The sequence below is a fragment of the Clupea harengus genome, chromosome 15 (genome assembly GCF_900700415.2).
Source record: "Clupea harengus chromosome 15, Ch_v2.0.2, whole genome shotgun sequence".
NCBI classification, from domain to species: Eukaryota; Metazoa; Chordata; class Actinopteri; order Clupeiformes; family Clupeidae; genus Clupea; species Clupea harengus.
In genome coordinates, this window is record NC_045166.1 from 3575418 (window position 1) to 3719596 (window position 144179).

Consider the following 144179-nt stretch of genomic DNA (forward strand, 5'->3'; position numbering starts at 1 on the left):
TTTTCCTTCATAAGCCGCTTTTCATTTCTTGGCTTGTTTTTGTAATACACTATTGAACGCCATCCCCCCATGCCCAGAGAGTCTTTAAGCCGTTCCTTAAACATGCCCCATACAATGTCAGTGATTTGCAGGACAATTGCCCTACCAGAGGAGTGAAAAGGTCAGGCTGGGGTGCTTGTCTTGTCCCCTGATTTTAAGCTGCTGCACAAGCACTCAAAACTCTTTCAGAGCACTGCCTCTATCAGCAGCTCTCTGCCAACAGCTGCCCCTAAAGCTGCTCAGTTCATTTGGTCATGCCTCGTTAAACTGAGCTGTACAAATGTCCAGGTGTCTGTCATTTGTTGAGCTTCCATGCTTTTGGCTTTTTGCTTTAGTTCCGTAATGATTTGTTGACTGATCTGCAAATCATTTTGTCACAGTTCATGGAATTCATGGAATTGCCTGGAATGATTTTGCCAAAAATGTTTTGCAATTCTTTCTGAATTAATAGTGAAATAATTCAGCAAACACATGTATCTTCTTCTGTAGGCCTAAATATAGCTTCTCAGACACTGAGTCGGCCTGGCCATACATTTGACGAGTTATTGGTAGTTCCCGCTCTCAGTTTCTCTCCTGTGTAACTTCCAGAGTGACCCTTACAAGAACATGTCCCTACGTTATTGATTTGCAGCGCTTGTGTGTGATGCCGGCGCACACTTTCTGCCGGGGTTCTCCAGTGTTGTTATCTCTGGCTTCAGAGGGAGCCCGCTGCAGCGCTCAGCGTGTGCTATTTCAGCTCCGCGTGTCCTGAGTGAAGTGTCTGGGTGGGAGACGACCTGCGGGGCCCACAGATGAGATTACTGATACGCTCTTTCAGAAGTTGCAGAACTTTTACAAGCCCATGTATCCTCCCTTTTGAGGCGCCAGCATCCTGCTGTCTCTTACTTCACTTTTTTCCCCTCTGCACTGTTATGCACGGTATGGCTGACTGGCTGCTTGGAAAGAGTTCTGCAATGATTTGGCTGTCCAGCCGGCCCTGGAAAGTCATGGATCGGGATCAGAAGGAGCCCTGACCAGGAGCTCAGGCACACAGGCGAGGAGAATGCTAAAAGCTGCAGCGGACTCAGGAAGCGGGAGTTAGCGGTGTTCTTCTGTGACAATCGCTGGCCTTCGGCTGGCTTGACGTGCTGTCTGCTTGGGTGACACAGCGGCTCTCCAGCCCTTCCTGCTCCAGACAGGCCAGATCCAGCCCCTGACAGCCGTGGTCTTTGGAGAGAGACCTGGTCCAGGCGTGAGGCTGACCCCCGGTGCCCTTGTGCATGTTGTTTACCTTGAGAAGCTGGCACGTAGACCAAAGAAAAAAAAAAGGTCTGCTCTCCCCAGTGGACGAAGAGACAGAAAATCTGGAATTGACAACACCGGGGTTCAAAACACTTCAGCAGATCCTCGACAACCCTGTGGGGCTGCCAAAATCCTCCTGGCTCTGTCTTGCCCAGCCGACCGCGGGGTCAAGCGAGACATGTTCACAAGACTAAATGAGCCTTCACACAGCCTTGCCAAGGTACTGTGGGATAATCACTGTATTTTTGAATTTTTAAATGAACATGCATAATCTAGCTATCTATCTATAAGCACGCACAGATAAACATTTCCCTGCATAACATATAGGATAGCATATAATAAGTTGATAAGTATGCATGACACAATGTAAGTATGACCTTGCTAGTTGGACATCCATCAAATTGACACCGGTGAAAACATCACTTCACTGTTTCTCTGAGACAAGTTGCTGAGTATTATTGTGTGGGTAATTATGCAGAATTATTCCAGGGAAGTATAATTATGCAGAGTTCCTTAAATGACAGCCAAATCTTCTCCTGTGCGTTCATTGTTTTGTAAATGATGGTAATGACTCCTTTATCTGGCACTTGTTCAGCAGCACCTGTCTAGTATAATGAAAATGAACTTTGACATGGGATTTTGACAGTAGGCAACAATGGAACCATAAATGCCTCTCAGCATTGGATAAAACCTGGGTAATAGCAGTGAACAGGCAAACTTCTCCATGTGCACACTTTTGCATTGAGTTTGGAGCCAAACCACTCGGTGCTGGAAAGAGAATTCTTCCACATTCATTAAAACATAATGTGTGTTGCTGGAACTACTGTGACCCCCTAAACAAAGACATGTCTGGCAGCAAGAATACACAAGGCTGTGAAACTATCTGGATTTTCGAGTGGACCATCTCGACATGCTGCTTTTTAATTAGCACGGAAAAGGGATCTGTCAGGACAGCATTTAGTGAACGCAGTCGTGTCTTTATCTGATTATGATGTCAGAGAATGATGTCGGATATATCTAGAATATAAAATTAAAAAGGGAAATTCTGGTAGGTCATCTTTACAATCCCATCTACTTAAGATGTCTCAGTTTCATGAGTTTAAATTCATTGTTTTGTTTCTAAACTCTACAAAGGACTCAGTGATTAAAGAAAATATTGTATTTTGCAAGATTAATACATTGTCCAAATAAAATGGGTACAGAAAAGACTGAACTGATGTTTCTTTTTTAATTACTGAAATTGAAGCACCCAGTTCTGAGCACAGGGAAGTTCAAGAATGAAGTGATGGAAATAAAAAACGGAAATCTGATCACCCCAGGGGCAAAACTGTAACGTAAGTAAAATACCATCACCTACGGTCTGAAAGTGAGCTCCCAAGGGCTCTAAGTCAATAACCTATTAGACGGATTAAAAGAGCCCTCTCTGTTCTGCTCTGGCCAAAAGAATAGTTTCTGATTTTTATTCATTGGTTTCTATCTGAGGGAGATAGTTGGTAAAGAATGTGTCAGACTCAATCTACCTTCAGACATACAGGCTGCACTGAATAAGAGACCCTTGTCTTTCCCTATAACACTAAGGTTCCTGGCTAACAGTTAAGGGGTAAAAGCCTCATCCTATAACACCAAGGTTCCTTGCTAACAGTAGAGGTAACAGCCCCATCCTACAACACTAAGGTTCCTGGCTAACAGTAGAGGTAAACACCCCATCCTACAACACTAAGGTTCCTTGCTAACAGTAGAGGTAAAAACCCTATCCTATTTTGCAGGTAATCTTAAGCAGTAGGAGAGGGAAAGGAAAGAAAGACAATAAGTGTCAGAAAATCTCTGTTAAATCAAAGGCTGTGGTGTGACAAATACTTTGCCATTATGAGCTGCCTTTTTGAAAGTGTGCCTTTCATCTGTGACCAATCCCTCAAGTTAGAGAAGAGATGCCCTTTAGATTGTGTCTCACCTTCACTGGGAATCCTCTGGTATTGGCCATTTAGCACAGTTCAACTGAGTCAGCATGAACCAACACAGGTGGCATGTCTCTGGGCCTTGCCGTTATTTGAGGATTAGCCCTGGCTCTTTAAACTCAAGCTGGACAGCATGGTGCTAGCAATCACAGGCTCAGTCACTACGCCTAGATCATAGTAAGCTACTACTATGTAAGTCCTTCTAGGCTCCATAACATAGAAATACCACAGGATTTAAATTTTGAGATAAGATGACATGGAGGCTTGTCCGATGCACAGAAGGAAGAGCAGTGAATTGAGCCAGTGTGTAAGTTGTGTCAGTAACCAGTACAGTACACCATTTCAATGCACAGTTTTGCTTTTAACCTGGAAAAGAAAACTGACATGGAAAAACCCAAACTCTTTGGATAAACTGATCTTAACTTTGTCTTCAACTTCACCCACCGCTAAATGTTAATTTAAAAAATATATATTTTAGTCTCTAATTTTATGATTAGGTACATTCTTAAAATGTATGCAGATTAAATAATCGGTAGGATTGGTTGAATCTTGAAGAAGAAAAACGCTCCACACACTCATGTCTGGTGACGTGAATCCAATTCCAACCTATTACTGTGCATATAAGTGCTACCTGTGAATCTGCCCAGATACGCAGATCACAAAGTGGTACGAAATACATTTATCTTTCAGTTCAAGGTACTTCTGTATAAAAAAGGAACATGTCCATTGGGCAACACTGAAAAGTCTTCCATTTAAGGCATCTAAAAAGCCTCTTCATCTGGTTTGGGGAAAAGCAGTGATAGTCTTGGGTCAGAGCCAGTTGTGTGTCTGAAATAGCAATCAGCCGCGCTGAGAAGGCTGTCCTCCACGTAGCACTAGCATATGGATCAGAATTTGCATTGATTGATGAACAATGACTCTGAACGCATGAACGTTGTCCAAAAATACAATGTGTGACCGAATATTATCCCTGGCAGGGGGGCAAGAGTTGATGTATGCAGGGTCATGATACGTTAGTAACAAAAAGTTCAAATATTTCCCTGATTTTCCCACGAATGTCAGCAAGCCAAAAGTGCTCATTTGAATGCTCGCATGGGTGGGCCTGTACAGAAATTGCCTGTTTCATGTGGCAGTAAAATGTACTTTGACACAAAAATGTGCAAAACAGTAGGAACAGAGCCGTCTGCTGGGATATTGGAGGTAAACTGCCAAATGGGAGTTTCATGGTGGGAAGATAAATGCAAAGAAATAAACAGGAGTATTCACTGGAGTTATTTCTACCTGCAAGGCAGCCTGAATGCAGGGTGAGTGTTTTTCCCTCTCCATGCAAAACAGCTTCAGCCGTGGCTCCCATCCAGAGCAGCCAAGAGCAGGTGTTGCCCTCCCTGGGACTCGGAGCCATATGGGTCAGCTCAAATATTCGTACCCTCCCAGATACGTATGATTACTCTCACGTATGCTCAAGTTTACCTCAGGTATCTGCCAACACGCCTCCGTACCTTGTTAAGTCATAAACCTAATAGAGGTTAGATTTCTTTTCTCCATAGATCTGTAATTACACGTCTGTCGTTGGCCAGCTGCTACATATGCATGTGATAAATGCGTTTGCATTTAAACTGTTCCAGTGCATACACAGGCTATAACAAGACCTATGGCAACTGGGTGTGGAAGATAATACTAGGAGCCATTCTAATCCTTATTATTCATATTATTCACAGTAGTTATGTCACAAATGAGAGCCAACAATGGGCGCTGTTTTTCAAACCCAAATGGTGAGGCTGAATAAATTGCTCAAATTAGAGAAAATGAGTCCATATATTAATTCTGTGCACAACTGGAAACTCATTGAAATGTGAGGAAAAGTATCATTTCTGCCAGCTGTCTCCAATAAAAAAGAAAGCAATCATCTCATGTGACTGCTAATTATCTTGTGCATTACTTTTTTTTGTATCAGTGCTGGAGTATTGGTCATTGCTTGTGGTCATGGTTACCAACCTCATAGGAAACCAACTCAGGCTTTTAGTCCCATCTCCATAGAACAGCGGAGAACCCACAGAGGCCACAAAAACATTTTTTTATACAAACTACCTTCATTGGCTATTAACTTTGCCAGCGGCAATGTTGACACAGCGTATAGCTCTCCATTTGATATTACTTCCAGCCTACCGAAGGGAGGAAATGATTGCAAAGGTCATGTGGGTTTGGTCCCTCAGCATCTCATTGACACCACTGGACTTCCTCACCGTCTTCCCAGCTCAGCAGATACATGGCCTGCATGCTGTGTTTTGAAGCCATCCTTTTCAGTTTTTCTTTCTGGCTTTCACCATCTTTCTTTAGTTCCTTTCAACCCTGCCTCCTCTACCTCTGTCGTATAAGTTACAGGGTTTTTTACACTTTTGACATACAGCTGTACATCTATGCACTGTAAGATGCACATGATGTCCTATAGCAGCACTAGTAACCTGTCTTAATGCTGTATTAATCATAAACCATGTTGGCCCATTCGTTGTGAGAATCAGAATCATATCCAGGGAGCAACAACCGAGCGTGACAAAAAATGTCTTCTCAGTGTAAGCCTCCAGCCTACCATTACTACTGTGAGCCTCCAGCCTACCATTACTACTGTGAGCCTCAACCATTACTACTGTGAGCCTCCAGCCTCAACCATTACTACTGTGAGCCTCCAGCCTACCATTACTACTGTGAGCCTCCAGCCTACCATTACTACTGTGAGCCTCCAGCCTCAACCATTACTACTGTGAGCCTCAACCATTACTGCTGTGAGCCTCAACCATTACTACTGTGTTACAACTGGTTTCTCAGCCTCCACCATTACTGCTGTGTTACGACTGGTTTCTCAGCCTCCACCATTCTCCCCCAAGGTTTCTGGCTTCACACTGTTACAGCAGGCAGCTCAGACTTTTCACATGAGTTTCTGTCAGTGGCACTCTTGGCTCCGTGTTGTGTTGTGCTTCACCTGTAATCATAGACGATGTATACCTAAGGCAAATTAAAATGATCATGACCTACTTTCTACTGTAGGAGGCAAGTCAAAGGAAAACTCTGAAGTGGGAGGACTTATCGCTGAACGTTCTGAAACACTGACATTTTGAGTTGTGGTGTGTGTGTCTCTGGTTGACACAGGATCATTTTGAGTTATGGTGTGTGTCTCTGGTTGACATGGGATATGTGCTAGAGGTGAAGTCTGCATTTGTTGTTGCCAAGATTGAAAGAAAAAAAATGGAGTGTGTGATTGCAAGGCGTCATGGTTGAGAGATACAAAAGCTGGACGCACCTTTTGACAGCTCGCGCTTCACTCTTTCAAGCGCTGTGACAGGTGGAGAAAAGAGAGAATGTGGAAAGAGATAGCGATCAGGATTTTCAAGATGAGAGACGATAACTAATCCAAGTATGAAGGAGGGAAAAAATGAAAGAAAAGAAGGTCCTGCACAGGTTTCTCCCCCTGTCATGAATGAATAGACTTAAACACCCAAACACAAAAGGAGAAGACAGAAGTATCAAAGCCTTCAAGAAGAATGGAAATATCATTATAATCAATGCGCAACAGAACTACATTCTACAAATATTTTCATTTGATAGGATTTAAACATACAGAGGATTAACTCAGTTTTATGTTGATATACAATGAAAAGTTCAATGTTAAAGCCTGGTAGCAAGTATCTGTAATGTCATGACTAAATCTATCTTTTGGTCGTGTTTACAGATCTGAGGAGAGGTGAAGATGAAATGCTGGCACATGAGATCTTGTGGGAGGAGATCACTTTTGTGGGCCATAAAAGAGCTGCCTGGTCTTGCCTGATATCCATCTTATGTTTGACATGGGGTGTAGTCACTTGCAGTACAATCACATTTAAGATATTTCTTCATTTTGAAAATCTCAATGTTTTTCACAAATGTGACATCCTACAAAAACGTTCAAGAATGTAAGGTTCCAAACTTTTGTACTTTTCTTTGTGACCCGTGTTTATTCTGTGCAGTGGCTTTACTCTTTGTATTCAAAAAAGAAAATAGTCAGGTAAACTACCAGTTTTAAATCCTTTCATACGCCGTCTATTTTTCAAAGTGAAAATCCAATAGTGTATGCAAAGGCGTTAAACTATTTAAACTATTTGAAAAGAAGATATTCTTGGGAGGAAAATGAGGTCTAATGACTGTCATTATATGTCACTCAAAGCGTAAGCCCCGACAGAAAGTCCATTATCCCCCGGCCCCAGAGACACACCTGTCCTGTGAGCACAGTCTCTGCTTGTAGGGCAAAGTTGATGAGCTGTGAAAATGACCTGTTATGATTTCCGATGCTGTATCTATGATGACAAGGGGAACCGGATTTCAATTTAAAAGCACAAAATATAACTTAGCACCCATTTAGACCGAAAATGTGCTCTTGGAACGCCTTTGTTCCACGCGGGCCGACTTGAAAGGGTGCTCTTGGAATGAGGAATAATTGCTAATCTTGTTTCTCAATAAAGCTGAGTTTCCTAATCCTCTGATGTTGAGCTATCTGTGGGAATTAAACGTGTTTCTTTCTTTCCCGTTTCTTTCCGTATGCTTTGTGTCTCAGAGTGTCAGTGTAGATTTCAGATGTTGAATCGCTCTTTTAAGAAGATGTAAAGCTCAATTGTTTCTTGATTTAATTATCTGATAGCATTGTGAGAGGTGTGTCTTTCCAATTAAATTCATGCATCAGGCCCTGTCTTGTCAATCTTGACCAAAACCCCTCTACTTTTCCCCTCCTTTTCAACCCATTTCTGTGTCTGCGGGTTCTGCAGATATACATCATTCTCTGTATCTTCTGCTTTCCATTTCAAGCAGTCCCTGGAAAAAAAACAGCCCATTCTGACCTTTGTCTATCATTGAACATCGTGTTAGCCTCTGTCTCTACAGTGAGCGTGCCACTACTATGGAGGCTAATGCAGAGCACTAACTTGTAACGCTAAGTCACCTATGCAAATGGAGCTCGCTGCAGGTACAATATCTTATCAATTATTAAATCATGCAGGATGTCGTTTGCATTGCATCTTTTATGTTTACGCCTTAAACACAACAGAGCACTGAGCACAGGCTTTCGATATGGCCTGGAGAAACGCTGCTGATTTGTTAGGTTGTGCTGTGCAGACTACAAGCTGAGCACTCTGCAAAGCAGATTCACCTCTTTATCTACTGTCTTCAACTGCAAGATAAAATGGACTTAAGGGAATCTGAAATGTACCCTGCCTACCACGAAGCAATTGCACAACACAACGCTTCATAAATAAACGTAGTTTATTATTGTTTTAGTGTGTCATATGGGCAGTAAAGTCATGTAAAGGATATGCTTGCATTCTTGTAATGGTCACTTCTGTATGGCCAAACATTTCGGCTACTGAATCAGCATAAGGAATGTCTGAGTGGACTTTGGCTTGCATGCGACTTTGGGGTTTTGTATGGCTGTCAGCAGAGAGATGGTGAGTCCTTGTGTGATAAGGAGCGACAGAAGAGATAGTGAGAGCAGAAGCGGGCGGGAGAGAACTCAAGTGGTCGGAAGAGGCCTGACGAGGGACGGAGTGATGGACAGGACCGCGGGTGCCAAGGGAGACAGGGCAACGCAGCTACGGCTGGTTAGAGGGTACGGCCAGAGCAGAGCAGTGGAGAGTGGCACGGCCCTGCTTCAAAGCCAAGAGCCAGTCAGCACTTTTACCTCCTCCTCTGCTCCAACAAAGACTTAACTGACTCCCGAGATGAAACGGACCAGAGGAACTAGGGCATGTGTGTGCCGATCCTTTTAAAGCTTACATAATCCCCCTTTCTTTCCCTCAAGGAAAAATTAACTAAATCTGAAGTCAAAAGTCCATGAGGGGGCTTTAATGGCAGCGATGAGGAGAAACTTTGGAAGGAGGCACCGGCATCTCATTAACGTCCGGACAGGTTATGGCCTAGTGTTAAAGGATTTCTGCCTCTTGTTTTTTTTTTTCTTCATTTCTACATGAAGAAAAGGCAGCTATAAAACAAGCTGTTTTTTTTTTCTCTTCCTCTCTTCAGTAAGCAGCTCTCCTCTTTTCTGTGGAAAAAAGACGGAAGAACAAAATGGGGGAAAAGGAATTCCAGCTAGACAATTGATGTCTTAATGATGGCAGGTTCCTCTTAAGGCCACTCACTAATGATCTGACAGCCCCTTCAGCTGTTTCTGGGGAGGATGAAATCATTTTGAAGGATCACAACTTGCAAGATAAAGCAGTCCAGTCGGCCATGTTTTTTTTTTCCTAGTGAAAAAATATGCTTGTGAATAAATCATTAATAATGTTACCGAAGTAAAATATCCCCACTTTCTTTTCAAATGCAAGGGAAAAGCTCAGCCAAGATGTAAACCATCTACAATCCCTAAGATTTAAGCATTATATATTGCACAGAAGTTAATTGTAAAATAATGATGGGCATTGCTTGTAGGTCAAGTGCTGACTATGACAGATGACAATATAGTATGACACAGTAACATTAAACAAATTCAACCCTCACTGTAATTTCACTCAAATCATCAAAACATTGAGCAATCCAATCTGCCTAGCGACACCACCATATTGAGCTCTATTATTGCCTTTTCATCAGTGTCTGTTAATGGAGGGGAGCCTGAGGGCCAGGGGCGTCCGGGGCGTCAGGGGCGTCCGGGGCCTAATGGCGAGTTGTTTGCTTTTATCACCTCAGATGCTTTGGTGCATGCCATTACTGTATGTATGTGTACTCTGATGTGAACTCATTTTGTCCCAGCTTTGTGCCATTAGTCTGCTGATTACACAAAAATCACTGAGGGTTAGTATATCACCATTAGTTGTGTTACTGTGAAATTAAAAAATCAATATGCTTGATTCCCTAGCCTGAGGGGAAAGCAAATTCACCTTAATATTTCTTCCCAATAATGGCTCTTATGATGAAGAAAAATGTTGACATGATATAAACCTGTTGATCAATTTTCCCAAAGGCTGTTCATCATAAGGAAATCGAAAGCTTTAGAAGCACTGCATAAAGCAACTGGGAATAAACAGATATAAGGTTCTGTCTGTCAAATCATGCCTGAAATGAGAGAAGAGACTGAACTCGGTTGCGTATGATACCATGATAAAGAAACTTCTCTGTTGTGTAAAAAGGGAAATGCAAATTTGAATAGGTCAATAAGTAATTTTGGGAGTTGGCAGGTTGGTAGGAAAGTGAGAACAGCTTTCCCCCAGAATGCATTTCTGTCAGGCAGAGGACTGTTCTCCCTGAGACAAGTCTTGGAAACAGACACAAGCTCTGGATCAACAAATTGAATGCTGTCAGCATTCAGAAGCAGGCAGCTTTAGCAACAATGAAATCACTTACCTTTCAACCGAACGCCCGTCAGATTCAGGTGGGCTTTTGAGCTCTTTCTATGATTTTAACATGGACGTGTTCAGACATCCACACAGCGTATGCCATCCCCCAACACACAGTCTGTCTGGCCTGGTTGATTTATAGGGAACGGTTGAGTAATGTAACACTGTTACCACATTTGGACCATGACATGCTCGGCACGTCTGCAGTACCTGAGAAGAGAGGCTTTATGTGAGCTATGGCCAACCCCCCTCGTTACCCTCAGCTCTGGCAGTAAAGCACAATGATCTTAAGACTGGGCAGCGGCATAATGTTGGACTGTGAATAACCCGGTGGAATCTTAAAATGAAGACTGATTTAAAGTTTTTTCTTTTTTAATGGGCATTGCAATGATGCATTTGCCTCCAAATAAGTGAGTTCTTTTTGGTGGTCTGAAAATAAAGGCTAATATTTCAAAATTAGTAATTGGGGAGTTCATAGCAGCACAGGGCCCATTTGAAGGGGCATAGGAGGTTATTCATTTAGCACTGTCTCAGTAATTCAAGACTGTTATTAGTGAGCTGTTGGCTCACAGTGGGCCTATAAGGAGTCAGTGTCAGTACATTTCCCTTTAACTGTAGATTTCCCTTTAACTGTAGATGCCCTCAACTCTATGCATTTGTCAGTAGCAGAGAAATCTGTTTTGCTTTGTTGTTGTCAGCAGATATAGCAAAAGGAACAGTCCACAGAGGTCCATTATTACAGCAAAATCTTTATCCTAACTTAAAAGTGGTGTAATATTTACAGTGTGTGCTTCTTCTTTTTCAGAACTACGCAGACATGAATTACATTCATTTCCAGCATTTGGGGCCTCAAACAAATTGGCTGTGTAACATGGCATGCCTTGAGTCTTTCAAAGTGGCACAGTAATGTTCCAAGCAAAGCAAGGAAAGACTCTCTGGAGAGTCTGTCAGACGGCACCGAGATGTGCCTATGGCTAGCTCAAGCAGTCCAAACCTGGCCACATGGGGCATATCCGAGGACTCTAACTCCATAAGCTTTGGGTCCCCGTGGAAGTCTGGACATCTTAATCTGTCACTCCTGGAGTCTATGTGTCCCGGAGGGATGATCATAAGATGAATGTGCGGAGACTGGCTCAGTCATCAAAGCAACCTTCCCATGGCTCGTCCAACGCTACCAACGACTGCTCTCGAAACAGCACTTAAGAGCCCTCTCGCTGTCTAATTAAAATGAGCAATACAGGACAGAATAAAGGAAAATAAATAATTGCTTGATGAAATACAACCACTACTGTATTAGTTTCCGTAGATGTTGTGCTTTTGAGAGAAAACTGTAGATTCAGTGCTGAACATTTGACAAACAGTAAATATTCTCAAACAGCACATATTCTCATAATGCTACATGGTATCATCATTTTTGATGATATGGTTAGTTTGTGTTTTTTACTATGGGAAAAAAACGAAAAGACGTGCCGTCCTATGGTTTAATGTAAATGCATCAGTCATTGTGTGTGTGATAGTGGCTCCACTGGCATCAGTCATTGTGTGTGTGATAGTGGTGGACTGGCATCTCCTCTGCATTGCTTTATATGCCATTAGTCAGCGCTGCCTATGATTTGTTACTCTGACTGCTGCTCTTTATGTAATTAACTTAAAAGATAAAAACTAAATTATTCCACATGTCGCTTTGACAATTAGTCAAGCCTGCTGTTGTTCCTAACAGATTACCTTGCTGGGTTTCATTATGCACAAAAATGGAACAACTTTTACAAGCCTTTTTATAGGACAAATACCCAAAGGGAGGTCTCCCTTACCAAATTACAGAAGTATTCCTTGAATAATTTCTGCCTTTTGGATTGCATAATTAATAGTTTCTCTGAATGTTTTCTCACTTCAACAAAACCTGAAAATTGAAAAGTATAGGCCCTTCATTCAATTCAATTCAATGTTAGCAAATCTCCCTGTTTGAAGTGACTAATTGAATAATACACTAATAGCTCTTTGCTTTTGTCTTTTCTTTTCTTCCTTTTCTTTTTACCGCTGCCACGTCTTTCATATTAAGTCTGACGGAGAGCAAGGATATGAACCCTATATCTATTTGTGCACTAGGGAAATGGGGTGGCATGATTACTGTGCTTTGCATTTCTTAAAAAGCTCATCCAGACACACACCTACTGGGGCCACAACTGTGATTATCCCAACAAACCACTGTCAGGTGCAAATGGGTGTGATCTGCCCCACAACAAGCCCTGTGAGTTTCTGTGAATTTCTCAACACTTTATATTTCCTATGGGGCAGGCATCCCATATTACTCAGCTATAAAAAGCATCCACATTTGCCTGTGAGCGCAACCAAACCAAACTCTCTGAAGGCTTCTGGGTTTTCTCTCCTGGTCGCTATTAAATCTGTGGGTGGTGTTCTCCTTCGGGGCCTCACAGGCTCCAGACCGCCCCCACCCAGCTTGGGTGCGGGGATCAGGCAGGGGCCTGCTGTTTTCAGGGTGTTTCTCCTTCATCTTGCTCACTCCGTTTGGGCCAATGTGGACACTGACACATTCATGGACTTATGGATTCTGATGCCACTTTACAGTGTTTTAGAGGCTATGGTGAGAAAAGAAAAAAGAGATGCAGAGCGAGAGAGAAAGAGAGAGAGAGAAAGGGAGAGAGAGAGAATTATGCGGTCCTGAAGGGAAATAACCTAGAAACAGACATGCATGTCACTGCCTGCTGATTATGAGAATGTTATCCTGGCACAAGCATGTGGTGCAATACTATCAAATATGCACTCTGTTATAAACAATGCAGCCTTTGCATGTCCTCTCACTTGTTCAATGAAATAATGTATTTACCTGCATTTGTAACATCTCCCTTAGAAGTGTGCTGAAAGTCTGCAAATAGCCCTAAAAGTACATCATCACCCTGGTGCACATTTATTTAGCCTCTAGGACATCACTAGACAGCTGCGACCTAAAACTCTATTTTCTTTTCCATTCTATTTTTGCAGTTTAAACATAGTTACTGGAAGTATCTGTCTGCAGGATATAATTTAGACATCTCAGTACCCATGCATGTGTGTGATAGAAAGAGAAGAGAAGAGAAGAGAAGAGAAGAGAAGAAGAGAAGAGAAGAGAAGAGAAGAGAAGAGAAGAGAAGAGAAGGCCTGTGCAACAGCACCTCATTATTCTTTAGGAATGACTAAGTAGCATGTATGTCATGAACATTAAAAAAAAAAAAAAAGAATATTTAGTACATCTGAACTGAAAGTATGGTGCAGGTTGCAACCATTACATGGGCAACTTGGACTATGCCATTTTACCATGTACTGTTAGTATTAATTGGCATTATTGCTCAAGTGGGATAAACAAGTACATTTTAATATGTGTTTAATTAGGAATGGGACATAATGCAACACTAGAGTATGTATCAAGGGCAACGTGAATTACCAATCATTTGCATAATGAACAGGAAAAGGGAAAAATAAACCTTGAAGTGAGTCCTTGTCTGCTTGGCACCAGTTGTGATGTACATTGTTTATTTTATCAATATTTGTGCACCATAATTGCATCTGTTCTACTTGCTCTAGGAGATCAATTAGTTACCTGCAACAAGTGCAATATATGTGAGGAGGTAATGACTTTCCTTTCATGCTTTAATTTATCAGCAATTTGCCAAGTCATCTGAGCGACTGGAAATTAACGTAGCAGTTTTTAATTGTGCTTTGTGTTTGTCTTGAGTCTATAATGCCGCTTAAAAACACCCAGCAGTTCATTCTATGGCATGTACCTGTCAGGCAACAGCAAGACATAATGAATCCACTCATCAGCCCAGACTCAGTGGAGCTCCGTCTAGCGTCTAAGGTGACCTTGGACATACAGCCCTCACTGTCTGATACTAAGAGTAAGCAGGATAAAATAAATGTTCTCCCTCTCATTTAGGTCAATATAGGTGAACGCACAAAGAAATTATGTAAGAAACATATGACACACACAAGCCCAGTCTACCTCTGTTATAATGGAATAATGGGGAAACATTTGTATTTGAGGTGGCTTGACGATGTGAAGAGGAACCACGTTTTGATCGCTAAAACTGACTTGTTGTTAGAACTACTTCTTTCTGCCACACATTAAGTGTTGTCTTAACTTAGGGGATAAACTATCATTACTAGTTGTACATGAATGGTTGATATGGCCAAAGACCAGTTGTTAGTTAGTTCCATACCTCTCGTTGCCAAGCTAGCGTATCCCAACATTCAGCCTTAGCCTTGTAAAATCACTTTCTGCAGCATTCTGAGTAGCCTTATAATGACTATTCTTTATTGACTGGACAGTAGGCCTACCTGTCAAAGGTGTAAAACTACATTCAGGACTCCTCAGCCTAATGTGTTTCATTTGGAGAAAGGAGTGTTTATAAGTGAGATGTACACGAGGACATGTGCACCTGTACTCCTCAGCCTATTGGCTATTCAAAGGTACTAATAAGCTACTAGGTTTTGCTTATCACCGTTCAAAATAATAAAGCTTTGTCACAGGGGTTTACGCCGCACAGTAAAGTCAATTTTTAAGGCACACTTTCGTCTCAACTGGCCTCTTCATTTGAAACCCCGCCCTTGAGAGAATCTCATTGGTCAAAGGCACAGCGTCTCTAGCGTACCTGACGTGGACTTTCCCCTTGTCTGTTTTGTTGACTGACACCAGAGAGCCGAGTCCCCGCCTACAGCTGCCGCTGCTATTTGACTGAGGAACGATTATTTTGTTCACACAGAGCTGGTGGAGCGTCGTCAATGGGAAGAGAACGCGGTGGTGGAAAAGCGCATTCTATCTAACTTCCAGTGGCACGATGGTTTCGACTTCAGTTCTGTGTTTGTGGACTATATTTTGCCTTCATTTATGTTGTTATGTGAACACTGGAATAGCACAGAATTCGAGAGAAGGTAAGAGTTAAAGTTTCGTGCTCTTGCATCCAATGTTCGCATCCCGAAAAAGAATCAGTTGTGCTGAGCACTGAAGCTCAAACTACGATCGCATTTGCTATTGAAAATGAGCAAATTCAAACAAGATATTACAAATTATGAGAAAATAATGACTTTACATCATATTGGGAGGGGACGCATTCGTGCTTTAGAAGCTTTTTTCGACGCGCACTTGACCGCATATGAAACCTGTCTATTTTAATGGATCCGCTCAAAATGAATCTGACAGGACCGGGACGAACAGCAAATTCATTTTAAAACTTTTCCTATCAAGAACAGGTTTTAGGCCTGTCGTTCGATTAAGTGATCTCGTAGATATTTTTGTAATCAGACTTAGGATATTAGTCTGCTTGGAGATTGTAGTTCACTAGTTCTGATGACGGTCGTGAACCTAAAATGCATCGAAAAATGTTCATCAAAATATCAGCTCCGTAGCATAGCCCCAACCATACAGATTTCACCCTTTCTGAAAGAAACTCAGTTCAGTTCGGAGTCGACACAACTAAAGGCGACGGGCTCACAGTCAGCTGGATGTAATAAACTTCAAATGACAGTCCCCCAAATGATCAAACTTTGTTGACGGAATGACAAATGTTACATCCACCTATTAAACAAAAGACTAATTTTACCAACTCGAGTGACCACAGCTTATTCCAACTGCCACCACGATCAACCAAAAATAAAAACATTAAATAGCCCGATAACAATGAACGTGCACTGCATATGCCGAAATCCGATTTACTGAAGCCTTTTGGGTTCCGGCGATTTTAGAACACTAGTTCGGCAATAGAGCCGAGAGCGGTATCATGGAATTATCTCATGCTAGCATGACTTGTGGTAAACTCGTAATTTCTTAGTATGAGTAGTTACAATATAAACATATTTTAAAGCGTAAAGCTCGAGCCATTTTTACTCATAGTCATAGGATGTTCTGAGATAGCATGAAATGCCCGCATTTAGTTATCGCAACGCGTTCTGTAATGTTGTTTATAGAACGAGCATTTTGAATGAACAGGGTGAAATATTTTGCGATAGACTTTAAATCAAAAACGGATAGGGCTAGGTTACCTCAATCACGCATTCGGGCACCCAGGATACATGTAAATTGAGCTAAAGCAGAATGTAAAGCATGACATTGGCGTACGCACCACAAGACTTAAACAGAGGAGACACAATTACAACCTTAGACGTGATTTGACCTTCCATGTACAATTAACACGTGTGATACAACAGTTATGGTGAGCTTAGTTTTTATTCGAGAACAGGTGCCAACAGGACACGGCATGCGAGGGGGACTGGTTTCTGCCGTGGCCTAGATGATCTCAGGCCTGTGTGTTTCAGTCTTTTGGCTAGATAATTGGTTTGTTTTTTACTCCATCCAAGTCACATGGATATAGCCTAGACTCAAAAGTGTTTAATGGCATGTACCTTCATTCTCGCCGGCAGTGACTCTACTGGATTCTAAGGCGCAACAAACAGAGCTGGAATGGATTTCCTCTCCTCCGAGTGGGGTAAGTTGACTGCCTTGAAAAGTTCATTCGCCACTGCCTAGGCCTGAGCTGTTGTTCACCTCTCTGCTTTGTGAGTTTTATTTTGTTATTACCAGCAGGCCAACGTGCAAGGACACGGTTGCTTTCTGGGGGTTACAGTTGCATGACAGAGTTGAGGTCGTGGTCGGAACCTTATGACTCATTCCACAACAACTAATTTATCCGGAAGGCAGAGGAATACAAATAAGTAGGATTCAGTAGGCTATTCAACAGAGCCTATACCAGGAATTTGTGAACGGGCCACTGACCTTCGCAATTAAACATCACTAACGGGAGACATTTTAAGCCCTGTGCTGAGACTTTAGTGCAGTTGCAGTGATAGGCTACACTCATATAGCTCATTGTCTTATTTATAGTATACTGTCACTGATTTTGTATTCCTTAAATCTCATAGAACACCAAAATCCCACTGTCTTACAGCTTGTCCACTAAATGCGAAAACAAACAAAACAGCAAATAGTGTACGCTATATGTTGCGTTTTCGTCAGAGGTCATTTTCAGAAGAACAGCCTGGTCAGAAGCCCTATTTGGCGAATTTAATCCCACTGTACTACAAGTACTCTGACTTTCATTTTATTATTTAAGTTTATCTCCTTTTTATGAGCAAGAGATTAAACATCTTGATAAACTATGTTTAAACTTTGGCATAATTTGTGTCATTTGGATTGTTGAACACTTAACAGTGCAAAATGTTGTCATTATATGGATAAATGACTAACGTTTTAAGCTAATAGAATTTTACTTGAATTACTGCATAACATTGTATTTTTTCTTTCTCTGTTTCTTTCTTTTTTTCTTTCTTTCTTTCTTTCTTTATTTCTTTCTTTCTTTCTTTCATTTATCTTCCCCATAGTTGTAACTGTTGTTTCCAGTCAAATTAGAAACAACGCTTCAGTAATATTATAATATTATAGTAATAGTATAGTAATATTATAGTAATATTATAATATTATAGTAATATTATTAGTAATATTATAGTGGTTTCCAATGCATTTCATTGATACTACCATGGTTTCATTTATCTGAAGTTGTCATGATTATTCCTTAGTCGTTAATATGTAGAGGAAGAGAGAAGTCTTTCGGAATCACTAACCAACACTGTTATGTCCATGTTATTACCCACGACTGTTATTAACACTGTTGCTGCGTCCTCCTTCTTCTTTGGGTACTACCTCTAAGAACATAAGAACAAAATTGAGTGCATTCGGATACTATATCGTCAGATAGGGGGTGATGGTGGCACAATCTGTATTATGTTTATTTAAATTTCTGTTTTTGGTGTTTCAGTGGGAGGAGATCAGCGGCTTGGATGAGAACTACACTCCCATCCGTACTTACCAAGTGTGCCAGGTCATGGAGCCAAATCAGAATAACTGGCTTCGGACTAACTGGATAGAAAAGGGGGATGCCCAGAGGATTTTTGTAGAACTGAAGTTCACCTTGAGGGATTGTAACAGCCTACCAGGTGTGGTGGGGACGTGCAAGGAGACATTCAACTTGTATTACCAGGAAACTGACACAGAGGTTGGGAGGAACATACGTGAGAGTCACTATGTGAAAATCGACACTATCGCAGCAGATGAAAGCTTCACCCAGGGGGACCTTGGTGAAAGGAAGATGAAGCTGAATACCGAAGTGCGTATAATTGGCCCCCTGTCCCGACGAGGGTTTTACCTGGCCTTTCAGGATGTAGGGGCCTGCATCGCCCTGGTCTCTGTCAAAGTGTATTACAAAAAGTGTTGGTCGATCATTGAGAATTTGGCGACGTTCCCGGACACTGTGACTGGATCAGAGTTCTCGTCCCTAGTCGAGGTGGAGGGGACGTGTGTGAGTGATGCAGAGGAAGAGGCGGAAAACTCTCCCAAAATGCACTGCAGTGCAGAAGGAGAATGGCTGGTGCCCATTGGGAAATGTATATGCAAAGCGGGGTTCCACCAGAAGGGCGACGCATGTGAACGTGAGTACTGCCATAGTCATTTTTTACTCTGACCTCATCCCTCCCTCAGACGTTCTGAAATTCATAGTGAGTAGCATGGAAGGAGAAAGACATGGTTTAGAAGAACACCACCTTAGAATATTTCTATCAAAAGGGCTTAAAATGTACATGTTGATGTACAGCCATAGATGTGCCACGTCTCAAGCATAGCAATTAGCTCCAAAATATGACTTCATTTTGATGATCCTTGCTGTTACCGTGGCAATACAATGATAAAAAAAATAACTGGGCTCTTCAATAAGAATGAATTAAATGAGGCTGGAAAAAAAATCCTCTGCATAATAATTGAAATCCATTTTAATGGTTTGATTTGCTGTCTCTTAATTTATAGCTGAAGCTGTGTTGACACAGGGATTAAATCATAACTTGCACTTCAGTTTAGCTCGATGTTCTTCACCGAGAGTCCTCTCCACTCCCTCTGGCAGGGGACCAAGGCAATCACTTGCAAAATACACAGGTCTGGAGGAAGTCCAGCCAATCTCTCAGTATCCCTTTGCCCCTCCGAAACGACCCTGACACAGAGAGAAAACAAATAGCCACCATACTGTGGCGTTTAGGCCTGGGGATATTTATGAAGGGTTCTAACAGGAAACGCAATTAAAGTCACTCTGGATACATGCTTGGTGGTGTTTTTGGCATACAAAAAAGGCGGCCATGTCTGCCTTACCAAGTACGGCTAAGACCGGATAGGGTCCTGGTAGTTGTATAGAATTTCATTTGCTGGCGAAAGACACTGACACATTATAGCCACGTGTTCAGGGAGTAAAAATGTAGGTTGTTGTCTTCATGTTTTTGGTGATAAAAGTAGAAGCCTTTACCTACTCAGCCACTCACAATAGCTTTGCAGCACATCTCTCAGCATAATTTTCAGCGATATATTGCTTTTATGCCGTATACACACAGTCCGGTGTCGTTTCATGTGAAGCTTCCATGAGAAGGGTGGTTCAGAGATCTCATTATGTTGTCCAGAAATGGAACAAAGCCGCTCCACTGTGCTGGTAAAATGTGTGAAGTTGTTCAAGTGGAGAAAACAAATTTGAAACTGTAACAGAAATGACGTTTTTGAAAATGAGGATTCTTCTTTTTAATGCAGTTTAGTGTAAAGTCATAACATACTAATAATAAATAATAATGCATTTAATTTATATAAAATAATTCCAATATTTCTGAACATTGTGGATCACCTCAATAGATATTTTTAGGGAAAGCAGAACTGACTTACTGAGAGCACCCAATACAGTGAATGACATAGAATGTCATTCTATCTCATTTATTAAATTAAACCAAAAGTGAACACTGCCTATAAATGGTGAGTTTCACAATAACCCCTCTATTAGGTTATTGCGACTCCACAAAAATAGCCCTGGCGTGTCATCCAAGGACATTAGAACATGTCCTAGTTCCTGACCCAACATCATCCTTTTATAACTTTTGCATAGCATTTTTCCAATGGCTTGAGCATTCCTTGAGTGGTTTATCTAACTAAAGTGAAATGTATGCGGCAGCTAGCTTTTAGCCCTTTGAGCTCATAGATTTTTGGATGCTAAATGGCCTGGTCAGTGTCTCCCACAGAAGAAATGCAATCCACCCCCCTGTATTTTATTGCTGTGCTCTGAAGTGACGAGACGCCTGCAGCAGACAGTGTCCATTTAATATGTGCAACAGGCTTGCCCTTGTGAGTGACCAGAATATGTTGTCTGCAGCACTCTCCTCCTGCAGGACACTTGAGGCCTCCTCGCCTCTCTGACATGGTTGGCAGCTCCTCCCTCACACCTCCTCATTGTTCCTCTCCTTTAACCCTCCCCCTGCCCCCCCCCCCCCCCCCCCCCCAGCAACCCGCCATGGTGTAAAATGCCAGGCATGAAATATTAAGTGGTGAGTGGAAGAAGAACGTAAGCTAGCTCAGCTGTCAGTCATGTCGTGTGAAGAGACGTTCTGTGCGGAGGCCTCCTCAAAAATGTGTGTTTTCATCTGGTCGTTCATCATCATCAAAACACAGGGACTGCGCGTCTTTCGGTTCTCGTGCTTTCTCCGATTCTCCATTTGGTGTCTTTTTAAACTCTTTTCGCGCTAGTTGGCTTGAGTCGGTGGCAGTCCTCCATCTGCTTCATACAGTGGCGTTCAATGCCCTGGTAAGAGAGTCAGTGTTGAGGGTGTTGAAAAAAAGGGCATTTGAAGTGTCTTGCAGCATTCGCAAAGTTTATTTTCCCAGAGCTGAGTGGTGTAAAAATAGTGGCCATTCATTCTCAGGTTCTGTTTAGCAGTGGCCACTCAAAGGAATGAAGCCTCTGTGCCGGTCGAGAGTAAAAATGAGCCCTTGTAGACAGACATTGGTTCCTTTGTTAACCCAACATTTTAGACTATCATAGGAATGCATGTGGCACAATTTTAGCTTGCCTTATAATTGATTGGTGACCCAGCTCGCTTGTGAGTGTGAGAGGCAAGAAACATCTCAACTATGTTTGTGCCTCAACAGGCTACAGGCTAACAAGTGCATTAATGTGAGGAAATAGCATCCTGCAGACTCTAAACACCATCCATCTCCCCAGGTGTCAGAGAGTCAGACAGAAGTTAGTCAGATTGTGATTGATGACAGGGACGGTGAGGGAAGGGGCCTAGCTGTGGAGGTTAGCCCAAAGAATAGCCAAGGTGACTGGGAGCAGCAGGCAGTCAAGACCAGCTCCAGCTCTGGGCGGAGGCAAGGCCACACTTTGCATTTCAAATGAAGCCAAGAGTCAGGGGTCCTCCGTGCGTACTGACACCGGCTTGATTGATAAGGTGTGAATTTGAAGTTTCAAACAGTCGTCCACTACCACTGTAAGTAGGCTTAATTATGTAGATGGCGGGAAGGCAGGCTATTCCCCATGGGGACTCAACTGGACCCCAGATCAATCTAGATTGAAATAATTTGTTGATGGATGATGATGGTTTTGTCCCTGTCTTGTCTAGGTTCCGTGAATAGCGGTATTCTTTGAGGACCCAGGGACTTTCCCTTTGTTTTGTTTGGGCTGGCAGGTAGCATTGTGACAAGCACAGATGTGGCTTTGTATCTGCTTCCCTCAAAGCAAACACAACTGACAGACTGCACCGGCCTGATTATGGATCAGTTTAGAATGAAAGTTGCAGAAGCTTGTCCTTGTCATTGCACCGCAAAAAGGAAGAGAAAAGATTTCGATCTTAGTGGAAGATCCTTATCCTCCAAAAAAAAATCACATAACAAGTACTGTGATGTAGTCTATATGTCCGACAGGAATAGACACGACATACTAATGCCAACATACACACACTGCATGCACAGAAGCACCAAGGATCCAGTGTCATCACTGAAGAATATCTGCTTGTTTTCTCCTTCAGGACCAAATAACTAGAATGAAACAAAAGCATTCCATGCTACAGAGCAGCACTAAGCATTTTTAAAGCCCCTCCTTGCCTGTGGTGTGTGTGTGTGTGTGTGTGTGTGTGTGTGTGTGTGTGTGTGAGAGAGAGAGAGAGCGCGAGAGAAAGACAGAGTGTATCAGTGTGTGCGTTAGTGTTAGGACAGTGTGTGTGTGTGTGTGTGTGTATGTGTGTGTGTATTGCCTCCTAGCTCTTGGTGTAAGAGGGGGTAAAAGTGTGAGGTTATGTAATAAGATATTGATTTTCCTCTTAAAGGAAGATTGAAGTGCAGAGCCACCCTTTTCGTCCGAGTCTCAGAGGAGAAGCGACTGACAACAGAGCCTTCCCAGCACGCTCAGCTCCTGTGCAAGGTGTTAAGACCCCCGGCCCAGTCACATATCACTTTCCCCCCAGACGCCAGAGGGAAGGCGCACTAAACGGTGCAGTGCTGTCTCCTCTGACACCGTGTTCGGCTGTCCGATCACATCCCTCCCGACAGACGGCGACGGCAAGCAATTACAAAAAAAGACATCTGTGCCAAGGTTTAGATAGCTAAGGAAAGGGAACCCAGTGGTGTTAGAGGTATGGAACCCAGGGATCGATGGAGCCGTCTGAACCTGTTAGTGCAAGTGAGAATGAGGGCTGCCCAGTGGCTGCGAAGGGGGCCTTTGTTGTGTAGGCAAAGGGAGGCTAGAGAGGTGACTCCTCAGGCAGGCAAGGGTCAACTGCCGCGCTCATCCATCTTCCTCGGTGGCAGTGTCCTGTCACAGGGGTTGCTCATGTTACTAAGCAGAAGAGGCAGGTCTCATTGTGAGCGGCGGCTTGTTTGCAACCATGTGTAAATGAAGTTAATATTCACTGACCTTATGCGCAGCCCTCGCCAGACCTCCGTGTCACCGAGGACAAAAATACCATTTGAGACAAAAGAAGGGGGAAAATCCTTTCTCTTTTCTTTTTTTTTTTTTCTTCACATAAACAATTTATTTCACACACTCTGCTCACATCTCTGTGTGCTGAGATGTTCGCTCCCATTGTCTGTATTGATTGGGATTATTGCTTTGCCGCTGATTTGGCTTGGCAGGTTGGATGGATACACATTTGAAATGATAAATGTTTTTGGAACGATTCCTCTCCCTTTTTGAGATCCGCCGGGGCGGCGGCTTAATAGGAGAATAATATGCCTTGTGCTGCAGGCCTCATGAAGGACGGAAGGAAGAGTGTCTGTCCCTTCAGGGACACTTTAAGACTCCATGTGTCCACAGTCAACGGTTTTATTACGCACTTGTGTGAATCAACGTGAGACAATTGTAGTGTAGAAAAGTCAGAAAGTGGTTTTGTAAAAAGTATAGAGTAGCAAATGTGTGCAGACAGTTTAAGCATAGGCTGGTATTTGTTCAGCCATTTCATGACTCACAAAAGCAGGCTTCTGCTTCAACAAGGAGGATCAGTGATTATTTCCCCATCATGTTAGGACTGTCATAGACATGACCAGATATCTAGCAAGTATTATAGTCTTTGTTGCCAAGGAAACATCTAATTTTTACTCTTCTTTTTGGGATGGGAGAGAAGTGTGTGACAATGTGTATTTACACAAGACAAATGCTTGTTACAATGAATAGTTTGTTTATTATAGCTTTCCAATCAGCATTAAACCATTTTTTCCCTGTATGTTCTCCAGAGGAAGGAACTATGCTTGAGTCTGCTAATGAGAAGCAGAAGAAACGCTCTTTTTCTCATAACAAAGGATTAAATGAGTAAAAGTCCTCTGCAGACAAGTCTGGAGTTGAATCTCTTCGCCAGGTTATTAGCAACCAATTGATAGACCTTGAAAGCAACTCTGCTGTGCCAAAGACAAACACAGTAACTCAGAATAGTAAAAACTATTCTCAACTGCAGATACACTTTCTTCTTTCTTTTAACTTTTCTACATATTCTCAAATGTCACAACCCCCAGCTCCAAGACTAATAAGATTCCTCATACCCCACGGAGCTAAGATTAGCATTCATTGAAACTGACTTTTGGACAGGAGTGGGGAGACGTCGGTCGGCAGTCTTTGGACGTGGACCCAGTCGCTCTAGGCCTCACTATGGGGACTGTGTGTTTCCTTTCCCAGCCGCACACACGGCCTGCCCAATGGCCTGTGAATGTCCGAGGGGTTTCTGTGATGGACAATGTCTGTAGGGGGTCCGTGGCTGAGCTGACACTGTCCCTCTGCTCCGTCACCCCTTGCCCCAGCCATGGGCTCCGACAGGCAGACGGGCAGGGCAGCAGAGAGACACAGGGGCAGGCAGGCAGTGGGATGGACGCGGCCCAGTGCTAATGCTGTCCTGCTGACTGGGGCCGTTTTCATCACTGATTAGTTGCGGTCATCAGAGGCCTCTGGGCTGGGCAGACCTCTGGGCCCTGTGGCTTTCATCTCACCGATAGCTGATCCCCCCATTCTCCTTTAATGCTTTTCATCAGAGGATCTCAATGGGCTCCGCTGCATCGTCCGTTTAAGACCGTCGCCTCACTTCAGCTTTTTTCATCTCCCTTTCGTGCCCACTGGCTTTGTGTGCGCAATGAATTAAAAGACAGACAATTAGGCAAGGACATCTTCCATGTCAGGGAGAATCTGTTCCCAAAGCCAGTGTTGCATTATGAATGGAAGTTGTTTTTGGAAAGAGGATTTGCTGTTTATTTTTCATCTACAAGAAGGCCAGCTGTCTCTACCGGCATAACATCATGGACTGGGAATTGATTTAATGTTAAACACAACCTTTGTTTTCGACAGAAAAATCTTTGTTAACAAATGATTCTAATAGCAGGGGGAACACAGGTACGGGTGCAGAGGGTTTTATATTTTTGTAGTAGTTGAGAATTGTGCTGTTCTCAAATACATAATGCATTTTATGCATGGAAACACATTTTCAATATGTGTCGCACCACATCTTAGGAATGAGTTAAACTAGCAAATTTAAGTACGTTTGAAATCGTTTAAGTATAATACGAGTCAGAGTCAGCTTGGGTAGTCCTCCTTCTAGCCAACATCTATAGGATTGTCAGAAAATAATGTGTTCAGCAGTAATTACACAGATATCATATTATGGATGTTAACATGTTCTAGAGCAGTTACATTAGCACACACAGGCAGGAGCTATTACATTTTTTACTTTTAGTTTTCTCTTCTCTAAATATAGAATTTCATTTCAATCATTTAAAACAAAAACCGCAAAAGGTTTGGTGTATTTAGTGTGATCGTATCCATAGATATTTCGCAGGTGTTCAACCAAGTCTCCTGATGCCTCAATCCAGGTTTGGTTCATCTGTAGAGAGGTTTTTCTCCAAGCCTGCACAGAGGGTGACCCGCTGTGTTCTTTAACACTATGTAAGGGAATGCTAATCTGCTCTTTGTTTCGGAAAGAAATCTACTTATCTCCCCCCCCCCTCCCTCCAGCACAGGTACTGGAGATGAATGGAACAGTTGTCTCAATATGCGAAGCCAGTCCTGAGTCACCCAGCTCTATGCCTCTAATCCATCAGGCAATGTGTGAATTAGGAAGAACAAGATCATTTTTAACCATTTAATCTGACTTTCACCCTCTTTTTCCTGACTTCTAATCCATGACTTTTCCCCCTTTCCCCTTATGATTCTGCACTGTGCAACACTGTATTCAGTGCCAGAGTATGGGAGGGAGTACTGGGAAAAAAAAGCTCCAGTGTGTAGGGCTTAGGTGTTGGAACCATATCCATTCCACTGTGTGCTGCCTTCCAGCAGGGTTTCAATCTCTCCTTTCCTTTGTATAGTCCGCCACCATTTCCTGGGTAGGCGCCTTGCCCTCTTAAAGTGGAGGATTAAAATGTCCAGGGATGAATAGTTGCAGAGATTTTCCTTTTCTAAAAAAAAAAAAGGATGAGGTTTTTTCTTTTCTTCGATCGTCTACTTTAAGATATGTGCCCTCAAGCTAAAAGTTCTGAAGAAGCACCTGTTGCTGTGGTTCCAAATGTGGTGTCAAGATAGCGCGGAGGGGAAAGATAGTATTTCAGAGATAATATGCACCATGCAAATAGCCAATGCTATGATAGAATAGTAAGGATTTTTATATAATAAGTATTTTTGGTGAATTTATTTATTTCAAAATGAAGCTAACTGGAGCGAAATGGACATCAGATGTAATTTGTCTGAGGAAGTCCAGCCAGACAACAACAAACTGAGGTCAAAACAAGCACAAAGAGGGGATAGCCAGCTGAAATGTGAAAAGACGCTGAAAACGGAAAACAGGACAAGTGTCCCATTTTTACACGGCCTCCTCTAGGGCTGATATTTATAAAGACATTTCCGTATCGATTTTGTGGCGGCAGCGAGCGGTGGCGGCGGAGAATGTTTTGAAAAGGCACGACGGCATTTTGAAATAAGAAAATAAACAGTTTCCTTTATCGCGTTTGACCCGCTCCACCTGGCATTCATCAGCGGCGGGGCCTGGCGGGGCCTGGTGTGGCGGTCCTGTCGGCTGCTCCCCCGCCCAGCCTCCTTTATCACTCTAATGGGCTGCTATCTGCCGGCCGGTGAACGCTCTCCGCTCTCTCCGCTGCGTCTGTGGGCCGCTCCGTGAGCACGGCCAGGCATTCTTTCCCCATCCATCGTGACGCACGGGCGGATTTAACACATAATCAGGCCGGATGGCAGGGGCCTGTGGGAGGTCTGACCATGACAGGGAGCATCACCACCATCATGGGGGATTGACTTCTGAAGGCCATCTTCTAGTGTGCATGAGTGAGTGTGTGTGAAGCCTCTCTCTCTCTCACCCTCCCTCTCTCACACTCCCTCTCTCTTTTTGCACGTGTGTGTGTGTGTGTGTGTGTGTGTGTGTGTGTGTGTGTGTGTGTGTGTGTGTGTGTGTGTGCTCTCACCTCCATCTTGTTCGGTGCAGGATCATTAAGCCAAGTGCCCCCATCCCCATTAGGGGCCTTGCTAAAGTGAGCTGAGGCAGATGTTAGGGAAACTCAATCTCAGGCGCTGCTCCTGTGCTGAAGCCAAAGTGCCCTCCCTCCGTCCACAGTGGTCGGGGTAAGATAAAGATAACCTCCCTATTCATATCCAAGGGCTGCTTCTGGAGTGCTAGCGTGCCGCTTCTCTGTTTTACTGAAGCCATTGCACTTCTGGAATTGTACCACCAGTCAGGAGGCATTGTGTGAAATGTGATCTGTCAATCAAGGAGGAAGATTATCTGGAGAGAGAAAAGAAACAGTCCAAGTGCTGTGGCGTCACATCCAGACGTTACAAATAATTATCATGGGTTGTGGCCACGGGAAATGATATGTCAAACTGCCACTAAATGCCACTTCATGTTGAGGAGCTCATCCATCGTTCATGGTATTTCTCCTCGCTTTCATGTCCCCTAGCCTGAGTGTCATTCGGTAGCCAAACATCTCAAGGTCTTGGACACGATTCAATAATGTTGAGGCCCCAGGGGCCAGAGCCTAAAGAAAAAATGTAGACTAGGATCTTAAACAAATAGACCATTTCATTCTGCTCACTGCTGTGTGTCTGTGTGGAGACAGCACCTCTTTTCACCGCGTGATCCGTGGTTTCTCCCGATGTCAATTGTGATTTAGACGTTTAGACGGGTGTAAAGCGGAGCGTATTCCTCACTGGGCTCCAAGGCCTTTTTCCGGTTCCATCGGTGCTGTGTTTAAAAAAACGCTGACTGTGGAGTGTTTTCCCCCTCGCGCTGCAAGAGAATGCCTGACCGCTGGAAGGTAAATTACAGATGCTGACTCTTGTTGCCTGCTAAGGAGACCGGTGGAATGTCAGACAGTTTTCAGTTTTCTCCCCTCCCGCCCTTCTCTCTCCTAGCCCTCAACGCAGCGTCTTAACTGACTGGCTCTCTTCTTAGTGGTGAATATGACCCACCTAAGTAGTGCTACCTGACAACAAGGCTACTTGTAGACTAGCAGCCAAAACTTCAATCATATACTGTATGTGTCTAAGGTAGTGCTGGGATGTCTTAATTTCTTAGCGGTTTGACATTAATAGCATGTGACATTAATATTGAGGAAACCTGCGATGAAACCATTGTCCGAGTCCCGGTCTTAACACCGATCTTGCCTTGTTTACAAGGCTGTTATGCAAGTCAGTAGCTTGTTTGACTAATGCACCCTTGATTACAATGACTGCAAACTGCTGACGTCTAGAGGACTAGAAGCATGTAATAATTTCATGAGCTATTTTATCTAGGTCTCTCAGAAAAAAAAGGCAGCCCAACATTAATTCTAGCCTGAGACATTAATATGTTAGCAAGAAATGCGAGTGCCAAACCCAGGAACTGAGCTAGCCAAAAACAGTCATGTTTCTCGGATAAGAATGCTTTCGCCTGCACAGCTATGTTTGTGCATGTCATTCACAGCAAGCTTGTAAGGGGTGGGGTGAAAATGGAAAGCGCAGAAACGGTTACCCATGTCACAAAGACTTTTGATTATAGGCCTAATTTATTGCTTGGGTGCTTAGACAAACATCTCAGCTATTCAGACACATCGATAAACACTGTCAGAGCAGTACAAAAATAGTGCAAAAAAAACAAACAGACATATGGGGTGCAAGGTTGGGAGTGTTGACTTTTTGAAAGTCCCCGTGTTCTGACTCTGCCCATGCTAATCTTGGCATATTAGCGTCTGGCCAGCCTTGTGCCGGCGGTGGAGCCTTAAGCCCGGGGCTCAGCCTAGATCAGGCTCCACACAGGAGCTCAGACACCCAGAGGCCAACAGGCACACCAGAGCATCAGAAGGTTTTACTGGACTACAGCCTACTGCCCAAAAGACATTGAAAAAAAACATAGAACTGTTAGCCTGTTGTAAAATAACCTAGTGAAAGTTGCACAGAACAATACAGGACTGCAATGAAGCTAATTCAGTTTTACACATATCAATAAACGCGCTGCAGAATGCACCGTTAAAATGGCACATCGTGTTAAATGAAGCCAGTTATCCGTTTTCTAGTTACGTGGTTCTTCTCCTGGCTCGAACTCCTGTTCCCAGTTACCTCATAGGTAAAGAAATACTAGAGATAAAATCATGTGTATTTTCCCCTCCCTCCGACCCAGTGCTGAAAAAGCTCTTATTTCATGGAGGCAGTGGGCTGAGATGAATAAGCAGTGACAGGGCTTTCATGTTGTTGAAATGGGGATACCTTGTCCCATAGTCTCCTCATCTCACTCTGGAGGTGTTAAAATGTGGAGGTCTGGCCTCCTCCATCCTCTCTATTTGAGACTTGTCACATACATTTGCAGGAGGATTTTGAGCCACTGAAAGAATAATGAAACGTAGATCTGAACCGGCGTTCTCTGCGAGTGAAAATCGATACATTTTGCACAAATTACTCATGAAAAATGCATCTTCACATAACATGATAGTTTTTCTAAGCCGCCATCTGAAGTTCTGTGGATTGCGTGCGCGTTTCCGAGCGGAATATAAAAAGAAAGTGGCCCAGTTTCCTTTCCCTGGCTAAACTAGGATTTGCACAAACAGCTGGTCTGTGTGGATTAGCTTTCTTTAAGTGTTGAGACTAAAAGGCTAAAGCAAAAATAGATTTTTTCACTGGCATGGCAACATAAATCGGGATTATAATTCACTTCTGAATCACTTTGCCTGGTGTGCACTGCCTGATGTAATTTGTTCCAAATCTGTTTGCAAATATAAAGTTAAATTTGATACCTCGAAATGACCTTATGCTTCTCAAATGTGGTTCACGGTGTAATGGATGCCATTTTGGTTCTCTGTTTTCTGAAACAGTACATATAAATCATAGATTAAATACAGATACACGTGACTATTCATCACTTGCGCTCTCTGCTACCAATTGGTTTGTCTTTGAAGCTTGGCATACAGTATGTGAATGTCATTTGTTGCTTAATTGAAAGTGAAATTCCAAAAATACTCCTTTCAGTTCTGCGTAATCTCGTCTCCACCATGTAATGATGATATGCAGTTTAGTCAGTGTGAGTGGGACACCCCGCAGACCACATCCCCAGTGCTGGACCAAAGCACCTCTCCTCCACTCAACACCCGGACTCTGACATGTGTTTGCGGGGCTGCCGGTGAAGGCGGCGCAGTGATATGTGATTTGTATTTTAAGTGGATTTGTTAAGTGTGCATACGAAGCCTGAGGGGCCAGCTGATCCAAACACCAGCTGTTCATTCTGTCATGTGAACACAAGCGAAATAGTCTTTTGTATCCTGCCCTCTTTTTTTATGTGAATTCAAGTGTGAACAAGTTTCTCTCTCTCGCTCACTCTCTTGTTCTGTCTCTCCCCCTCACTCTCACTCTTCCCCTCCTCTGTGCTGCCCTTCATCCCTCTTTCTCTCGTTCTCAGCCTGCGGGCGCGGGTTCTACAAGTCTTCCTCCCAGGACCTGCAGTGCTCGCGCTGCCCGGCGCACAGCTACAACGACCGGGAGGGATCGTGGCGCTGCGACTGCGAGGACGGCTACTACAGGGCTCTGTCTGACCCGCCGTCTGTGGCCTGCACCAGTAAGTAGCACTGCACTGCTGCGTAAACACAAACTGAGGCCAGCAGTAGACACACATGCTCACCAAACACCCCCCCTCCACACACACACACACTCACACACACACACACTCACACACACTCCCCTCCAGCCCCTCCCCACCCCTGTTCACTTTTTCCCTCCTTACACACACACACACACACACACACACACACACACACACACACACACACACACACACACACACACACACACAGGCACACACGGGGCACACACAGGCACACAGTCCAGATCCCCAGCTCAAAATACTTACTCTGGTCTTTCCAAACCTCCAAATCTGTTCTCCATCCACGGCTTGAGAGCGAGCAGAGCCCTGCCTCCCAACATGTCTTTATGATTATGTTCATAGGGTAGCGCTGCCTTCTCCCCGCCCCTCGTCTGGTAGCTATTGATCAGAGCAGTAATTTGCAGTTTCCTATCCGCAAAAAATGCAATTACAGACAGCAGAAGCAACCCCGGCAGCTCCCGGTGCTCGGGCTGTCGTAGCGAGCGTGTCAGTTATGGAGCAGGGCGCTGATGGGTTGTTTACTTAGGCCAAAGGATCCATTTTGAAGGGCGGGGTCATTTGCTCCCTGAATCCTGTGCCTAAACATGTTCACTCAAGACATTCATGCAACGCAGAGCTGTCTGTGGGTTTCCCCAGGAGCTCTTGACTAGCCTCCCTGCTGGAGTGAGGAATGTAGGATTTGAGAACAATGAAATCGAGCATCAAGCTGAAAGCAACACATTGTAGCCAGTTGCAAAGACCTAGCTATTAAGGGTTTTTGGGTTCGTCTCTGACAGGCTGATTTATCATGTGTACATTAGTGAAGAATTTCCTCTTTCTCACTCTCTCTCTCTCTCTGTGTGTGTGTGTGTGTGTGTGTCTCACTCACTCTGTCTGTTGAAACTTCCTGGCTCTCTTTGCCTTCCGTGACTGAATCAAAGGCGAGAACATACCAAATGCAATTTCAGCTTAATTGTTGCCCGGTGTTCCCACAATCTGCAGACACTAGAAAACAAAAGGGGCCACATTCACACAGTATCCGCTTGGATCATTTTGTGAATGATGGATCCATTGCTTCTCCCAACGCCACTGTATTGTGGTTTCAGTGCGGAGGGCTGAAAATACTCACTTCACTGCTCCCCAGTACTGCCTCTGGTTTCACAGAGAGACACCCATGTGAGAGGCACCTTCCTTCTTTTTTTACTGTGGCTGACAGACGTGTTTTTTTGTTTGGATTAAATTAAAGGACAACACTTCTGCTCCCCTTAGATGTTTTCAAACTGGGTAAACAAACTGGCGTGTTTGTAATTGCACGTTGTGTTTGAATGTTTGTGTGTCTGAATTATATGTGGGAGTGGGATGGAGAGGTTTTTTTTTTTATCGCAACCAAGGGTAATATCAAATGCGATGTAAATTATTTGTGGATAGAAAAAACTGCTCATATCTTTGTGGAAAGGGGCTCTTGCTGGCCGGGGACATGTGAGATAGTGAACACACGGAGAAGGTTGGGCAGAGCTGGGAATGATGGGAGTCGTTGACAGGTTTTGTAGTCTGCATCAATCATGCAACAGCTGTGAGCAGTTCTGGCATGAGCAAGGTTTCAAAAGGGCAGTTGTGACTCCTCCTCTCTACCATCACACCCCCCCCCCCCCCCCAACACACACACACACACACACACACACACACACACACACACACACACACACACACACACACACGCACACACACCATCTTGCCACTTCAACAAGTTGACATGTCTCAAAGCCAGTACCCTGACAGCAGTTGCTAGGGGACAGAGAAAGATGGCGTGGTGAAGGGAGGAGGGGGGTGGCGTGGGGGGATGGAGGGGCGTAGGAATGGTGCCCTCGGCCACCACTTCTATGTGCCCTCTCTGCAGGATCACACAACTCTGTACTGTACCAACTCCAGGAGTCGGGGGCAGAGGTCAGAGGTCGCCCAACATTTGCAGATTAAGGATTACTGCGTGCCCTGTAGACATGCCATTCAAGGCAAGCCCATTCCTCCCGCGGGTCTTCCGTTAGCGTCTTGATTTGCAGAGTGCAGCCGAGGCAGAAGAACGCCCCCCCCCCCAAAGAAGATAAGTGTAGGATTCTTCTCGCTTAAGCTGTAGATTGTAGTTAGCTCGTCAAATAGCGTTCACATTGTCTGTTGCCGCGGCCATTGTCACGAGTCATGCGACGGTGACTAGGAGACGTGGCAGAGGGAGAGGGAGAGCAGCAGCAGACTCCTGGAGGAAGGGAGACAGGACAGGACTCCATTAAAGACATGCAGTACTACTTAACACAGGGCGTGGGCCGTCAGCAGCACTTATTCATTGGCAAAATCACAGGTTCATCCAGACATCCGCTTACAGGGAATTAGCTTTACAACAGCATGTGAAGGAGGTGACATGATACACACATACACACACACACACACACACACACATACAAACATACTCTTATACACACTCCCTCCCACACACACACACACACTCAAACCCACAGAAACACACTCGCACACTCGCACACATTCCCAAAAGCTGGGCCAGACACACCTCCTCTCATAACACAGTGAGTCTGAAAGTAGACGGTGTGTGTGTGTGTGTGTGTGTGTGTGATTGAGACATCTCTGCCTGAGTGGGCTGGGAAGGAAGGCTAATCCGTGAAATGAAACTTCTGTAGGAGGTGGCTGAGGTGGAGCGAGGGGCACAGGAAGAGATAAGACAGACCGAGAGAGAGAGAGAGATAGATAGAGAGAGAGAGAGAGAGAGAGAGAGAGATAGAGAGAGAGAGATAGAGAGAGAGAGAGAGAGAGAGATAGAGAGAGAGAGAGAGAGAGATAGAGAGAGAGAGAGAGAGAGAGAGAGAGAGAGAGAGGTGCAGGCCCTCCAGCTGCCAGCAGAAACAGCCAGCACAGGCTCACCATGTGCTATCCACTAGAGGAGCCACATTAGCCAATAAAAAATGGGTAGATAGAAAGAAAAATGGAGTGTGTGTGAGAGAGAGAGAGACAGAGATCAAGAGAAAGACAGAGAGCGGGAAAGAGATGCTAGCATGATTTTGACCCTGAATTATTTATTCATTAATGCTATATTTTTTTGAAGTGCAATCATTGTATTACTATAAAGGACATGAACATTTATGCCAGATTATTTGAAGCTCTCGCTCATTTCAAGATTGTTTATTTTTCCTTTTTTTCAAGCCAGCACAAAGCTAAATTAATTTCCCCGCTTCCTCATTAATGTTGTCGTAATGTTCATTATCATACCATGACAATGCCTTTTCCCACCCACTGCAAACAGAAAACACTGCCTTGATCTCTGCCACTCCAGACCAGAATGAGAGTGGTTGAGTGCTGGGAGGTATAGTGCTTACTATAATGTCACCATGGAAATATAAACAATTTACCAATTGCTGTGAATATGCGTTTGTTTGTGCTGTGTGAGAGAGAGAGAAAGAGAGAGAGGGAGAGAGAGAAAGATAGAGAGAGAGAGAGAGAGAAAGATAGAGAGAGGGAGAGAGAGAAAGATAGAGAGAGAGAGGGAGAGAGAGATAGAGAGAGAGAGAGAGGGAGAGAGCGGGAGAGAGAGAAAGAGAGAGATAGAGAGAGAAAGAGAGGGAGAGAGAGAAAGAGGGAGAGAGGGAGAGAGACCTTTGTAGTAGGTAGGAGGAGATCATTAGGCCTGGGGGGTGAAGTGGGGTTTGTGGTCAGAGAAGCTGCACCCTTTCCTCTTCACCTGTCACAGGTGGCTCTTTCATGTGTCTGGCCCCTGAATATGGATGGCTGGGGCTGGCCATTAGCTTAATGAGAGGAATGAGGCAAAGAACCTCAAGTGCCACATTAACCAGTCAGAGCCTAGTGATGTTTTCAGAGTTTTGGCCGTCCCCATTTCACCTTACGCATGTGCATAATCTTTTAATGTAAGTAAATGTGTCATGTTTAATTGCCGAGGCATTTTCACTCAGCTCAGTGGAAGGAAAAGGTAAATAAAATAAGGAAATGAAATCACTTGTGTTCTTGTTTGAAAATGAAATGTATTTCTAACAGAACAGCCATGAAGAATATATTACTTTAATGCATGTGACATTAAAGGGGTAATAAATAGGCACTCAAAAAATCATTATGAAAACATCTGGGTCATAAAAAGGAGGTCTGGATGTTGTATTGTAATAATGGCGGTGTAGAAATAATTTCTTAATTAGATGAGCTAGTTCCTATGGCATTTCAGGGGTGGAGAGTACATGTTACGAGAGAGGAGAGCGCGTCTGGGTCCTTGTGTAGTCATTTGTGGCTGTGAAATATGAGGCATTGTGCCTAAACGACCTTTTTGTTAAGCTGCTATTGTAGGGCGATAACTTGCTTTTAATCGGACTCATAAATTCTTGGGTGAGTCAGAATCATGGTCTGCCCATTTGTCAAAAACGTAAACTTTTAAGTGTCTTCTCTCCACTGCTCATTACAACGGAAACTTATCATTTTACCGGCAGCCAATTTTTTTGTCTCTCTCTCAATGGTTTTCAAGTCCGCCAGGAAGAACTGTGATAAGTCTGTCTTTTCTTTTTCTCCTGTATCTTTTTTTCCATTCACCCCCAAATGCTCAAAGCGCACGGCCACGGCCGCGCGATTCCCATGATGTTTTTACGGCCTTTCTGCATTGACCTTGGCAGCAGCGCTCGTATTTGACTCCCCGGCATTCCAGAATATCTCTATGTATCTAGGTTACGATGTAATTGCGTGTCTGTATTCTGCTGCCGGGGGGCACCGAGCTGGCGCGTCCCATGGCCTTTTTTTTTTTTAAAGGAACCGTAGATCCAGTCGCTGAACCCAATCAGTTGTCACTCTCCGTGGCGTAGCGTTACTTACAGCTGTTTCCCCTGTCTCACTCCCCCCCTTCTCTCTCCTGTGACAGGGCCCCCCTCTGCTCCTCAGAACCTGGTCTACAACATCAACCAGACTACGGTGAGCCTGGAGTGGAGTCCCCCAGCGGACGCGGGCGGCCGCAACGACGTCACGTACAGGATTATATGCCGGCGCTGCAGCTGGGAGCCGGAGGAGTGCGTGGCGTGCAGCGGCAACGTGGGCTTCTCGCCCCAGCAGTCTGGATTAGGGGACACCTACGTCACCATCAGCGACCTGCTGGCCCACGCCAACTACACCTTCGAGGTGGAGGCCGTCAACGGCGTGTCCGACCTCAGCCGCACCCAGAGGCTCTTCGCTGCAGTCAGCATCACCACCAGCCAAGCAGGTAGGGGGGAGGGGGAGGGTGGCACCGTCAAGAGTTTTGTAATTGCTCTCATGTTTTTGTTGTTTCACTCTCATGTTTCTCTTAATGGCGGGCTCTTTTATTTATTTTTGTAAAAGTCTCTGATGGTGTGTCTCTGTGTGTCTGTCGATGTGCTGCTGTGAGAGCAATTTTTTCCCTTTTTTTTTGTGAAGAGGCATTCATTTTCACTGGGCGCAGAGCTTGGTTTCACTGATTTCTATGTGTTCCTTGGCTTGAGGCTACGTGCTTTGAAAGAACTGCATGAATTACTTTTGTGGGATAATTTGACAAATGATTTGGCTGTGGCTTTATAGCTATTCATAATTTGCAGTTGGATATTTTTTTTAAAGCGGCGGTTGGCTCTAGTGCATCCCCCTGTGTAAGATGCCGCATTCATGCCCTGCTAGCCATCAATTCTACGAAAAATGACAGACACCCGTCTTCAGCATCACTTCACACATGACAGACTGACATTTCCCTGGATGGCTCCCTAAATGTGTGCAAAATATGTAAAAAGCTCCTCGAAAGTCAGATATATATATCAAGTATGTGGTGAATAATTGTAGATGGGCCTTATCTCTCAGCAAACATTACTGTGAGCATTGCTCCGAGTCCCACCATGGGAGCCCATGCATAGCGCTCACTCTCCGGGGAGCTCCCCCCCGTAATTGAAATGTTGTATCCTTGGCAGCGTACTGCTCCAAATGGCAAAGTAGACCTTTTCTTTTAATGAACCATTTCTATGGAGCCACTAAACAAGATCTCTCTTTCATGCTCAAGCATCCATGAAATGCGATTTGCCTTAAAGTGCATACTGACTATGGTCATTAATAGAGGGGTCGGCCTCCACCGGTAGCCTCAGTGCCATGTCGACAGCATGGTTTATACTGTCAAATGAAGGCATTACAACCATTGGAGATGAACAGCTCTCTGGTGTTTGGAAATACGTGTCTGTTATTATTGCTAACTGCTCCAGTGTAACCCCTTAGGATAGTGATGCTCGTATACTTCATCATGCTTGTAGAAAACGGGGGTGGGGGGGGGGGGGGTGGAGGATATAAACATTACAGCGTCTCGGAAATTGGCGTGTCTGGCAGTCTCTTCCTCAATCTGCCGGCAGGTCAGAGGGAGAGAGAGGGGATAATTGTTGGCGGAGAGCAGCTAGAATGGAAGATGAACTGCCGGGGATGATGTATGTTCAGTGACAGGGTGCATGACAGAGACACACTGGATTGTGCTGAGGGTTTCCTTTGCAAGGACCAAGGACGAAAGGACACATCATTTGAAGGAGGTGGGGGTAGGGGGTACCCATAGTCTTATTACAAATGCCAATTCACTCTGAAATGATGGCAATGGTATCGAAAGGCAGCTGTTACGCTGGTAAAAAATCAGTCCTCTACGAAATTAATTAGGAGTCGAGGTAGACAGTAAGCATGAAGGAAATACATAATCATGTGTCAGCAGTATAGATCCTTGCACATACGCAGACTGAAACTATCCAGCTTGCTGTTTTAGCAGGAGTGGCCTCAGTACCCTTATGGAAGATTCAGGCTTCTGGTTTGGACCAAGCAAGGGACAGCCCTTATTATTGCCAGACCCCTTGTTTTTACTTTTTCATCTAAAATTGTGCTGTATTGATTAACCTTTTAGGCCTGAAGAAACAGTCTGAAGAAAGAGCTAGTGAGCAGAGAGATACAGACCTGTACATCTCCCCACAGCATGATAATGAGTGTGGGGTATGGGGCTGTTGATGGAGGGTGTGTATGGGGGATGGGGGATGGGGGGTGTTGAGGTGTCGACTGTGCACTGCATGAATGCAGATGGTTATGCATCTGATGAGGAATTCACACCTCAACTAATTATACAGATGGAACTGTCTCGGGTGAGGCGAGAACCAGGAAAGGTGCTGAGTACTTATTGTTCCCTGAAACCTAATTACTGCTCAACTCTGACTTAAATGAGTTTAAATGGTGAGTGTTTTTAAAATGGCAGGATCATCATCGTTGCGCGCTCGCTGGTGTGTGTGTGTGTGTGTGTGTGTTTGTACGGGTGTCTCCTGTCTGCGTCCACCTCCCATGATGATTGCGAGTCAGTGTGATCTTTGTCGGATATGACATGGGAACTTTGGCGGAGTGCATTTCAATCAGGCCTCCTTTGTCACGGGACGACTCTACAGAGCTGCCCTGGACGCCACTCTTTGTTCCCATCCTCATGCAGCTCACTTGTAAACAAGGCACTTTGTTCTTTCAGAGGCCTGTGAGTGGGAATTTCGTATGGAAGAACTATTAATATTTATTCAAGGGCGCATTTGCTATTCCAGCCCAAATACCCCTCTGAGGAGAGCAGAGCAGAAATAGGATTGGCCTCAGCTGCTTACTGGGGGCCCAGACCTTCTGTGTCAGCCTGGCGGAGGCTGTTCAGGTGCAGAGACAGCAAGAGGCATAAGGCACGTAATAAAGAGGGCGGATGAGTCGCCGTGGAAATTGATTTTAATGCCAAATGCATAAATGTCGCGCGACGGCTGTGTACAGGCTATGCACCGATGCCTGGCTCTGCCGACACGGAGCGATATTTTTTTTGCAGAAAAACTCTGGTCCAGCTATCAGTGAGTTCAAGTGTGTGATTTGTAATCCACTTTGTGAAAGGACTCGTTTATATCTGAAATGCATTATGGTGAATGTATTATTTATATATTTTCAAGTTCTTTTTTTTTTTTTTTTTTTTTTCTGAAATGGCGACTTTAACTTCTGCCCATAACCAGATGTGCTGTAGGCCAGCCAGGGCAACTCCTATTTATGTTACTCATACACTGTCACACAACAGATAAAAGTTAAGCTCATTCAACAATGTATGGGTTAATCTCCATTCATCTTCTATTCTTCATGCTTCTCTGGCACTTCCTACTTAAAAGGAAAGCTGCACGTGTAAGAATGTTCAAACATTCAGAGAGAGTTGGTGTTCCCTCAGCTACCTTTTTTTGTTAATGGAAAAAAAATTAGCACGCTTCAATGTAGACTAAGCATTTCTCTTTGATCTGAAAAGCCTCTGTACCTTGCTGTGCGTGAGAAGCAAATAGTATTGAGAATAGCTTGCTTTTAGCAGTCTGCCATAGCTGGCATTGTGTGCCTCTTCTTCTCTGTACACTGGCAGTCATTTGCATTAGGGATGCACCACTATGGATTTTCTGGGCTGATAACAATAAAAGAAGTTTCCACTATTGTGCACCATTGATGTGCACTGAGCTGTTTTGCAGAGTCTAGTTTTTCATTGAACAATTTAAGCCGAACGAATATCTCTCCAATGTTTTTTTTGTTGCATTTGGTTTTAAGGGAGATTTATGGGCTAACACAGCTTTTGAAGTCAAGAAAGACTAGCAATGCCATGCATTCATTTACATGGCCAAGCTGCAAGTCTTTATACACTGGTTAATGGGACACTCAAAAGTTCAGACTTAAGACCTTAGGCCATGACTAGTATGCATAGTTATGCTGTAGTGTATATTATATTTTCTCCATAGTGACCATCTGGGAACAGTGAGAAGATGTCTTGCTAAAGGATTTGCAGCAATAGAGTGCTAGATTTGAGGGACTCTTTAGCTGACCAGTGAAGTGAATGGTCTCTCTGTCGAGGGTCTGTGTGTGTGTGGTGTCACATTACCTGCCCTGACCACCTACTCTTTTCTCCCTCTCCCTCTCCCTCTCCCTCTCCCTCTTCCTCTTTTTCTCTCGCTCTCCTTTAAAGCATCGCCCCACACAGCAGCTGTCATTTGATGAGAGCTGGACGAAACAGTGATATTCAGCAGCCGCGCTAAAGCGATGGTGGTCTCACCAGGCGCAGGCTTTCAGCACTTAACCTGTAGCTTTCTCGCAAATGCCTCCTGATTTGTCTGTCACCCAATCCGTCAGCAATGAATAATTTTCATGGAAGGTGCACTTTAATTACTTTCCCATTTAAATGGCATTATCGTGCCCTATCTAGGTAATTAATCTCCCCAAGTATCCTGTTTCAGCCTTTTATTGCTGGCAGCCGCGGCCCCCCAAATCCCCCTGAATCTTCTGTGCTTGAGCGAGCACCACCTCACAGTAGCCCCTGTTCCCTTTTTTCCCCTTGAGTTGGTCCCTATCACGTCAAGTGGACAGGCTGCAGGGCAGGGCAGGGCCGGCCCTCGCGGAGGAAACCCAGGGCTTTAAGTGCGTCACGCTCCCCCTGTCCGCAAGGGCGTCCGCACGCCCAGCTCTCCGCCCGGGCAGGACACGGGCAGGACACGGGCGCCTTTTTTTTACACGCAGTCTGGAGAGCTGCAATGACAGATTTGTCACCCGCCAATAAATGTCGCCGGAAAATATGGCAAATTTATCCTCCATCCTGTTAATAGGTCTGCTAATTCTGCTGAGAAAAAGAGATGTGTCTCTCTGACCGTTTTATATTATATTTTTTCACAGACCATCTGTGTGTTTGCAGGAGGGTGTGTATGTGTGTGTGTGGGGGAGGCTTGTCTTTGGTGTGTGTGATAATACGTGTGTGTTTGAGTTTGTGTGTCGGTGGGACATGTTAGCATGGCTTTCATTTGATACACACTTGTGAAAGCTGTAACTTTCATGATTAGGACGCCTTGTGCCTCAGCTGGGAGTCTGTCTGAGTTGAAAGACAATGCTGGCTCTCATTCGGTTTCATCTCCCAGCCTGCGAAGCAGCAACGAAGTTTCTTAAGTTTTCCACAAGTAAATACATTGTTAATGGCTGCAAGAAAAGAAAATCCTGAAATGGAGACGTGTCCCCTTTGAGGGGAGGCGTACACAATGTACTGAATCTCCTGGACATACCTCAGAGCTTAAATTCTCCTTACATTTGAAGGAAAAGCTAAAAATCACCAATATGTAATCAATAACCGCACAGCATTGTGTAATCAATAACCACACAGCATTATGTATTGCTGCGCGTTCGACAAGCCATAGACTGGGTAGCGGTCCCGGAGGTCTTAAGAAATATTATACTGAACGGAAATGGAAATCTTTTACCAGATTCATTTTAGCTCGGCGGGTCATTGTCCACGGTGTTTGAGTGGCAGACACTAATTGGAGCAGTCTGTATGGATAATACAGGGGAGAGTTATGATAAATAACAGCATGAGAACCTGGGAACAATGCACCCGTAATGAAAATATATCTGATGGTGAGGAGGCTTTTGTCCAGTGTCCATTATGAATGAATGAGAATGAATGATTGTCGGGGAGATAAAACTGTATTTTCAGCACACCATTATCTTGTTTTTCACCCGGCTATTCTCATATTGATTACTTACTTTTTTAAAGAGGGTTTTTTTTGGGTTATGAATTAATTCGTAATTTTATGCCTTCATAAAGGAGTACAAGAGTCAAGAGTGTTTCAGCAAAAAGTATTCTTGAACTTGTCCATTTTGAAAAGCATTATTTTGTGCTATTTCTGAAAGGTGATTTGTGTGTTCAGAGACTACACAGGCAGGCTATTGTTAAGATCACATAAGTTCTGAGCTGTCTGCCCATGCTATGCAGAGCCTTCTCTCTTTACTGCCCTTGTATGACTGATGGCACAGTAAACCTGTCTATCTATCTGTCTGTCAGTCCATCTGTCTGTCTCTCTTCCTCTCCCCCTCTTCTCTCTCGCCCTCCCCTCCCCCTCTCTTTCCCTCCAATGCATGAGTTGAGTGACAGGTCCCACACTTAAGGCTGAACCTGCAGCAGACTGTCACCATTGCAGAAACGTGTTTCATTTCCTGTCAGAGGGAAAGGCACCCTGAGTAATAAGGCCTGAACTGTGATGCATGTCAAAGGTAGCTGATAGGGCCTAAGTCCCTATGAACACACACTGGTCAGCCATAACTCTATTCTCTTGGTGCTAGTGGCGTGCTATGTGAAAGGAGTGTTTTTTTTTTTTTTTACAAAACAGCTGTGGTATTTGGGGAGGTCTTGTAAAGCAGTATGTTTTAGTTGCTGTGACAGGTAGAAATCTAACTGCCACGTCCTGGGAAACGATGCCTGCAGTCTAATGTTAGAGATATTTGATATCTTGCCACAGTCTATTTCAGCTTGTCACAATATCTCCAGAGTACAATATATATACTTCTATGTTCACACAACTGCACTCTGCTCTGATCGCACTGTGTCGGTACACCCCAGTCAAGCCATTGTTCCCAATATCTCAGACTAATGGAGTTATTTTGCGCCCAAAAAAAATAAAAAAATTAATACAATTTTGTTAGGAGTTTGTGAGTTTTGTCACACGGAAGGAAATGAAGGGCATGATGGGAAAAAAAGTTCTTCTTTTCATTCTCTCATTGTCTCATCAACATACTGTCTCCTGCGGTGAGGAGAACTAATTATGTCTTCAACCCCCCTGGTTCACCCCCCCTCCCCTTTCCTCACATCATCACGCATAGAAATGATAATGAGTTTGAGTCACGACCGACTCTACCATGGGGGGGGGGGGGGAGAAGAAGGGGAACCCAGACACAACCCAGCTCACTCGGAGCGGCAGCGGGCACCCCCCGCCACAGCCCGTTATTACTAACCTCTCAACCTCTGGAAGGTGTCGCGTCAAAACGCCTTAGCATTCGGCCTAGAGTTGTGGCGGGCACCTGCTAGTTTTCATCAGCTGGCGGGCCCCACCTCACGTGCTGACAGCGTCCCAGCGCTAATGCCTTTTTATCAAAGCTGGGGGAATATATGACTGCCATCTGGTGCCGTGCTTTTAATGGCACAGTGTAAAACAACAGTAAAAAGATTATGGCGCTCACAGACGGGTGTGTGAGAATTCGCTCTGGAGCAGATGGAGAGCACATCTGACCTGAGTGTGTTAGTTAGTGGGCTGTGGAGGAGGCTGACAATGCTGAGAGAGAAATGGTTGTGTGTGCTTTTGTAAAGTCCCTGGCTTCGGCGTCTCCAGTTCCCTGCTGATCCATCAGGGCCTTGGTACGGTGAAATCATTAGCGGATTGAAAGGCTTTTGTTAATTCCCAGGCCAGTTGGGCCCTTTCTCCGTATTTTCATTGAGGTTTCAAAAAGTATGTTTATTGTGTGTGTGTATGTCTGATATGAGACTTTCATCGGGACAAGTGTAAGGCAGTGATGAATTTAATTGGATGGCCAACCTTGGACATGTCATTTTACGCAACCTTCTGGAGTGTGCCGCTCAAAGTGAGTTTTTTTTTTTGCTTTGTGATTCTTTTCAAAAAAGTCCTCAAAATGAACAAGCTCAAACTGACCAGTTTCCGTACAAAAGAATAGTTTTCCTCTGACAGGAGCAACTCATCTAAAAAGAAGAATGAAAATAAAGCAGATCATTGACCTCTGGTTATCAGGGCATAGTAGAGAGAGCTACTGTGAAGAGAGTGTAAAACATTACCAAATCATCTATTTGCACAATATTATTTGCAAAAAAAGTGCAACAAAACCTTTAACTTACAAACACTGAGTATCAGGAAAAAGATAAGAGAGATGCAATCTAAAACAAAAGCATGCGTTTTGAAATGCACTACACTCACAAAGATGTCTACACTATAGAGAAAAACACCTGGGCCTGTATTCACAAAGCATCCACTAAGAGTACTAAACGTTTTTCTCCTAAATCCTATCCCCAAAGCTGCTGAGCCCAACGTTCACAAAGGAAAAGCAAAAACCCCTAAGCTAAGAAAAAGACTCCGTTGCTATGGCTAGTCGTCAAGTCAAGTCTCATGCACAAGCTTGCTTTCAAAGACCTCTGTAATTGGTTGATGAGAGACAGGTCTGTGCCGGTGAGTAGGCATGCCCTTCATAGACTTCCACGAAGAACGACAAATAAATAAATACGTGACACAAAGTAATAATGGAATACGTCACCCTCAAACCAAAGTATCTCTGCACAGTTAAAAACAAGTACATCTGTATGATGACATGTTTGTGTACACAGGAGCTAGTTTGATTTTACAATCAAACATTACATTCATTTCGATTTTGCCACTGAGTGGGTTGTTTCAGTTGACTGACGTGATTGCCTCCCTTCTGAGCTCCATAGGCTCATTACTCCATGTTGATTGATACGGTATCTTTTGCAGTAATTCTGCCTCTGCATTCCAAAACATTGTAATGTTGAACGATAGATACTGCCATTTTCCGTTATTTGGGAGTTGGTCTTAGTGTTATTTGTAGGAGTTTCTCCTAAATGGGCAAGTTTTGAGGTACGTCTAAGCCTTCAGCTTAAGATGCTCTGTGAATATGGGCCCAGGTATGTCTGCTACACCATAGGGAAAGGCTTGACAGACTTGTTTTCCTGTAATGTCTGGATACAGCGTCTGTGTGCACCAACTTTTGATCTCTCCAAGAATCCCGCAGGATCTACCATATGATCCTCTTCCAAAGACACAGGGCTCTGTTGTCAGTGTATTATGCTCCAAGGTACAATGACATTTCAATGAAACTGGGAAGGCCACATATCCTTCGAGAAGAGTGTTAGAGTCAAAAATGTTTTTAATTCTTTGAGTTTGCCGTGAATTGCCTTGCTGCCATGCTCCTGGCTTGGATAGCCGACTGCCAGCACGTGTTGTCATATTTAGTGCAGCATTCAAAGCAGGCCCCAGCTTGACAAGCGTTCTGCTCTCAGACTGCATTAGGTGTCAACAACCTGGCTGGAGTCGAGGACATCGCTGTGATACACACTGCTGCATGCTCCATTGTTTTCCCTCTACAACATGTAAACGGACAGATTACATCTTCTAACGGTGTAGGCAGATACATCTTCTAGCTGTGTAGGCTGATACATCTTCTAGTGGTGTAGGCTGATACATCTTCTAGGATTGTTTTCGAAATTTTACATTGTGAGATAATCCTTCTTTCCTTTTTTCAGTAACTGTTACTTTAGCAGAATAGCTGCATGGGGCATAGCAGAGCAGTAAGTGAGAGAAAAAGGCCCTATTCTGCTTGATGTGTGCTCATGATGAATATTGACAGGCCCATCAACACATGAGCTTGGGCTGCTCTCTTTCTCTCTCTGTCTGGCGGGTGGGCAACAGGTGTTACAGGGAGGGCCACACAGCGGGTCTTTATCAGTTGTTAGTTTTGTTACCTCCAGCTTACAGAAAGCAATCCCATATAAATTGATTGAAAGTTCCTGTATTTACATAATAATACGGCAACATCCTCCAATTAACGGGCAACCAAGTAGACCTGGATGTTCTAAGAAAAGCTGCTCGGTGACACAAAGAGAGGTAAATGCGTCTGTCTGCCAGTGTGTATTGGGTAATTGGGAAAAGGGGGTTGGCATAGAGACCAAGACGCCCTGAAAGCAAACGATTGTCCAGCCCTCCCACTTAGAGCTAAGCCTCTGTCCTAATGTCCCAACAAGGAAAACATGCCAATTACTGTAGTGCTAAATCACACCGCTCCTAAAGGCACAGCAACACCTGGGCTGGGTGTCTCAAAAGCATGGTTAGAATAGTAGCCTACAGCCTCAGTAGGACCTAGGCCTCGCACACTAGTACTAGCAGGAAGTGGAGGAGATTGGAGAGTGTTCCATCCGAGAGAAAAGAAATATAATAATGAATAAATATGAAATTGAAAAACTGTGAGAGCTGAGGTCAGTGCTGTAAGAAAGCAGATATGTACGCATCAGAAAACATGTCTAGGGCCCACACTTCCTCTCTAATCTCCAATCCGCATTGTGCCCGTCTGAAACAGCGAGTGGGCTATAGATGGGAATAGCTATCCTTCAGCATTGAGGATTTAAGGCAATTAAGCCTACAGGACAAAGAACAGGATACAGCGGCTTTTGTAATGGTGCCGTTTGATTAATGGCAATTGTGTTAGAGCAGAGCATTTTAAGAGACAACACAATTAAAAGAGCTGCAAGATAATGACTACTGGTTAGTTCCACGTGGAGACTGTGGGTTTTATGTGACTGGGAGCAGATATTTACTTAAGTGATGGACCTGGCTTCCTCTTCTTTCTTCTACAAATGCTCCCATGTGAGGGGGGAAAAAAACAGGCATGATGAGAAGTTGTTGGACATTTAATACCTGTCTTTTCTTTGAATTAAAGGAAGAAAAGTAAAAACTGAGAGTGAAGACTTCATTTTTTTGTGTGTCTGGCTGCGCTCCAAACTTTAATCAGGCCCCAACTTCAAAGCGTCTGCCAGGCTTTCTGTTTGGCTCTTACGTTTCAATCCTTTCCATTCGCTGTGCTCCTTTCATGCTGGCAGAGAGAGTGATTCATCTGCTCAGCCCAGCTAACTTTTATTTGACCATTCCTTGGGTTTGTCATTATCAGGAACTTCCAATAACCCCCTCCACAAAGGCATCGAAATGTTGCTTTGATCCTAAATTAGAAAACATTATCCAGGTAATAGAGCAATTACAAAAAAAATGTGTCTTCAGTGATTACTTAATGACACATCATTTGTGACCTAATCCGTATTTATTTCAAACACATTTCTCTGCTCTTTCTGTAGTGCTTTGCAATCAAACACAATTAAAGTAATTGGCCTGACCTTTGGTGACAGTGTTTATGGTTTGATAGTCGTACACTGTCCATTGGATACACAGCTGTTTCTTCCTCGTTTGCTCTTATTATTGCATTCTCTTTTAAGACACGGCACTGCCATATTTAATGCTCTTTTGCTGTGAACAATGGCAATCTTTTTACATTTTCACATATCTCATTTTTATGCATCATTTGACCCATCTCCTCGTCACTTTGATGAATAAACAAGAATGCTCATTGAAACGTGATTCTACTCGCCATGGGAAAGAGAATTTTGATCAACTGTTTGTTTCAGCCTGTAATAATACAACATGTCATGTGTGTTTTTCCAACTGTCGAAAAGAAAGCTATCTATAAATATCTCAAGACATTCCATAATACATAACATGTACTTGTTTATGGTTTCTAGAGCAATAACTGTTTACAATAAATAAATGAATATGTGAAATGCATTAAATTGGGGGATTATAGCAACCTGCAACATATACTGCAACGTTTTGAGAAGATAAGCCTTACTTTAAATGCATATTGATTCATGAGATTAACAAAGGAATCAGGAAAACCTCGAAACAGGACACTAGGAGCTTTAGAGGAGTGTATACCACCTGAGTCTATTCGAACGGGGCCAAAATACCATGTCATAGCAGAGATTGAAGGACACTGTATTTAGAGCATTACGAGTCCTAGCCATACCTGCCAACCCCCAGCACATAAAACAGTATTAAGGTTGTTGTCATTTAACAAAACAGTGGTGAAGTGGATTAGGATTAGCTCTCATGTCAGGGAATAAGGCTAGCCTCTTTATTTGATCCGCTATGTGTTCTCCTGATCATGCGCCAGTTATAGGCAGATTTGGCAAAGCAACGTAGTCTTCTCATACCAGCCAATCATAGAGAAAGAGGAGTTATATACGTGGAAAGGTGTGTGTGTGTGTGTGTGTGTGTGTGTGTGCGTGTGTGTGTGTCTGTGTATGTGTGTGAGTCTGTGTGTGTGTGAGAGAGTCTATGTGTGTGTGTGTGTGTGTGTGTGTGTGTGTGTGTGTGTGTGTGTGTGTGTGTGTGTGTGTGTGTGTGTGTGTGTGTGTGTGTGTGTGTGTGTGTGAGGGAGTCAAAGGACACGGAGAGCCTCTCCTTTGTGTGCAGTAGTGAAAGTCTCAGTTGTCTGGAGTTTGGCCTTGGTGCCCTGAGAGAGGCCATTGTTTTAGCAGGTAGCATATCACTCAACGCAGCTCAGGTTGCAGACATTTGAAATCACCGACTGATTCCTGGGCGGGGTGGGAAAAAAAACTCAAAGAATAATCAGCCTTTTCACCTGGTATTCAGCGTTCTCCCAGTCCTGAGCCGGGAACTGAAGACTCCAATGAGCTTTATGCGGGCAAAGAGCTTTCAGCACGCACGTAACAATAAATCTTCATTACAGGCGGGATGAGAACTGATTGTGATAGGCAAAGAAGTGTGGAAATCAGCTTGGTTGTCTTCAAGAGAACAAAAAAAAATCCCCCAAAAAAGAGCTTAAGTCTTTCATCTTGTGATATAGGAAACCCTTTCAGGATGAGTCCTTTTTGGTCGTGCAAGAAACAGCAGTCATGCACTCATCTCCTGCTGTCCAAACCACAGAAGTGATGTAGAGTCGCTCTTAGCTTATCATCGGTTCTGCCAGCTTGTTGTTACTCACGTCGGTGTAGGAAGGTGTGGAAAGTACCTGCTGAGTGTGGCTGACCGTGGGCTTGGCTCCTAATGTGGTGCCTGGTGCCGTGTCCTTTCATGTTAGTCAGACTGTAATGAAGACTTCAAGTCTCCGTGAGACAGATGAAGGATTGGGCAGCTTACTGATGGTGACAGATGCAACAAAACAAACAGAGCGCTGGGGGTGACTCAGGAGACTTTTACGCAAGAGCAGCTGCCGCGGTCTGGCCTCTGCGGAGCTCTGTGTTTTAGTCTGGAGTGTCTGGAAGCTGTGTTACTCATCATGACTGCTGCTAGCGACTGTAGCGACCTGGGGATTACTCCGTATTTACTTCACAGGGTGTGTGCCGCGTGCCGGAGTGTGGCTCGCAGACATCAGTTTGTTATTATTTTTAAAAAGGGACGGGCACTCCTGGCTGTTACGCAGGAATGAGTCTTGCTCATCAGTAACGCCCACTCTTAGGTGCCTTGTGTTTCCATGGAAGGTCATTATTGCCCCCGGGGCAGCCCAGGTGCCTTCACGAGGTGTGGAAGTGTTAGAGTGTTACCTCAGCCATGACAGAGCTGAAGGCACAATGAGGGGTTTTCGGGGCGATTCTGGTGTTTCTGGTGACGGTCGGTCAGGCTTTATTGGGTTACGCGGCATGTGTGTATGTGTGCTGTGAGGCATGGTGTGTGTGTGTGTGTGTGTGTGTGTGTGTGTGTCCGTGCGTGTGTGTGTGCGTGTGTGACTGTGTGTGTGTATCTGTGTGTGTGTGTGTGTGTGTGTGTGTGTGTGTGTGTGTGTGTGTGTGTGTGTGTGTGCTGTGAGGCATGGTGTGTGTGTGTGTGTGTGTGTGTGTGTGTGTGTGTGTGTGTGTGTGCTGTGAGGCATGGCGCTGGGAGGGAACGTGTGGCTGTGACCTAACCTCAAGCACCCCACCTCACCTGCACCACAATAGCCAGTCATTTAAAGTGGGGGGCCGTTGCCATGGGCAACGTGAACCTGGCTGAGCCAAAAAGAAATAGCATAGCCTCCCTTTTTCCTTTTTTTTGTTTGGTTCTGTTTTGTTTTGGCTGCAATCTGAGCTGTTTTTCATTTTGTGTTTTGTCTGGCCTGGGCCAAAATTCAAGGGTTTGTTGAACAAGACCAGCTTCGCTCTCATCTCTTTCCTGCTTTCTGATGCCAATTTCTACCACAATGGAGCATGTCCACACTTTTGCAGATGCGCCCCCTCGCCTGACAAATGATTGCATTGTCTCGGGCCAAATGAAGAATCACCAAACACACATGCAGATCACACAAACACATAAAAATAAAGGAAGGCTGCCTTTTAACTGCTCGCTTTTTGTCCAACACCATGTTTAATGTGCCTGCCACAGCAAGGTATGCAGTGGCGGGCTCTAACGCTGAATATGTTGTCCTCATCATAACACAAACACACACAGCTGTCCAAACTGATTTGTTTGGCTTCGGGGGTTGCTCCTCTTCGAGGATGAACAGTGATCCATTTTCCAGCTTTGATTTGCGAGTGGTGATGCATCGAGGGCTCTGCACTTCACAGCAGAATTCAGCGCTCGCGAGCCCGCTCAGGAGAACACTGCAAATTACAGGACCGGGGGTCTCTGGGTAGGAGTCTGCCGGCGTGGAAGTTGTCCAAGTTTGTGATTAAAGAGCATATGAGGTTTGATTAATGTGATCATCTCTGTGATGACAGAGGTATTTCGGTAATAAATGGATGTTTAGGATGCCAACTCCGACTGATCATTTGCTCCCCTGGTTTCTGTGGAACAGTTTAGCTGTATTAATACAAAATTTTAATATCCTCTCAGCACTACTATGCCAAACATATGATTTATTCACTGCTGATAAAGGAAGCAGAGCTCAGGCATGGAGGCCTGCCTCAGTAGGAACACAGAGATAAGGGGCCTTGGATGCCTTACAAAAGCCCTAAATAACAGGAGTGTTTCTGACCTCAGACCACCCTTTATTTTAAAGCCTTTTTGTGAATAATCTACCGGTGATGTGTTCCTATGTACTCTACTAGTGTGTGTGTGTGTGTGAGAGACAGGGAAAGAGAGAGAGAGAGAAACTCCAAAGGCTTAAGGATGTACTTTGACATTTAATAGAAATGAGGAGGTTCGGGTCCTCCTGGCTGGTTAGTGACTCCTGTGAATACCTGCAGCCACAAAGCCAGGCTTCAGAGCCCTGACATCACATCCAGACCTTCCTGTTATTAAGATAAAGTCAGCGGGTAGGCAAACACACATATGTGTGCTTAGGCCAACCTTGTATCTGGAAAGACACATCTTGTAGCAGCTCATAGCGGAAAGGTCACAGGGAGGAGCGATAAGCAAAGCCAGGTACAGGCTAAATTACTGAGCGCCCCAGGATTTGCATTTCTCATCTGGTTTACGTCTCCGTTAGCTTGGAGTATTCACTGTGACATTCTACGTGTGGGGAGGTAGTTCAGAATCACCGTTCTGAAATGGCTCGGAAGAAAGGAGTTAAGAGCTGGCATGGCTGATTTTTATGACTTCAACATCCACCAGCCCGTTCCAGTATCCAGACGCAAATACTCGTACACAATTTGCGCTGTAATGTCAGTAGATCTCAGGAAATTCTGCAATTAGGAGTGTATACACGGCACTGTACGGCCTCCAGAGAGCTAATGCTTTGATTAAGTGGGCTCGGACTGAGAACTGACTGAGCAAATCTTGGAGATTTATTTACAAATCCTCAGAGCTTTACCTCAGTTTCTGACCTTGTCATTTATTCCAGAACGACCTCCCGGAAAACACGCCTGTGTTTTGTAGAATTTATATTTTTCTCTTCCTCTTGTCGACTTGTGTTTATTGTCGGTGAAATTTTGATTGCTTATAAAAGTCAACAAAAGCCCATACTTGGCAGCGCATGAAATGTATGGTATGAGACTGAGCTTTGTCCTTCCCAGGGGGAACGGCACAGGATTTGTGGTAAATGTAAATGAGCTGTGGGGTACGTAGTTTAAAATGATGATGTTATCACATTTAAAGAGAGTACATGTCTCCTCTGGGTTGAATCAGTTTCCTAGAAGTTTAATAACCTTGCTTGAATAGCCATGTATAAATTAAATGCCATATACTTTATTGTCTCTTTTATTTCACCTCATGATTTTATTGTAGAGACAACAAGACAAACAGAAACCAAATCGAAGCAGAATTTGTGTTTTGCTGGTATTTGTATGGTTCTTGCAGTTTTGCCTGCAGGTACAACAGAAAGTCAAAGTACAGTTCCTTTCAGATTTAGATTTTTAGTGGGGTTAGACGTGGATTTGCTAGCATTGATTTTATCCATCGATAATTACAATGATTATGGACAATGCTTTGCATACTTTCCCATGAAAACAGAGTTTTTGAGATGGGGCACTTTTAGTAGCTGGACAGGCCATGAGTGTGTTTGGATTAGATGATGATAGGCTCCCGGCCCAGATCCCTAATTTGGACCCTGACACCAAGTAGTGGAGTGGAGTGGGTTTCCTGTAAGTGGAGACCCCGCTGGTTAAACAATTATGTGACAGAGATGACCAGTGATTACTGCCTCTGTTACAGTACGGAAGAGCATTCAGAGCTGATGACTGAGTTCTCAGCGTGGGACCACATCACAGGTTAAAAGGGACTCTGTCCACGCGCAGCCATGCGCAAGTTCAGCCATGCGCAATGCTCATGTCAGCTAACGTACCATGAACAGGTTGCGAGCCCCATTGCAATTTCCTTAACTGAGAGAGAAATCAGCAGCGCAGATTTAGGGATTTTATGGTTTTTGACCAGCGTCTATTTTTTCCATCTGTTCTCTACAGCAACAGTATTTACCCGTCCAGTAGGGGGGATGGAAGGGTTAATGCACAGATGCCCCATATATATATATACATATATATATATATATATGCAGTATGTCGTACCAGGGTCTGCACTGCTGCTAATACAGTATTGGGTTGTAGTATGCAGTCCAGCACTATACTGACCTCTTTAAAGTTTTCAATGCATATAATTGTATGTGAAAATTATATTTGTCATGTTTTGTGTGTGTGTAATGCTCCTGGGAAAACATTTGGTATTTTTGTGAGGATATACTGGGGCCCCAATGAAAACAAATGTATTAAAAAAAGATGAAAGGACGAAAAGGTCTTTGACATGAAGATAATGATGTGAGACTGATACGTTATAGCATTGATGGGTTGTCAGTGAGGAATGATTTGATGTGTATTAATCATCTGCACATCAGACTGAAAGGTGTCAGCTCTCATACAAGCACACGACTCTCCTTGAAATCACGGTTATTATTCAATTAGACTGAAGTATGGCCTTCATGCTGACCCGTCTTTTGAAGGCACAGGGGTCAAAAGTCCTGTCTTGTCAGTCATTTTTTCAGAAGTTCTGGATTCTAGCTTCTCGTGCTCTGCCTTATAAGCCAGGATTTCTCAGTGCATTTTAAACAGCAAATGGATACACTGATGTATATTTAATGTGGATTTAATCCTACTTAATGGTACAAGTGGTAGTGAAGCACTTCCATAAGTGAGACTCAGGTATGAGCTCAGAATATGTTTCACTTTTTAAAGGATACTTTACTGCAAATGCCGACATCATTCTGCTAAATGAAAGCATTACTTAGAATCCCAAACAGATTTTGTCAGCATTGGACAATTCTAGCGTGTCCCTCCCCTGACTTTAACCGAAGCTGACAAAGCTCTCAGTGCTGGTGGCTTGGGGAGAGTGTTTGCCTGAGCACAGTGGACAGGAATGGAGCCAGCCGGAGGAGTATGAGGCTTGTCACACCAATTCTGCCAGTCCCCCTCACATTCATCAAAGACCGGCCCTATCATCATCTACGCACTTTATTTTCTGACTCACTGGTCCTCTACCCGGCTATACGTAGCGGAGTGAGTTATCCAGCAGCTCCGTTTTTTATGGCCGCTCCCAGTGTGCCATCCGCCCGAATGATTGAAAATCCCCTCTCCTCCGCCAGCCGTTCTGCTTCCCGCTCGGCCTGCTCTCTAGTCGGAGCGGTGTGAAGAAGTGAAGGATAACAACGAGGAAGCTGGCGTCAGGCGGCTTTTTCGGCTGGCCCGCCACTCACGCTCTCCTGCGGGCGCTGCCAGCGTTTGAGAAGCGCCCAGCCTCTCTTCCCCTTCTTCTCTTTATCCCTCCGTACGGAGTCACAATGTCAAATGGAAGCAGAGGAGATTACGTCATGCCTCGTTAGCGTCCGGCCCGAGAGTGCTCCGTCGCCGATTCTGATGTTTTCATGGAGATCTGGAAAAGACGTCTGCGAGAGGCCACAGGCTATTAAAAGTTGAATGTGCAGGCAAAGTGGATCATAAATATCAAAAAAATCCTGGTAACGACTGGATGAAATTAAGACAACTCCCTATGCATGTTGGTCGTCTGACATGTTTCCTATGCTATACATCAAAAGTGCTATTAATAGCACGGAGCCCTCAAACCATCACTGCAGTCCTTTTTTGGCATTGTCAGTTTTAAAACCATATTCAGGCTTTAGTAAAGAATAGTCCTTGTAATCTACCTCTTTAGAGTGATTTAAACACAAGTGAGAAGCTATCCCACTTAATATACAGTTAAGCTCCTGACTAATCTTGTGTCTCCACAAGATGGATGGAAGGACGAAATGGGCACTGAGATTCCAAGCTTGACTCGAGTAGTTTGGTAATTAAAAAATTAGCTTATATCCTCTACTTCACAGGCCATGCCGAAGAGCCAAAAACGGCGATTATATAATGAACTGACATTTCACTGCTATATTTTCTGTAGAAAGAGTACTAACTAGCAGAGGGAGAGGAGAGGATATTAAAATTCCCATGCTTAATGTATTCATAATGTATTCTAAAGCAGTGGCATGATAGAGAGAGGGTTCTGAATGAATTAGCTTTACAGAGGAGAGGTGTTGGGGTCACTAATAGGTTGTTTAATATTGCGGAATGATTGCACAAATGCTTCTTCCCCAAACAGTCACTTTAAGACAGACATAACAATTATACAATTTTCTGGTACACTAAGCCCCTCAGGTATGTTAAAAGTGTCTGAGCGCTAGGCTAGGTCTGGCCTCCACAATGTTAAGTATGTCATTAGTGGCTGGTCTAGAGTCTTCACTAAATAATCCACAGGGGAGAGACAGGAAGTCGCAGGAATGGGCTTTGACTGTAGAGTCCATAACAATAATGGACCCGGGTCTTATTGCTCACCAATTTTAAATTTGAACTTATTTTGGGCTTCAATCCACCTTTCAGGTCCAATTCTTTCCTTCTTATTCTCTGTGGAGTATGTCTACTCATAATGTTTAACTGCAAATACAAGTGAGAGTGGAGGCACTAAATGAAGTTGACAGAGAGAAGTGAGAACTAGACCCTTTGACCCTTTGAGAGTATTTGGGTATTTGAAGTATTTGCACATTGTTACGGATTCCTGGGATGAGTTGATGGTACCTGGTACAGATGGGGAAGCCCAAGAGAATGAGCCCATAGCTTAGAGTGAGCAAATCCTTGAAAACACATGTTCCATTTACACAACCAAGGCGACATGCAATTCTGTTGTAGTTTTTCACAGTTGACTGTCATACCCCCCTCTCTCTTTTTCTTTCTTTCTTTCTTTCTTTCTTTCTTTCTTTCTCTCCCCCCTCTCTCCCTCTCTCTCACTCTCTTTGTCTATCTCTGTGTTTTCTCCAGCTCTCTCCAGCCTTTCCCACATACCGCCTCTCTAGTGCGACCACAAAGTGCGTGGCCTTCAGACAGGCATCCAAAAGCCCTCAAATAAACTGCCAAGTATTGCCAGGTGACAGACAGTAACATGCAGAAATGCCCAATTACTGCCAGGAGAAGTGTTTTCATCTGTACCACTGTCATTTGGAATTGCAGATCCCACACCCATTGCCCAAGTCCTTGGCGGGTAATTGACACTTGGTGCATACAATGAATCTGGATAGGTAGCCAAAGTGCCAGAACTAAACTGCTCAAAGCTGAGGCGTCTTTGGCATGTACATTCAAATGAGAACCTTGTATCAGAATCAGCTTTTCAATTGAGGAGCTTGTCCCTGCAAGAAGAGACAGGCCTGGAGAGAGAGAGAGAGAGAGAGAGAGAGAGAGCGAGAGCGAGCGAGAGCATTAGGGAGTGGTTGTTCAAAGGCACACTGCTTAGGATACAGCACCGTACTGTTTTAGTTGGATTACGCGTGAGATGTCAAAACACGGCTGACTGTTGAGGTCTCTGGTGTTTCCTGTCGTATGCATTACTGTCAGGGCCACGGACGACCACTAATGAGGATTTAATCCAGCCAGAGTCATTAGCACGGGGTCATCTTAAAAACAGATCCGAGGTCAGCCGGTGTCACGACCGCACAGCTCAGCTCCCTATGGGTCATTAAGCATGACATGAAGACATCACCAGTCCTCTCAGCCGCCAGCCCCCAGCCGCCAGCAGCCCCAAACCCCACAAGAGAATGGACCCTTTTTTCCCAGCTCAGCGAGCACTGCTCCGTATTTCAACAGATAGCTTTGGAGGGTGTACACTTTGTAATGGTGGAGAGGGCCAACTCTCCTTTCTCCTTGGACTTTTCCGTTGTAATGTTAAACCGGAGATTGTAATATGTAGCTAGAGAATGTGGCCTGTAATTATTTCAGAAGTGGAGAAAAGAGCATGCTATCCTTCCAGACCTCTTTCTTTCTGAAAGCCTCTGCCAGTATTTTACATAGTGGCTGTGTTCATAACAGTAAATGGTATGAAACGAGTGGATTTCAAACAATTAGCTTGTCAAAGCGCACTATTTGGCATGCATAATGATGGTAGTCTGCAAGACACCGCGGCACAGGTACACGGTGAAACAAACTCTTCAAAATGCGCACAGATAATTGTCATACAGGAAACGAGTGCAGTGGGGTTACAGGTACATATCTCTCTAAAAGGCTTTTCCTGAATGCATCTGTCATCAGGGGAGAATAAGTGCTGCCTGCTTCACTACCGGCGTCAGAATTAATTTGCCTTAATTGTCATTCATAACCCACACATTGCAGTTTTACACTGGCTGGGATAATGCTATCTTCCGCTGTTTGCACTGTAATTGAAATTTCCATTATAAGGCGTAAACCCTGAGAGGCAGTCGTGTGAATATTCATCAGATTGTCGGGAGCGGATCGGGGGGGAGGGTTGGAGTGCGACGGGAGGTGGGGCGGCGTGCGTCGTTGGGGGGGGGTCTGTTTATGGTAGAGGCCCCGGCTGGCTGGCGCGGTATGGGGCTGATTGGTCTAACTGACTGTCAGCTGTCTGACTGACTGTCAGTTGGGGCTGGATCAGCTGGGCTTCTATTGACACACGCGCGGATGCCTCTGTGTTGTTCCAACAGCCCCGTCTCAGGTCAGCGAGGTCATGCGGCAGAGCGTGCAGCAGCGCAGCATCCAGCTCTCCTGGCACGAGCCCCAGCAGCCCAACGGCGTCATCACAGAGTACGAGATCAAGTACTACGAGAAGGTGAGTGGCCGTGTCTCCTGGTGCCATGATAGGCATGTTGGAGTAGGTGTGTGTGAAGGAGCGTTTGGCATGTATGTGCATGTTTTTGTTGTGTGTGTTTGTGTGCAAAAAAGCAAGTCTGTTTTTCTAGATCCCCCTCCCCCCCACGCAGGATCTCATCAAGTCTCAGTGTCATGGCGCATTACGTGTCAATTCGCTTGAGAGTAAGACCATACTGGCGGTGGAAAAAACGTATTCTTCGTCCTGTAATTGCAACACGCAATGAGACACTCATACGATTTTAATTAGTCATTGCTCCTTCACCCTCTCCCACACGCACTTACGCCAGCCCACACACGCAACAGGTCTCACAGTCAGCTGGTTTTGTCAAGTACACTTAGACATCCACTGTACAGCCGACTGCTGGCACGCCTGGAGGTTTAAGGATGAAGGCGAGGCGAGGCTCTGCGGCCAGTCAGAGAGGGGTTGCTGGTGTCTGCACTTCAAATCAAAAGACCTGCTGCTCCCCCTCTGCCCAGGGTCTCAGGCTCTAGGGACTCCCCCTACTGTGGCATGTCCTGTGGCCATTGTCCGCCCAGCTGTAAAATTGGAAACAAGCATGACTTCACTCCGCAACGCTTTCAGCGCTCCATAAGGGTTTGCTGGACCAATGTCTTACAGATGAGATACACTGTGTTTTTACAGTGGTTACCTGCTGCAGCAAACACGTTTAGGATGGCTATATATGTCTTACTTGTCTTATTGGTAAAGTGTACTATATTTCTTTAATTTAGTTACGAGTGGAGGAGAGAATCATATTGTTTTTTCAAATGAAATAACATCGATCTGAAACTTTTTCATGCTTAAGGTGAAACTCTGCCAGAATTCTTCCTGTGAAAAGATACATGTGCTCCATTTTCATATTCCTTTCCTCCTTTCCTTTGAAAAGGATCAGAAGGATCACATCTACTCCACTGTGAAATCCAAGTCAACATCGACTACAGTAAACAACCTGAAGCCGAGCACGGCGTACGTCTTTCAGATCCGGGCGTTCACCGCCGCGGGTTACGGCACCTTCGGGCCCCGGCTCGAGGTCACCACTAAAGAAGAGCCAGCAGGTACCTTCACAACGACACAAAAATCATTTCAACAAAAACTTTTCTCCTGTATTTTTTTTTGTTTTGTATATTCTCATTTTTTTCTAAATGTACATTTTCACAGTGCGACACTAGGCTGTTAAAAAAAACGAATAATGTGAAATCTCAGCAGTATGCAAATGTTCCTGGTCTTTAGCTACTCAAACGATTCTAAATGGGAAACAATTCAACCTGAATGTGTCATTGTTTCAAATGAAGGGCATGGCCATCACCATGTGGGACCATTAAGCCCACTTTCTGAAACACTAGCACTGTGCGGGCGGAGCTCCCAAAAATAGAAGCAGCCCGTTCGCGCTCCCCAGAAGGACGGGAAAGGGGTTACCACTTTAACACGTTCTTGCTGGATGACTGAGTAGCACCGAGTATACCTTTTCTCATCAAATAATTGGACTTTTTTTTGTGTGTGTCTCTCCGTGTCCTCCGTCCTCTCTCTCAGCCACCATTGTCTCCAGTGAGCAGAACCCCGTCATCATCATCGCCGTGGTGGCCGTGGCGGGAACCATCATCCTGGTGTTCATGGTGTTCGGCTTCATCATTGGGAGAAGGTACGCTATCGCGGGCCCCACTGGCTCTCCGCTGCTGTGAGTCTCCGCTCAGTCAATTAGTCTTTCTGTCAGTCACGGGCCTCTATTGCCATGGAGTCTCACACACACCCATCATCTGTGGCATGCTGTGCTAATGGATTGTGATGTGTTATTTCCCAGCCCTCTCACTGTGCATAAAAACACCATTTTTGCATGACTTTTCTTTTCTTTTCTTTCTTTTTTTTTTGTAATGGAGCCATTATCTGGGAAGACTTGCTTTGAAAAGAATGGTTTCTTCGTTCTGCGGTCAGTGTAATGACCCGGCGATGTGATAACATACTCCAGTGCCAGATCCAGCACGGGACCTGGCCCTCTGCCCATGTGTCATCAACCATCTCTCATACGTGTCAATCTCCCCGTCCTCATCCTCACCTCTCTGTTTTCTTGTGGAGATTGTCCCACATATCATTTCATCACTATGTGGCCATGTCATTACGGGAGGCCTAGCATGAAGGATGGACTTGTGGAATGCATATGTGTACTGTGTTTTTGTCCTCCTTTACTTGATCTATTATTTGATGTATTTATCTTATCACCCAGATGCATGGCCATTACTTGTGCCTCTACTACTGCGGTGCAATCAATTTCCCAGTGAACTATCAAAGTGCAAACCTTGTAAAATTATTTCATGGCTCGGGGCGCAGTCATTACATTAATATACTCCAGAGTGCTGCTCCATCTTTTTCTTACCATGCTGGGTTTGATGCATTTACTACGGGGTCGATAAAGCAGCGCATAGTCAGACTTGTTTTCTTTCTAAAAGCCCCTCAAAACACAATAGAGCACTGCTTTCAGTACTGCGGCGGTTTCTGAACATGCCCATTGCATTTCACTACTGTCATTACGGCCTGAACTACAAATGACCCTTTGACATGCTACATGCTACATGCAACACCAATTCATTTCTTTAATGTCCTCTTTCTGTCCGAAGGCATTGTGGCTACAGCAAGGCCGACCAGGAAGGAGACGAGGAGCTCTACTTCCAATGTGAGTCATGCAGATTCTCGTGGGCTTACTCCGTCCACTTTACCAGCTCTTTAGAGGCAGGATCCATTGGAATATACCTAATTGCTTCTGATATGTTTAGACTTTCTCATCAAAGCTCTTAACTCAGTCCAACATCTTGGTGTTATTTTAAATGTCACAATTATGGTGCAGTGGCAAACCACATCCCCAAGTACAAATACTTGAAAGTAAAGCATGTCTGAAGGAGTGAACATTTCCAGAACAGTAGAAAGGTCACAAAAACCTCATTCCATGAGGTAGACATGCTTATGTTAAAGATTTGTTTTGTCATGTAGCAGTTGAGATAAAGACTCTATCCAAGTTCTCCTGTTACAGCAGGATTTTCTGTTGTGTACAGATACTCGCTCACACATGCTCACACTTGTACACACACACACACACACACTCACACACACACACACACACACACACACACACACACACTCTCACACACACACACTCACACTCGTAATGATGCCCCAGGAGATCCAGCTGCAGACAGCCTCCCCAGCACTGCTGTAATGATCAGCGCTGTAGGCCAACTACTGATTCGGAAACAAAGGGTCAGGGTGACACACACCGCTCTGCTACCAAACCCAGGGCCCGTTAAGCGCGCTCACACCCAAAGCTGCTAAGCGTCTGACAGATCGAGTGCGGGATGGCACAGGTCCTGCTGTTAAAAAACTAGCCCAACCTAAGACACAAACAAGCCTCTACCACAGCAGCTCATAAATAGAGGTGCTCAGTGATATTAAATGGCGAAACAATGGCCAGCCGACAGAAGCCAGATAGTGTATAAATTCGACGTGTAGACCCAATTTGTCTGCCACAAAAGATGGGGGGGTGGCTGTGATAAGATGTCTCCTATCAGATTCAGTGACAGCTGGGATGGACGAAGCAATTATATCAGCTGCCATCACGCCTTGCTGGAGCACAATGAGGCCGTGTTTATGTTACTGAATCGGCCAACATACTTTTCAAGGGCCCAGAGGATATTAGCCTGTCGGCTTCCCAAGCGCTGTGCTCCCAGCTGATCAGTAATCTAATTACAGGCCAGTCTTCAGTTCATTTAGCAGTTTTTAGAGGTTTTTTTCTTCTTTCTGTTCTTGGTTAATGGGATGTAGTTTTTCACTGCTTGGCTCTGATCAAACGGACTGGAGTATTAACTTTGACAGGTGATCTAATCCCCAGTGTCTGCTTTTTGTATTACTTCCTTGAAAGAATACTTTTCTGGACTTAAGGACATTTTTATTTATTTCATTTTTTTCAAGGAGACATAGAAATGAGAGTCGACTTCTCTCTGTAGTTTATTGGGTGTAGCTTTGAAAATGTACCATTACAGAGATAATATACAGGACAAGTGATAATGTGTAATCTGTTATCATGTAGAGCCATGGTAATAATCTGAATGCACAGCAAGGCTTTAAATTGTAAGGATATTTTGTGTTTTTATATTCTGGGGGGAAATGAATGGTCTTTGGGGCGTGTGTGGGAAAGACCTTTTGACACAGGTATTCTCCATCACCACACTGTTCAGTAATTCCTCCTGAGCGCCTGCCCTCTGCCATTGTGCATCTGTCAGGCCCCCCTCTGAGGCACGTGCATATTTAATCGTAACAGTAATCCTCTTACCTTTCTACAGTTAAATTTCCAGGCACCAAAACATACATTGACCCTGAAACCTACGAGGACCCGAACAGGGCTGTCCATCAGTTTGCCAAGGAGTTGGACGCATCCTGCATTAAGATTGAGCGCGTGATCGGAGCAGGTGAGTTTGGCTGTCTCTCTTTTGGAAGCTCTGGCTTTGCGTGTGTCCACTCGCCATGCTCATACATCACACTGACAGCCAAATATTTACCCTTCCAATAAGAGCACTGCCTCCACCCCCCATCCCCCATTCATTGATAATGTGTGTGCGTGCAGGACAAATGTTCATTGTCATCAGTATGAGCTCCAGCGCTCCCGGACCGTGTGTGCAAACAGAGATGCACGGCGCTGATAAATAGCTGTCACGTTGGCTTTAGAAGTGTGGCCGCGGTATAAATCAGCGTGCGTGTGGGAATGTATAATGCTCTGTCTTGCAGGCGTGTTCTGTGTGTTTTTGGATCAGATTCTTAGCATGCCTTATTATTTCTCCAGCCACAGTCATAACCACTTTATTTAAAAATTTCGCTGAGGTATTCACCCGCCCAGAAGTCACCTTTTTGTGGTCTTTTGCCTCGGATAGGGGAGTTTGGAGAGGTGTGTAGCGGCCGCATTAAGTTGCCAGGGAAACGGGATTCGCCAGTAGCCATTAAAACCCTGAAGGTGGGCTACACTGAGAAGCAGAGGCGGGACTTCCTGTGCGAGGCCAGCATCATGGGCCAGTTTGACCACCCCAATGTGGTTCATCTGGAGGGGGTGGTGACCCGAGGTGAGGAACAACAATCATTTACATTTATCTGCATTTTATCAGGGCAATGCGTAAAAGAAACGCAAATGACATTAGTGCTGTTCAATAGAGGAATCCGTTGGTGAAATAATGGAATTTACATTTTGTTTTGCAGGAAAGCCCGTCATGATTGTGATTGAATACATGGAAAATGGCTCATTAGACGGCTTCCTTAGGGTGAGGTCCTGCTTGTAGTTGTCACATAAGTAGATTCACACATTGGTTATACTGTAATGTTACAATGATGAAAACTGTCATGTGTCCCTAATTGAAAAATGTCTCTCATCCTGACACACTGAATTCATCTCCCGACGTGTCTGCTTTGCTCGTGCAGAAACATGACGGTCAGTTCACCGTCATCCAGTTGGTGGGGATGCTGCGAGGCATCGCAGCGGGGATGAGATACCTCTCTGATATGGGCTATGTCCATCGAGATCTGGCAGCGCGCAACATCCTTGTCAACAGCAATCTCGTATGTAAAGTGTCTGACTTTGGCCTGTCAAGAGTGATAGACGACGATCCCGAGGCTGTCTACACAACAGCGGTGAGTCAATTAAGCCAGCGTTCACACCGCTCCCTCCCCCCCTCACACCTCCCCCCCCCCCCTGCCGCACACCGTCTCAGAATATTCAAGCCAATGCATGCAAATGGAGGAGGAGGAGAGGAGGAGGAGGAGGAGAATCAACACATAGCAGCATGCGTGCCTGACTCCATTCAATATTCAGAGCATGTCATGTCTGGTCAATGTTCTTCTGGACTGTTATTAATGCCCCGTGCTGAGTTCTAACGCTTTCTAATTGATGTTTTAGGGGAAGATGCAGGATATAATGAATTTGATCTTTACTCCTGCCACTGACCTGCATTTTACTGAACAGGGTGGGAAAATACCAGTTCGGTGGACAGCCACGGAAGCCATCCAGTACCGTAAATTCACATCAGCTAGCGATGTGTGGAGTTACGGCATTGTGATGTGGGAGGTCATGTCCTATGGGGAGAGGCCTTACTGGGACATGTCCAATCAAGATGTGAGTGGAAAACTGCCCTCTTCCAAAACAACTATGAAAACAAATAGTTTAATAATTTATCCGTTTAGCCTTTTTGCTAGCTTGATTTTACTTAAATGCAAGTGTAAGAAATATGAACTGACAGAAAATGACAGAGCTCTGTTGGAAACATTTTATCCTTCCCGGGAAAAATCCGAGCAATGGTTTCATTTTGGGAGACATTTTACATTCAGTTAAAACACTACCAATTACAGCACAGGCTCTGCTTTCCATTCTGTATTTGAACAGGGATTCACAAAGACTATTAAACCTGTTATAATGAGCAAAGATACTGTGATTACAATTTCTCATTAGGTCAGTGCAGGCCATTTCAGAGTTATCTAGTTGAGCTGCTGCCCAGCCCAGCCCATCCCAGCCCTGTCTCCCTGAATGGATGGACATTGTTTTGTCTCGACTTCAGTTGGGACAGATCAGCTTTGCAGTGGCACTCATCATGCTGATCACAGCACAAGCAAATTGAAATTCCTGCGTGGTGCAGACAGCATTTATGAGTCAAAGTATTTTAATCCAGCACTGTTTGAGAGCACTTGCCTTGTGTATACTGCCCAGTTAGGCTCGCTCTTTTGGAAAATGACAGAGAGGCTCAAAGTAGAAACACCCTTTATCTGTGAGACTAAGCCTAATTTATCCGTTTAGCCTTTTTGCTACCTGTTGGTCGAGCAACAACCATGCGATATTAATAAGCTGCACGACTGGAGTCTTTAAGTGGGATTATATGACATTCAGGGACTCGGCAGACATCACTGTCAGAAATTTTTGTTCACTGTCAGGATGTTGGCAAACAGTTCCACTGGGGATGCAAAAGAGGAGAGATATTTACATTTCCCCAACAGTTTCACTGTTTTGACACTTCTCCCTCCATAGCTCAGTCTTGTTTGAAAAGACATGACAGGAATGGCAGATGAATATGTGCACAAAATAAACAAACTCAAACCGTTAGTTCAGTTATGGAGGATTTCTAGACTTCTAGACTGGACTAGAAAAGAAAACACGCCTTTATTCCTCATATCCTCCTATTGTTGCCTATGCACATTATTAGGGTGTGCACACTGAGACTTAACAAAACACACTGAGAGAAGCTTAGGTACTTATAGTGATGAGGCTTATGAACTTTATTTCTTAGTATTTCTGCAATGACTGAACATATTTCATCAGTCATTCAGCTGATAATTGCTGCCCACAGAACGTAGCGCAGGTTCTTGAGTGCTGTAGCAGAGTGGTGAAGTCGTCTAGGGAAAACTTCGTAAACCTGTGCTTAATTAACTAGAAGGGAGTTCCACTGCCGTGACAGGTGTGGACAGCTGCTCCACACATTCAGTCCTGCTGCACACAGAGACACACAGTAGAGCGCTATTAGTCCCTCGTCTGAATATTGGTCGACCAGCTCCTCAAACTCGCAGTCATTTCACCGTAATAAGCTGACTGAGAGCAATCACATCGGGTTAACCTACTTTCTGTCCAGAAGTTTGTAATTGGTGAAAACACCAAAGAGTTATACTCTGAAGTGGCTGTTTACAAACTGCTTGATTAAAGGAAGTAATGGCTTTGAGAATGGAGGGATCCTGCTGAAATGGGTGGTAATTTGGTAGTAATGAGCCCTAACAATCTCTCTGCTTTGGGTCTTGAAGGTTATAAAGGCAATTGAGGAGGGCTACCGCCTGCCCGCTCCCATGGATTGCCCACCAGGCCTACATCAGCTAATGCTTGACTGCTGGCAGAAGGACCGGGCAGATCGACCCAAATTCGATCAAATCGTTGGCATCCTTGATAAAATGATTCGCAATCCTACTACTTTAAAGACTCCAATGGGAACGTGTACGAGGTAAGGATGATTCTTCTCTTCTAATGTCTCTTCATTACAGCTTTATTCTTTATGGAAATTGGACAGGGCTCCGTGGTTATGGGGGTGCAGACTATAGGTCTCTGTAGTCCTCAAAGCCTCTGTTTTTTATGCTTTTGAGTAAGTGTGTGTCTGAGTGAGCAAATGTGTGTGTGTCTGAGTGTGTGTGTGTGTGTCTGAGTGTGTGTGTGTGTGTGTGTGTGTGTGTGTGTGTGTGTGTGTGTGTGTGTGTGTGTGTGTGAGAGAGTGTGTGTGTGTCTGAGTGTGTGTGTGTGTTCCAGTTATTTGTATGTAACTTCATTAGAGAACAATCCAAAGCATCCAGCGGCTGATTTATCTCCTGAGGTTTAAAGATGAGAGATAAATGCCACAGAATCAATAATGGCAAAGCTGCTTCCATGGCTTTCTGGTCAATAGCAGGGCTTTTAAATCAATCCCTGTAATGAGTCCCTGAGACTTTTAAGTTCTGTGGGAACGCTGAGCCCCACTGTGACATCTTTCAGATGAAATCTATTTACAGTCGAAACATTTCTCCCTCATGTGAGATTAAGGACATAGCAGAAGGATGGATTTTAAAACGGAAAGCTTACTGCCTTTGTCAGAATGTGATGGTGTCTTTTATTTATTTAACTAGACTCTTTCAGGGAACAAGAAAACACATTACACCTTCAAATTGAATTAGATCAAAATGTCCATTTTCATACTTAATAAAATCCCGTAGCTTCCTGTCATCATTTGTGCTGTAGCTCGCCTGGGCGTCTCCTGCTAATCGTTGTATTTTGGTTCCTGTTTAGCTGTGCTGATTTGACGCTTTTCCGCTTGTGTGACATTAGCAATCTCTCTCTCTGATCCATGCACAGACCCATCAGTCCCCTGTTGGATCAGAGCACACCAGACTTCACCACTTTTCGCTCGGTGGGAGACTGGTTGGAAGCCATTAAGATGGAGAGATACAAAGACAACTTCACAGCTGCTGGCTACAGCTCGCTGGAATCGGTGGCAAGGATGACGATTGAGTAAGAGGATGTTTTGTAGCTGCCCTTTTAAATCCAACCGTACCCCCACAGCAGAGTCTGCCACCATTAAACGCGTGGTTAACTTTCAGATAGCTGTCAAGAGGAATTTCATCACTGGCCATTTCTCTCCCCTCCGCTCTGTCATGGAGGATGGGGCCGCTTTTTTAGTCTCCAGCACTTTAGTTCCTGAACATGCATGCCATTTAGTTCACTTCTAGCTTCACCCTTTTCTCTCCTCATTAATGAAATATCGGGTCTATATAAATCCTGCTGCTGCTCGCTTCATGGTCTGACTCTGTGATTTATGACTGTGTTTCCTCCTCCTTCTCCTCCAGGGATGTGATGAGCTTGGGAATCACTTTAGTGGGCCATCAGAAGAAGATCATGAGCAGCATACAGACTATGAGGGCCCAGATGCTCCACCTCCACGGCACCGGGGTCCAGGTGTGACGAGGGGGGCCTCCCTCCGCAGCCTCCCGCACAGGGGGAGGGCATCAGGAGACACCCCCCGGAGAGACGACCCGGAGCTCGGAGCTCACTCAGGCACCACCGAGGATAATCAATAAAGACAAAACGTTGTGCTTTTTTTTTTTTGGTCGTCGTCGTCTTCGTCGTCGTCTTCGCTCTTGTTCCGGATCTTCGGAATGAAAAAAATCATTCCTTTGTACTTTGGCAAAGGATTTGCGATCCCCCTCTCACTGAGAGCAGGTGGTGCTGCAGAGAGGACACCCAGATGGAGAGAGACAGAGACACGTGGTTGACACGCGGTAGACACGGACGAGTGCAGGGCTCAGAGGGACTTTACTTGGAGACGTGTATCAAGAGGAGACGGAGCTTCTGAATACTAGTGTGATGCTTTTTACCTTGTTTTTCTTTTATCTTTATGATCTTTTATGGGTTATTTGTGCGACATCAATACAGATTTTTGTATTAAATTATGAACGAAGAACAAACACACAAAAAAACACAACAGAAAAAAATATCCTTAGAGTGGTTCAAAAAATATCTTCTTAGTTCTATTTGCTTTGATATGCTGGCCACTCTGATGTAGTGTGGTGTTAATGGTACATCTGCGTTTTGTTTATTACCTAGTTTTCCCCTTTCCTTTGGCTTGATAACAGGGTCAAAGTTCCCACATGGGGAGGACGATTCAGAGATACTATGAAATGACCAGTGTGCCATGCGTCACTCTATCCAATGAAGTATTTGTTGTGAATAGTTTCCACACGTTGTTATTTTACCTTTCAGATCGTAACATTCAGTTTAGTTGCAACTTTACAGAGTGGTTTTGATGGCGGCATTTGACACACATGGTCCCATTTTGAAGGAACACAAGTCTTGAGCTGTGTTTGTTCGAGTAATCCCTGGAGTTATTACTATACCAATGTAGAGCTTCTGTTACTGTGAAAGCCCTGTGTTCAAGTAGTAACATTCATTTTGATGTTTACCACAGAATTATTCCATCATGTGGAATACACAGTATCTTTCAGTTTTTCACTTAGAGAAATGAAATAGTTGAATGAAAAGTTTTCAAAAATAGCACTAATTGTTTTTTGTTTTGTTATTCATTTTTAGTTTTTTTTTTTTGCTTGTTTGTTTTGTTTTTGTATTTAGTGAAATATTTTGGCCACTATAATAATACCTGAGAGCAAAAAAAAGGTCTTTCCCATTTGTGAATCTTTTCTGAAGGTGAATCAATGAAAATGTTGAAGTAGTACTGCCTTAATGTTCTAGTACATTTACAAAATGTTGCAATTTTTGTGGGTGTTGAAGTGGCTGAAGTATTTGTCAATATGGGCTTAATTTCTTCTTTCTCATGGCTGATGGTTTTCCAGTTTTGAAACTTTTGTCCTGAACTTGAACAAATTGAACCAAGCATAGAACGACACGTTCGTTCGTTTGAGGAGTGTCAGGAATGAGCTTGAATAGGATAGAGGATGACCAAGCAGCAATAACTTCCCCAGCTGGGAACGAGCCTCCTCCGCTTTAGTCAGGTGCTACGGTTTTTACAAAACATACTTAAGAGCTGAATTTCAGATGACCTCTACCGAATGCAAGGGTGCCTCGAGGAAGTTGTGGAACTGGGGTGGCTCTCCCGAAAGTAAAGAGAAGCAGTACTCCACTTCAAACTATTTTATGAGTCAGATGGCAGGCCTTGTTGTTTACCCATCCCCATGGGGATATTAAGTGACTGCTGGGCTTTACTTGTTGTTTGAGAATATTCTCACCACTTAAATTAAGGATTTTTAATTGTCTAGGGAGGACGAGGATGAAATGATAAAAATGTGGTGTGTTGTGCGTAGTCAGCTAATCAACAGGAGAGCCACCACTGTTTCATTCACGGTTTACCTCTTTCTGTCCAGGCCTTTGTGCAATGTTATGATGCTAACAGTACCTCTGTGGTATGATGTGTCTTTTGAAATTCTTGTTTGTTTCTTTTTTGTTGTTGCTCATCAATGGATGGAATTGTGTGCTGTCAACAGTTTTTGGTGCCATCACAGTCTATTGTATTTACAACAAATGAATGTTTTGCTTAATTTAGTGATCAGCATTGTGGTCCCTTGATGAATGGGTCAGCCATTTCCTTCCATTCAGTGAAACGTAGTTATGTTAGTTATTTTCCTTTCAGAAAAATTGGAAAGCATAACGTAGGTTCGTGTACGCAGTGTTATTTAGAAAGCCCCAAAAGTGAGCTATTCATCTGACATTACAGAATGTCATTTTAGGTAGATCAGGGGCAGCAGTGCTTGTTCCCTTGTTCCCTTTTCCCCAAAAGAACTGACTGAAGCTGCAGGGTTTTGTTGTGACACTTTGATATTGTCGATGACCCGCAAAGCAGCTTCTGCAGCCGCAGCGCAGGTTGGAAACAGTAGCTTGTCATTCCCCCCCACGCCCCCCATTTTCCATTGTGCGCCTCTCCAAAGGGACTCTCCCCTTGTGTGGGTCCCTCTGCCCCTCTGCCCCGGAGCCAGGAGCCAGATCATGGCCAGCGCTCGGCCCGCCAGGGCTACAGATCCACTCGCTCTCCATACAGCAAACCTCAGCAGTTGGGCCCCTGCCAGCCCTTTGAATTGAACAGTGGCGTAAAGGCATTCAGTCAGCACAAAGCCCAGTGGTGCACCAGTCAGTCTCGTCACTCTACCCTTCAACCGCCACCCCCCCACCCTCCCCTTCCCCTCCCCACCACAGAGCACGGATCCCTTCCAGCCCGCCCCGCTGGGTCCCCAGGCCCAGCCACTAGGCCCTTCCCTCCGTATGGATTTGGGTTCCTGTAGAGACAGCAATTTTGGGCCAAATTGAGATTAAAAGCCAGATTCAATCAATCCACCTCCCGAGACATCCTGACCCTTCAATGACAGATACACTCACAATGTTGTTTTAAAACCCGCTTTCTTAACTCACACTGGCAGCGTGGTGGAAATCAGGAACTGGTCATCGGGACAAAATAAAAAAATTTGTCTATGATGGAGGGATTGACTTTTGGTGGGATGAACACGGTGTTATAGATTTTCTTTTTTGGAAAGAAAAGTGTTGAAAAGCCCTTTATGGAAAGAGACTGATGATTCCAAAGAGTTCAGCACTGTTGATTGTGTGAGGAAGACCACAGAGATCAGAGGGAAACTTTGTATATGTTCGAATTGTAAAACTTGTACATTTTATTTATAATGTTGTTTTTTACACACATTACTCTGTAGTGAGTTCTGAATACATTGAAAATGCACTATATTTTTCTATCTCACTCACAGAAGATTATTGTCTCTCCGTTTCAGTTGTACATACTTTTTCATTTAGGACCAAAGACAGATGATAGGTTTTCCATTTAGATTTTTATTTTGTTTTTATTTTGTCTTTTAGGTTGATGTACAGTGATGCGGATTGTCGATTTATTATTTATTTTTTCTGTGATGAAAGTATTGAGAGTATTCACTGGTCAAATGTATTTTCTCCAACTGCAGAATTGTAAAATCATTTACCTAGATAATTTCTTGTTACATAGACATTTCTTTTTGCTTTGTAATCTTTGTAATAGACTGTACATATATTTTTGGAAAATATAATACAATCTATAGAAAGATTCTTGTCTTGCGTTTGTCTCATGAACCACAATAGCCTTTGAGGCCCAGCTCTTCAGTGGATGGTACTGAAGATGGTGTTTTTTGGTTCCATCGCCTGCTGAGGTCAGATAAGTTTAAGGTTTGTATGATGAAGGGTTAGTGACAAAGTTGCAGTCACAGGCCTGGATCAAAGATAATATCATGTACTCTTTTCCTCCCTCTCTCTCTCTCTCTCTCTCTCTCTCTCTCTCTCACTCACTCTCTCTCTCTCTCTCTCTCACTCTCAGTGTGGGTATATGATTTGGCTGGCGGAGGGCAGACATGGGACATGCCATTAAAAAGACATTAGCGATGTTCCAAAGTAATAATAGTAAAATTGAACTTAATTGAATACCATCCCCTGGGATTTAAACAAAGCAAACTTAATGGATTTATAAAGATTACATCTCCACAGATATTTCAATATTTATTTTATGAAGACCGGTACAACCTCAACAACATGATGTCTTACAGGCAGATGGAAGGACTCCAGAAGAACACGTCGCCTTTCCCCTGAAAGTGTCAGGTTGTTTAAACATGAAGCTAACAATGTTCACCCCTCTGCAGATTCAGGCTTTGATACCAACCCTAAATGTTTCTACTGACTAAACATCTTCTATCCAAGTCTTCTGAGAGCTTAACACAAAAACTATATGTCACATTAACCGGAGCAAATGCACCCAGAAAGAGAGACCCAAAAAAAAAACACTTTAAAGTGATAGAAAGACTTGATTTAAAGAAATGATTTAATATTCAGTAATAGCACAAAAGTCCCTTGCTTGATTCTTTGAATGTTACCTATTTGCGTCTTTAATAAAGAACTCCTAAGTCTGGGTGATTCCAGGAAACGGTTGAAATTGACTGGAAAATTCTTGGCTTCATAAAATCCAGCCTCCTCTCTGTTGAATTAAAGGACCATGACCCCGGGTTTAGATAACGGAGGCTCACATTCCACCTCCCATTATGCCCCGTCTTTGGGGAAGGCTGCAGTGGAAGGCAGGCAAATAGTGCGTAACCTGTGGGCCCCTCCCAGCCACCAGCAGGCCTGGGAGTGAGGAGAGAGAAAGAGAAAAACAGAACTGGGGTAGGGCGGCTGGTTGGGTTCAAAGCCAAAGGCAGATTTGTACTCTGCACACACGAGGAGAGTGAGAACACAGAAAAGATGTGAGACTGACGGCCAGTAAATCATAAGCAACCTGAGAAGAGGCATTGACTTGGCTGCAGGATATTTATCACGTCTAATTCTGTTTGTGGGGGTGAACAAGTCTGGAGGTTCATGGGGTTAGTAATGTTGAAGAATGGTGTGTGTGTGTGTGTGTGTTGTCGTTTGGGAAAAGCAATTTTTAACTAGTTCATGAAAATACAAAGATAATTTCAAATGTATTGTTCTATATACCTGAGCAAAGCCTGTTATTGAGATTTTTTTTTGTTTTGCTCTGTGTAGGTAATCATACCCAAAGCCAAATTTATGACCCAAACCTAACGCAAATATATGGACCAGAGCAGATGTTGAAGTCTGAATATTAAAACCAATTTAGCACATTGTAGATGTTCCCATACTGTGAAAGTGCACCCATTGTGGACAGTGTAGGCGAATAGTGTTACTTTTTGTGTGTACTGATGCTGATGATATTTCATTTTGCAGCCTTCTCAACTTCTCAACAAAGAAGTTTGACATTCCACAGTGGACTCAGAAAATGCCTCAGAAATATCTTAAGAACATATTTGTTTTGTGTGTTTACTGCATTTAGTAAGGTCGTTTAATATTCCTGGGGGAAAGCCTTTATATTTGTAAGCGTAGCTTCCATGCCCTTCACTGAAATAATGAAAGCAGAACCATTTCTCCGGTTTCGCTTCAAACCTGCTCAAAACAATAATCATTGGGTCATTCCAGCGCAATGAAGAAAGACATTTATTGCACAATCTGATGCCAAGCTGATTGAAAGCGTTTGCCCTAAGGCCGCTCACTGGATAATAGACACCTACATTTACCATGCTAATCTAATACCCCTGCTTTAGAATGCCAGTCGCCCCTATTGTTCTGATTCTCGCTGTTTAGAGTTCCCCTTTAGATGAAAAGCACAGCCGTGACTCGGGTCAGGTGCGTTATATTGTTTATTAAAAGTGTCTCAGATGCTGTTAGCGCATAGTCCACCTGAGGCCATTTCAGTCCTAATGTCTTTACTGCATTGGATCCACACCAATTCTTTTTTATGGCCTGGCCTGTGGCACCGTGCAGTATTTAGGGGCTGGTAAAATACTGTATGTCCTCCCTCTCCATAGAGTGCCTTGCCCTGGGCCAATGATCAATTTCACAGGCTGGCAATGCCTCTTTGGAAAATGCTGATAGATTTGGCAGATATGATGGTCTGGTCAAAGACACGGTGGACTGAGATGAGTTATGGTGTGTGTGACATTAGCTGGTCGGTCACGGAGCTAGCTCATGTTGCATGTGAAGCACCTTCTTCAGTCATGCAAAGGTTACCATAGCGATGGGACATAAACAGGCCTTGGTCATAAAGTGGTTGGAACTGTTGGAAAAAGATGAGATATTCCACTATAGTTAGTAATTTAAGCATAGACTGAAGGAAGAGTTGAGGTTTTGTGCATGATTTAATAAATTGTATGCATGGGGAAATGGGATCAAACTCTGATTACACTGATGATTTATGTTATTAATGATAAACAGATACTAAAAAGACCTGGGCAACTTTCCCTGAGAATTGGACTGAATAAAAGTGGCCCGTGTTAAGTAGAATCTCATAAATGGAACAGAATATCTGGTCAATGCACACACAGGGAGGGAGCAATGATTTATTTCTCATGAGAAATGAGAGAGAAACCCAAAATAGGCATCTTTTAAATCCGACGTGACCTGTAGCATCCAGAGCACAGAGGGCAGGAGGAGCTGCGTGGGCTCCGTGGGCTCCGTGCGGTGGGAGGTCAGCGTGAGGGCTAAGTATGCATCTCCTCAGCCAGTGTCATTGGCTGGCAATGCGAGGCATGAAGAGGAGGCCAAATGGGAGAATAGTCCATTGTAAATTGTGCTCGGGGAGAGATGTGAGCCTGCTTTGTGACATTACTATCTGGCCATCTCACATGAGATGTGTGACATTATTCATGAAAATGAATAGATAGCGGGAGAGGTCTCAGGGGGACGTGGCGTGAGGAACTGGGTAAATAGACCTGATAGACAAGCTTCATCTGTCTGAGTGAACAACATGCTATTCTCCAAGGTCTACTTTCTTGGGCTACTTTCCATAACAGCAGACAACATTGGTATGCGTGATAGACTAAATTCATGCTTTTCAAAAATGTTTGTTCGATCACTTGGTGCTACATCTGGACATTTTGCTGTGGTTTAATTTCAACAGGTAAAATAACCGTAATACTAATACTTATACATGATGATGAAGATGTCGATATTGTTGTTCAGAAATATGTATCTATTACCATGTCATACATGTAACAGTCCCTGAGTGCTCCTCCATCGCCTGATACAGATGGTTAATATTGTATAGATCTCTAAATTAAGCAGATATATGTGGTTTCAGCATAGGCACTATGCCCTCACCAGTATAACCCAGGTCCAGGCGGGTGAGAAGGACAGCACCATTAGCTGTGTGTGCCTGTGAGAGCGCTGGGTGGTCGCTGGACTCACAGCTGATGGATGGGAGGAGAGGAGGCTAGACAAGCACACCAGCAGGCACTGAGTCGATGCCCAGAGTCTGGGCGCCACGGGGGGCTCTAATGGGACCCGTATTGATTGAGGCCTGGTGCCCCCCTGTTGAGTGTAATGGTAAATGCAGCTAAACTTAGAATACAAAAAAAATGAAAGGGATAGGACTAAGGACGGGCATAAAGTTTTTGTCACTAGTCATGTGAGAGGCTGGAGACATACGTGGAAATTGGCAGGTGTTCTGAATCCTCGTAATGTCCTCAGTATGACACGGTTCTGTGCGGTTTAGAGTGCAAAGTGAGGTCTTTATCTTTCCTCCCCTCACACTACAACAGAATTTAAAGTAACCGAGGCTGATTTTATCCTACAATATACTGACCTCAGGTGTATTTGCCTGTTTTGGCTGCCTCCGTGATGTACGATGAACATTCGCCCTTGTAACCTCGTGGTGTAATCATTCTAAACTAGGTTACCCAACAGTCACCTTTGCCAGTGAAGTATAGTGCGTAGAGATGAGGTCTGGGCATAAGGGTCTCTCTGCTGAACGGTATTCATCATGCCTGGGTTCCTATAGGAATAACTGCAGTATGCTCATGGAAGCCAGAACACAGGAGCAGGTCCCTGTAAATGTCAGGCCCATGTGCTGTGCTCTCCTGTCTGCTACTTATATTTGCATTTTCCACTGGCCTAAATAATGACTTTCACAAAGGGAAATCATACAAGCGCTAAAGTGAAATAGACACAAATATGATGATGTCAAGTTTAAATTGACCATCTTACACAGAAAATGTATATTAGTTCCCAAATGTGTATAGATAGCGGATGTTCTTTAATTTCAGATGGTTAGATTGGGTTGGAGAGAGGGGAAGTCTAAGACTATAGGGACATATTTAGTTGCTTGCTTGCAACAGCACTTCAATTTCAACACGTTGTCTCCAGGCTGGGAATGGTCATCACAAAGTCTTTCCATGTCTGGCCCCTTGAGAGTAATTTAACTTAATGTAAGTGTTTTTTTTATACACAACGATGATAGCTAGAATTCATAGGCTGATGCGTTTGCTGGTACTCGCAACGAACTTGAGAAATATGACCAAAACCCCGCGAAGAGTTCACAATACTACAAGAAATAGCCTCTAGTATTTTGCTAGGATAAATGTTGTATGCATCCTGATTGATTTTGATTTCTTACACATAACACTAACATTAATGTGTTCAGTTATTGTTACATTTGAGGGAGATAGCAACAGTGCTCTTAATAATGAACAGAACCATACTAAAACATAACCCCCATTACCAATTCACTGGCAGAGGGTATCAAAGGCAAAACGGGTCAAGATGAAACAAAACACCTCCACTAACAGATTCATTGATTTCAGCTAATAAAATATGACTAAACAAAACAAACAATGAAATAGAGGAAGTCGATGACAGATATTAACTGTATTCAGCCAAATCTATCAAGAGATCAAAAATCACACAGGGCAATGAGATGTCATCAAATTAGCCTTTTGAGTCCATTTGAACATCAGACCAAATGTTCAGTTCAGAGATCAATCCGGCTTCATCAATTTGAGGAATTGATGCAGTTCCCATCATTTGTGGCTTTCCAGCTTTTATTTATGCAGATTTGCTGATTCCTAAATTAGGTGCCTGATCCTCATTCAAAAGTAATTGAGAAATGTAGCTTTCATTTCTGATGGTTTGTTCTATTTTAGTGATTGCAGCTGTCAGCTGTCGTACACATCTGCTGGAGAATTAGGTTTGGGAAGACTAAACACCAAGACAGAAATAGGAATATAACATGGGAATATAACACTGGCCGATTTGGTTTAAGACCACACATATTATAGCATTTCATAGCAGGCTACCACTGTGCTAAAGGAAGCCAGGAATCAATACATATCAAGGAGCATATAGACAGAACATACATTATTATAGAACTGAAAACCTCAACGTAATTTAAACGTGCCCTTAGGTCCATTCCAGTGTATGATTATGTACTTAAAATAACCTTGTGCTCATATCCAAGCGAAGGTCTGCCTAATCAGCTATTCGTTGGCTGCACACTCAAATCTGACGAAAAGTGTGCAGTGTTGGGTGGCATATTCCACAGTCGCACGGATCTCAATACTGTAATGTCAGCTTCTCTTGAGGTCCTGACATCAAAGACAAAGAGGCACAGCTGAGACTAGGAACACATTTGATAACACCCACCCTTCCACTTCAGAAGACACACACACACACACACACAACCACACACACACGCACACGCACACACACACACACACGCACACACGCACACACGCACACACGCACACACACACACACACACACACACACACACACACACACACACACACACACACACACCAGCCCATACCAGCCCATGTGTGACACATCCACACAGTAGGTGTCTGTGTGAAGAGGACATCTGTCCTCCCCTCATTCTGATGATGGACGGATCAGGCAGGTTTATTATTGGTTTCACCATTGAACATTTTTATAACAGCGCCATCAATAATTCCTCTGGTAAATGAACTGTGTGAGCCATAATGTTAATCCTGAGGACTTTCAAGGTGATCTGTCTTTCAATAGAGTCCGTGTCTGGTCGAAAATTTCACATGATAATTCAACTCATTCGACTCATTTCATTTCCAACTACTCAGACAGTCTCCTGGGGGAAATCATGGCCAGTGTGCTTCTAAATGCTTATTGTGGAGAAGGACCCTCTCTGTGTCCACACCCTTGCCATCCTCCACAGGAGAAAAAAACATCTGCTCTTTGGATAAGCATGAATATGCATCGATTAATAGTAGCTGTAGCATAAACTATTTCAAACAAATAAGTAAATACATTTAAAGCCAAATCTCCAGTTTATCCAGAGCATGCACGATTTGTTAATGGGTAGATTGTAATACAGTTTCCCCCTGCCCTGAATAAAAAAAGGGAAATATCACATCCCCCCACACATCACGCTTTGGCTGCCACCATGGCATGTGTCCCAGGCAAAATGAACCCTCCGAAATGTATCTTGGAGATTTGCATACGATTATGTTCCCGTGGCCATATGTTCCACCTGTGTTAATTAGTTTATGGTTGGGGGAAGGCATGAGGGAGCTGTACTGTGATGGGCACAGGGGAAGTGGAGCAGAGAGGGTCTGAAGTGACACTCCTTGTTCTCTGACTCCGTCACATGAGGAAGCGGCGTTGACTCACGATGGCGGACGTTGCTGACCCCTTTGTCAGACCCCATACTTGGGGTCGCTCCAATGCCCAGGATCAAGATCAATTGAATTCATGTTGCTTCTGCTGACGGAGCTGTCTTGTAAGCAGGTCATTCCTCTCACTCCAGCTGTCGCCACGGAGTGGCTGTACATCTGTTCCGTTCCCCTCCACGCTCGGGTCACTCAACCTTGTTGCTTTTTTTATTTGTCATAACACCACAACGTACACATCAAACTGCCATGCGTGCATGATACATACTGAACCAAAAACCTGAACTACAAGGACTTCTCAGGAAGAGGTCTATGCAATGATTGCATTCAAATGGCACAAATAGTTACAAAACAAAGTAAACTATGAGTATGCATCCATTTGAATCAACAGATACTGATGTATAGGTGCTAATTGCATTTGATTTGATTTGATTTGCATCTTTTTTGTATTCACCTATCCAAACGGATGCCATGACAACTGTGTTTGTTCTTAAAATGACACGGCCATATGGGCAGGGGAAGTCCCACGGTGGAGGGCTTGCTGTGAGCGTCGTAAATCAATCAGAGCTGTTCCTCATCCAGATGCCTGCTGATGAGCGGGAAGGGACAGCAGGTAGATTGTGATTCTGCTCTCAGATTAGGTGCTGTTAGGATGGGCCTCGTCTCTCATAAATGTGCAAATCAGCTGGCAAGTTGAGCGAACTAACTACCAAAGCTGTGCAGAGTAGCTAAGAGGGAATATGGAGTGAGTAGAACGAAGCTCTATTCAGACTGATAGAGGTAAGAAAATGGTGTTTTGTTTAACTGGATTTTTCACCAATTGTTTTTGTGTATATGCAAATCAAGTGGTAGGCGTAGTTATTTTACAACAGCTATACTGCCTCATCCCAGTTCTGGGTGGTATGTGCAACCCTCTCTGCCTGAGACTGAAAGGTTTGCCCATGGTTTAGGAGTAACTAGATTCATTGCTGGAGGTGACTTTGGGAGCAAAGGGTGAAGTGAAAGACTACAGGGTTGTGACCCAACTGTATGTGGAACATTGGTGCAAAGTGATTTACTTAGCTGCTTAATGCTTTAAGTACCCCTTACTTGAGACTCTTACAAGAGAAAGGACCACACGTCTAAAGGGCAGTTCTTTTCCCCAAAGGCTATCAGAATGTTAAACCCACACATGCACTAAAATGTGAAATATCAATGTCAGTATTAATACTTTAGTCACTTTATTCTACTGCAAGTCACTTATGCCATCTCAGTCACCTTATCCATGTGTATAAGACAATAATGTTACTCTATTTATGCTTGGAGGATATGCAAGGACTGTGCAATAGTGTAGCATACCTCAGGGGAAGTACTTGTACTCCATACCACTGCACTTTGTTCTACTTCTTAATCTTTTTTTAGTTTGTTGTATTTTTGTGTTGTTATATGTTGTCCCTCATGACACCAGCAGGAGCAGCACTCCAGACTTCGTTGTATGCAAAGCTATACAGTGACAACAAAGGCTTCAAATCAATACTTGATTTCTATTTTCTAGCATTAATCTTCCCCATAATCCTAGTGTATGGTATGTTGATTTGAGGAACTCCCTAAGAAGTCCGATGTTGTTTCATCAAAGGCTATGGTTAAAAAACATCTTCCAGTCCTAACCCAGAATCCGTCCTTGCCATTTTGGTTGTTTTTTTACTGGACACACTCAGATTTTTCTGGATCCAGAGGCTAATTGTATTTTAATGTGTCATTGCAAATAAACCCATAAATCAACCTGTAACAGTGTAATTGGTGTTCAGTGATTTAATGTCCCACTAAGGGACATAAAACCAGTCTCAAGCAACCAATGAGACTCTCAAAGGGACGAATATTTCTGGACTAGCATGACTAAAATGCATTTCTTCTTATTTTCACTGCAAATATATCAAATTATGCCATTTACTTGGAGGGAATTCATATGAAGTACGGACATGACAGAAATAGAATGGAGGGAGTCTAACGTACTGACCAGACCTCATTCACAAAACGCCCAGCCTCAAATGACAGACTCTGCCTATATGATTTGCCAGGCCAAACAGAAGCTCAAAAGGTCTGCAGGAAATCATGGGAGAATGGTTCAGGCTCCACACAATGGATACATATTTGCCTTATGATGTCTACAAGTTCACTTAAGAAAACGTACCATGTGGCAAGCTAGAAATGCGCAAAGACAAATAAAGAACTAAATCCTTCAGTAGAATGCAAAGGTTCAAAACACTGTTTTTATAAGCATTAGCAAAGTATGTGTCAGATCAGTGGAAGCCTGTGCTGGAATTGTTTGGGAATGCCAATTGAGTTGAAATATTCCATGCATTTCACACCCCTTGCCAGGGAGACGTGGAAAGAAATGGAAAGATTTGCTATGCACACACTGTAAGCCCCGTCAGCCCCCGGAACTATGCCAGGCATTGGACTCAGTGGGGGAAACATCATTATGCAAACAGATACTTCTATTACCCTTGTGAGTCTTGAGATTAGATAGATCCCAAACTGATTACTTTTTGGCAAGAGAAACTTTGACACTTTTGTACATTTCTACTGATGTCATATAAACCCCCTCAAACGTTTTTGGTGACATGTTTGTGTCAATTTCATTCATACCTTGGTACTTTGTACTTTGGTTCACCAATAAGACTCTCATAAGCACTGTGTATGCACTATGCAGAGACCAACATATCCTCAAGTAAGAATGCTGCTAAAACATATACGTATGAGTATATGATGATCCCCTTTTATGATCTTGATAAATCTTTGCTCATTGCTGTTGTACCTTTTTTGACAGCTGAGAATACATGGCTAATATAACTATTGTATCATTTGTTGCACTTAGATTTAGAGACGTTTGTTGTTTGTTTGGCAGTGGCATGTGTAATCCAGTGACAGTTTTCTAGCACATCGTTAGTCCAGGTAATGTAGGCCCTCAGATTATGACTATTATAAAGTTACCTCATTTCACTGAGCGTATTTGTTCATACCATTTACTGGAGTTGCATCATGCCTTATTATCGTGGAAACGGCAGTTATTTTTCCTTAGCATCTAAAAGTGAAAATTCCCAGCACTACAAGTCATGTCATCTAATGCAGATTTTGAATAACCATTTCCAAATAGTATTATGTGCATGGCAGTAATTATTTAGGTATTCTGAAAAATGTATCATCAATATGTCTCTATATTTATGTAGAAATCATATTTATATATAATAGCTATTATAAAAAAAAATGAATAAGCCCATAACAATTCAGTATAGTATTTAATATCCATAATTATCCGTAAATCCTTCTAATGCATTCTGATTGAAGTAGTCTTTCCCTGAGGCCCTAGACATTAGTGCTCAGTTTTTAGGATGACAAGGTAAGTCTTAATTGCCTGTGGAAAAAAATGAGTCATTTATAAACATTTGCAGAATTTGCAGGTAGGGAACTGTTTCAAGAAATGTTTTCTGTCTCGGTTACATGAAATTCAGAGCCAGGCCAGAAAAACAGACAGAGACTGAGGTAAAGACAGAGAACATTGAGAATGGAAGAGAGATTAGGCTTTAAAATTCGAGTCATTTTAGTGCTGTCCCAGAGCAATATGTCATTGTCAAATGTTTTATCTGTCTGTGCCACTCTTGCCCACAGACAGCCCAGGAACCTCTGGGAGATTTCACAGCGGCTCCACTCCACTCCACTCCACTCCCCCATCTGCCAGTGGCAGTGGTAGAGTCATCACAACTCTATTAGCTCCACCATGGCAATGAAAGCACATTAACCTGATAGCATGAGCCCCCAGCTCATTACTGTAGCAGGAGCTTAGCAGGTTGGGGAGGTGGCCTCAGAGGGGAGAGCTCCAGCCCAGCTACCCCACACAGGGAGAGGCACTGTGGGCCACGGGAGGAGGGGGGGGGGGGGGGGGGGGAGTGAGGGGTCACAGGGATAAAAGCATCAAACACTCTGCAGTATTCCGATCACATTCCACTCTGGTTTTATCCGCGACTAAGCAAATCCCCCCGTCCCTCTCTCCATCCCCACACCTTTTAACAATAAGATGGAGATAATAGTTGACCACTGACAAGGCCCTCTGCCTGGCACGAACACAATTGCATGCACACACACACACACACACACACACACACACACACACACACAGACACACTCTCTCACACACGCACACGGACAGACACACACTGACACACACACATTCTTTCCCTCCTGTGGTCACCCTGGCAGGCATCTTCATTCATACAGAGATAAAGGCAGCGCTGCCTCTCTATGTGAGACTCTAATCCCAGACCAGCCTACAAGGGAAGGCCAATGAGAAGATGGCTGACAGGCCCCTATAAATCCAGACAGGTCTGAGATAATTAGTTCCTGGATTTCTCCGATCCCCAGTGTCGTCACATCTCTGTCCTTTGTGAAAGACACATTTTTGTGGGCTTGAATAGTCTTCTTGAGGAGCTGGCCGAGGCTCGAGTTCCAGACTCTGAAGAAGCTGGTAATTGTGAGGCTGCCTTTGCCCACTGGTAGCTCCCCGCCAGATCTTTTCATTATTAAAACTTCAAAGGCGCGGTGAGCCATATTTGTTTAAAATCGTTATTACTTTCTGCTCCACGTAAGAATGTTTTCTGCAGGATATTTGTGTATTTTTTTATAATCTCAGTGAAATCCACTTCAGCAACTATTTTTTGGGCAGAAACCCAGGCAACACAGCGTTTGTGCTGGCAAGTACGCCGATTTTCTGAAGAGAACAAAAACAAGGAGAAAGGAGAAAAAATACACACTAACCTCCCCACGCTGCCTGCCTGTGGGCCCAGTGGCCAGACACTAAAGATGGAGATAGTATGAAACTAACAGCTCAGTGTGATTTAGGGGGCTGCTCTGCGCTCTGTGCTCTGTGCTCTGTGCTCTGTGCTCTGTGCTCTGTGCTCGGCTCTGCCTCCTGGCTCAGCTGCATGTGGAGGGATAAAGAGAGCGCGGCCCTTCTCAGGACAGGCCGAATGATTAGCTCACTGACACCCAGAGAGGCTCAGGGAGGATGACAGCCGCGACACTGATGGCCCATCCGACTCCTCCAGGACCGAGCTGCTTGGCTGGCCCGGCGTGTGTCATCTGGTCTGACACGTCTGCCTGCGCTGACGGGTGAGTGTGCCGGGTGGTGGGGGAGGCACCAGGGGGGTTGTGTGAGCGTGTTGTTTAGGAGGGGAGGGGGAGGGGGGGAGGTGGCAGGATGTGGCACCTGTCTTAGAGGTGGCCCTCTGCCTGGCATGGCCCGGAGCCGCCTGAGGAGAGTGCTGTAGAACTCGCTCCTAGCTCTTAGCTCCTAGTGCTGCTGCTGCTGCTGCTGATAGGGCAGCTCTTCAACTGGGTCAGGCAGCTGCTGCTACTGCTTCTGTCACTGCCTCAAGATCTCTCTCTCTCTCTCTCTCTCTCTCTCTCCCTCTCTCTCTGTATGTGTGTGTGTGTGTGGTGGGGGTGGGGTGTGCACTGCAAAATTTTGCTGCAGCAAGGCGTTTGAATATGCAATCATAAAGGTATAGAGGATAGATATTTCCCCATCCTACACAGCATAAATATACTATATTTATCTGGGCATTGTATGTTGCTTAATGACCTCAGCTTGCATATAAATCAGATTACTTTGCTCTGATTCGCATGGGTCTTCTACATTAAAGGCCCTCACCAGGCACAGAAAACAGGCAGTACACAAATAGAAACGATTCAGGCAGCATCTTGGTACAAACAAGACCTCTGTAGTATGATATGTAGTAATATGGTAAGTCGTTTACATGCATGTGTGAAAATATCTGAATTTGAGGACTACAGTGCATATCTGAGTCAGGTGAGGTTAGCCATTGTGCTGCAGATGATGATGTGAACATTGAGGTTTAGGCTATGCCTTTAAAAAGGCTTTCTATCCCTTTCCTGTTCATCATTACAAGCACACACAAGTCAAACTCAGCTGCCAGCTTCATGGAAGGTGTAGAAATATACTAGTAATGATATGTGTAAGGGAATGTCATTTCTACAAATGTCATCTCCATTCTATTTGCTGTATCAATATGAAAACCAAAGCTGGAACTGAAAAAGTAAACAGAATTCTATCAAACATTAAACATCATTGGCTGGAATCGTAAAGCTGTTCTGCAGGGGTAGTTTATGATACTAACCTCTCACTCAAACTCAAACGGTTTCAAATCATAAGGGCATGTGATTCAATTTTTCATGGCGTTTAAATATCACAAAAATGAATATTCTGGTGCGCTTGCCTGTGGTCATTTCTCTTTCAGGGAGGTTTTGATTTCAACCTCTCAGGCACCAGCTCGTGGCGTTTCATTGACTACCCCCAATGTTGTGCAATGTGCAATGATGTCTATGCTATTCCTTTGGGGAGACACGCACGCAGGAGCCCAGTGGAAAAAGAGTGTACTGAAGTGTGAGTGATCTTCTTTGTGTGCAGTGTGGAGCTCCGCAGATATTCCAGCAGGATACGGCGCCTCTAGGGAGACTGGCTTTTGCTTCATACTCCTGCAATTAAAGCAGACTGGCCTAATTATCACGGTATTCGCATACCACTTCCTCTGAAGATGGATTGCCCCCCCACCCCCCACCCCCAAACCATGGGATATCAATAAAAAATTCCCGAACAGGAACTAAGTGGTAATGGTGAAAGCAGAACATAATGGTGGTATTTAATGTAAATAGTCAGCATAGCTCAGGTTTTCTCAGTTGTTGGCTGAGCAAGTATGATTTTTTTAGTTTTTTTTTAAAAATCATTCTGGTGTTTATTAACGTCTGGTGTTAAGCAACACTGAGATACTTTGTGCTAAAGGTTGAGTTACTGACAAATGACACCTGTTTGTTTTGATTGATATGTAAATTGGTGCTACTGAGTGGAGAAAAGCCCAGACTGTTTTTCTCATGACCCGGAGACAAAGAGGCCTGGAACCCATTTGCTCAGTCTGACCACAATAACCTTGAACAAACAACCGGAGAAAGAAAAGCAAAGTGCTTCTTCCAAACGGACGGTGTTCAAGCATTTAGGACATTTGAATCTGAATGGGAATGCAACGACCCTCTCTCTCCCCTCTGTCAAGTGCTCCTGCCATTTAATCCACGTTTTGTTGCCTTTGTAATTTGACTTTCACTCAAATTCCCTGAGATCCTTGTAATTGCTGGCCATAATTAAGTTTGTTGTCATGTGATCACATAACTGCGTCCGGGCAGAATTGGGAGTAAAGCGCTGTGTTGTGTTTGCAAAGTGGGATGACAGTGATTCCGAGCTGCTAAGACAACAAGTGTGGCGTCTATTTAAACGTTTGGTGGATTGGAATGAAAGGTGACACGAGGAGGAAAAGGGGAACGCGCCTCAGCTGCCTCGTCTCAGGCGCCTGTAATTAACTTCAGTGGGACGGAATCGCAATTAACACACCACTGTGTTTATGACAGATCTGCTAACGCTCATGCGCTGATTCATTTGAGCACCAGTTGGGAAGAGCCAAAGGAGTTCACCTGTCTCCTTCCCGATCAGGTGCACCTCCTCCTGTCGGTTCTGGGCCTCGCTGCGTGGCAGCCTGCACTCCTCCCCCGTCAGGGTTATTTGTACACGCTGAAGTGAGATCTCACGCCGACAGTGGCAGCTTACCCTCCAGGCAGGGAGTGTGTGCTTTCCAGGCACTGCAAATACAGCCGAGGGGGAAGAGGCGATAGTAGGAATCTCACAAACACCCAAACAAATGTTGCCAGTTTCTGGAAAGCCCTTTTCCTACCAAAATAGGGTGATATGCTCATGTGTTTTCCCCTTCAGCACGAAACAATCACCGACTGAAGTATTTAAGATATATGGAAGCACCAAGTATACAATTCAATTCAATTTTATTTTATTTATATATTATTATTTATATTTTATTTATATATTTATAACAATTGAAATTGTTTCTATACAATGAAATAAGACCCGGGAGTCAGAATATCAAGTGTCCAGTTCATGATATCTTCAGTTGTGACTAGCATTGCGACCCTTTAAGGTTACATAGAGCTCTATGCTCTGGGAGAGAGTAGAGACAATGTAAACACACAGCAGCTTACCATTGACAATCTGTCGGGCAATTAAGTTGTGAAGCAATGTATACGATATGAATGAGAGAACAGCCTAGTGGCAAACACAGGTCAAAAATATTTTTAAAAAGGGTACATTCATTGATTAAGATAATTTAAGACAAGTGTAGAAACATTAATGGGCATTAAGGTTTTGAGCCAGAGCTACCACACTATAACACTCTAGTAACCATATACAATGCACCAACAGAAGCCCCATGACCTCACTTTTGGTTCAACTTTGAAGTGCCACAAGATTCTCTGTCTCTGTCATATTTAGTTCATGTCCCAGGAGAGCTGATATTTTTATTGTGTGCTTCCCCTGACTGCGATATTAATCCTAATTAGGGAGTACTTATGTCCCCATTGACTGGTCTGTGCTGACTAGCAGTCTGGAGGACATTCCTCTTGCTCAATGTGCCCAAAGCCCTTCAGCCCAATTATGTCTACAGGGAACATCTCCCACACGGCGAGGAGGCTCAGAGGACCTGACCAATGGAAAAAAAGAGCTCCTTAAATATAGTCAAAGGTTCCCTTGAACACAGGGCACTTTCATTGAACATCCCCTCACACTCTTTTGTCTCAAGTTCCACTGTAGAAATGTTCAGTTGTGAAGTCAGGGGAAATATTTCACATTTTCCGAATGAAAACACATGTATTCTGTGGATGTATCATGTATTTGTCTGAGCAGATGAAATGCATCATGAATGCCATCTTCAGTTTTTTTCATTTTGAACTGAAGCATCGCTGATTCATCTGCACTTCCACTACTTCATTTAAGTGAGACTTCATTTTGGGCACGCAGATGTGAGTCAGAAAAGCATTTGGAAGCCCTTGATTCCCTCTGCATAATATGTGCTAATTAGAGACACTACTTCAACATTGCTTTCTATAAAAGGAGCGAGAGTGTGCAGTCGCTCCAGTTCAATGTCATTTATCTGGGAGGGGGCACATGTGCAGTAAACAGTGCAGTGCACAGACATGGACTGTTGGTACCAGCACTCAGTGAAAACAGCTAATGGCAGACAACCTTCTAATAAAGGCATTCAACTTATCTAGCTTGTCAGAGATATGGTTTCAAGCCGGAGATGTTTTTCAGTCCCCTAGAAAAAAAAAGTAAAAGAAGAGTACATTACCCAGAACAACAGTAATGGGATCCTTCAACGTGTAAGAAATGTTGTTACTGTGTATAATGCTGATGAAGGTTATTGGTACGCTGTTTGAGATATGATGGTTGAATTTTTATTTCAAGCCAATGCGTGACTGATATGCATGGATTACTTCAGTAATTGTCTTGGTGCACTGGACCTGAAGACAGATATGGCCATTTCTGAAGGCCACTGATGCAGCCGTGGCTTGTCCACATGGGCAGGTGGGGTAGCAGTGCCTCACCAGAAGATTCATCCACTGAAAACATAGATCCATAAAACAAACCTTCAGTCAATTGTCGTTTGTTAATGTATTTAATTAGATCTTTAAAAGTAGCGAAGCATTTTTTTCGTTAGTGTATGTTTGTAAGTCACGAAACAATGATTGGGTGCTAGGATATTAGTGTTTGGTTCACCTTGCACATATCTCATGTAACCAGCTTGCCTCCTCCAGTACACTTTCTATAGTATGTTTTATGAGGGTTAAAGAGGACGTCTCTGCCCACAGCACCCCACAACTGAGAAATAAATCTGCTCCTATGGAGGGTATGCATATGACATCACAGTAAGCATAAGTCACTACCGTTACACCCAGTCAGCTTGAATGGCGAAACCACAAACAAACACATCTAATCGAACTGTAACAACATCCGAGCCATCACACAGTTGCGTCTACATTTCAAGTTGTGACGGACCGAGCGTCGGATTACCATCTATATGTTGGTATGGCCAAAAGCTCAGTCAGAGTGAGGGCCGTCAGACTGACCAGTTAGCCGAGGACACGAACTCCCAACAACAAGGCCGGTAATCCATGTATCAATACTCAATGAGTCCAGGTTTGTGCCACAACTTGGTTCACTCGAATAAATGGTTTTAACTTGGTTGAAGTTCGTGCAATCAGGTGTGTGCATGTTTGTGTGTGTGTGTGTGTGTCTATGTGTGTGTGTGTGTGTGTGTGTGTGTGTGTGTGTGTGTCTGTGTCTGTGTCTGTGTGTGTGTGTGTGTGTGTGTGTGTGTGTGTGTGTGTGTGTGTGTGTGTGTGTGTGTGTGTGTGTGTGTGTCTGTCTGTGTGTGTGTGTGCATGTTTGTGTGTGTGTGTGTGTATGTGTGTGTGTCTGTGTGTGTGTGTGTGTGTGTGTGTGTGTGTGTGTGTGTGTGTGTGTGTGTGTGTGTGTGCGCAAATCCATATGTGCCTGTGTGCGCTAGCGGCCGCAAATACGGGGCAGGAGTGTGCCGTTAATGTGTGGTCGCATCACGACCGTCACACTACTAAAGGACAGTAACAGTAGCAGACCACTGGGGCCTGGTGAGAGTTCTCTGAACATTATCAGAATGAAGGGACCAGCTCTCCAGCTCCAGTCTGTGTGTGGCTTGGGGGATGAGGAGGCTTTTTAGGAACTGTTGAACACATAACTGCTGGCGCAATGTATTTGATGACTGAGGCTGATGGTTGATTTTTGAGAGAGCAGTGTTTTTTTTATCATATTAAATTAAAACAATTATCAATTTAGGATTCAATTTAAGGTGGTTGGTGGCCCCGCACCATGACTGCTTGTGTGTAGCCTACTATGAATTGAAATTATGCAGTTACCCCTGAGATAAACCAAAATTAAAAAGGTGGATAAAAATAAGTACATGAACAGATGGAAACATATGACAAAAACAACAATTAGTGTGCGACAGTATGCCTTACAAAACAACTTCCGACACTGCCAACAATCAGCATTAATTATGCTTCTCAGCACCTGCTAATCATCATTTGAATAATACCCAATGATGAAATCAAGCAAGAACACATAGCATTCTGTCAACCAGCGGATGTGTATGTGTGTTACAGCACGTTGGTAGCCCCACCTATTTCTGTGGACATGAGTCTCTACTGCACTGTGAACGCACAAATGGCTTTCAAAGTGAATTATCCCATGAGATCACTTCACAGCATCACATCCAAGCACTGCAGGAACTGTACAAAGACAATAGTAAGACCTTGACAAGCCTCACTGTCCTCCACACAACAAGGGGAAAATCCACGTTACAATTTCACTTCCTCACTTCCTGCATTTTGTAAATAGTATGGATAGTATGGAAAAGTAAAGAGTAAATAGTATGGAAAAGCGTAACGTTCTCAAATAAGTCTGATAGTTTAGATAATTTATTTCAGTGCTAGAATGATGTGTTATTATATGTTGCTTTAGGCAGTATATGCAGCCATGTTACCAAATGTCACTCTGTGAAATATGTATCCAAGCTCAACACATAGTAAAGCAACAGTAATGAAATATCTGATTGTAACATTTAATGAAATCATAAAAAACCTAGGGTATCTGGTCAAATCTTCTGTGTGAAAGTACTTATAACTTTACCTGAAGGGATAGACTACAAAATGAAAGCGGTGCAATGTACCGTTGCCAATGTCCTACCTTAGGCAATACATTTCATATACAACCTTTAATACAGTGTGTATGAATTAAAGACAATGCACTGGACCAGCAAATAACATCACTACAGACAGAGAGAAAGGATCAACAAGATCATGATGTGTTTAATGTGAAATTTTATTTGGAAAGAAACCAATATTTGGGCACACTTTGTACACTATCAGTACATAACATGTAATTACTATTTCATTATTTTATTCATACAATGCATTTCTTAAATATCTAGGTGTCATTACAACATGTAAGTTGGGTCAGGGTTGGGGTTAGCATCTTCTAAAAGATTGTTTCTTAGGTTCACTTTACCCAAGGACACTATGTATAAAACAGGACCAAACTATTTGACAGAAATGTGTGCACAAAAATGACCCAGGGAAAGAGTTGAGATGTTCAAATTGAGATGTATAAACGCTTCCCCTGCCCCTTCCTCCAATCCGTATTTATCTCATCGGCCACACTTAAAGTCATTTCTTGTTAAATCCCTCTTTGCAATGTGCATTTTTTAATATTCTGGTCTCTGCTAAAGTCAAAGCAAGCATATTTTAGCATCTCTAATCCTGTTAGTTATGTATCTTATTTTCAGAACGGTGTATTTAAGAATTTTGATAACTCCTTATTGCCCTAATGGATTAACAGCGAAACTAATAGCAGTAGCATAGCATAATAGTGACCGGCCCCAGTGAAAACACATAACACATAGCATAATAGTGACTGGCCCCAGTGCAAACACATAACACACAACACATAACAGTGACTGGCCCCAGTGCAAACACATAACACACAACACATAACAGTGACTGGCCCCAGTGCAAACACATAACATAATAACACATAACATAATAGTGACCGGCCCCAGTGCAAACACATAACACATAGCATAATAGTGACTGGCCCCAGTGCAAACATTTTTTTCTTGTATGTATGTTATCACAGACATAGATTACAGCAGGTGTGCATTTCCCAATATATGAGAGATAACATTGCCATAGATTTACATTGCTGTAGATCCCACATAACATAGAGAAACTTGTACTTACACATTAGAAGTTCATCCTACGTAATTAACATGTTATCAAAAACACTGCTTAAATCCAAATTCCAGCAAGCCCTCTTCCTTTGTAACTTTTGAGAAGAAAGCAACTAAAGTGGTGGATAAAAAATTACAATTATTTTTAATAAAACATGCAGTTTTGGAACATTTCAAAGGACAAACAAAAATACATAAAAGCAGGCTGACTCAAAACCTTAAGTACATACAAAGCCATCACAAGTACAAGTAATTGATATAGTAGTGATATTGTGGAATGGTTAGTTTGAAGACTGCATGACATGGTTGGTGTGCAAGAGGGCCCACCTACAACAGTAAAGTACCAAAAAATGGCCTTCTTACATGGGCCCGACAGCCAGACAGACAGACAGACAGACAGACAGACAGACAGACAGACACTAATAGGACCTCATGTAATACTACCAGTTTAAATTTAAACACCAAGGACAGTTTGGGAAATGTGAACATCAAGCGCCAATTATATACAGTAATTGTCCATAAAAGCCTGATATTCAACTAATGTTGTACATTTAAAGAAGAGAAGGAGAATCTGAGTGAGGTTAGAATCTCAGAGAGATGGGGAATGAAAATGAAAACTCTGAACTTTTTCATTGAACACGTCTGACACACAGTTACACGGGCTTTCCATGCATCAGGTGTCCTCAGGATGGAACAGACGCTGCAGTGGGTCTCACTCAGGTCAGAGTCCGCTGCCATCTGAGACTCGTCTCTCTGGAGGCGAGGATGATGGGAGTGACACAGGACGTGATATGTCTGGAATGTTCTCTTTCTGCCAGCCATATAACACCACACAGGCCTCTGTCTGACCACCAGGCATCAGACCAGTAGCCGCACATCTGTGAGCTAGACAGCCCATGGCAGTGACATGAACAACACAGACACAGTCAGATGGCACAGTAGGTACCTTAAAAGGGGACATCTATCCAACACAACTGTATGCTTAGTTGCATTGACACAACCTCCGTTTATAATGACCATAGGAAAGAAATCATACTCATTTTTATACACAGTCAACATAGTAACAACGGATAGAACATGATGGTTAAAATGGCACACTCTGGGAATGATGGTCCTGATATCAATTTGCCTCAACACATTCTACAGATGTTTTCTTGTTGTGTACATGACTAAAGAGGATTTTCCCCATCCTTCTGACATCGCACCTTTGAAGTTCCCGAAAGAAATCCAACCTGAAAACACACATTAGGGGTCCTGATTGCTTCTCAAATGCATGTGTAGTGGCACAGAAGGCAGTGCTGTGCTAGTGGTGGGTAGGCCTGTAGCTTTAAGACAGAATAGAATCAAGTGAAGAAGAAAAAAACAATAACAAAGCTGGATCAATGACTAAAATGAATCAGAGTGACTTTTGGTGCCCCGTGAAGGAGTGCTGCCTGGCGCATACTGATGGGCTGGGCTGAGAATATGCTGCAGGACATAATGATGCTCTCGGCCTCATACCCTGTGGACTGTTGCGTTAATGACCTACTGTATCAGTTTGGAAATTGCTGTTGGGATTGCCCTGGGATATCAGTCTGTCTCTGGGAGGCCTTGTATGTCTGGAAGGAAGGGAGGAAGAAGATGACATTTCATGAGAATGACTGAGACACTGTTTTATGATGTGTTTCATTCCCAGCCGTTCGAAGAGTCGCATGACCTTTAAGTCACACGAGTGATTAATGGACACAATCAGAGGGAGCTACTTGTAAATATAAGACATTTTCATTTTTGATTAGAAGGATATGACCGTTTACACCGGGGGCCTGTTCTCCCGTGAATACCCACAGCAGTGCCAGCATCCACCTGCTATCCAGCGCTAAATGAATGAAAAGCCGTCGTGAAGATGTGATTGCACGTTGCTCCTTGGGTCTCCAGAGGCAGGATATCAGCAACACCATCAGACTAATTTCACAGCTCTGCCTCATTCTGACCTAGTTCTGGATGCGGCGTGACCATAGTCGGACGTGATCAGAGGACGGAGCCTGCGAAGGCTAGAGCCGTTAGAACACTGAGGCCCCGCTGCATCATGGGGCTGTCAAAGATATCGTACACTGGAGAGCACACTTTGAACCCAGCACTATTCAAAAATAATCCTTTGTTTCAAACGGTCAGCCCAGCGTTCAAAGACTCTACAGATGGCTTTAGTATATGCAGGAGCACTGATGTATGTTTTTACTCGCTTCAAAATACATTTCTACAGAGTTGGCCAGTTCATCGTGTTTCCCCATGGACTCACCTCAGTGGAGCCTGAAGGGCATTGCTTAGAGTAGATGAGTGATCCAAACACGACTGCTGAAAGAGAGGCAGAGACATTCCACAGGTGTGTGCCAAAATGTTTATTGGCATAGTCGAGAGACCAGCGTGGAACTTCAGACATAAACAATGCATGCCGTTTTTTCATAACGCAACAGACAGGATATCTATCGACAATAAGATTTCACATGAATGCATGCACATTCAGTGAGTGTCCACAGTTAGGCATTCTGTTAAAGTCTGAGGCTTTTACAAATATTGTATTTGACATTCAATGAGTGTAGCCAATCTGTTGGGATTCAATGTAGTGTTAACAGAAAAGCGACACAACACATCACAGTGCATGCTAAGCCTTGCATGTCTTATTTCGGCATTCTGCAAATATTTTGTTGTGCGACATATTTGAATCCATCTAAGAGAAATGCAGTTAATGCATTCTGAATTATAATGATAATCAAAACAGCTTTGCTTGTGTCACAATGAAATGTCACTCCTCTGAAGACTGACTGAGTCTTTATTTGAGAACTTGTATATAGAGCGACTCTTGTTTCCCTTAAAACAGTTTTTGGAGCCCTGTCAAAAATGTTCTCAGGCCTCTAAATTTCACCTGACGAGGGAAGGGAATGTTTGCTGGCCCTTAATTTATGTCCCCTCTCCACTACTGAATGCAACTTTAATTTAAGGTTGGCTGAGCTGAGCAATATCAAATTCATATTTCAAATGTGTTGATATGCCATGCTGTTGATGGAGGGAGGGATTCTCACCAAGGACATAGATTCAGGAGTGAGTCACGAAGGACAGACACTAATGTTAAAGGATTCTTCCTGTGGAGATGATTTCTCTTGTATTTTTCACTGACCGTGGGGCCTGTTAATATTGCATTTGTTTACTCTGTGTGAGTGAGGGTTTTTTGCCACATGGAGAAATCTCAAATGAACAAATGAAAATGTTGACAGTGTGGATTAACAGCCTATTTTGTAATGATCATCGATTTGCAGAAGCATCTGCATGACAACTGACATGTTTCATGTGTGCTGAAATGGTCTTCTTTAACGCGAGAACATTTAGAGCAACTTTGAGTTTTCCAATGTTCTGAATATGAACACTGACCTAAACTAACACAAGTTTGGGTCAAATCAGACCTTGCCCTGGTAAATTGTCTCATGACCCGTGGACATGCCTTAGGAGCTAGTGTTATTATAAGATGAAATACATGTACTCTTTTAAATAATATTTACTCTTTCGTCTTGCTTGCTGTCAGTTTGATGGTCAGCTGTAGCAAGACCATTAAGTCTGATAGCTCTCATACTAAATGTTTTCTATGTAAATGTTTTATAAAGACTTCTTTTAAAAGTGAATAAAACCCTTTTGAACACCAGTTGAGTCTCCCCCAAAACATGTCTCTCCCCACTGACTCAGAATGCAGAGTGTGATTTCTCTGCAGTCAAATGCGTTTCTATTGATTGACATGCACAGTTTGAGTTTCCCAAATGTTTGCCAAAGTGCAGTTTATATCTGTCAAGAGTTGTCTAATGAATGCAGTCAGAATTTTTACATACCTGGCTGCTATTATTCTCCCTCTCTCTTCCTCTCTCTCCCTCACACACACACACGCAAACACACACACGCATGCAGGCACAGTCACACACACACACACACACACACACACACACACACACACACACACACACACACACACACCCACACACACACCCACACACCCCCCCCATACACACACGCATACACACACACACACACACACACACCCACACACACACACGCATACACACACACACACACACGCATACACACACACACACACACACACACCCACACACACACATGCATACACACACACATACACCCACACACACACACACACACACACACACACACACACACACACACACACACACACACACACACACACACACACACACACACACACACACACACACACTCTCTCTCTCACACACTCACACAAAACCTCTCTCTCCCTCTTTCTCTTTGTAGATTGGCAGACTTGATTTTCCCAGAGTACCAGGGCAGGTGAAGACAGAGATTTCATTGCTTGAACTCAATTATTCCATTCCATTGTTCCAGTTTGTGTGGGTTAAATGCCTCAGAGCTGAGGAAATGACCATGTTTGAAGTGATCTCAGATGGCAATATTTGTTGCTCTGGAGGTAACCCGGCCTTGATTAGATCTTGGGCTTAAAGAGAGGGTATCGATGTGCTTTCCACACCAGCTGAAATCAGTTTTGAAGTCTGGCCATAGAGAAGAACATGGCAGGATATTATCCTGGATTTAAAAGGGGGGAAAAGCCTGATGCATTTTTGGAATACAGTGCAAACGAAGAGACTGTACTGTTGCAGACAACCCCTTTTTATTACTCCACAAATAATCACCCGTTATAGCTAATTAGTGTAAATCAATGTAATTTGCCTTGTCCTAATGATCTCCAATAGCAGGATCCTCATAACATCGTCTTCTCATTATCTCTCTTGGCAATGAATGCATGACTAGCCCTTATTTATTGCCCTCATTTGTGTACTGGTGTTGGGGTGTAATTCGCCTCCTAACATGTCTGAGCAATCCAATGTTCATTATGCACTGAAGTATGCAGAGGAAAAAGTGTGCGAATACAAGTTTTAACCAGCCTTAGGATAGTCCTGGGCTGTCCTAGGCCAGGTGCAGGCGGTCCCACTGAATAAAGGATGGTACATATTTTCCATTCGAACAAATGGATTACCAACTAAAACATGTGACGGGACTGGGATTGAGTGTGGGATTAGTCTGCTGGATGTTCCCAGGTGGCACCCTCTGCACTGTAAAGGTGTAAAGGTATGCTGCCTGCTCCCTCTAGGAGTTGTCATGCATTATGTGAGATCCACATTGATAGTCAATGCAGGCAGCTCCAGAAATAAAGCAGAGAATTTATGGCCTCTCACATATGGAAGTAATTCTTTTTGTTTAATCCATGCGTCTAGGAAGAGAGGGCTGTGATTAATTAATTCTGTTTGTTTAATCCATGAATCTAGGAAGAGAGGTCTGTGATTCATTCTTGTTGGTGTCTTGGTGATGTTGGTGATGATTTGTTTGTGCATATGTCTTCGTAATGCATTTTTTGAAATCTACCTTCAGAGAAATTCCCACACACAAAAAAAAAACAGAGCAATGCAAATTGCACTTTGGTCAGAAATTCAAGATAATCAATTGGCATCACCAGTCCATCCCTGAAGCCAGTCCTCATGTTTGCCAAGAAAACACAGCACTCGGTGTTTGATGAGCCAACACTGAACCGAGCCCTCCCCAAACAACTGGAAATAATCATTACTTAGGTGGTTAGCACAAACACATTTTATTTTAGGAATTTGAGAACCTGGCCCGCTCCCACTGCAACACATTACCCCGTGTCATAGCAAGCCTGGCAATGCAGCATTAGATCCTATCAGCCGTGTGTGGCAGGCAGCGTGGGAGAGGCGAGAGCGAGCAGAAGGCTGAGGCTGCGGATCTGAGCTGAGCTGAGCCCTGTGCATATTCATGCGGCGGGCGGGGAGGAAGGACTCAGTGATCTGGAGGTGTGTGCAGCGAGAGAGAGAGAGCGAGAGCGGGCCTTCCTTCCCAGGCCCTGAGAGCTGACATGGTGGCACACATCAGGCTCTGGCCCTGTCTCCAGGCGCCCATCACAGTGATGAAGGATGAAGCGCGCCCGGCCAAGCAGAACTAACAGACAGGCCTTGTTCAGAGCGCAGAGCTGCCAATACAACCAAACACAAACGCATACATACTAATACACGCTCTTTCTGTCTTTCCCTTGCTCTTTCTCACTCTCTCTTTCTCTCTCTCTCTCTCTCTCTCTCTCTGTCTCCCTCACACAGAGCACAATCCTGCTAACACATACACATAGTTACATTTCTAATGATGTAACAAACACACACACACACACACACACACACACACACACACACACACACATACACACACACACACACACACGGCAGACCTGCACATACACACAGATATGGGAGAAGATGAGCCAATAATCAGAGCCTATTTCATCAGGCTCATCGGCATCTGCGTCTGATGAAGAGGACCACTTCTGAGAGCCGGTCATTAATCATACCACAAAAGACAGACCCCTTTGAGGTTTGACAGAGAACCCTTTGGATTTTCATTTTCTACTTATTTTATTATTTTACAAGGTGAAACAAAGGTACTCAGTTTTACTATAATGAATAAAGACTGATTGTTTGGCACAAGTGCTTTCCATCTATGGTAATGCTTTCATCTGAAATGCGTATAGCTAGTGCTGAGTAGCACTAGTAGCATAAGTAGTTTTAAATATACAACTTCTATACAAATGCACATCAACTTAGCTGACTAGTTCTATTGTTGTGTTATTATTAAACATAGAGCAATAGACTCATCCAGGTGGTCATGATAGGTTAACTGCCTCTGGTAGAGTAGATTTTTATTGAGTCATACACATATTTGTTTACAACGGAATCATCTGTGTTGCCATTTTAAAATACTCCTGACCTGATTTTATTCACCGCTTACAGTTGGAAGTGTAGAAAGCAACATTTAGTTACATCACCACCAAATACGTAATTTACACAGACTGTCAACATCCATGCTCCTATCGGTAGAGTACCAGACTTATTCCTAAAACCATAGAGTCCCAGACCTATTCCTAAAACCATAGAGTACCAGACTTATTTCTAGTCCTAATTTAATAAAAGTAAATGCCTCAAATCAAAACATTACACATGCCACAATGACAAGAACACATTTGGCCCTTAATCCAGGCTATGCTCCCTGTATCAGTGTGTGTAGTACACCATATCGTCTTTCACCATAGGTCAATTTGATTCCTTTCACACCACTGACACCATTTCCAATATTAAGCCCACAGTTCCACCTTCATGTGAGGCAACTTAGGTTGAATATGTGAATTCATTCCGCTGTTTCATATAGGGGAGATTAAAGAACAAATTACATCCACCAGCCCATACAGTGGCCTTAGGGGGGAACGACAAATCCTGATGACTAAGGGGAAGAATTTAGCAATCCAGCCATGACCTGCTTCGTCTTTAAGAGAATTACTTTTCAGGACACGCACACACTGGGAGATGCAATAATTTGATTCACCATGGCTAAGGGATGCAATCTTAATTAATTTCACTATGTTATTTAATTAAAACCTGGGCATGAGTGAAATAAATCTGCTGATGGTAATTATTTGCATAAGATCCCACAATGAGATTTGATCATTCCCTGATGCTATTTGTGTTACAACAAATATTGCTTGTATTTGTTTTTATCTCACAAGTAAACATGACTGAACCTGGCACTTTCCAGCCAGCTCATAAAACATTGCTGTGCTGAAGAAAAACATTCCAAAAGACTACTGACATCCCACATTTGTAAACGCGTTGACTAAAACATTTGACGTTTTCTCATTTCGGAGTCATGTAAAGTCTGCTTCAGTTGAATATTCTAGTTTGACACAACATCATGGAAGATCCACTCAGATGAGTGGGCCATAGCTTTAGGAGTGTGGTAATGGCTGCACGTCTTAAGACTGCCAGGCTTAGTAATTACTTCTTACATTTCTTTAGTGCTTCTATGAAACAATGTGTATTTAGTCGCTGTTTAACTGATTATGTTATACTCTTCTGCAGTACTGTGTTTATCAACAAAAAGAAATAACTGTCAAGTCCTTATTATTTCAACAAAAATGTGTGCCTTACTGCCTGCACTAATCCCAGGATGCATTTATATCTCTTTTCAGATTGAAGTGGATCTCGACCAGAAAGCAACCTGAATTATATGTTACGCAATCATTACTCAATGATTTAAAATGTCAGTCAAACAAACCAATATATGGCATTTCTGGGAACCCTTATTGGTCTGTTCACCCAATTTACTGTAGGGGTATATGGAAAAGATATATAACGGCCATTCCACACAAGCCACGATGTGCCGACTGAATGTTTTAATCCTCAGAGTTGTGTTGGCTTGCCTGTGGTGCCCTTGCTTTTCTGTTCTGCTGGATGTTTTCCTTTGCCTTGGTTAGTGAGCAGTGGTGGCATCGGAGTCTGCTGTTCCGAGACCTGTGGGGCTGGGGTTAAGTGATGTGAATTTCCCCTTGTCCACTTCATTTCTACTGTGCGGCTCAGAAAAGCACCGCATCCAACGGCAGAAAATGGCCCTGTTGAAAACGGGTGCAATCACAATACCCATCGACCTTGGGCACCACCACCGCCCTGAGTTCCACAGGTCCCAGATCATCTGGATTTATAAAGCGGCCATCACTTCTTATTCATAGCACACACCTAAAGCGCTGCACATAAATAAGGTATTGCCATGCAACACAGGCATAATGGCCCTCCACCTCAGTTGACATGCTATGACTCCCGTGGCCCTTCTGCCCTTTACTTAGTCCCTGTTCTGCTCCATCTGATAGGTAGCTAAATGCTGCTTTGGCCCAGATAAACACAGGGTGTTTAGTTGCAGACCTGTTATTCACATAAAAAGAAACAGCAATGGAAACGCACCAAATATTTTTTCGATCCATTTTCTGCTGGCTAAGATTTATATCTAAATGTGTGTGTGTGTGTGTGTGTGTGTGTGTGTGTGTGTGTGTGTGTGTGTGTGTGTGTGTGTGTGTGTGTGTGTGTGTGTGTGTGTGTGTGTGTGTGTGTGTGTGTGTGTGTGTGTGTGTGGGTGTGTGTGTGTGTGTGTGTGCGTGTGCGTGTGAGAGAGTGTGCAGTGGGGAGGCCTTTTTGAGGTTGTTTATATCGGGTTGTTTTAAGGCAGGTGCTCTGAATCATGAGTGATGTGCGATTGATGACATCAATGCATATCAAAGGGGATGAGATTATATCAGTTATTTAGGCAGAATGATGAATACATCACAGGCCTGCAGAGCATTTGTTGTGTAATAACAAACATTAGCAACATTCCTGCGGGCATCACTTTGGTTCTATTACCTGCTTATTTGGAGCAATCGAGTGGTTGGCTGTTCTCTTCATCGCTACAGATACCCTGTAGTGCTCGTCTGTGTCGCTGAGGAGACCATGCCTTGTAGCATACAGGGCCAATTACTGGACAGAGACTCTCTTTCATTTGTTTCTCATAAAGAAACAGTGAGGTGGGTGTTAGTCAAGCAATCGAAGTGTATCCGTTTAAATGCTACATTACCATGACAGTGCATTTGATACGTGTGACATTGATTAAAGTGCAGTGTCTTCATATTTTCTTGAGTTTGCAGAAAGTTAAACTGCCTGCACAGCACAACCTGTCTATTCAATGAATAAAAAAAGTTTGAAACAGTCATCATTGCGAAAATTTAGTTTTTTTGCACTCTATGCAAGGTTAACTCTACCAATGTTGTGACTGCAGATCATGTACATCTTTAGAAATCTTTAACAAAATGGCTAGACTTTGTGCACAGCTCAAGGATATTGAAGGGTTGAAGGTTTGTTTGATGGGTATAAATAGGGAATTCATAGCAGATGCACAGTGATGGAATCTTAAGCACAGGCCAACACTTTGAAGAAGGGCCAGGGAAGACAAGTCAAGGTTCCTGGAAGTTTAGTCCAGCGTACACAGCCTGCAGGGAGTCAGCATGGGGTCAAGGGAAGGAGTGCCTGACAGTGAAAAGGTCTTAGCCAAGTCAGGCATGGGACGATACAGAGGATTCATGAAACAACTATGTGAGGCTGGTCTTGCCATTTAGTGCGGATGAGACAAAGGGCAGAGTACTAAGTTAGAAACATGGGTCAGAAAATAAAACAATGTAAGTAATATCAAGTACTTCAGCTCAAAAGTGACACAAACAGGAATACATTATATTTGGTTTTATCATCAGGCACTAAATACAATTTTAAGCAATGTTTTAATGTATGTACATGGATTATGTCCACAAGATGTCCTAAGGTGCTTCATGAAGTAAGTGACACCACAAAACAAGAAGCAGCCATGTTATGGGGAAACTATGTCTGAAATGATCATACTGCTGAGCTATCCAGCAATTGCTTTGCCTCACATAGAAAACAGAAATCCTACCATGCCAGAGGACCCTCCAGTGAGGGAACACCTTCACCATCTCTATGGCAGGGTCAAGATTCATGGATAATGTGATCCTCACTCTCATTATTCACCACCATGTAAACCATAGTACAGCCTCAGCCCCTCTGGAGCTACATTAAGTGTCATTAATTATTTAACACCAAAAAGCATCCTCACGGGGACAGTTTGTATTCTGATGCTAAAATGAGGCATTATGGAGTTTTTTGTCTAAAACAAGCGAGCCAGCCAGCTAACAGCCAACAGACGTGCTTGACACACCAACTACTGCACGCATGGTGCTGGTCAAATCTAGCTACCGTTCTAACTGAAGTGGGTTGGTGCATCTTTCTACAAGCACTGTTCTAGCAATTTAATGGGGTGTTGGACCCAAAGCTTAAAGCTACATGGTGAATACCCTGGGGTATTAGTGGAGACATCAGGTGTGTTAATCCCTCCTTCACATGACCACATACAGTATCATCAAAATTAATTTGAAACGTGTACTTGCGAAAAACATACTTTACAACTGAAATAAAAAAAACTGCACAGAGATTATTTAGTAACAATATACCTCTAAGTAATGCAGAACCTTAATAACAAACATCACTGTAATGTGTTATTTTTTGTATCATACCTTTCATTTAATATCTCCTTGCTTCAGATCTTTCAAAACTATGTTTTGTTTCAATATTAAATGCCTTTGGGGAATATTATTTGAGTGTACAGATTGATTTATGTGAGGACTTGATCCTACAATATTTTTTCATTGTCTTTCTTAGTCAAAGATAACTCCCCTGAAAGTCCCTCTGGAGATGCTGAGTTTGAACTGAGCAGGCAGCAGCTCATTTGTCCCGTGACACACATAATGAGGGTCCATCATGTTCTGATTATGCAAACAATGTAAACAGAATGGAACCCTCCTGAAGCCCTCAAAGTCAGTGGCGGCAGGGTCCACATAAATCATGACTAGCTGATGTGACGTCTGCAGGCTACCAAGTCGTTAGCCAGCCAACTATATCTCCAAATAAAGTAGGCAGTGTAGTGTGATGTTGTGAGGTGTGGTCTCAAAGAGCCAGCTGTGACTTATGTGGCTTTTGATTTCAGATAGGCCTCATGTCTCATTGTATGGTGGTTGGCAAACTATTTGATCCTCAATCTGTGTTACATGTATGTTACATCTGTAGCTAGTATGCATGCCAGTCTCTTGCATGAAGGTGCATAAGAAGGGGGTTACACCCTGAACGACTTAGGGGCCTGGGACATGCCAGGCATGATAGATATTTAGGCGCTAACAAGCTAGCAACATTGTCTTTCAAACAGTAACCATAGCACAGCTGGCACCAACAAACCAATTGTTTTAACTAAAGATATTCATCTGTGGTATATGCTGAAAAAGATGTAATCACCCAAATCATTTTTTTTTTTTTATGATTAAAAACATTTGATTTGTTTAATTAGCTCACATGATGTCCTGTCTGGTTGTGTATTCCAAGTATTTTCATGAGATTTTGTTCAACAAAAGCCAGCGCACCCCAGCCCCTCCCTAAGCCCTGGGCTGATGTGGGCATCTGTGTCCTGTGGCCTCGTGCCCTGGAGCTCTACAGGCGACGGAGCTGATGGCTGAGGAGAGAAGCAGTCGGAGCGATCTGACCAACATTGGAGATGACCGGGGCACAGCTGGGAGAGCTGTGGAAAGTCAGGAGGTTTTGCTGAGGTCTTTCCAAGCACAGGTGACAGCCCCCCCCCCCCCCACACACACACACACACAGGCTGAACCTCAGGTTGTAACACTGTTCCGGTCAGTCTCTGTTCACTCAGATGCCACAGTGTCCTTCTGTTAAGGACATCAGCGGTTTCGATGAAACTTTGACTGAACTTACATGTGTTTTTTTTTTTTTTTTTCATGAGAGCAAAACAAACTGAAATTTAGAGTTAAGTGAGACATGGTTGAGCAAGGAGGGCACATGATCGACACTCTCAAAACGAGGGCTGGAATCTGACCCTCGCCCAGGAAGGGCACGTTGAATCATGGTGTGAGGTAGACGGAGGAATTCTAATTTGACATCTTGCACAGACCTGTCTTCAAAGGCCAAGCCATGACCCTCTTGACCTTGGAGAGATGTCACGCTGGCCCTGTCAGAGCTTGGCCTGATGATTTATGCTACATCAAAATAACGGTGAAGTGTTCCGCCTCGGAGGGTCGGGCTTGAGCAGCTGGGAAAGCGATACCCCCTCTGAAGGCACTCAGATGCTCACCGTGGCCATTCATGTTTTTTTTTTTTAACTCCAACCCAAAACATGTTACATTAGACAGGACTTTCAGGGGCCCAGACTAGGGACATGTCCTGTCCCCAAACATCATGGACGGCAAGTCTGGACTGGCTCAGACCCACTGGTGCTCAGGGGGACAATGGATTTGTTTTGTTAGTTAAGGGCAAGTCAAAGAAAACACTTCTTTCTGGCACTTTACGTTTTTTTTTTTTAGGGAAAGGCCCAGATTCTTTTTTAATTGTTGGGTTGCAAGAGAAAATAGCAAACAGAAATTACAAAACAGACAGGCCGAAATCTCCAAAGCAAAAAGTTCAACTCAGACAGAAATAGCATTTAACTCTGGGGGCGGTTGGAAAAAGAGAAGGTATACGTATGCTGAGATTGCAGAGCTAACTTACACTAGGGACCGGTCACTGAAAACATGACTAATAACATGAAGTTATATACTCATAACAAATACATAAGCCAATTCATGAGATGTGGCCATGCATTTTATAAAATACAAATGTGCAATACTGCGGAAACCCAACCTACAGAACTGCATGTGGCAGGACATTATTTCAAGAAAAGACAATGACAAACACAACCTACAGAACTGCATGTGGCAGGACGTTATTTCAAGAAAAGAGGGCTTGATATGTAGCGCTCGTAACAGTAGTGACTAGAATGCCCCTGGGAGAGACCGAAAGAGAGAACTGAAGCTGTCGGCCACTGAGCACACTCATCAATACACAACCAACGGCTGTTTAATCAAGTGTTCGCCATCTGATTTGACTCTTAATAGCAGAAGCATTACTGAGCACCATGAGGCATACCAAGCAGCTATCCAATGTCAGACCACCAGCCTTCACATAGAGCGTGGAGGAACAGAGAACCCAGAGGAGACATGCAGTCAGAATAGTGCACTATAATATCTTAGCTTTGACACACAATGGTCTTGTTTAGACTTGTGATGTAGATTTAGACATGTGTAAAATATTTGTATGTATTCTTGGAATTATGTAATATGTACTAGGTCTATTGTATTATGGAATAAAGTAAATTATTATTCAGTTTGGATATACTGTAAACCTTTTTCTCTAAATCTCTCACTTGATGAAATCAATCATGGGAATACAATTAGGAATACAAAGGCAATGCAGCGCTTTTGGCTGGAGAAGATGAAACCTTGATAGGGTTATTTTCAGGAACTGATCAAACACCAGTGTGGGAACAGCAGAATGGAAGCCAAATAACTCAGAAAACAAAAGGCTAGAAGAACATGGCTCTTTGAAGATAAGGAACAATTTGGCCATAACAACAAGCGTATATTTCTGTGTGTCAAGTATATTTTCTACTGCTTCAATAGTGAGATAATGGTTAACTTAAGGTCAATCTGACCTTTTGGAAGTTTTAATTATATAAATGGATGCAGACGTGCAAAACAGCATGTGACAAACATAACAAACTGCTGCCTTCATTTCACTCTCAGCTACATTTCTTCACACAGTCACAGAATACTGTTCTCTCTCTCTCTCTCTCTCTGTGTGTACAGTTATTTTATATAATACTGTAAATACTGATTTTATAAACAACTAGATATACCACATAACGTGACCACCACATAAAGTGAGAGAATGAGCATGAATTTAGTGAAATAACAAGATATTTCATTCCAAGAAAAGTGGTTTATTCTGAGTGAAAATGTAAGGACCTATAGTTTGTGGATGTGGCGACTGATAGGGTGTGAGGCAGTACCTGTGAGTTATGTTCTGTGGTTGTGTGGCCTGTCTAGTGAGCATCTTGAGCATTTAGATTTGAGCATTTTGTGAAATGTACATGTATACACGTGAGCTTCATTATATTATTCTAGGTGGCATTTATTTTAAAAGTTTTGAGGAATATGCATCTACATATAAAATGTTGGATTATTAATTGAAAGCAAGACCATGTTTAAAAACAATACTAAATGTAGAGTATTGTCATTTACAACAGGACAATGGTATAGACTATCATACTAATATATTTAAATATACCTGCAAGCAATGATCATTGGGGTCAAAGCAGTTTTCCAAGTAGCAAAAGGTTGAATGTTTTGAACGCTTCAACAAAGAAAACCATTTGAATTTTGTAAATGTAACGTAAGGATTTAAAGACAAAATGAGTTTTGACGATAGACCAAACCACGTCAGATGAACAGTCAACAAGTTGTAGCTTGTTGTAAGCGTCATCGTGTTGTTGTTTGACATTCGGTAAATTGCTTAAATGCCATTATGAATGAGCCTGCAAAATTCCAATTCCAAAATGGTATTCGTACAGGCATGTATTGGCTGCTGAATTTTGATTGGCCATTGGCAGCCATTTTGTTGAGTGGGCCAAATGTTACTTTAGGAGATGTGAGCAGATATAGGCAAGTATAATGATTATAAGCCACATTTTAGCTTAAGCAGTTCTTGCAGCTGGCTCAGCAGTGGTTATCATAAGGGCTAGTATCCCAAAACTATCAGGTTTCCCCAAATTTGACTGACCTCTAAAGCTTAGACCACACTGTGGTGGGCATTCACCTCCTGACATACAATTACACACACACACTTATCTCGTGCCCAGTCACAGTGAGAATGTTTTAATATATCACACGCTTTATTTTCATCCCATGTTGCCATCCATTACAGAGGGCTTTCTCTCAGTGTACAAACAGCTCTAACCTGTGCTGTGTGGACATATTGCTTTAAAACACAATGAATAGTTCCACAGGGCAACGTTTATCTGCTCTCTCCAGTTCTCTTCAGCTGGCGGCACAGGGGAATGTTGTATTAGAGGCCATTTGGGACCAAAATGCATTGAGAATAAAACAGCAGACATACACTCACACCTCAAAAAAAAAAATGTGTGGCGAGCACTTGTTGCTATCACAAGATCAGTCAATAGATATGGCCAAACTGATCATGGAAATATCTGACTGCAATTATAATGTACGTGGGAATACAGAAAGATATTACAGCCCTGTGTAATTACATGTCATGTGTATCCTTGATAGAATAGAATAGCAACCCCTTTTATGTCATACATTTATATTTTATTATTCTGGAATTATGTATTTTTTTAATTTGAGCTATATTCACCCTTAACCATATTTGTAGCGTGACGTTCATACAAGATCCCAGTGATACAGAAACCCCCATTAGGGCCTACATAGATAATTAAAGTGGGAAGATGGATGTGGATATCATTCATAGTAGGCTATGCACGCTAATGTTTACTCGCTCACATCATTCATAGTAGGCTATGCACGCTAACCATTTACTCGCTCACATTTCATGGGAGAATTACATGCTTCTTTAAACAATTAGGACTTGCTGTTTGCGATAAAAATACATTTGTATTGATAAGATTTTCATAACTTGTTTTTAGAAAATTAAATAAATATTAAAGTAAAGTCACTGATATTGTTATTTCACATGTGCTACTTTTAGAACTGACTAAATTGGAAGTGTAATACCAGCTTAATGATGGTTGGTGGAGTATTGGTGGTGTCTAATGTTTTATTTGTTAAAATCCTCAGCAACTAATATGTTTCAGCGTATAAAAGCTGGCAAAATCTGCTGTGTTACCAAGACTGCAGTTGCATGTTGTAAATGAAATGACCATTCCAGAACCCAACTTATATAGACCCAAGGAGAGGCTGAGGAACATCTCCATTCCATATCTCACATAAAGTTCACATCAATCATTTTCCACAAAGGCCTTGTAAGTTATGCATAGGACTATACCTTTAGGTTGGTCCAAGAATATGTCATGGATCAGACCTGAGGATTTCATAGATTGAACCTGTGGTGAATATGTACAATGGATGCCTGCAGGAACACCACCAAGGTTTCTCCGGTGGTTCAACACCCAGTCTTATGTATATTAGCCAAAAGATTTATATGGTTCACACACTCCTCTATAAGTGAAATAAATTACCTGCTAAAAGGTCATTATTTGTCTCTACCCAGCAGCCATTAACTATGAAGACAAAATGCTGGATATGCATGCAATACTCTCACCCCAGTTTACTACCAGATTGAAAGCATTATGTATGTACACAGTATGTTGTTGTATGTATTGAATAGTAAGCAGACACACATGCCCTAAATGCATTTCTGTCATGTACTGAAGGATGTGTGTTTTCATGCAAAGCCAACCAAAACATCCAAAAGGCAAGTCATTCGTTCCCATTAAGATCCTTCAAGAATGAAGGAAAGAAAGCTTTTGAGGTTTTGGCACGGGTCAGTGGGTTTGCGTGTTTTGTCTTATCTGCTGTTGGACTGTGCAGCAGTGATTGAACAACATGGGAGATGTTTTCCAGCCTTTTGTTTTCCTGTCTCCATTTTTTATAAGACTAATGGACTCCTGTACCGTGAGACAGCTCTTCCCTTGTCTAGATTACGCGCCCTGGCCTCTGTTTTATTTAGAGGCATGTGTGACCTCTAATGAAGTGCATTGTCTTTGCAGGAGAAGCACGCGAACAGGCAACAGGCGGCCTCACAAAGATCTCCCTTATTCTCTCACACGCCACATCAGTCTTTCCACTGGACTCGTCTTAACCACACCAGAGTCTGCCACACAAACTAACAGTGGCTGCCAACGCACCCACATGTGACCCAAAATGTCAAAGCCTTAGCCTTAGCTTTCAACCATAATTGTCCACATGAACACACATTCAACAAACACAGTGTAGCCTCAATGAATACTTTCAAGCACATATTACATGGTGTATATGTGTTTCATTCAGTTTTAAAATGCAATCATGTAAAATGGTGTTGCCATTGCTAAGACTTAACTGTGCGCTGACTTTGATGTTAAGGATAGCATTTGAATAGCCCTGCTTGCCAAGCCTTGGGGCGTTCTTTGGTGAAATTAAATGAATAAAAAAACAGGATTTTGAACTTTGTAGATTTTTCCCCACGGAATTCTTTGCTTTACAAGTTCAGCCTCTGAGACATAACTAGCCAAAAGCAAAATTATGCTCTACTTAAAATTTTACTCCATAAGTTACACACACAGAGTGTGTATGATAGGGGGTGTGGGGTGGTGATTGTTTAAGCAATATAGTACGGATATTCCCTTACCTACCCCACTCGCACGAATACTATATTGCTTTTATAAAACAATTTTATAGTCAACCAATTCACATTTAAACACGAAGTTATTGATTAAAATTTTTTTATTTCGCCCTTGTTTCTCCGCAACAAAAAAATAGTTCCATTGTCAACGTCTTTTGGAATTATAAGAACTTTGAATTAACGGTTATCCTTAATTGTATCAACGTACTATAGAATGTTTCATCGTGGAGTGATTTATTATTAGCTGTGAAAAGTCCGAGTTGGGATGTCCTGGGATATTCCAACTCATGGAACGTCTCTCGTCCAATCAGAAACAGCTAAATAATTCAATAGAACCCAATTGTTTTATAAAATAATTTATTTATATATTTACGTCATACCAGAATAGTTACAAAGCTCATTCCTATATCGTCCTTTTGTACAGTCCTTGAATATGACTATAAGTTCATGTTACAAGTTAAAACAATCAAGCAAACAATAAAAAGATCAGAAAAACTCTCATTTTCGTTTCCTGTTCTCCCTCATATCCCCAAGATAAGATCACCTCTCCAGATTTCCTCAACATGCTCTTGATATTTGTCTCCACAACTGTCCTGTGGGCTGTTTTGATATATATGCCTCTCCCTCTCACTCTCCCTCTCCCTCTCCCTCTCCCTCTCCCTCTCCCTCTCCCCCTTCCAAAGCTTTGAGTGCAGTGCCAGACTGGATGGCCTTGCTGTTTCCTTGTAGAGGATCCACATCCCCTGTCTGCTCATCAGGGATTCTGCTTGTGTGTTGGCGTGCCCTTGCTCCGCTCATCTCCTTTAACCCTTCTTGCATGGGTTCAGTGGCTCTAAAGGTGCCAGTGGCTGGTTGGGGCCTGTTATCGATCCGCATTACATAGGACACTATGCTCACACACCACACCAGCAGGAACTTAAACGGTTTGTGCTGGGAGGAGAGAGGCAGCAAGGTCATCAAAGCAGGATTGTGAAGAGTGCAGGCTGGGGGATATTTTTTGCGCACAGAATCTCAGTGGTATACTTTGTGTGTGTGTGTGTGTGTGTGTGTGTGTGCGTGTGCGTGTGCGTGTGCGTGTGCGTGTGCGTGTGCGTGTGCGTGTGTGTGTGTGCACTGGTCTAGGAGTCAGCTATAGTATATGGGCACACAGTAATTTTGTGGTCTATTAACAAAGACTTGTTTCTATTTGCATTTGAAATGTGAAATTCTTAATGTAAAATGTTCTTCAATTAAGATGTGACAGGGAATTGAAACGTTTCTGTCCATTGCAGCATAAAGGCATTACCAAGCACATATGTGTTAAAGACCGGTCACCACCATTTTGTGTGTTTCCTGTACCCTAGATGTAGTTTAACGTGAATAAAAACAAACTATCCATTTTCAGCCTGTTCCAGATGACTGACAATGGCAAGTGGAAAAGAAAAATCCTGGGGTGACTGCACAGATAGCAGAATGGACAATGGGCCAAGGTAAAACGTCTGGAGGGACATGACAGGTCTCTTTTGCTCTTGAGAGAAGAGGGTGAGGCACGGGAAGACATCATTCCTCAGCTATTCTGAAAAAGCCTCTGATGACTGATCTCCGGTGACTGCACTTGATCTGTAATTTCTATCTGCTCTCCTGTTGCTTCAGTGCATAACCGCTTGACTGATAGAGGTATACTTGAGGAAAGACCTTCAGACGGATCCAGTAAAACAGTCTCCTTTCTGTCTTTTATTTGTGAAATGACATGTTTATGGGGTTGCTCGGCGGATGTAAGGTCCATGATGGCACATCCATCACTGCCTGAGCCAAGGGGATTTGGTTTCTCAAATTCCACAGTGAGTCTTCCTCTGTGTCTGCAACACCCCTTTATGACTCACCTTTTCAAAGCCTGCGAGGCACACCATACAGCACTTTCTGTGTTTTGACACTGACGAAAAGAGGAGAAAGCGCTAATCTGCTGTCAGTAATGTGATATTCCACATTAGAATAATGCTGCCTTTGATTCTGCTGCAGAGTTTTCTTCATGGAACATGGACATGCTCGTAGCTGTATCCTGTGAATCTGCTTGATTTTCACAAGTGTGACGTTTTTTTTTTATTTGTCAAACCCTGACACAGGGCTCCCTCTAGGTGTGAAGCACAGTTGTGATAAGTGCACTAATCCCAGCTAACACTATGATGGAGCAGCACCCAGGACTTTTAAGGAGGGCACTTTATATTTATCATGCTAGCTAGCTAGCTCATTTCGACTGACAAGACATAACATGCATGTTAGCAAAGCAGCGAATACCGCACCTTCTCTACCTTCTCAGTATGGTGACAAGAAAGCACACTAAATGCAGTATACTTACACATTTTTTATATATTCCTGTTTTGTGTGATTGTGTGAACAAGCTAGTTGGCATATGTAAGATAAGTGATCCATGATATCAGAGCAGCCAAATCATTCCATTGTAGACAGGGTTTCAGACCGTCGTAATTTACATGATTACATGATTTGTTTCAAAGCAATCCTACAACTTCATCTTGCAGCAAGACTACTCATACACTAACTCTGAGGAGATGGAGGTGTATGATCCTGTATTCTGTCACAAACTGAAGACTTGAAACAAGAAATAGGATGCAAACGCTCAAGGCGTGTTTTACTGAGATAAATCAAAAGTGCCACGATGGGCAAACAAGGCAGAGATCACAGGACTGGAGAACACAGTACATCTTGCTGATCACAAACAATTACACACAAAGACAAAGGAAAAGCCCAAGGCTTACATAGGAGCTCAGTGAATACATTGGCTACAGGTGAGAACTAAACTTAATTAACACAATGGCTACAGGTGAGAACTAAACTCAATTAACACATTGACTACAGGTGAGAACCAAACATGGAGGGAAAACTAAGGTGTGAGGGAAATACTAAAACACAGGAGAGGATGAACGGACTGGAGTAGCATATGGAGCAAGAGCAGGAACAGGAACAGAGGAGCGTGCAGCAGAGGTTGTGACAATTTTCAGTATCTTTTCTAAGTGCATGTCACATTTCAAATGTGCTCTAACACTCTACCTTTTTAAAAACACCAGGTTTATCATGTCGTTTGAATGACAAGGTCAGCAATCACAGACTGATATTATCGTTACTGAAGAAAAAAAGAGCTCTTGGAAATGTATTCAAAAGGATTGAAAACCCATTGCACCCTAAAGCAAAGAAATGGTCGATCCAAACTTGCTGCACATGGATTTCACATTAGTACTGGATGTCCCTGAAGGTTCCAAGGGTCAACCATGAAATATTCAGTAATTAGTCAGTTGGTGTGCGTTTAATTCAAATCACAAGATAGTCATACTTCATCTCCACATTCTGCCTGAAGATGAATGGAAATTGCGCTCTTTTTTAGGAAGAACCTGTGATTTTCACTCTCATTCAGAGGTCTCAAGTTCACATGCTTTTCTTTTGGCCAGAAGAGGCATGGTTAGTGAGGTAACTGGCCCTGCTCCTGACGTGCCTCGTGAGGTTTATACTAGAAATCCCTCTTAGGTCTACAAAGAGTCAGCAGAAAGATGGAAGTGGAGAAGAAAGGCCAAGAGGACCAGGAGGGCCAAGAGAAGGCTGGAGCCAGCGCTCCAGAGGAGGAGGTAAGCTGACTGGATGTTTCCTATGGGAACAGGGCGAGGGACGCCTGTACGCCCTCTAGAAAGGGTTTTCACAAACTTTCATTTGTAAACATGCATTTACAGATTCAGATTTGATTAGAAGTGAAGTGGATGTAAGCACAGAAAACACGATTTGCCAAAGTAACTGAATGTCTCACAGGAACTGATCTGGAAAACGCTCCATATAACAATATGAATACAAACTGTACTGCAAAGATACGTCTGCTTTCTTTCTTAATACTAGTGCACCTTTTGAAACTTGCAAATGCTGTTTCATCGGTATTTGACTCTACTATTTGACCTGCGGTCTGTGTTATCACTTTTTCATAGTCTCTTTTCTCTATCTTTAAAGAAAGTCTTGTGAAACAGTCCAGCCTTCCACCGGCCCAGATAAGAGAAAGGCAGAGCCAGTCAGAAGAGCTGGGTCAGTGTTGGTGCATGAATCAAGCTCAACGCTGTTCTGTTTGATGCAACACACCTGCTGACCTTGTCTACGATTGTTTATTTTTGAATCCATTTTGTTGGCATGGTTTCAGATGAATTTAAGCAGAAACAAGAACTCATATTCACGTTGACTATTTGAGTACAGTAGAGCCATTCTGTATGAGTTATTGAGAAGGCACGCTCTTTATAATGCATCATTCACACATTCATAATGCATTATATGCCATAGGTAATGTATTATAATGTGCTTCATAGAGTCTTACAATGACTCCTGCGGAGTTGTAACTACTGAATACTGACTCATAAACCTGTGTAATATAATGCTGCATAAACCAGTACCTGTTTATCATGATTATTATATCATGTCCTTAACACCATATATCTGATAACATGGATCTGATAAAACCCATTCTTACCCGAAATAACACAAATCACTATGGCTGCTAGGGCTGTGCATTGGCAAGAATCAGGGGATATGATATGCACCACGATACAGTGGCTACAATTGAATACATTGCATAACATTGCATAACATTGCGATACTGTAAGCAAGGCACATTTTAAGGAAAACTGTCACTGTATAAACCCATCACCATATGCATAAAATCTCAGTAAAAAAGTTCACTTTTCTAAGCAGTCAGAACAGTGGGATCTGGATAGCAACTGAGGGTTCGAACACAACACAAAACCAACCACTGTCTGCAATATTTGCATGTAAATGAATAGACTTTAATAATAGATGAACTATAAATCGATTCAGTGCATTTGATAATCTATATACTATACCACAAAACACAATATCATGATACTCAAGTGTATAGATATGTTCTTACATCCTTAATGGCTGCATACTTCATAAAACATGCTGTTGTGCAGGCTTTTCTTTAGGTTTGCCATAGACAGATGGATTCTGTTCCTGTATATGAAGGGTGGCTGTCCTTTCTCTATTGCTTCGCTGGACAAGGTGATAAACAAACAAATAATTAAATAACAGAACATGAAGAATTTGTTATAAATAGGTCTGAATAACAACTCTGGCATTAACTAACCATTGCAAAAGGTCATTTTTGCTCCCTTTCTCTTTTAAACATACACACATGCAGAAAGAGAGAGGGAGGGAAGGAGAGAGAGAAGGAGAGAGAGATAGAGAGATAGAGAGAGAGATAGAGAGAGAGAATGTATCATACTGGCTAAAAACTGCAGCTTTTTATTAATGGCGCTAAACGAGTCCTCTCTCGTCAATCCCACTGGACCTCACTCGTATCAATAATGAATAAAGAGGCAGCCCATTCACCCTGTGATTACAATGGCCTACGGGTACTTGGTGGGGAGAAAAACACGAGATATCTGGAGAGAAAAGCACACCTGCCTTTTTCCAATGTATTTCTGTTCGCTAGAGAAAGATGGACATGTTTAGCTCCTGAAGATGACAGGCAACATAAGGGCTGAACTGAGGCTGTAAATGTACAAGTGAATTCTGCACTGCAGGGATTTTAGTGATGATAGAGTAAGTGGCTTCTTTTGGGGCTAAAGCACACACGTCAGGCTCACTGCAGACAATACAGCTAGCGCTCGAAAGGAGGACAGATTTTTGTCCTTCGCAAAAAAGACAACAAAAATATCTATATTCCTTGTGTCTTGTACCAGACTTTTCAGGTATTGCATCTTCCCAGACTCTGTCACATTGAAATATAATTGAGATAATATTTTAATGTGAGGATGATTGAATTCTTCCTCATCCATCCAAGTGTATTTGTTTCACTGTGTGCTGATTCCAGGACAAATAGAAAGTCCTAGATTGCTTGCCGTCCAACTGGCTTTGTGGTTTGTAAGGGTGATGGTCTGGGTATGTGTACACAAGTCCATATCATTTCTGTTTGGATGACTCAGAATTCCAATCAGGGCCTGTTCATTTCAGTGACATAAGGGCATGTTCAGGTAAACTAATCTGAGTGCATGTCACTTCCTGTGAAGACTATTAATATGATCCTAATCAGGTTGAGGAGAAACTAATTAAAGAATCAGCCGAACATTGGAATCTATGGTCACTGATTCTATGTATATCATCAACTCCGAATGAGAAAAAATGAAAGGGTGACATATCAAAATATAAACTGGAATGACTCGACAGCTATCCTTTTTTCGAATCATACAGGCTGGATTGTGTACAAGTTGGTTGAAAGACAGTAGCCTGTTGTTGTTCTTACTTTATGAAAGATGAGATGAAGAACACAGAAGGACACTGTGGATCAAACACAACACTACATGAAGATTGATTGTTCCTGTGGAGCCCGTTTCAATTGATTAAGAGGAACTCTTAGACTCTTTACACCTACCAGTAAAATACATCTCGTATCCAGAATGTGTCTAGATATGATTTGTACATTTTCACCTGGTATTAATATGTGTCTCCAGTGTCCACATTGAGATCTCATCCCTGTGTCCAGTGATGTGTAGTTGTTGTATGTAGATTGACAACGCAGTTGCATTTACACTTGAAGTGTTCAGTGTGGTCTCAATGTGTCCCTCACCGCATCCGGAGGTGGGTTTAGTCGATCGGATCACAATCCGTCCTCAATGCGTCTTGGGTGCATCTACACCTGTGGTCAAGCACATGATTGCAATCCGATCACCCAAAATGCATTTTAATGCCAGGTGCAAATGGAGTACATTTCCATAAAATCCATGATGTGTGTCCAAATGTACAGCCCACATTTGTGGCCTCTAGAAGAGCATAATGTTGATAACTACGGCAACATTTACTACAGACTCACCCTGCGAGAAATTATGATGAGTGAGGCTCATTCTGAAATTGCCTCTGGAATCAAAGTTTTTCTGGGAAGTTTTATATCACAGAAGAAAAGTGCACATTTTTATGGTGTTCCCAAAACACGAACCACCTGCCAAGTCATTACGATATTTCAAGCTTAGGGGTTAGAGTTCAATTAATTCATTATCAGCACTAAAACCCCATTGCTCAGAGCTTAATGAATTCCTCCTGTTGTGATCCGTGCCAAAGCCATATGAGATGTAGACCCATATTATGTTTTACCGCATAGGCGTGAACAGCAGTAATGAGCACCCATACAGAGGTTTCAACAAAATGATCCCATCAATATGAGATGATAATTCAGGTTCAAGCATATGTCACTAATATTGTGTACACTTGGCAAGGCAAGCACAGAGTTAAGCACAGAGTTAAACACAGGCTGAATCCCCATTCTGTTACCGATGTTACCGATTGTCACCATAATAAACAGTCTGGCTGTGCCGTCACAGCCCACCGGCTCCTTGCCCTCCGGACACCCTCAGTGTCACAGCTCACTATCAGGGGTATTGACCTTCATTGAATGCAGGTTAAGGAGGAGAGTGAGGAGAAGCACCCTCCGTTCCTCTCAGCGGAGGTGCAATGTACAGCTGGTCAGCTTGCTTTCATCTCTGTGGTCACTTTCCACTCGGCTGCGGAGCGCGCTATGGCTGGGCCCGCAAGGTAAACAGAGCGGATGGCCACTTACATTAAGCTTACATCTCCACGTCTCTGTCTGCCATGGCAGCAGGCTGGTGTCTGTGAAGACTGTGAACCAAGCCAGGGCCGATGCCCACCATGTGCCGAGGGCTGCGCACCACACAAATATGTCTGGAATGTTTTTCTATCCTTCATGTGCCTTTCTCTGGATTCAGAGCAATCCCGTTTTCAGGTGGAGCCTGCCATTTTCCCATGCATGGAAACCCTCTCATATGAGGCCTCTTTTGAAGTGGAGCAGCAGCAGACTTTGTAGATTTCCACCAATATCTATTACACATTATTTTAAGGTGGTTGAGCAACGCTGTAATGTTCAAGGCATTACTTTCCTCAAATGAGGGCTTTCAGGTTTCATCGAGAGTCAGTCAGTCATGCCATTTTTTTTTTCTTCCATTGTGTATTTTCCCATTTTGGTTCCCATAACACAGACGGGATAACCATAGAATGCACCGTAGCCAGGGAGAATGACCAGATTGACTCTTTCTGTCTTAACCCGGCTGCAGAGACAGCACTTTTATTGATTGGCACCACAGCCAAGAATATTGCAAATATTTGGAAAGGCTTTTCCATCACGATCCAGACAGACAAATGAGAAAGAAAAAAAAAATCTTAATCCCAACATCAGCCACACAAGCTGTGCAGTACACATCCCACTAAGCCCAGGAGGAGAGAGCCTGTTTAGCAGCTGTACCCAAAGGGCTCACAGTGTTAAGGCCCATCTGAACGTGGAAAGCCTCCCCGATCTGACACGCCGGAGAGCAGGTGCAACCCAAAGCCAGGGGAAGGTTATGGACGTCTCAATGCAGATGGCTCCCTGCACTGGTAAGGTCACAGACACGACCTTGTGTTATATAATCAGGGCGGAGGAAGCAACCTAATAGACGCTGCGGAGTGCTGAGATGTCTCCCTGTCACACTTCATCTAGACTGATGCATCGCGATTGTTCACAGCGCTCTGGCCGGGCAATTACTGGCCAATTCCAATCTACTCCACAGTGCCACTGTAATGAAAAATAATTAAGAGGCTGAAAATGAGTTTTCTCATGAAATGGTTTCAGTGGTTGAACACAATCGTGCTTGGCAGATGGCTTCGCAGGGATGCTCTAATATGGCAAAGATAGTTCATCATCTCCAAGATGCATTCTGCAACACAAACTTCTAATGCCTCCCTCATCAGTGGCATGAGAAAAAAAGAGGGGAAAGACACTGAGGCAATGTAGCAGTGAATGTTTAATCAGATGGGCTCCACCCACAAGAGCAGTAGACATGTCTGGATGCACCGTGCCAACAGTGCCTCTGTACAAGAACAAGAAGGTCTTTGGTCTGATTCATTCATTCAATGAGATGGCAGCTTACAGGATGTCTTCTGTCCACCAAGGCAAAGGCTGCTTCAACTATTGCAGGCCTCAGTGTATGAAAGGTGTATGTAATGCTAACACATTTGTGTTTTTGGTGGACTAAAGGCACTGCGGTGCAGGCACGTGCACAGATACACCCCAGGTGGTGCTGATGCGCCGGCCCTATTGCCTGATTAAAGAGTTCCCTTTATGCAGGGATTTCTTTTTGTAACTATTTCTAAGTATATATTTTAGTTTTTAAACTTTCAAAGTTCAATTAAATGTAAGCTTGACAAATGTTTGAGTTCTAATTCTGCAAGACTGCACAAGCGCCCTGCGTCTCCCCCTTCGTCTCCCCCTTCGCCTCTCCCTTCGTCCTCCCTTGCCACAGCAACTGAAGTAAACACACGCAAATCAAACGCCCTGCAGAGCAGCATCCACATTCCTTAAATGACCATCATTGGTGACAGCCAGGTAACAATACTGTGCCCTAAGCTGCCCCACTGAAAACAATCTGAAGCAGCCTGCAGTGGACCTCGTAGCCTAACTTAGACATTAGTCCTCCATTACGTGTAAAATAGACTCGCCAATGAAAACGAGTGAGCTCCGCTAGTTCCTCTGTCAAGCAACCTAACAAATACAACGCAATCATATTTAGAGATCACTTTTTCAAAACACCTCACCAAAGGACTGCAGTTGAAAATTAGCCATTTGGCTAACACTGCCTATACGGGAATGTTAGTTAATGTGTGTTGTCCTTGCTAAATAAAGCAATGAAATGAACGTTAGTCTATCCATCACCCCTTTCTTGTGGAATGCTGATAGCCATGCTGCCATCTATGCAGTGAGCAGGGCTTGGATCAGAAATATATCACGTACAATTAATTACAATTAGAAATATTCAATAAAGATATTGTGTAGCCCTTTCTGCCAGTATATTTCAGTCCTGTGGGAAACACTGTACCTATATTGTAAATGCATTCATTGCAGTATGTGATTTTGTTTTGTTGAAAACTAACAATGTGCTTTAGCTGATTCTGCACCCATTCCTGCTGTAGTTGTTCAGAATATTGTGCCGCTTGAGCTCCAGTTCCTGAACAGTACATTTTCCAGGTCAGTGCTGAATCACAGTGCCGAATGGTTAATGTGAAAACAAGCGACAATATTTATTTATATGTTTAGATGAGTGTAGCATAAATGGCACACCCAAGAACAATGGCATCTGAACCATGAGCAAACACAAAAACACATCCTCTCCATGAGGTCAGCTGGGAGGTCTGTCTTGTTTATCTACTATTGAGGTCCTTCCATGTGCTGGTTGTCATTATCTTTTGCTATGCAGTAAGTGCATGACAATGTGAGAAAATAAAAACAAACTTTTGAAAAGAATGTGTTCATTCACATTAGACCTGTGCATTTGTTGGACAAAAGTGAGGTTCATCGGGGTGCAACTGCTCCAGTGTGCTATTGCATTTTCACACTTGTATAGAAATAGTGTTTCTCATTCCCTGCGGGAGGAGCTCAAATCAAACACAATCGGGAGGTCTTACATGCCTGATCCTGGAATTTACAACACATTCAGCCTGAAAATCCCATCGATCTTGATTCATTCAACCATCTTGTGTGTTTCCCTCACCTCAGTCCACTTCCCTCCTGAGGTCTGTATCCTCACCTTGTGTGTCTCTGGTTATCTTACTCAGGCAATTAGCAATGCATGGGACAGCAATCATTACCATTTACCCCTCTGTCCTTCGCTCAATGTTTTCTACAGATTCTTTGCAGACCAGAATGTAGTAATGCATTACTTAGTCGATGTAGGAAAATAATTTGACCTCTAACATCATTCTGTAGTTGACACATACCCAGCAAACATTATGTAGTTCACACATACCCCCCAAAACATTATGTAGTTCACACATACCCAGCAAACATTATGTAGTTCACACATACCCAGCAAACATTATGTAGTTCACACATACCCAGCAAACATTATGTAGTTCACACATACCCAGCAAACATTATGTAGTTCACACATACACCCCAAACATTATGTAGTTGACACATACTCCAAAAACATTCTGTAGTTGACACATACCCTAAAAACATTCTGTAGTTCACACATACCCCAAAAATATTCTGTAGTTAACACATACCCCAAAAATATTCTGTAGTTGACACATACCCCAAAAACATTCTTTCGGCAGTGATGTCAGTAATAGGCTGAGGTCTAGCTTCTGGCAAATTTTTTAGTGAATAAAATAAGCATTGAATATAAAAATCATGTATAGCTTCTTCTTTCCTGACATATAATGGCTTGCGTTATGTACCTGTGTCACAACCAGCATTACCTAATTTTGAAGTGGTTGAACCTCTGGTTGTAGAAATGTACATAGGAGTTAAAAAAAATGTTGGCAGATCATCATCACGCGGTTCTCTAAGCTAACTAGAAAGCGAGAGAAGCAGTGTGATCATAGGCCATTACCTTTTATACTCAATGATCTCAGTAGGCTAACTTAGCACCACCAAGAGTGAATAAAAATGACATTTCACACTGCAATTACCGTCAACCCCTGGGTGCCAAACAGTATCAGAAGATCGAAAAAGAGAAAGAAAAAATGAGCTAAAACACAGAAGGGACTCGTTTTTATTCATTTCTTCTATCTTTACCTGTCAATGGAGCACAGCCATTTAGCCTCTATAAAAGTTAATGAGTTTTATTATGGAGGAAATTCCCCCAGTCGTTTTTTATCGAATGTCTCTGGATTCCATAGATGATGAAAAGTCTTGATTCTATCCAGCAACCTGCCCTCACATAATAACCCACTGTAATTCAGTCCTGGACTGTGGCCTAGGTGAAATAGGGAGCCATGCAGAGTGTCAATTGATTGGAAGGGCTCCAGGCGGTTTTTTTTTTGTAGAGGAAGAATATTTCCCACGTCCAACCCCCATAAAAAATAAATGTAAATAAATCTGCTGTTCAATATGTAGCCAAAGGCACCCGTTAATGGTTGGACAGATTCTATGAATGATAAATGTTCAGTTCTGATCGAATAAGCATGATTGTCCACAATACCGACCACAGAGTATTGATTACAGAATATAAAAAAAGGTAAACGCTTTACGTGAGTCCATGATGCTACTACAGAAGATATTCTTTAATATCCAAAATATGCATCGATCAGTATAGTTTTATGGAGGAGACCATTTTGTTACGGATGACTCTATGTCAGTGAAGGAAAACAATGTCTTTTAATACCTTGATCTCTCAGGCAGCTTTTCTCTCAAAAACTAAATGAGCATCGGAGACAGGCAGGCATGTCTGGCAGAGGTTATCTGCTGTCCCCCTGAGCAGCGAAGCAAAATAAAAATGTGTGTGAGATATAATGAGATATAATGGCAACTCGATCCTTTAATGGTTCACTGGTAAAAAAAGCACAATAAATTTCATTCTGTTCCTCTCTATTCCACTCGTTTGGCCTCATGAATTCTCTCTCCCTTGGAAACCTGTTTCAGAACAGGGGCGTAAGCATTTGTGGTGCAGCTTCGGTTTGGAAGTGTTTTGTCATTTTGTTGGCTCTGGAGCTCACTTAAACTTGTCCCAAACTCCAGACATAAATACAGTATTGGTGGAGAATTCAAGATAATGCTGTCTCCATAACAGTTCAACAGCAAAGAATGCGTGTCTTTATGAGACAAATCCACACCATGTGTGTTTATGTTAGAGAGAAAGGTTGGTCTGCTTTACTTCGGAAGGCAATAATCAGCCAGGAAGCCTGCCTCTGCTGAGGGGGGGGGGGGGGGGGGGGGGGGGGGGGGGGACATTTCTGTGGGCAAGGCTGGGCCAAAGTTTCCCCTCTGGAGTTGGTCAACATAAAAGAAGGGAGTGCACTCATACAAGTGAAGCATCAACAGAGTTCAAACCTAAAGCACTATGGATGGATATATATGTTTGGAGATATTTTAGCCCCCTTTACTGGCCAGAAAAAGTGGTTGCCTCAGACAATATCAGAGAAAAACAGTGTGTTGAGCGAAACTGTGGCTCAACACACACACACACACACACACACACACACACACACACACACACACACACACACACACACACACACACACACACACACACACACACACAGTCTGCTACATGGCCTTATATATATACTTTGAGGGAGAACAGCATACAAAATCAGGCCAAATCATCCGCTGGACATTTCACAGAGTTCCACAAGATTGCCTCAGACATGATGGCCTGAGAAATGATACTGCAATTGGACAGGAGATGATGCCTTCACAAGCCTTACAATGGTTATGGAAGCTTCTACATAAAGTAAGCGTGGTTCTTTGCCCTATCTCCACACACAGAGACGGGGCATTTCTGAGCTGTTTGTTGTTCCCAAACACTGCTGAATACTTAACAGAAATGCTACTGATCTTGCAAGGCCGATGTGAAATTTCCTTTGATGTCACAATGCAGTGGATGTAAGCATACGCACCAAGGAGAATCATTCTGGCATTGGGTTTGTATTTCGTTTTATTTTTTTTAATTTCAAACTCCATTTTCCAAGCACTGAAACATTCTGTATCCATAGCATACCCAAAATGCTGTTGCAATTAGAGTTGCTCTGCTGTATTTGATTGTGTTGCATAAGAGACTTGTTTTAACTACGCGAATGTGCACAATGTTTGTCATTTACTTCCTTGGTTTCTACAGAAAGCTAATTTCCAGCTAATATCCATGCTTCCTATGAATAGATGATATTTGTCTCTTTATTGTACAATTGCTGTATAATTTGTAAGTATTTTTCCCATTGCATCCATGGGTAACACCACTGACAAGGAAAACTCTAACAATAATGTGGTTTAACTCTAAAGTTTTTTGATATGGGTCTTGAGGATGAGATGAAATGAGGATCTGACAAAAAACACTCCAAATCTTTTCTTCTTCATTTTCTAGTTCACATCATTGATATCTCACTTTATAATTACAGCCCCTGTGCTCAGAAAAACAGTCTCTCTGATAGGGCATGGCCATCTGTAATGGTGTGCTCTGCTCTGGCTGAAAGACGCTACAAGAAGTCACAAATCCTGCAATCCTTCTCCAAATTACTTAACCATTTTAGACCCCATATGTCTTCCAACTGTCCCCTCAAAACGCATTCTGCTTCATTACATTTTGAGTTTGATTTCATGCCAATCAAAGGCCAGTCGCTATTTTTGCCTCAACTGGTGCCCACCTGCCCTGTAATTAATAAACCTTTGCCATTTAGTCCAGCACTCCATCTTGATCTTTGATTTACCTGTCAGAAGCTATTAAAACACCCCCTGGACATTTGCAGAGAGCCAGCGTGAGACCTTGTCAGCACTGCATCAACCCGATTCACTTTGCATTTTGAAAGCCGGAACACAAAAGGGAGAAAAATGAGGAGAGTACCTAGACAGCCCGTGACAGGCCTGCTGTAATGCCTGTTTGTCAAGTTGCAGAGTGGAATGTCCATACCCTGCTTTCTTCATTGTCTACATGCCTGCACAATGATAGGCGTCTTGCTAACATCACATTTGTAAATCTATCTATTGTATCTCTCTATTGTTAGCTTGGTGTTTCCAACTTTTCTGTTCACATTGTGGTTGGTGTGGTTGCTATGGGCATTGTCAATTAGCAATGTTTAAATATTTTAGATATTTTAAATGATGTCTGGATCAACCCCTCCCCATGTGTCACTGGTATGCCAGCTAGCAGTCTGGCAGACTCTTAAGCTCTTCTTAATGTGGAATTCACAGACTACATACCTTAGTCTACAATATATTCATACAACATCAAGTTAGCTACATACCAGGACATTACAGCCAATGGATTCAGTGCATGTTTGCCTTGATTTCACACATTTCCTATTCAACTCCACATCCCCACAGAACCTGGTAAGCCCTGTTTGAGGTCTTCCACTGGGCGTGTGGTGCTCTTCAGCAGCCACACACATTAGTTATCTTTCTACCAGTCAGGACCCCATGTTACTCCCCTGGTTCGTTGGTGATTTATTAGGTGTTGCTATTGGATATATTGGGTTCTCTATCTCAGACATCCCTTCCTTGCCCAGGTGACTCTAGTACGACTGTCTCCAACAGAATGGTTGAATGGGTTGGACTGATGCCACCATCTTCAATTAGCACAGCAGGGGACATACTTTGAGCCTCGCCACTCATGTTCCCTGTTATGTGCAGTAAATACCATTATACCAACAGCTTTCGCATGCGCTACAGTAATGTATGTAGAAGTCTCTTAATCTTCAAATAAATATACAGAAAAATATAAATAGCAAATCAGTCTCTTAATCTTCAAATAAATATACAGAAATGATAGCAGTTACAGAGAGAAAGGGAGCTGTTCTCTGTATACACAAAACAGCCTAGGAGTGGCATCATTAGTCAGCAGTAGTGATCACACACCATCTCAGCACTTTCCACTCAAATGTATTTCTTTAAGTCTTTGATCTGAGAAGCCTGCCGTCCTGTTCCTGTCAGTGCTGTCGTGGGATTTTTTTTTCAGGCCACAAATGTTTCTTTGCTGTGTTTAGGTCTTAACCGAACGTCTAGAGCTGTGGGGCAAAGTGCCACCTCAGCTTGTGGCAAGACCACCCAGCTGAGGGAAGCAGAGCGATCGGGCTAGACACAACTCACACTGCACTTGGGCACCCAGAACACAGGGCAGTCCTGCTCAGTCACACACATCTAGTGACCACATCTACAACAGCTACGTATGAGTCACCGGGGTCACACATGTCTTTGTCAGCCCACAGTGACATACTCCCAGTCTCATAGCACAGCAGTTCCTAGATGTGTGTGACTGCTCATGTTGCTGCATGAGGCTTAGACACTAGGACGCTTGGATCTGCTTACTGTAAGTGACTGCAGAGACAGCTAATGTCATTCAGACACCTTGAAAGCTGTGGGCTCAACTTGAACAGTAGAATAGTGTCTTGGATTTACTGAAAAGGATCATGCTGCCCAAGGAGTGTGTGGGTGGTGGATCCATAGTGTCAGTCTGATGTAGAGTCAGCCAGAAATGAGTTGTTTCCAGACATGAGACCCCTTTCAAAACAATTACAAATACAAACAAATATCGCAATGAATCGCTCTCACAAGACTCACAGAATATACCCTACCCATCAGTCAAGAACAGACAAAACACTTCACCATTGTGAATCCCGTGCATATCGATATTTCAGTGATGATTGAACACATTCTTGTGTTCTGTCAGGTAGCCTCATGTTCAGTATTACTCCGGCTAGTTTCACAGATTAGCTCACTCCAATGGCTAACTGGGTCTGCTCAGCACAGCAGGTCTGGCCAGTGCATACCTACAAAATACTCTTTTGTCAACAGGAGACTTAGTTTTTCTACTGGAATAAGTACTGTCATGTACTGTCACACATTATTACACATTCCATGTTTACATATGGAATCATGCATTACATAAAGTCCAATGAATAGATAGGCACTTTGATGGAAGGTAATGGTGATACAACAGATGTGGTTAGACTTTTACACCAAACATCTGCATCAAGCTATTACAGCTTTGGTTCATGTACAGACTAGCCTGGCTACTATTTCAATGTTATTTGTTATAACAATTTCTATACCATGGTCTGTTATCAATATCCAGTATCTGCAAATAATACAAAATAGACACATAGACGTGGATTTTGATGTGAAAACTTAGATTTACTGTAGATGAAACATGAAGCTCTGTTTGACATGATACAAAATACACAATTATTATTATCTTTTCATTGCCTGAGAGTGCATCAAGCGGGACCTATGAAGCCCGATACAGCTCACTCTTGACGTTGTGAGTTTGGTTCATGGATTGAACTATTTACCGCAGAAAGTCATTGAATAATTAAAAGCATACCAGGCCACAGGTTCAAAGCGTCAGCAGCTTAGTATGGTTGTAATCTTTTTTTTTATAATAGAACAGACACCAGATCAAAGGACTCTAGTATCATAAATAATAATGTTGAGAAGTTGCTGTTCTCTGGCTTTTGTGATAAGCACACAGAAGCCTGACTGTCTCGTTAGGGTAGACTGTCCTCAGATGCTCCCCAGACCTCCATCAAGGACCTGTCAAACATGAAGACACTAAAGATAACGCAGTGCTTTGGCTTTTTTGAAGGAAATTTGACCTACTTCCTATGCAGGATCACTGTCCAGTTAAGTGAAATGGTTTGGGGAAAAAGCCATTTATCAATTACAGAATTCATTCATTGCCATGTACAGACAAACTGTTGGCAGCCATGACATTTTGGAACCAAACATTGTGTGCATGTGTGTGTGTGTGTGTCTACGTTTGAGTGTGTGTGTGTTTGGGTGTGCACATCTGTGATAGGTTTTATGCATTGCCTTCCAGAGCCAATCAACTGGTTTCCCCTGTCTTGTGGATTGAATTCTCTGGGCTTTAGCAGCGCACATGTCCTTTGACATTTACGTAACAATTCAGTACATTCTAGTCATGCATTTATTCATTAATCCATTCATCTGTCCCCTCATGAATACAAATGTGATGACGGTGACCTGCCTTTCCTAACCTCGACGCTCCAAGAGGACATTTTTCACCGTTGATACCTTGCCTCCGTATGCAAATACACCTTAGCAACAACAATCAGGAAGATGCAGCCCTGATAACTATGATTGATGAAAAACAGGTCGCGCTCAGCAACGTACGCTTAATTTCGCATGAACCCAGAAAAGCAATTTGCACTGTACAGTTTTTACAGAACATGCACCTCTTCATTTTCAGAAGCCTTATCCTTCCTTCGATTGACGCATGCAAAGAATTTCTGACGGATTGCTTCCTCTACCTTCTTTCATTAATGACGGCACGGTGGCATCCAAGCAAGGCGTGTTTATCGTGGTTGTGCAAACAGAACACAGTTTTGTTTTTGTGTTGTGTTGTGTTGGATGGTGCCCATGGCCCCGAGCCTGTTTCCCATGTGAGTTGGTTGGCAGCTCTGCATCAGAGAACCTTGCTTGCCCCCTGATTTTTGTTGTGTGTGTTTGTGGAGTATACACTTGGCAATGCATGGAGTTCGGTGTGCACATTCACACATTTGCAGTTTGTAATTGCCCAAAGGTGTTTGAGGCTGTTTCACTTTAGTTCTTACGTTTTTTTTTACATTTCACCAACAACAAGTTATGTGACCTGCATCAAATAAGCTATTACAAGCCTCAAACATTATGAGCTCTGTCAAGACATCTAGAGGTAATGGTAGCATGATACTGATGACTAATAACAGGATATGATAACTGCCATAACATACATGGAATATGACATGATGATGATGATACATTTTTACAAGATTGGATTTACAAAATGGAAGAAAACATTGGGCCATACTGTTCTAGTAAGCCACAGATCTCTATAGAGCAGCATACATCTAATGTATTAAAAGGGTCTGTTCTCAGAGCACAGTTTCTACTGGGACAGAGGTACCTGATGTTCTTTGTTTTGCAGTGATGACTAGAGGCTTTGAACTCTGATAGGGCTGGTCCAGGCCTCAGATCTTCTGTCACATGGTCCAGGTGTGAAGACCACTGTGATGAAGCCCACACATCCTCATGATTTACACCGACATGCGAGCCTGGCAACAGGTGTCAGCTCCTTTGGAGAGTGACCTTTGACCCTCACCTACAGATGAGATTAAACCCAGGGCCTGACCACAGTGACCAGCTCAGGTGATGGCTGATGGCTTATTTCCTAGCTCCGGTTTGGTAATCACTTTTTCACTTCTCCACATGTCACAAGACAGGTGGTTATTTTACTGATCATAGGTATTCAGTGTCTTTTTCTTTTGCACACAGGAAAATAATATATATTTAAAATTTTCAAATAAAAATAGTCCCATCCAAGAAATACCACGCAAATATAAAAGTATTGTTTTAACAATGACTCACATCTCCATGGAGTCTCACCAGAGCCATGCAAAGGTAAACTATGACTACAAAAGAAAACATTTGGAATAAAAAAAGAATTCTGAGCAACCTAAATATCCTTTCATTTGACAAGAGTCAGGCTTTGAAAGACCCTCTAGGCACCTAGTCTGTATATTTCCCTCTGAACAGCGTGAACATGGGGGTGTTTGCTTTCCACTCATCTGAAGCATGTCCTTCATTGTTTTAGCAACAAATGTCACCTCCCTCTCTGTCCGCGTGTAGCAGCAGCAGCGCCGAGATGCTGACAGATGTCTCCCATTCATGAATATTCCGCACACCACCAGGCCCGGCGCTTTCCACGCACCTTTGATCTTTATTTCAAAAGAAAGTTCTGTCTATGCCCATGCCAAAGACTTTTTGTGATTCACTGTACATTTGCTGTTGCAACCTGTTTGTTTGAAGGCTGAATAATGGCCTGCTGATCATGACAGCAGCATGCCTGACACCTCCTACCATTAGGCTTTTGTTTCTTTCACAGCATATAGTGGCACTTTGACAAATGTATCACCTGCAGAGAGACGGGCCTCTATTACAGGCAGCCTGGTGATGTATGAAGAGAGACAATTAGAATGAATGGTTGAGATTTTTAATAAAGAACTACACAGGATGTCTTATATGTTTGTGCATGACTGTATTACGGTGTGAAGAGAGATGCAGTAACAACATAACGATCCCCATTCTATTTCTAGTAATAGTAAATAAAAATTGTGGAAACATACAAAATAAACACAATTGAATTTACATGTAAATACTAAAACATATTTGCATGAATAAACACTAAGGCGACAGGTGGTAAGATGGATTTCCAGCCCACTGTATGCTAAACAGTAGAGCGTAATCCCCTGTTTGTGTACTGGCTATCTGACAATAAATACCTCTTTGTTAGCATCTATGTATCCGATGAGATTATGGATATGTGTTTCATTAACGCATGCTGTGATAGCCAAATCAAAAACACACAGTGTTACTCCACACTTATACAAACGTGCACCCGCGAGAGAGGGGGGCGCCATTCTATTCCCGCCATTCTGAAACAAAGAAATGCACTCAAAAGCCCCGAAACTGTAAAACCAGCCAGTGCATCAAGCGTTTACTGGGTAGAGCAATGTGAAAGCCGCCATTGTAAACTCACGGAGACGGGTGTGTGTGTACACGGTGCACTGTGACACATTCCCATTGGAAACAATGAGACACCACCATCTGCAGTCTGGAGGCCGGGTCCCAGCGCTGCCCCCTCTTGACCCGGGTGGAACAGCATGAGTGCTCCATTCACTCTGCACTTCTTTGGGGCTTTCGCAAGGCTTCGCAGGCTCCCCGACACTCACTAATGATATTGGTTACTCTCAACACATCCTTTGAGCCGCGGGCCCAGTCTCAGGCCTCTTTTGTTGCACTTGCTTCGATGGAGTATCCTCTTCCAGTCGGTGCTGCCTCGGCATGGCATGGCCCCAGTGGACCTCTGCCTTTCTTCCCAGCCGTCTGTGGCCTCTCTCTGGAGATGGGCTCTGTGTGGGCCTGCGCTCTCCACCACATGACTAATCTCCTCATTAAGAGACACTTTTGGAGGAAACATCTTGAGTCGGAGGTTAACTGCGCTTCTCTATTATTCAAATGCGATGTTTTGATCAATAGTAGGCGCCTGTTCAGGCCTGATGGTACTGTACACTGTTGCACATTTCAATCATTTCTATAGTGTAAGACTTCGACCTGACAATAGCTTTTTAAAGGAAACATTTCTGAAACACCATCACTGTCTAATAAAAGGCTATTCATTATGCATTGCACAGAGGCGCATAAAAACCCACCCAAACCCAAGTGGATCTGCTGTCACTGTGAGCTATACACCGCTATGCCAGGAGCAGATGGCATGTGCAAAATAGGAAATTGCTTTTGTCCACTGTGGTCAGCTTTAGCATTGCTCTCCTCTAGCCCAGTTCACAAGCCCACGTTGGGCTGAGGCACTTAATTCTGTAATGCCAAACAAGAGGTCTCTCTCTCAGCTACAGCTATCTCTCTCTCTCTCTCAACTATAGCTCTCTCTCTCTCTCATACACACACACATGCATACAATATTATGGACGAGCCACTGTTACCACAGGGGCAGCTTAATAGCTACAGATGTAAAGACCTAATCAGCATATTAGCTTGCAAATGAGTTCACCAGAGCCCTGCTTACACTGAGCAGCAGTCAATCAATATGTTGAGTAATCAGTACATTTGCATCAGATGAGCCGTAGGTTCTCTCCAATGAGTGGTGATAAAAATTGGGTTTAAACATGTTTGTTTACCAAACAAATCACATTATTTTATCATTTCACATTTGTCATTGTTGTAACTTGAATTGTCAATATATTGAGTTGTGATTAGCTGAGCCAGTGCTCAAACTGAATCCCTATGAAATATAATAGAAAACAATAACAAATAAAAGAAAAATCCCATTAAGGTATTATGCATCTATGTAATACCACAATATAATAATATATTACTAAGTATTTAACAGGACATGAGAAATACATGAGGATCAACTTATCCCATGGCACACAGTTTAATTTACCTTGGAGCAAATGTTTGACTGCAGCTTCATGCAGCTAAATGGAGCAAGCTTATGTGATAAATCATCCAGTTAATTCTGAAACATAATAGTGTATGTAGACATAGTGTATAGTGTAAGTAATAGTGTATGTAGACATGAATAATGTAACACACTGTCTTTTTAAGGACAAATCAAGGGATTATACTAAATTGCATGTTTAAAATCAAATAATTATGAGATATAATTTATTAGTATAAAATGTATGATATGATAAAATGCTTAAAAATGTATGATAAGGGCTACTTATAAGTAATCCTGGTGGATTCTAAACAAATGGCCAGCTCTGTGCTCATAGTAAGTGCATAGAGTCCAATGGTGGCTCAGCTTTCTCACTGACTCATCTCGTCCCACTCCACCTTACATGAATTATGAGCATGCCATCTGTGTGGAGATCTGTCCATCTGTATATCTCTATGTAGACTATTAGAACTTTTAAATACAGTATTCTCTGGTCATATGACGTGAGGCTTATCAAAGCATACACAATGTTGTAAATGTAAATCAATGTTTTGGGTCACTCATTGACACTATCGATCCATGTAATAAACCACACTTTAATTTATTTCTTCTGAAAATGAGATATCCACCAGACATTTGAAATCAATTAAACCAAACACTTTTTTATCTTGTGATGAATTTCCATGTTATTTTACTGTAAATGCAGTCCTAACACATACAACACACACACTTAGGAAAACAGAAGAACTCGGTGATGGATGTGTTTGTCCTTGTTTATGTGTTTGGTGAGTTATGCTCCTCCAGAACATGCATCACAAAAGGGTGATAAAGTACCGCAAGGGACTGTTCTAGGAGGTGGGGGTGATCCCACTTCAAGACGGGCAAGCTCTTTAACCTCAGCCTCCTTCCTCTGAAAGACGCCCAACTCTAATTGGGCCTGGCAGGACACAGGCTGTCATGCAGCACTAACGATGCCGACTAATTTAGCAGACATATTAACACTGGCGTGACACGGCCAAAGTGTGCCAGGGAAAGAACCTAGTGGCACCCCTGGAAGACAGATCCCTGGCAGAGTATCAGGGCACTTATTCTCCTGCTGTTCTCACATGCCACCTCCACCTGACATGTGCACCCACACTGACACACACACACACACACACACACACACACACACACACACACTTAGTTAGAATACACATGGTTGTGGGTGAACAGACCAGTGTGTGAGGGGGGGTAAAGGGGTTAATACTTGGGACTTAACTTCCTGATCCCCTGGGGTTTCACCCATCACCACCGACATCTCCAAGTGAGCCATCACCCAAGACAAGCCATCAGCCCACATCCAATCACGAGATGAATGGACAGCGTCGCGCACAGACTCCATCCCATTCCTCACTTCTGCACAGGGCTGAGAAAACATTCCATCTAATGACTGTCATCAACTTCATAAAGTGAATTTTCCCTTAAGAAAAGAAAAAAAAAAGCCTTGGAAACAATCAAAAAGTTGTGAATCCTGGCCCAGGAACAGTGGATAAATAATGCATGAGATGGTAATGCAGAGCTACATGGGGAGAGGAGCCCTCGCCTTGTTTCATCTGTAGCTATGGAGCCGGTTGCTGTACACCCATCGCTTCTGGCTGTTTGCACTCAGCCTCAGGGCCCCTGCCTTTGAAAGCAGTAATGAAGATCTTCTGCTGACAGGACTTCTCATCGAGTGGCATGTGTAGCATGGGCAGCAGCATTTTTATGGCTCATAATAAAATGAATACATCACCCTCTCCTAAAGCCCAGGCAGCTTATGTAGTATATCCACCAGATCGAGTCCCAGAAGCATCTATTATCACTCATTAATCTAATGAATACCAATCAGCCCCGATCGATCATGCAGTCAGTGGGAGTGAGGAGAGCAAGTGTGTGATCACTTGGGTGCATTAGTTGTCCTGGCTGATTGACAGGCGCACCGCTATCAATACGGCAAGTGATAATGTTGATGTCCTTTTAATGAGAACCTCAACAACTGTTTTGGCTGACTGCAGGCCTTCTCCATTCTCTTTGAATGTTATTGTTTTATTTATTTTTTTTTTTTTTTTCTTGAGTCTGTGCAGTACAGCCTATACAGTAGATAAGGGCTGCAACAGTAATTTCATGGCATGATATAAATGTCTGCAGTGTGTCCAGTGAATAAAGCTGAAGGATAAAAGCTATTTATATTTAATATAAGCCAATTTTCACTAAGCCTAATGAAATGCCGGCGGTAGTTGTTTCAAAGTTGCAGGCCTGTTTGAGTAATGTTTATGAATTGCCTTCCTATCGCCGAGCGGAGATGTGTACAGAGGAGAGCGAGTGTGTCCTCGGGCCATGGTAAACAATGTAGGGATCATTTTTAGACTGCCACTTAATTTAAACTTGACACAGCTGTCAATTCGACTGACTTTGTCTGGGAGGCGCCAGTGTCACTGAGCAACGATAAACACCGCTGAGTGCACGTCGCTTGACTTACCTTCGGCATAATTGCACAAACAAATGTTATGCTGTAGTTTTTTTTTAATGCTGTTAGGAAACATTGGCACAAACCAGTAGGTGGGCAAAAACAACACCACCAAGAATGCAAAAGTGTATATAGCGCACATGCATCAATTAATCATTAGTGCAGAAAAGCACTCTCTCAAAAAAATAAAAGTTATATGGGTCCCATGAGATTTAACTAAATTTGTGTTTTACAGAGAGATTGGAGAATTCATCATACTCCATCATACTCCAATCATTTTAGTCACCAAAATATGCACTTACAAGAAAGAATGAAACTCCAAGAGAACCGTATCTACAGCATTGCACGGCCCTGTCATGTGATACATGTGAACACAAGTCCATAATGCAGTCTGTTTGCAGTTGGAGAAAAGGGTTGCTATTGCTAAGGGTTGCTGAAAGGCGTCTGATTCATTTTAAGTATATAGAGATTCCAAGATTTGGAAATTAAGAACCATTGCTTCTTTATTTTGTTTTGTTAGGTAAACTTCCAGTTAATCATTTTTAAGGATTGGCGAAATAATGACAGAAATACACAAACAATATGTTATTGTACAAAATGTAACATCTCAGTATATCTTAACTTCACTTAACTGGACTCATGGGCATAAAAGACTTGAAGCACATCTGAAGCTAAACTAGGATATATTTAGCTTTGTATCTTCATTGTTATGCCAAATTTAACATCTGATTTGAAATGGAACGTCTAACCCCAACCAGCGTTAGCAATTAAAATGTCTTTGCGTGAGTCAAATGCATCTGACACGTGGATCGTGGAACATGGAACACAAGCATGCCTTCCATCTGTCCTGAGTCTGATTATTTCAGATGGGCACTGATTCAAAACATGTGTTCCTCAACTCCATGGGGAGTTCAACAAATCCAGCACACTTACTGCACACACATGAAGAAAATAAACAAACTCAATGGGTCATCTCTTCTCAAATGACTAGACCACGGGTTGGGCGTGGGGCATCAACAGAATCATCAGCCCCTCACTGGGAGGGAAGGATATATCCTCACATGGCCTTAAATGTCCATGAAAATAAAGAGGAGACAAGAGAGGGGAAATGGGGCAGCTCTTTAAAGCCTTTCAATCATGATGGAAAAAAATCAAATTAGAGCGTACAGTCCTCATCACTGCAATATCACTGTTTTATCACAGTTTGAGTCAACTCAGTACAAATAGCTCACGTATACTCATGATAATTCATTTTGTGCTGATGTACCTAATGTGTATAGTGTTGCCGTTCTGTCTCAGGTCTCAGAGGACCCAGAGCAGAAGTGTACGAGCCCAGTGAGAGGTTAAAGATGTGGAGGATGGAAACATTTCTTTATCCCATCAAGGCTACCAGTGTCATTCATTTCCAGGACCATTCCTATGGCATTATTACTCCAATTCATCAGGAATGCAGGGTCATTACCCAAGTTGAGTGGGACTGGGGAACAGCAGTAGTGGTAATGAATAGAGTAATTGTGAAGATTTTTAATGGATGTCATCGCTTATGTAACTCATATTGAGAGGTGAGGTGAGGTGGAGGTCAATCCACTCTGGTGCATTTTTTTTCTTATTTGAGAGAAACAATAGGCTATGCTATGCCAACCTGGTTATCAGTAAAATCACTGTTTTTATAATAGGGGAGCATAGTTAAAAGGAGAATAATCATACAGGGAGAATAATCTCCGCACAGCAGGGCTCCCTTATAGGGATGGCCGGATAGATAGCGGGTAGCTGGAGTTATTCGTATTGCAGACGGAAAGACAGGAGTTACCTCTCTCATCCTCCAGCCGGCAGAGCTACCAGAGAGGCTTAATAATATCCCAGAGGCACAGATGAAACACTCTCTCTACAGTGGCTGTTTACTGAGGAGAGTGTTTGAAGTTGAGCTCAAGATGTCTTCATTTCTCTACCAGAGGAATGTTCCAAGGGGGGAAATTGTAATTCAGATAGGGGGGTTTCAGAAAAAGGAAAAGATAGAAAATCCAAGCAGTGTTCTCTACACATGTGCTATATATAACACGAGGCAGGATATTGCTGCTAGTCGGTGGGTTAGTGTGTGACTAAAGCCCAGGAGAAAGTGGAGTCAAATGTTTATGTCTTATTAAATGAGAGTGGGAACAAGACTCAAACCCCAAATTAAGAGCCCTTCATTGGCAGCCTAGACAGGATTATGATTTATTTATTTAACATTTGGCTCTCGGAAGACTGCCGTTTAAATGTCCAATAGTTTCTCAAAATGAAAGGTTAGGTGCCTGTTGACTGCTACTTTATGCCGGTGATAACATTTGACAACAGGGTCATTGGGGAAGTTTTGAAGAATCACCCTCAACCACCAGTGAAATTTCAATCCAAAAGAATAGACACAGTTTGTACTTTAAGAAGAACCCCCCCTTCAAATTTCATACACTAGGGTCATGGAGTGGGTATCAAAGGTCCATCTGTCTGCAATGCAGCAGTTGACAGTCAGTCACACAGAAACTGCAGTAACTCCCATCTCAGTAGTTTGTTGGGTACTGCTTCAGGCTATAGTAAGTCTGTTCCATTTGTTTGTTCGACTTCATGTTGGTATGGAGGAACACCCAGTTTAGCTCTTTGTTTGATGTAAGGGCATGTTGTAGAGCCAATCAAGCCTGTTAGTAAGTAACATTGTGGTAAATAGGATCAGCATTCATTCTCACGACATTGCAAAATGAGTTAAGATTGTTCTTGCTATGTTCTTCGCTACCTGCCAGGATGGGCGCTTGTGCAGATCTCTGATAACAAGGTCCAAACACTAAGTTTAGTGATTCCATCAGAACGTTATGGAAATGCACAGAATATTTAATAGGTAATGGAGTAGTCACTGATAAATCAAGTGTTAAGTGCTGTGTTAGTTTAGGCAGCTCTAGGTAGGCCTTCAAGTATCCTGATTTACAAGCTGATCACACCGCTGTTCCGTTTACATCAACCTCACACATTTCCAGAACTTGACAATCTAATTAATCGGATTCTTAGCAACATTAACTTTCAGCCTGTTTCATATTCGTTTGCTTAATACCTGTCCCCACCTCAGCTGATAAGGTATCAAACACTATGTGATTAGATTGTAATGGCTGGTATATTAATTTGCCGTCAACACACATTTACATTACTAATAGTTTTTGGATGTGCTATTACCGATTATGTCTTGGCTTATCTCATGTTCCTTTATAATCATGTATATAATTTTGACTTCATCTGTAATACCTTATAAACCTTTTAACAAAACATTCTGCCATAAAAATGTCCATGTCCATGGCTGCTATGGCTTCATGCCACTGCCACCAAATGGCATTCCCTTGTTAACGTTCCACCAAAGCCTGTTGTGCGGTGCCACTGCAGGATCCTAATAATGACATTACATTGCATGATTAGTCACAGTAATGGAATTGGCTTTATGAATTAACTGAACAACATATTTCACTCAGAGGCTATATGCAATTACTCATGATTAATGCCACCTTCCCCGTAGGTATATAAGGAAGGTATTAAGATGGGAGCTCACAAGGACCAAACCCCACGGCCATCGGCGCTGACAGTGCATGACATTTTAATTGAGTATTTTTCTTTTGTCATTTCTATACACTCAATAACCCTGATTGCTGAGAAATGCACAACCTTCTCTGTGTTTTTCGCCAAACAAACTCAAACCCTATTATTCCAGTCATGTTCAACTTCAGCAGGAGATGCAATGACTTCCTGTCTTGTTGACAAAGCACATCAGTCTGCTCTGATTTACAGCACATGGCTAAGGGACAGTTTCTGGACTAGATATTACAATCCTCTGTTCAAGGTCTTCACACACTGTTGGTTGATGCAGTTGACGACCTGTGTAAATTCTTTGTCGGTACGAAACACTGATTATATCGTAACCCTTTTCATTGTGTATTACATATATTTTAATTACAGTAATGCATTGTGGCACCAGAGGCCGAATATTTCCCCATCCCATTCATGAAGTAATTAATGAACGAATACTATAAAACACATATAAACACTTTTAATGAAATGCCTTCTTATCCAACTTGGTCATCACATCACATTGTTCTCTGTCAAGAATCCCTCACAGAGGTTGTATTCTTCTGTTTGTGACAAACATCTGGGATAGAATGGTGGGTGATCAACGACAATCTGCAGCTAAAAAGACAAAAGTGGATCACTAGACTCCACAAAACCAGTCAAATGTACTCTGCTGACTACACCACTCCCTGTTCTGAGGTGGGAGTCCTTAGCAACTTGTAAAATAGCTACAGCACTCAAATGCTTAAATAAGACCTGGGCTGTGCTAATGCAGCCAACACCCAATCATAAAAGTAGGGGTCCCGTACAAAACATCTTTATTCGTTAACAAAGGAGAATGTTGTGTACAAGGGATAGATGATACTCCTCTTCTCATCTCATTATATTCCATCCCACTGTCCATCTTTTTACTGGCTATACTAGCCCCTTGCACAGACTTTACTATTTATATCACTTTGCACTATCCTCACACACACAAGCACAAGTACTCTATCTTTGCACTATCCACACAAGCACATGAACACTATCTCTCTGCACTCTTTGCACTACTTTCCTCGTGGTCATCAACACTGTCACAATCAATCCACACTGTAATATAGGGCCAGATCTATCCTGTATCTGTATACACCCCACTCCCTGTGAACATGTTCTCCCTATGTGTATTGTTTTACTGTGATTTATGTATGTATGTTTGTGAGTTAATTGTATAAGCTACTGGATGACCTAAATTTCCCTCTGGATTAAAGTATCCATCTATCTATCTATCTATGTGATAAGTCAGTAAAAACCGAATACATTAATCCTCAAATTGAAAAATCTGATACAACACAAACCCACAAAGAAATGTATCTCTGAGTAAGTGCTGGAGAAAAGGATACAATTGACACAGCATGGTTACTAGACCTTTCACTTTAGTGTTCAAAAAGTCAATAGAAGTCACCCTTTGGAAACCAAGACACACTTACTAGAAGCATCACAATGTAGCCCAATCCTCAGTAGCAATGGGTTCACCAAGCACTCAAACAAGGATGTGGTCAAGTGTACAGTCAAAGCAAATTGAAAGCACCTTTAAATACATAGAACCTGTGACCAAAACCAAAAAGTGAAGTCTAAACACTACTCTTAAAATCCACTTCAATAACAGCATACAAGGGACATACACATGGTGGACGTTTCTTTAATGCTTCTATACTTGCTTGAACAAAATGAGCATTTGGGCTTGTCCCATCTCACCAATGAAAACCAGAAGAGGGGACCCTTGCACTTCTGGGTATGTGCTTAAGGTGGCTTAGAGGTAAGGTAATGTAAGGTAAGACCAGTAAAATAGGGCTACATGACTCAGGTGTGAGTGTAATGCTTGATATCATTATTTCACAAGTTTCTTTATGTTGTTTTATACATTTTGTTCATTTCATCTCCCTGCAATCTGAATAAGGGCTGTCTGAGTACATCTGAGACAGCTATTGCTTGATTCTCAGAGAATAAATCAATGCTCCTGTATCACTTCTGCACCTTATTGGAAATTGCATCATTCTAGCATATGTCTTGACTATGCCCTAGCTTTATGTAGCTTCTATAGACATCTGTCCCCTGACAATTAAAAATCAAATAAGCCCATAAAAAAGAATAACAATACAGACATACTATAACTATATTGCACAGTGTTGAAACTCAATTAAGATGCTTTGATTCAATAATATACTCAATACTTAAGTTACAAATCCAAGCATGAGAGGTGGTATCTTTACGTTTGTAAACAATCAAGTCCCTTCCGGTCTAAACACTGCTCTTGCCTGTCTGCTTCGTAATGTGTTTTCTTAATGGAGCATATGGCCTTTAAAATTAATTGAACACTGGTTACACTAAAGACTAACAGCAAGAATCACAGACGTGAATTACCCATCACACTTCACATGACACATTTTATCATTGCAACTATGTCTAGCTCATTTCAGCACGTCGCTAAATGCCTCTGTTCTCTTTAGCGCAGTGACAGAGTGAGGCGTGAGGATGAGATAGGGGTCACTACAAGGTTGCTCCGAGCTCCCAGGTCCAGTCAGTGAGTAACACTGGCAGCCTCACTGACAGTACTGAAAGGCCTCTGATTAAAGACACCAGGAGAGGCAGGATATGGTGGGAGGAATGAAAGAAGCCGTCAAACTGTCAGCCCAGTCGTAAAATAGCTACCAGTATGCCGAAGGACACCGGTCACTTCAGCTGACAGCTCTCTCCTTTTCTCACTACATCACTTGCTCTCTCTCTTTCTCTCTCTCTCACTCTCTCTCTTGCTCCCCCTCTCTCTCACCCTCTCAGCATGCTTTCCTTCAGCAAACTGAAAGTCCTTGTTATGATTCTCTTCATCCCTGTATCCTGCTCATTTAGCATTCCATAGCTACATTTGATTATCTCCCATCAGTGTGCATTGAGAACATATAATTCATTTCTAGCATAGCCAGAAGCATGTCAAATAGTGCAATAAAAAGTTAGAGATTGAGCAAAGCATCATTGCAGACAAAACTGAGGACATTATAGTTAGGCAACAGAGGGGGGTAAAAAGTTCAGTGTATATTGGCTTTGCAGTCAACAGACCCTGTTTTCTCTTTCACTCTTGATGTATTATAGATGTCACTGCCGGATTGCACGCACTCAAGCAAAAATAATCTTCTGAAGCAGCCGTCGGCCAATGTTGGGCCATCGGTTGGCGTCTGCGGCCCTAGCCTTTTCTCTGGTGTTGGCACTCGTCAGACTTCGGTCAGCGGATTTAGCATGTTGAATCGACGGCGGAGCCGGTCGGTGAGATGTCACTCTGATTCAACGATTACAATAATGAAATATTGTAGAAATATCGTCTTATATCCCTTGCTGTTTGTAAATATATTGTCTATAATTTACATGGTTTTCAATGTAGGCTAATGTCCATGTTGAAAAGTACACTATACAAGAACATGACTGGTTAACAAGACATGATGAACTCAAAAACAAAAAAAGTGCTTTGTCAGTTTTGAGCGTTCCCATTTGTGAATGCAAATGCTCTATCACTCTATCCACTAAGAGAGGTAATTCACCTTTGCACTGAAACACAGCTGAGGAATATCGCAGAACGTATGTGCTAGTTGGCCGTTGGCTGTAGTCTTTGTTCAAGTGCAACTTTTGGGTCCCGACACCTCAGTCAGCCTTCGTTGCTGCTAGTTCTTTGATGTCGGTTTGGTGTGTCTCTGGCTAAAAGACAGGCAGGACTAGTCCTTTGCAGTGATGCTATGTACTTGCTAGTCTGTGCAACAAACTACTGTGAAGTAATCCGGTTTTGAAATGACATAAACTGCTTGCATCTCTGCATCTGTCTCAGCACTCTTGTTTGAATCAGTCACAAAGTCGTTATTGTTTCGACAGGGTATCAAATGAAAGACTGGACCTTGTGCTTCACACTGATGCTACTAACTTGCTTGTGGAACAACGCAGGTAGGGGCAATCATGTTTTGAAAAGACATCAAATTTAAAAAGTTGCAATCATTGGTCATTTCTTCACCCCTTTTCACACAGCATTACATAAGAAGTCGCTGAATAAACTTAGTAAGTGTAAGGAAACGCATATCAAAATGAAACGTAGGACCCACCCTTTCAGATGATGCTAGTTGCTAATAAAGTATAGTGGAGTAATCAGGTTTTGAAACTACAGCAAAGTGCAGTGTTGTAGCATTACTATTTTGCATGTACATAAACAAAACCCTTAAACATTTTTTTTTTTTTTTACAAATTGCTAAGTTATATAGGGTCCTATCATCATGGTTTTGATATCACCTGATTAATAAATCTCCTCGTCTATACATATCTTAAAAGCAGTGTTGTGCATGAACGCGTTCAAAAGAACGCGTTCATTGAACACGTTAATTTTTATGAGAACGGTGAACTGAACGCAACTTCATGACAAATAATGAATTTGAACGGTGAACACGTTCATATTATCTGAGATCCAGCGCCACTGAGGCCTAGTTAAAACATTACGGAATGTTTTCCTTCTACTGAGGAAAGACGCTGTCTAAATCGAATGCTTGTACCATGTCGTTGCTCAGTACCTGTAGTTGGCCATAGTAAGTATTTGTTAAATTGCCCAGACAGACCATGTTTCGGTAAATGACCATATTTGGTAATTGCGTTGGTCATGTGACTCCACTTCTCACGGTGCAATGTTTTGATATCGCTTCACGACATATTTAGATGGAGTAGCAGTTAACTTCGGGCATATTTTCACATAATTGAATGTTGCACTTTGTTGAAGTTGTGTGCGTCCATGTATACGTGAGTTTTACTTTGTAGCCTACCTTGTCATTATGTGTTTGTTATAGTTTAGCTTTCTCATAATTGTTACGAGCACTGTCACTTAATTGCTACAAATACGAGTGTTACAGAGTTTACCTATGCTAACTTTTGAGCGGTCTTTCATTTAGTGTACATGCCCTTGTTGATCTGAGATTAAACCAGTAGCATGTCATTACTGAAGAGGTTAAATCATTACATTTAGTTCCCTGTATAATTCATTATTTAAATGGTGCTACAGGGCTAATGTATATTTTCTGTTTGTACTTTACTTTCACACACACACACACACACACACACACACACACACACACACACACACACACACACACACACACACACACACACACACACAAACATACACTCACCTACAATTTATCCCATTCATTGTTGTTAATGCAATACAAAGAGTGAAGAATCAAACTGAATATCCAAGTCTCCATTCTTTTCCATTCTAATCGGATGACCCTCAGTGATTACAGATTTCCCGAACCCCTTCTATAACAGTAGCCTACCTGTATAATTTCTGCGATACCTAAACCAACTAACTCGACTTCGCCCTACATTACCCATGAATCATCGCACACACATGTATACCAAACAAGCAACGTATTCCAAGGCAACAGCTCTCGGTGTCAATATAAAAATGGCAAGTGAAAGCGAAAACAGAGACGCAGACTCAGCGAGTACATCTGATCCACCTTATTATTATTTGCGGGATTTTTACACACTGTCTGATAAAGTTTCCGACAGTAAAAATCTCACCTTTCTGTGCAAATTATGTCCTCCTGAAAAAATTAGCAATAATAAAAAAAAAAAAATGAAAATGAACTGAACTATGAACTAGTTCAGAATTTAAATGGTGAACTATGAACGTGAACGATTCATGTTTACTTGTATGAACTGAACTTTTAACTAGTTCATGAGAGGTGTGAACGTGCACAACACTGCTTAAAAGATATCCTCTCTGACGTCAATATCTGTTGTGATAGATAAAATGATTTTTCCTATATAAAACGTACAAATTACATCATATCAAATGATGGCCGATCTTGATAGCCCTGAATATCCTGAAAAAAGAATATAGCATGTAGCATGCATGGCTACCCTTTATATTGACCAAGCTAAACGTTTAGAAGCAAAGGTAGTGAAATTATGCTGAAAATAGCCTTTTTTGGGATTTAGATTTTTTGTTTATTTGTTTGTTTTAACATGTGATTTCAAGACTGAGAGACCGGGAGTTTTCCATTGGAACAATGCCTTTTTTATTTAACTACAGTCACCGTGTTCTTATTAACAGCCATGCCCAGTACTTGAATTCATCTGAAATATTTAACATCCTGTCAGACACTAAAGGAGATGTAAAGGACTTGAACCAGTGCTTACACAAGGGATACTGCATCAGCAGAGAGGCTCCTCACTATGCAGGAGTTAACAGCTCAAGAGCCCTGAGGGAGGTAAACATAACTTAAATATATGGGGGGAAACCCTCAAAGCATTTTGACTTCTAGCAGCAGGATTCTGCTCTCTGAAACTGAGTGCCAACATGCAGGGCTACCTAGTGATGCCTACTTAATGTAGGACTGGGGTCATCCTTAGGTTTGGTAACATGGCTGAGTCATCAGTTGATGAGTCAGTCTGTCAGTCAGTCATTCTCTCTGTCAGTCATTCTCTCTGTCAGTCTATCTCTCTATTTCTGCAGTCTGTCTCTCTCTCTGACCACCAGTATATCCATTGATATTCTGTGTAAGGGAATCCACTTTTTCAGTTGAGGTGACTGATGGATGTGGGTTTGTGCAGAGAATATAAATGTTGGTGTCTGATTCCCCCTGCCCTTCTGGGAAACAGAGGACTGCCATATGACAGACGGCTCGCGGATAGAAGCTGTGAATAACTGAAGTCATATTGAGGAAATGCAGCATAACCTACATACTGTACAGGCTACAACCTAAGCTGGGAAAACTAAGACATGCTAGCTCAAAGATGGCACTAAGGGAGCTTTACAGTGGTTTCATGAAGAGTTAGGCGAACTAAGACATGCTAGCTCAAATATGGCACTTAGGGAGCTTTACAGTGGTTTCATGAAGAGTTGGGCAAACTAAGACATGCTAGCTCAAAGATGGCACTTAGGGAGCTTTACAGTGGTTTCATGAAGAGTTGCTGCTGGTATTGAAGAGGCATGCTGGGAAGAGTTTTCACTGGATGCTACTTCCCTTTGCACTCTTTGAACTCTCTGGAGGATCCATTCTTCCATCTGCTGAATCTTAGCCCAGGGGTGTATCCTAGGGAGGCAGCCTAGAAATGCACATATGCACACAGAGGCTAATGCACAAAAACACGGCGCTAAGACTGTCAGAGGGAAATATGTTCCCACACAAGCAATAGTGCTCTGGTTCATTCTCTAATGGGAGCACCTAAAGAGTAATCATGCTCATCCTGTCCATGTATAAAATCATTAAGCAATTTCAGAGATTCCTAATGTGATGTGCTATACTGTAATATCTCCAAATTATTATTTGTAACACATTTCTGAGGAGAACTGTAATGCTCCCTTTGTTGTTTAGAAGTAGGGATACGAATCAGTCCAGCAAAAATTACTGTAATTCTTCTTTCCGCCAACATTTTATGAAAATGTGGAGCAAAGTTAAAAGCACACTCAGGATTACTGTTATAGCCTGCGTGAGGCCAAGTGCATACGAGAAATAACTTGTTTAGTCATTCAACATCTGTTCCTGTAATAAATATCTAAATAAGGTACTCATGCCCGTGAAAAGACATGTGTGCAACCACATGTTTCTAGATGCATTTGTGAGAGGTGATGGTCTGTAGGTTGCTGTTTTATGGCCGTGTCCCCAGTGTGAAGGACCCTTCATGCTATTCGCTCTATCCAGGCTGTAATGATATCCTTCTCAAAACATGCAGGTGGTGGGAGATCAACCTCATGCGGTGTCAGACTCAGTAATTTAGATCAGCCTCCCTAATTATCCCATGATTCACCTGGCATGTCCAGCGCGCTGCTTGGGAGGGGAGAGCGATATGACAGCCCGCTGGATAGGGCCAGTGGAGGTGCTTGCGGGGCCAGTCAATACCCAGTTAAAGCTCCATTTAGTGCTGACGCACCTCAGAGACAGGCCCCAGCAAGTGGGGGGTCCTTTGATGCAAGTCTGTGACTAAGATGGATGGCGGAGGGCTCCACAGCCAGCAAGGACGAAGGGACAAGCCAGGCAGGCAAGCGGGCGGGCAGGCAGTCAGCACTAAGGAGCCAGCAGCCCCCCTGTCCTCCAATTGCAGTCTTACAACCAGCGGTAGCATCTGCAGGGAGTTCATTCCTTTCGTAAAGAGGGGAGAATGGGATCACAGAGGAGGAGGCAGTGGAGGAAGAGGAGGAGGACGAGGAGTGATGAAGTGTGGTACTCCCTCTCTGACACCCCCTGTTCTGTCACCATGCTAGAGGAACTCTATCGCTCCTGTGAGGACCCAGCCGTGCGACGCACACAGCCAGGTCTGCTATCCTTTAACCGGCAAGACTCCATATGCTGCTCTGTTTGCCACACAATTACTTTCTGTGTTTTTGAAATGTTCAATCCCTCTCTCACTGGCTTTGTTATGCAAACTCTATCAGGCAAAATCAATAATATACTGATATTGGTGTGTGAAAAAGTAAACACATGTAAACATACCATACAAGATGTCTCATTTTCATTGAATCTGATGTGACTGAATAAGGTGTGATCCTCAGGACAAATTTATTCCACTGAAAATGTCACGCCTTAATACATCATACCCTGATATAGTAAGATGCCAATCTGATTGTCTGCATTGTTTTCCTTTGCATTTTAGAATGCAAACCGAGGCCAAGTGAGTGAAGGCTGCATATCTTAAGGCTCCAGCAAACAATCCAATTGCACAGCTCATAATTAGAAAAATTAGCTCCATTTTTCCGACCCCAAAACTGAATATTTGGAACATAGACCTTCCATTATGCTTTTGTTTAAATGAAATAAAATTGATGGTGTAATATACCCTGATTGAATCCAACAAAGTATGTAGGATTATGGGCGCCATCACCTCCCACAAGCAAATTAACCTCCAATGTGTGACACTTGCAGAAAGACGGAAGAAAAACTAGTTGAACGAACAAACAAATCTGTATTGATACCTAAACGTCATGTGTAATGAAACAAAACAAAAGTGTACAAGACTGGGGATATTTCATCCTTAATACCAATCAATATGGCAAGACTGGGGTTATTTCATCCTTAAACAGCAGTGGATCAGGACTGGAGTCTGCTTTTTATATATTGCACATTAAATACATATCACGTGCTTTGATGATAATCATTTCATAGGGAACAAAATACCAAGT

General features: G+C 43.0%; 1 protein-coding gene and 1 long non-coding RNA gene across 8 annotated transcripts; both read left to right on the plus strand.

Annotated features, from left to right (window-relative positions):
- The first annotated feature begins 15330 nt into the window (after positions 1-15330).
- Positions 15331-70112, plus strand: epha7 (eph receptor A7). Of its 7 annotated transcripts, none has more exons than XM_031581120.2 (17): positions 15331-15547; positions 17033-17097; positions 18424-19093; positions 30857-31012; positions 35949-36284; positions 56843-56967; positions 57896-58064; positions 58540-58684; positions 59619-59674; positions 61335-61460; positions 61920-62105; positions 62239-62300; positions 62458-62667; positions 62933-63148; positions 64816-65009; positions 65888-66043; positions 66379-70112. In XM_031581120.2, exons 1-17 carry the CDS (start codon positions 15454-15456, stop codon positions 66491-66493), a joined length of 3081 nt encoding a protein of 1026 aa, XP_031436980.1. In that variant the 5' UTR covers positions 15331-15453; the 3' UTR covers positions 66494-70112. The 7 variants fall into 7 exon arrangements, with proteins under 7 accessions (XP_031436980.1, XP_031436981.1, XP_031436983.1 ...); XM_031581121.2 differs by having other exon boundaries at positions 61347-61460; XM_031581123.2 differs by having other exon boundaries at positions 58540-58648; positions 61347-61460.
- A 40292-nt stretch (positions 70113-110404) lies between these two features.
- LOC116223904 lies at positions 110405-111717 on the plus strand. The gene is made up of 3 exons (XR_004165316.1): positions 110405-110446; positions 110984-111081; positions 111452-111717. It is a non-coding gene; the product is annotated as an uncharacterized LOC116223904 (long non-coding RNA).
- The last annotated feature ends 32462 nt before the right edge of the window (positions 111718-144179 follow it).

What these genes read in the sequence shown, in the direction of transcription:
- epha7 (XM_031581120.2), top strand. Translation starts at nt 15,454, where the DNA reads ATGGTTTCGACTTCAGTTCTGTGTTTGTGGACTATATTTTGCCTTCAT. An exon ending in TTTCCTCTCCTCCGAGTGGG is followed by an intron (nt 17,098 to 18,423) that starts GTAAGTTGACTG and finishes TTGGTGTTTCAG; the next exon opens with TGGGAGGAGATCAGCGGCTT. An exon ending in GGAGGGGGTGGTGACCCGAG is followed by an intron (nt 62,106 to 62,238) that starts GTGAGGAACAAC and finishes TTTGTTTTGCAG; the next exon opens with GAAAGCCCGTCATGATTGTG.